This window comes from Notolepis coatsorum (genome assembly GCF_963971535.1).
Source record: "Notolepis coatsorum genome assembly, chromosome: 19".
NCBI lineage: Eukaryota > Metazoa > Chordata > Actinopteri > Aulopiformes > Paralepididae > Notolepis > Notolepis coatsorum.
Window position 1 is genome coordinate 31966096 of NC_140183.1, and position 144179 is coordinate 32110274.

The 144179-nt window shown below is 42.7% G+C and overlaps 2 protein-coding genes across 4 annotated transcripts; one reads left to right on the top strand and one right to left on the bottom strand.

Annotated features, from left to right (window-relative positions):
* Positions 1-18893: 18893 nt before the first annotated feature.
* Positions 18894-53112, bottom strand: trim35-28 (tripartite motif containing 35-28). Of its 3 annotated transcripts, none has more exons than XM_084336411.1 (7): positions 52684-53112; positions 50460-50688; positions 50262-50357; positions 46468-46698; positions 44679-44701; positions 22202-22320; positions 18894-22038 (listed from the first exon to the last, which is right to left on the bottom strand). In XM_084336411.1, the coding sequence occupies exons 1-7, from the start codon at positions 52833-52835 to the stop codon at positions 21500-21502; spliced, it is 1389 nt and encodes a 462-aa protein (XP_084192537.1). In that variant the 5' UTR covers positions 52836-53112; the 3' UTR covers positions 18894-21499. The 3 variants fall into 3 exon arrangements, with proteins under 3 accessions (XP_084192537.1, XP_084192536.1, XP_084192538.1); XM_084336410.1 differs by having other exon boundaries at positions 50460-50705; XM_084336412.1 differs by lacking the exons at positions 50262-50357; positions 50460-50688.
* A 13593-nt stretch (positions 53113-66705) lies between these two features.
* Positions 66706-111310, top strand: LOC311246278 (acidic leucine-rich nuclear phosphoprotein 32 family member D-like). Its single transcript, XM_084336413.1, has 7 exons — positions 66706-66905; positions 85078-85227; positions 87417-87539; positions 97879-98038; positions 98908-99029; positions 102286-102343; positions 107701-111310. Exons 1-7 carry the CDS (start codon positions 66852-66854, stop codon positions 107781-107783), a joined length of 750 nt encoding a protein of 249 aa, XP_084192539.1. The 5' UTR covers positions 66706-66851; the 3' UTR covers positions 107784-111310.
* Positions 111311-144179: the final 32869 nt, after the last annotated feature.

Sequence of the window (144179 nt, forward strand, 5' to 3'; positions counted from 1 at the left end):
TTTAATCTGATCCTTTGTAACAGCCGCCTCCTAATTAGTCCCACCTAATTAGCTAAGCAGAGACAGATTAACCGCACTGTCCACTACTCAATGTCTGTTGTGAGGGGTCGGGCAGTTCACAAAGTCATGGGGTCATGGTCGTCATCGATAGTATCGGGGAGCCTTGGCAGTTCTATTAGCCTCGCCACGGGTCGGGTGTAGATCCGTCCTTGGACGAGCACTTCGGCTGCTCGGACCTTTCCGTCGGCACCGGTGATCACTTTGCTTACGCGGCCAGCCGGCCACATAGCTCGGGGTAGTGACTGGTCGATAATCATGACGACTGTTCCTTCTGTCAAATTGTCTCTCTCTTTCACCCATTTCTGGCGGGTCTGTAGAGACGGTAGATAGTGGAGTAGGAAGCTGTTCCAAAACTTGTCAGCCAATACTTGACTGTACCTCCACATTCTTCGGCCGTTCGCTTCTTCAGGCCTGTACATTGTCTGTGGTAGCGCGGGGTCTAGCCGCCCCATCAAGAGTGTGTTGGGGGTGACTGGGTCGACATCTGCTACATCACTTGAGACGTAACCGAGGGGCTTTGAGTTCAATACTCCCTCGATCTCCGTGAGGACTGTCATTAGGACTTCTTCGGCCACGGCCTGGGCCCCAAGCACGGCGTACAGGGCTGTCTTTATTGAACGTACTTCTCGTTCCCAAGTTCCACCGAAGTGAGGTGCGTTCGGGGGATTAAACTGGAAGTCAATCTGGGATGGAGCGAGGTGGGTCTTAAGTTCTGGGCCCATAGCTTGAAAGCTCTCTCTCAGCTCTCTTTCTCCGCCTTTGAAGTTTGTCCCGTGATCAGACAATAATATAGACGGTTTGCCTTTCCGCGATGTGAATCTTCGGAAGGCCATAAGGAATGAGTCTGTGCTCATGGTTGGAAGGAGTTCTATATGCATCGCTCGGGTGGTCATGCATTTGAATACAATACCCCACCGCTTCTCGGTTCCTCTTCCTTTCTTTATATACAGCGGGCCGAAACAGTCCATACCGGTGGAGTGAAAAGGCTTGTCGCCGAGTCGGAGGCGACAGGGTGGTAGGTCAGCCATCCGGGGTATACTGGGCTGCGCTCGCCACTTACGACAGTCTAGACAGGTTCGCTGGAAGCGCCGCACTGCTTCTCTCCCTTGCAGTATCCAATAACAACGTCTGATCTCCGCGAAGACTCTCTCTGCCCCGGCGTGATGCACATCCTCGTCGTATTTCTTTATGATCAGCTCTGTGACCTTGTGTCGGCTGTTTAAGACTATCGGGTACTTGACGTCATCCGGTAAGTCTGGAGCTCTCCGCAGACGACCACCCACTCTGATGAGACCATGGGCGTCGCTCTCGGGGGCTAGGTGGAGCAGTCTGCTGTCTGATGGGACGGGCTTTGCTCCCTGTAGACAGTCTAGCTCATCGGGGAACGAGTCTCTCTGGGCTCGTTGTAGTAGAAGAAGTTCTGCTTTTTCGTAGTCAGCTGCTGTAATGTCAGTAGTGAGCTGAACCTCTGGGTGGTGCCACAGGAATGTCTTTAGCTGCGCACTCTCTAGGGTGAGGCAATCGTCTATGTCGGGGTCTGTGGAGACGAGTGTGTTCAATCCACAGAACATAGATTTCTTGTTTTCGGCCTCCTCTTTACTCGCTTCCCGTGGGGTGGGTGTAGGCCACTCTTCTTCCGGGAGCTTGAGGAACTCTGGCCCGTCACTGTATAGGTTGTGACGGGTGAGGTCATCCAGGGACATTCCCCGGGTGATGACGTCAGCTGGGTTGTGTTTTGTGTCCACATACCTCCAGCTTGCTACTTCTGTTAAATCTTGAATCTCTGTGACTCTGACTCCCACGAAGACCTTGTATCTGCACGAATCAGACCGGATCCATGTGAGTACTGTCGTGGAGTCTGACCACAAGATTGTTCTTTGCACCGGAATGGTGAGTTCACGTTGGATTAACGTGGCGAGTTGCGCTCCTGCTAGGGCTGCGCAGAGCTCTAGACGCGGGATAGATTGTTGCTTTCGAGGGGCTATTCTTGAGCGAGCCAGGATGAAAGCAGTATGTATTTCTCCTCCCTCCTCTCGGGCACGCAAGTAGGCCACCGAACCGTAGGCTACTTCGGAGGCGTCGCTGACGACGTGCAGGTCCATCTGGCACGTCTCCGGCCTCACTGTGGGTGGGAAGTAGCTGCGGCATATGTTGACACCTGGGAGTGAGCTGAGTTCCGTCTCCCACTCTCTCCATGTGGATGCAAGGTGTTCGGGTATGGGGTCGTCCCAGCCCTGGTCCTTGTCCCATAACGCTCTTACAATCATCTTTGCCCTGGTGGTGTAAGGTAGAATACATCCCAACGGGTCATATTGTCTGGCGAGTGTTCTGTATACACTCCGTCTGGTGGTCGGTAGTGCAGTCGACCTTCCCTGCTCCTTGGTCAGGGGTGTGTGTTTATAATGGAGCGAGTCTGTTTTGAAGCGCCAGACTAGTCCTAATGTCATTTCTTGGGCTTCTCCTGGGATGGTCGCCATCCAGGTCTCGCTGGTTGCTGCCTTGTCCTCGGGGGAGAGGCTGCGCAATACTTGCGGGTCGCTGCTGGCCCACTGCCTGAGATCAAAGCCGCCTTTGATCAGGGAGGCGCGGAGCTTGAGTAGAAGGGCCTCGGCTTCTTCTGGCGTCGAGACGCTTTGCAGACAGTTGTCCACGTAGAAACTATTTCCTACACTTTGTCGGACCTCTTCATCAGCTGCTGGGTCCTCTGCGACGTGCTTTTGCAGTGCAAACGTAGCACAGCATGGGCTGCATGTGGTTCCGAAAGGGAGGACTTCCCATTGATAGATGGCTGGTTGCTCATCCCCGATCCTCTCTCTCCATAGGAACCGCAGCAGGGGCTTGTCCTCCTCCACTAGTCTCACCTGCAGGAACATCCCTTTGATGTCGCCGCTGATGGCCACCTTGTCTTGGCGGAAACGTAGTAACACGCCTAGTAGAGAGGGGCCGAGTGTTGGGCCGGGCAAGAGCTCTTTATTCAGATTTTGTGATCCGATCTGGTAGCTGCAGTTGAACACAATACGATCCTTGCCGTTGTGGTGGACTTTGTGGTGCGGCACGTACCATGATTCGGTCGTCTGATCGGCCTCTTTAATGTCAATTTTCTTTATGTGTCCCGCTGTGATTAGCTTGTTAATCTCAGCGCGGTACACCGTCTCTTGAGCGGGGTCTCTGGCTAGGCGCCGCTCTGTGTTCAATAGATACCGCTCCGTCGCTTCTTTTGGGGCGTGGAAGGTAGGCATACCCTCTCGCCTCAGGAGTGGAGTTGCGTATCTCATCACTCCGTTGACTTTGACTCTCTTTGTCCCCTGCTCGAGGAGGGCTATAGCGTAAATGTCTTCCTTGGAACGAATGTCTTTCTTTTCGTTCTTAAAGGGCATTGTCTCTAGTGTCCATAGCCTCTCGACATGCTGTAGGAGGGTGGTGTCTTCTTCTGTCACTCTGGAGTGGAGGCAGTTAGTGGCTGCTGTTCGGTTAAGAGACTTAGCGAGGGGGCCTTGTAATGTCCATCCTAGGCGGGTCTCGACTGCTGCAGGACAGCCTCTGGGCCCTGTGTGGACCCGGTCTATCGGGACGATGAGGTCTGCATGGTCGGAGCCTATCAGCAGGGTCGGGGTGGCACCGTCTATGAGCGGTATAGGTAGTTGACGCAGGTGCACATATTTATCCATCAGCTTGGCGATGGGGTAGGTGTACTGCGACAGGCCTATTTCTTGGCTGGTGAAAGCATTAGTAATCCTATACCGTCTCTCTGGCTGCCCGCTTGCTGCGATAGTGAAGGAGACATTCTCGCCCTTTATCGTCTTTAGATCTCTTCTTATTGTCCGAATCGTCATCTGGTTTTCGCTCCCCCGCAGCCCCAGCTGGGCCGCAGCGGACGCGAGGAGAAGGGTCTTCTCTGACCCGTCGTCAAGGACGGCGTAAGTGTCCATGACCTTATCTTGGTAACTCAGTGTTATGCGGACCACCTTTAAGAGCACCCGGGCGCCCCCGCTGCTGGCGGGATCAATGTACATAACACTTGCCTTTGTGCTGCTTGAGGGTGCAGGCTTTCTTCTGTTACTGTCGTGTAGGACATCTAGGTGGGCTCCGTCACACCGATTACACCTCTTCTTTAAGCGGCAATCGGCTGCCATGTGACTGCGCGCACATCGGTAACAGCGTCGGTTGGACTTTATCCATTGACTCACCTCGTCGGCGGTCATCTTCTTGAACGTGTCACATTGTGACAACCAGTGTTCCTTTTCGCAGTACGGGCACACCATCTTCCACTTCTCTTTCATCGAGGGGGTACTGTGGTTCTTGCTGCTCGGTACTGATTCTGATTGGTGCATGACGGTCACCAATCTTCGGCCATCGTTTGCTCTCCTAGGTCCCTCTCTGGAGCTTGGGGTGCTCCGCATGAACGTATCCAACCGTAGGCTGTTGACCTCTCTCGCCAGGAAGTCGGCTAGGTCTAGGAGGGATGGCTCGGGACCGTTAGGATCACGGTGGTCTCTTTGCCGCCTGAAGCGCTCTTGTCGGGCGGGCGGAAGCTTCTCTAAAATCCTCTCGACATTAGAGTTTGCGTACAGTTCGTGCATACCCTTTTCTCTTTGCGCCCCCAGCATCCCTACCAGGGATTGTACCTTGATAGACAGGTCATCTAGTGAGCGATTGTCTGTGGCTGGGGGTAGGCGGTCAATATGCCTTATCTCTTGTATTACGTAGTCCCATATGCGTCCATATCTTTGGTCGAGTGCTGCTAGAGCCGCTGTGTATGGGGTAGTAGAGGTGGCATAGGCCAGCGCTATATTGTGCGCTCGGGGCACCTTGAGGTGCTTCAGTAGGATAGCATACTTGTACGGTTCATCAGCTACATCGGACATCATTGTCTCTAAGCACATTCGTAGCTCCGTGTACTGTGCTCTGTTCTCGTGGGTGAAGTCCGGAAACGTCGGTGTGCCAATGTATGATGCCATGGATGGCTGGCACATCGGTGAGCGTTGGAGGAGAGGCCTCCTAGGCGAGTCTCCTCTTACGCCTCTTGGTGGGCTGGTACCTGCTGGGTACCATGGCCCGCGTATCCAGGTGCTGTTCCTCGGGGCTGGTCGTGCGTCAAGCTCACCCGTGAATTGAGTCGGGGGTCTGTAGCGCAGAGCCGCGGGGGTAGAGCCTGGGCTGTACTGGACCTCCTGGTCCTGTGGAGTACTGTGCTGCTGTCGGGCTTGACTCTCCTCCTCTCCCTCTTCTTCTTCCTCTGGCAGGTCCTCTAGATCCTGTAGTCGTCTATTTAGCCTCTCCGCGGTGTAGACCGTTTCTTCCTTGTAGCTGGGTCTCACTTGGACCGGTCGGGGAAGGGGTTCGGAGGGGGGTATAGGCTCTCTCTGGTGGTCGGGCTCAGGGTCGCTTGATCGGGTAGGGGAGGGTGCCCTTGACCCTTGTCTTGACGAGGCCCTGGAACCCCGTGCGGAGGGAGGGGGTGTTGCCCTGGTGATCAGCTGCTCCATTATCTGCGCTTGTAATCGGTCGCGCTCGGCTTCGCGCTTGGTGAGAGCGAGGTCGTGCTCTGCTTCTCTTTGGGCACCGGCAGCGGCGCGCTGGGCTTCGGCGGCGGCGCGCTGGGCTTCGGCCCGGTCCCTTACCATATTCTCTTCCGTCTGAAGGCGTCTAATCTCTAGACGTATACGATCTTCGTCGCTCCGTTGCTGCGCCTGAGGGCGTTCTCTTTCCATGGAAGAATGTTCGCGCTCACTAAGCGTCTGTGCTTGGAGTCGATCACGCTCTGTTGAGGCTGCTAGGCTGGCGAGGAATGCCTGTGCCAGCATCTTGTCCGCCTCGCTGGGGGAAGACGCTGGTTGAGGTGATCCGCTCCTGGCAGTACTCGTTGGAGATCTGTTCTCCTGTGGCGAGTCCTGGAGATCCATCTCCGGGGTGCTCTCCTCTTCTTGTAGCGGGTAGAGTTCCATCCCTGGAGAGCTGTCTTTATCCTGGAGCTCTCCGGGGACTACTTCTTCGGTCTTGGCGGGGGGTAAAGTCATGTCGGGTCCCTCCTGGTCCCTACCGTGAGCTTGGTCAGTTACGTTAGAACCCACTAGGGCCTCTATTGGCGGGGTAGCCTGGTCGATAGGGTCGGACATAATTTTACTATCTACTTTTTCCACGTTTACCGTCTGTAGAAAGCTAGGTAGTATATTGGCAACGTAATCCTCTAAGTACTGAGGTGTCTGCCGTCTACGCTGCGGGCGATCAACTTTAGGAGAACCGTTTTGTGGAGTGTTCATCATAGGCCATGTCAATATTAATACCACTATATTAATATTACACTAGTTACCCTCCGGCTCGAAGGACCAATTGTAACTGAGGGGTACAATTCCCTGACTGTATTGATAAGTATGGTATCATTAAACCACTACCGCTTTATGTACTTTAATTACTGGCCATACAGTACATGATATATAAATATGATGAACACTTCCCACAATGAATCGGTTCCACACAAAGTGGTAATTAAGTATTTATTGCAGCAAAAGGTACATAATATACTTCTCTATTTTAGATGGATGCGCTTATAAGGCAAAGGAATGTGCGTAGGCAAATCAATAATGAATGTCCATTCTCTGGTTACGCAGGAGGTAATTATACAACCTGAATCTTAGGGAATTATATCTATGGTACACTAGTAATACATAGCGGGAGATACTGGAAGGGTCCCCCCGGTTGTAAGCCAGCAGGGGTAGAGGATCTGTCGGTAGTAGAGAGTCTGGTCAACGATGACTAAGGAGACTCCAAGTACAGGAGACGGTGCAATAGTCTCTTGATCCACAGACGAATACAGCTGTTCTCCGTAGACTGTAGCTCCACAGTGAAGAAAGCTAGCCGGCCTCAGGCTCTCTGAGGCGCAGACTCGACGTGGCTCCTCACAGGGTAAATCCCACACGTGTAGGCGTCGGCGATTCTCCGCTCCATAAATCACAAGACCAAAACAAATATAATCCAGCCGCAAAGGGCTATGTAGTCGTCGGGTAGATTAATCCAGTGTACATGTCCACACGGTTCTCGTCTAGGTCTCCTCGGGTGAAAGCGCCATGAAAGCAGCCCAGCCTGGATAAGCACTCTAGCTGGTACGAGGAAGCGTTGGTGATGCTGGTCACTGTAGAACTTTAGCCGCACGATACACTATACACAAATAGACTATTACTGACTTAATAGAAATATGTCGCACTCGACGGTATAGCGCCAAACTCTGACAATTCAGTTATTAATTCGCACGCGGTCTCAATGCTCTTATTTGGGGCCAAACAGGCCATACTTCACCGCACGGAGTATCGTGGGTGAGGCTTCAACTTATTGGGTAACTCTACTTCTGTATTCACCTGCGCCATATTTATATGCACTGCGAACAATCTAGTGCCAACCTCATTTCTGTCTCGTATCCCTGGGCAAGGCCGGGCATGTACAGACATGTCTTGACGGTGGCCTTGAACCTGACTCTGGAGGCATGGCCCTGGCGCCTGGGGACCGCTGTCCAATAGGAGAATGAAATATTATGGTCTGGTCTAGGCTAAAGGGATATTCCGTGTATATGTACAAGGAATATACAAGGGATATCAAACGATATACAAATACTATGCAATATATATCAATCAATAAATATATATATTCGGTTTAATCTGATCCTTTGTAACAGGTATTTTTTATAGCTTTTTCAGGAACATGGCATGTCTTTTTTTATCATGCATATCCTGTGTCTATATTTTTTTGCATTTTGCACAATCAATGCGGGCGTGACCACCTGCATTTCACTGTATGTGACAAATAAACCTCTTGATTCTTCTTGAGTTGTCGTATTAATATAATATAGGGGCGACAGTGGCTCAGGAGGTAGAGCAGTCGTCTGGCAATCCGGAGGTTCCCGGTTCGATTCCCGCTCCTCCTGGGCAGCGTGTCGATGTGTCCTTGAGCAAGACAATTAACCCCTAATTGCTCCCGATGAGCAGGTTGGCACCTTGCATGGTTGCTTCCGCCGTCTGTGTGTGAATGGGTAATATGTAAGTAACAAATTGTAAAGCGCTTTGGATAAAAGCGCTATATAAAAAAGCAGCCATTTACCATATGTAGCCTACAGTGATGAAGGTATAAAGACACTGGTAATACATTGATTGATTGCTAACTAAGGCGCAGCTCTATTCAGATGCAAAAATACCCCCCCCCCACCTCTCCTCTGTGGAGAGTACAAACTGTTTCAAAACAGTTTTAAACACAGAATTCTTACAATTAGTTATTATATCTGTTCGCTGTTATACTAAATATGTTCTTCATGTTCTAAGTGGTTGCCTAGTGGAGATTTAGGATTCACTGACTGTAGACTGTAAGAAAAAAAGCTGCAAGAAAACTAAATGTCTGGCATCTATGGTTTCCAAATACTGTCAAATTACAGTAAAATCAAATGCATTTACAGATTACAACCTTTATTTAATGGTTAATATTTTGATAAAAGGTAATTTACTGTATTTTTATAGCATTTACACTCTACACAGTAGGAAAACAAAATACCGGTTTTGACCAGCAGATGGCAGCGACGAGGCAGCTCCATTGGGAGGGGGCGGGGCCGGGTGGAAGGGGGCGGGCTGAGGGGGCGGGGTCAGGAGAAGGGGCGGGGCTAAAACCTGTACGGATTTTGAAATCCCAATGTTGACAGCTATGTGTGCCCGTGGCGAACAGCTGTTACAAGTAGGTGACACAAGTGCTACACGAGCAATGGGCTAACGTTAGCTGCTAACTATTATCCAATAACTAGGCTAAGCTAACTAGCATTAGCCGCTAACCCTGGAAAATGCTCAAAGCGGACTCCACAACACCAGTTCCATTCGTGAGAAAAGGGGGTGGGTTATATTGACAAGGCTTGACAACAGAGGTTCAAAGACAACTTCATATTTATTGGTTATTCGTTTCTTTATATCGGGCATCCAGTTTCCATCTCTGTATGTTCAACTGTTCCATGTGTTGACGTTCGAGTGTGACATCATCGCCTACGGCAGCTTACACACTCAAAACGCAAACCGTAAACAAAACCCGGAGCGAACCAAGACTGCAGTGTGTACACAAACTAGAGGGGGGAGAGGGAGGGGGGGAGTTCGCACTCAAAGACGGAGCGAGGACGGAGCGGAGCACCCGTTCCTAATGAGAACTCTTGTTGTCTCATTGAGGAGGAATGATTTGGGGGTGAATCGTTTTGTGAGATAAATTGACGAGTTTGATCTCACAATGTTGTTGTCTTGTCCTGTGTTGTGCATGTTACCTGTGTCAGATCACTGCTTCTCATACCTGTGCTGTATACATATGATACCTGCATATACTATATCTGTATATATCCCATACCTACTACTTTATACCACTGGCCAGCATGGCTTACTGCCATAGTATGTTTACATCTTTTTCACCTTTTATACCTATACCTGTATCACTGTATGGCATAATTATATGGTCAGTTTAGCATATTACTCAGTAGCTTGTTCATCATATCATATCTAATCACTTGTACATTGTATATTGCTATTAATAATAATAATACATTTAATTGAAGGCAGCAAGGGAGTCTGAGGCCTTGACGGATCCTGGCAGCTGATTCCACAGGCGTATTGGTAAGTAAGTATTGCACTTACTGTTATATTTGCACTCTGGTTAGATGCCAATTTATTTCCATTGTACTGTAGGCCTACTTGTGCTGTATGATGGCAATACATTTGAATCTAATCTAATCTAATCTAATCTAATCTAATCTAATCTAATCTCAACCATTGTTCATGTTGACGACCCGCACATTGATCCACAGGCAGCAGCCTTTGTCTCAGGGGCCTCATGAATGAATGAATGAATGAATGAATGAATGAATGAATGAATGAATGAATGAATACTTTATTAACAGATTGCAGAATGGGTACAGTACAGTACAGCTCAATACATACAATTGTTAAGGGGATGCAGACCAGAGAAAGACTTTCGTCTTGTTTACATCAGGGTCCCCCATTTTCAATTCATCGTAACATATATGACATACATGACATACAGATAGACAGTACTGCTACATCTATACACATTTATGACGTACCAGATTTGCAAATACAGTACTGTTTGTGATACGAAAAGAGTCCAGAAAAAAAGTATATACATTTGACGTAGAAACTGTACATTGGAGGAGGTTGGGTAGGTGGGGGGGTTGGGGTTGGGGGCTGGACTGTACATTGGAGGTGGTTGGGTGGGGGGGGGGGGGTTGGATAGGAGTGGGGGGGGGGGGGGGGGGTTGGGTAGGAGTGGGGGGGGGGGGGGGTTGGGTAGGAGGGGTGGGTGGGGGACACTGTACCACTGTACAAGCAAAACTGTACATTGGAATATTGACAAGACCATACTTGGTAATTTACTGTACATTGGAGGGGGTTGTGTTAGGACATTTACAGGGGCCAGTTTCGAATTGCAGTCTCCCGTAGGTGTTTTTTGAGAGTGTTTTTGAAAGTGGGTAGTGATTCACATTCCTTTACAGCTTTGGGTAGGGCGTTCCACATTGATGTGGCATAATTGCGAAACGTGTTTAGTCCCTTGTTTGAGCCGAATCTGGGTTTAACATGATTTGTGGAGCTCCCTCTGGTGTTGTGATCGTGGTATTCACTGACCTTTGGGAAGTATTTTGACATGTACATGGGTACCTTGGTCGTGTAGTGTATCTTGTAGACCAGGCCCATTGCAAGTTGCTGTACTCTGTCGTCTACTCTAAGCCATCCTAGGTTGTCAAAGTGGGCAGGGGTGAGGTGGGTTCTAGGAGTAAGGTCAAGCAGTAGTCTGACCAGTTTGTTTTGAGACGTTTGTAATTTTGTTTTTAGCGCCTTTGAGGTGCTTTGGTACCATGAGGTGCAAGCATAGTCGTAGTACCCTTGAATGAGCACTCCTGCCAGAGTCCTCAGGGTAATCCTGTTTACCAGTGAGGAGATCCGGTACAAGAATCGAGTTCGTTGGTTGACTTTTTTTATTACATTGGATGCCATTTTGTCACAGGAAAGATTTGCCTCTAGGATGGAACCCAGGTAGGTAATATCTTCTCTCCTTGTGACAATATTGTCACCCACTGTAACTGAGAAGCCGTCGGTCTTGCTGAGTTTGTTATTTGAACCGAAGAGAATGGACTCTGTTTTGCCCATGTGTAGTGATAGTTTGTTATCAGCGAGCCATATGCAGATTTTGCCTAGTTCTGAGCTGAGGGTTTTTTCAACCTGTAACTTGTTCTTGTCAGAGACCAGCAGGGCTGAGTCGTCCGCAAACAGGAACAAGTTGCAGTCACAAGCTGACGACATGTCATTTGCATAAATTAGGAACAAGGGTTTTGTTAGATATGATTTAGTTCACCTCCTCAAGGCCCCCTGGGGGGGTCCCCTGAACCAATGTTGAGAATCACTGTTAGGGACCACAATGGAAATGAAATAGTTCTGTGTTTATATAGAAGGTTACAGTATGTACCATCTCATCTTCCGATTCTAATATTTTTGGTGGGGGAGAAAATGTAATTAAGTTAAACTATTCTACCTTTCATTCTTGGCAGATTTAGGCCATAGTCAGTAAATTGCGAACCATGACATGAAGGTATATTTTTCTCTTAACCTGCTGTAACTTAGCCTTTAGATGTTGTCATCTTTTTTGATGCATTGTGACAGGAATATATCAAAGGAGGCTTATTAAATTCATTAATATCGCTGTGGATGATAATGCATTTTGCTTATCTCTTACCTAAGGAAGAAGACAACTGTTGCCAAGGAATGTAAGCCGTTCACATTAAATCACTGCTCAGTGACATTCATCTCTTTCTGTGCTCATCTTCCCCTTCATAGCTAAAGTGAGCTAAAGTTTTCTTTAATAGGGGTGTCTGGGGATGAACTGGAGGTGGTAGAATGCTCTGTGAACTTGCATCTAGGATTATTGTTAGTTTGGGTACCTCAAGCATTTTACTAGTAGACTGTAGGTAACTAGAGCATTTTACTAGTAGACTGCTTGTAGTTCAATGTCATTCATCCCCAGACATCATCTGACGAATAGCTCCTGTGCGTTGCTCTACGTCAAACAGTGCATCATGATGCCGGCCTGTTTCACTTGAGTGAATTAGCCAGCTAGCTAGCCAGTTTACGTTAATTCCATCCATCTAATGGTAAACTGATAAACTTTAAACAAAATGCTTTTCTTTCAATCTAGTGTTGTGTAAAGGGTTGAAAATGCATGTTAGAATGAGGTACCCCAATATACTCTGTATCTAAAATAATGGCTACAACCAGGATTAGACAACTGCCTCATCAACAAGGTGTGTAACATTCGAACATCGACAATTTTAAGTGCACATGTAAAACTTCAAATGCAAGATTCAACCAAATTTGTCAACAGGGATTAAGCCTAGTCCTGGACTAAATAGAATTCTGAATGGCGATTCTCGTCACCATGAGTTCTGTCATAGTGTTCTAGGAGTTGGTTCATTCACTGTCTATGGAGAAGCTTCAGGATCTGTCTCTTGATAACATGAATGAATGAATGAATGAATGAAAACTTTATTTAACAGATTGCAGAATGGGTACAATACAGTACGGCTCAATACACACAATTGTTAAGGGGATGCAGACCTGAGAAAGACGTTTGTCTTGTTTCCATCAGGGTCCCCCATTTTCAATTCATATAGACATTTATGACATACACAACATACATGACATTTATGGCATAGGGACATATAGGTATTTAGTACTGATACATTTGTGACATAAACGGTATTCAAATATACAGTACTGTTACCCCTAGATCCTGACAGAGTATATACATATGATGGGGAGGGGACTGTACATTAGGAGGGGGTGGGTGGGTGGGAGAGAAATATACATACGGCGGGGAGGGAATATATACATGCGGTGGGGAGGAGACTGTCTATTAGGAGGTGGTGGGGGTTTTGGGCATTTACGGTGGCCAGTTTCGAATTGCAGCCTCCCGTAGGTGCTCTTTAAGAGCGGTTTTGAATGTGGGTAGGGATTCACATTCCTTTACAGCTTTGGGTAGGGCGTTCCACATTGATGTGGCATAATTGCGAAACGTGTTTAGTCCCTTGTATGAGCCGAATCTGGGTTTAACATGATTTGTTGAGCTTCCTCTGGTGTAGTGGTTGTGGTATTCACTGACCTTTGGGAAGTATTTTGACATGTACATGGGTACCTTAGTCGTATAGTGTATCTTGTAGACCAGGCCCATTGCAAGTTGCTGTACTCTGTCGTCTACTCTACTCGTTCTGGGGTTCAGGTCAAGTAGTATTCTGACCAGTTTGTTTTGTGATGTTTGTAATTTTGTTTTAAGCGCCTTTGAGGTGCTTTGGTACCAAGAGGTGCACGCATAGTCGTAGTACCCTTGAATGAGTGCTCCTGCCAGAGTCTTCAGGGTATTCTTGTTTACCAGAGAGGAGATCCGGTACAAGAATCGAGTTCGTTGGTTGACTTTTTTTATTACATTGGATGCCATTTTGTCACAGGAAAGATTTGCCTCTAGGATGGAACCCAGGTAGGTAATTTCATCTTTCCTTGTGACAATATTGTCACCCACTGTAACTGAGAAGCCGTCGGTCTTGCTGAGTTTGTTATTTGAACCGAAGAGAATGGACTCTGTTTTGCCCATGTGTAATGATAGTTTGTTATCAGCGAGCCATTATGCAGATTTTGCCTAGTTCCGAGCTGAGGGTTTTTTCAACCTGCAACTTGTTCTTGTCAGAGACCAGCAGGGCTAGTCTCTCTGCTGCTCAGCTTAAAGGATAACTCCACTATTGCAAGGTCTGACATTGACCAAACTTGATATGCATGACCTTGGTGGGCTCTAGGTCAACTCCTGAAAAGGGGGTCAATGTCAGACCTTGCAATCAAAAGTTAGGGGCGCACTGAAATTATGGCAAGGGTTATTAGCCCCCTAACTTTTGATTGCAAAGTCTGACATTGACCCCCTTTTCAGGAGTTGACCTAGAGCCCACCAAGGTCATGCATATCAAGTTTGGTCAATGTCAGACCTTGCAATACACTGTAAGGCACTGTAAGGCTACTGTCCTGCCTCACTTCCAGTGATGAAGCTAAGCTATGCTAACGGAGCGTCTATTCCCAAAGCTAAAATGCACGCACAGAGACAAAAAAGGTATGCATCTTCTTGTCTAACTCCAGGGAAGATGTTAAATAAGCTAATTTAAAAAAAAAAGTGGAGTTATCCTTTAAGGAGAGACTTGTTCATATTCACACGTTGGAACTGAGCTGCACGATATTATATAAATATATGTCAATGTTATTTTAGGGTCGATCTTTTTAACACATTCCCGGCCATTAGATTAGACAGGCCCCACTCTAGGACGCCAGCTTTTCATTACAACTTTTCACTGTGCGTCACGTTGTTTGTGGAGCTAAATCTATATTTTATATTATAGCTATGTATCCATTGTCATTGTCAATTGACAGTATGAACCTTCCGTTCAATATGCCATAAAGAATTTTTTTTTCCATCAATACGTTCCCGTTTTATACCGTAATGAATGAGCGTTATATGGGAATGATCTGGGATAATTCCTGCAAAGCTAGTTATAAGGCGCTAAGCTAATAATGTTAAATCGATTGGCATTTCGGCCCTACACAAGCTAGAGTTAAAAATCTAAATGCATATGATCGGTATCATGTTCCACCATGAATGCATGAAAGGGGGGGGGGGGGAAGTTGTTTCTGATTATTGATTACCAATAACGGCATTCGTTATTACAACAACATACGCTGATCAGGTGGATGGCTATGAGAACAAGGCCCGATCAGGCTGAAATTGACGTCAAATCGCTCTTATCTGTGGCCGGTTGGATTTCAAAAATAATTTCCCAGTTATTTGATTGCCATCTGCTGCAGCTAGATCATATAGTACATTGGCTGATGCCATATTCCTTTACAGCATAATGAATTCGGCGTCACAAAAAGTATTCCAGGCGATCGGGTGAAGCCCTCGCTTCAGACTAACAGAAAAAGTCCGCCCCGGAGCGAAGAAAATTTTACACCAAGTGTGCAACAGGGGAAACTGCATTCTCGAGACAGCGCCAATACCAGGATCTGGCCGGTACTCCACTTTCCGAGTCCCAATATGCATTTTCCAGACAAAATGCAGCTCTGTGACAGTGAATAGGATATTAAAATCGAATAAAAGAAAAAACGAGTCAAGCGCTGGCTCCCAATCACGTATATATATACGTGAATGGCCACCATCGTGTTAAGTAAAGATTTACTGACCTCCCCCTTTCTCTCCCCCTCCTACTCCTCATCTCTGTCCTAACCAGTCCCAGCTGTGAGGAGGAAGAGGAGGAGGAGAGGGCCGGGGGGCGTAAGTTAGAGTGTTGAGATGAACTGAAAGTGTCTCTTGACATGCACACGCACACACACACACACACACACACACACACACACACACACACACACACACACACACACACACACACACACACACACACACACACACACACACACACACACACACACACACACACACACACACACACACACACACACACACACACACACACACACACACACACACACACACACACACACACACACACACACACACACACAAATAACAAAACCGGGTGTGGGTTCCCATGAAGACTACATTTATTTTTAGCTCAAATGAACTCCTCTGAAGTCATTCATTTGTCCTGGTTGACAGGCAGAAACCTGCTACTCATTACGTTACCTGCCACTCAGGCCAACATGATGTCTTGGAACTAGCCCCAGTGTTTCCTATGCTTCAGACCGACATCGACATGATGTCTTGGAACTAGCCGCAGTTTTTCCTATGGTTCAGACCTACATGAGGTCTTGGAACTAGCCCCAGTGTTTCCTATGCTTCAGACCGACATGATGTCTTGGAACTAGCCCCAGTGTTTCCTGTATTGTACCCATTCTGCAATCTGTTAATACAATTTTCAATCAATCAATTCAACCAATCAATCAATCAATCAATCAATCAATCAATCAATCAATCAATCAATCAATCAATCAATCAATCAATCAATCAATCCTATGGTTCAGACCGACATGATGTATTGGAACTAGCCCAATTGTTTCCTACAGTATGCTTCAGAGCGACATGATGTCTTGGAACTAGCCCCATTGTAGTAACTGCGTACGCACTAGGGCAGGTTCAGAAGAATCAAGCATACGAAATGCTAGAGGACCGCTGTTTTCTATTGTGGATGTTCTGTTCAAGCTGTTGTCAGCATGTTGTGGTGTGGATATGACCAACTAAGTGAACTAGCCTGACTATAGTAGACACTAGTCCCTTTAAGGTGGGAGCTGTAGAGCGTGCCAAAGTTGTCCCCCACATAACAAGACATAATAAATAGCATAGCCTAGCCAAGCAGATTGCTTATGCATTTGGCCCTCTGGGCATATTTTGGTTATCCTTTTTTTCATGTGTATTTAATCGTATGTCTGACCAGGGCTCTGTCTCACTTCCTGGTCAGACACTTGTGTACACTCTGATTCTCTGATTTGGAACTGAGCATTTTCAAGGTGTGGCCACAGATGGAATAAATCTATGATAATTTTTTATGCAGCTTTGACTCAGAAATGATTTACTACCGCTCATCTTCTGTTCTTATAACAATTTCCACAACAGGTGTCAGGGCTAACCATAGCACCATCTCACCAGTCTGGGTTCAGGGCTAACCATAGCACCATCTCACCACCAGTCTGGGTTCAGGGCCAACCATAGCACCATCTCACCAGTCTGGGTTCAGGGCCAACCATAGCACCATCTCACCAGTCTGGGTTCAGGGCTAACCATAGCACCATCTCACCAGTCTGGGTTCAGGGCTAACCATAGCACCAGTCTGGGTTCAGGGCTAACCATAGCACCATCTCACCAGTCTGGGTTCAGGGCCAACCATAGCACCATCTCACCAGTCTGGGTTCAGGGCTAACCATAGCACCATCTCACCAGTCTGGGTTCAGGGCTAACCATAGCACCATCTCACCAGTCTGGTTTCAGGGCCAACCATAGCACCATCTCACCAGTCTGGGTTCAGGGCTAACCATAGCACCATCTCACCAGTCTGGGTTCAGGGCTAACCATAGCACCATCTCACCAGTCTGGTTTCAGGGCTAACCATAGCACCAGTCTGGGTTCAGGGCTAACCATAGAACCATCTCACCAGTCTGGTTTCAGGGCTAACCATAGCACCATCTCTGCAATATCTTTCATTTTAAGATAAGATATTCCTTTATTGATCCCATTGGGGAAATTCAGGAATTAATTTATTGTGATTGCAGTGGATTAAATGTCTAAAACTGTAATCATAATAATCTGAACTACCCACCTCATACTATAGTCTACCCATATACTCTGTATGATAGCATGTACGACAGTGCTGTATATACCCATATTTACCTCATATATCCATTATTTGTCTGAATATAACTGCATATAACCCCTCTATATACTTACTTATACACCTGCATATACCCCTTAGCTCTGTATGATTATGATAGCATGTACAAATGCTGTATATACACATATATATTTATTCTCACCACATACATCTATCCACACCGGTCTGTATTCACCTGCACATAGTCCTTTTACATATCTGTATAGATACTATATCTATATCTGTACATATCTTACTCTTACTAGTTACACTGCTGGACAGTATGAATACTACCATAGTATTTACACCTGTATCACTGTACATATACTACAACTCTGTACATATATCTGATTAGCACTACACTCAGTAGTACTAATTATGATATTTTGTACCCAGTTTAATCACCTGTACATTGTATATTGCACTTTACTGCTACATTTGCACTCTGGTTGGATGCCAAACTTATTTTTGTTGTACTGTACTTGTGTGCTGTATGACAATACATTTTAATCTAATCTAAGAAAAAAAAAAAAGCACTGTGCTGCTCCATTCATCAACCTTTGATAGTTGATCATTCCCTGCTTTTACACAGATTGTCAAGTATTGAATGCTTATAGATGGTTCTACCTCTCTGAGCAGTGTGTGAAAGCGGGTGATGTTCAGTCTGCATTTTTATCAATAACGAAAGGTGTCCCTCAAGGTTATATTCTAGGACCACCTCTTTTTGACTCCATACTGTTGAAAATCTGCAAATGTTCTTCAAGAGGCTGGTTACAGCAAACAGTACAGCAAACTTCAGATTAGCACTTTATTCAGTACAGCTGTTGAAAGAGTCCCCCATTATAAATATTTAGGCATCTTGACTGATGATACATTTTGTTATCTGGCCCTCTCTCTTTGAGGCGAGATCAATATTGGTTTAGTTACTTATGTTATGAATAACCAACATATGTTTATTTACAAAGTGCTCCTAAACCAATTTACATTACTTCACTACTAGATTTCAATGTAGGAGCTTATTAAATCCACTCTCAGGACTGGATTACACTACATGTTCCTCAGATCAATTCCAAACTGCTTTTAGATTCTGTGCTCCGGAGTCGTTGAATAACCTACAAAGCACACTGAATATCGACTCCCTGGTGACATTGGGGCATTTAAAAAAATACTTAAAAAAAAAAAAAAAATTTCTTTGCTTTTGTTATTTCTATTGCTTTCTGCCTATCTCAGAGGATCTCAATAAAGGTTGAATGAATGAAAAATGAATGACTGATGGGCCAATCAGCGTGACCCGAGACCCGAGTAGATTATGCATGATTATACGGATGATATCTGAAATGGTTCGATTCTGTTGATATCCAGGGGGATTGTGATCTAAGGGCTTTAATCATCATTTTCACAACACGTAGTTACAAAATTTCTGGGGAATGTTACATCAAGAAAATATGCAATATTGAAAAACTAGATTTTCATTGTACTGTATCTTTAATAAATCATAATCATCATTAATTAGCACAATCATCATCAAGTAATAATTTTGATGGAAAGAATTGGTTACAGATAGAACAAAAGATCCTATGTTCACATGAAGCCTAATAATCTGTGTAGAATTGACGAATTGCTATTCATTTCGGATTGGTCTCACTCAGTCAAATAAGGATCGATTCCATTTTCACAAAATCATTATTCCCCACTATTCCTCAAATGGTGAAACAAACCGCCAACGACCATATTTGCATGGCGGCCGGAACAGGGTAGAAAGGAACCCAACCTGAGCATGACATGAGAGCAAAATGCCCGCCGTGTGAATATGCTCAATTAATGGCTGCAGGCTCTGCAGTTTACAGAGTAAATTAACAATGTTAATGTTCTTTTCTCCCCAGGACCTTGAAAAGAATGATCAGTTATATCTCATATGCAGAATCAATACAATCATATATGTCCAAAAGCAATAGGTCATTTAATATGCTATTCAAGGCATCATTATTTGGATAGAAAGGAGTGAACACGGGATAGGAACAACTCCCATCACTAAATAAAGCCACACAAAATTAAGCAGGTTCTGCATCTTAAGAAATTAATCAAATAATGCTTAAAAACACAACAATCGAATAGAATCACATAAAAAAAAAATCTTTGCATAGATTAAATAAAGACCATAATTTTGTCAATAGCATTAAACATGGAGACACTCATGTAGTTTCCTTATTCCAAGACAAAGTACCGGTAGATCACTCCCAACTGTATGCAGACAATACAAAATATATAATCTAGTCCAGTGATTCTCACAAATGTTTTTTTGTACCCTTTTCATGGTAACTATCCATGCTCCACAGCTTTCAGCAACAAACTCACGCCTCACGGGATTCAGAGTGAGTTTTCTATTTCATTGGCACAAACAGGCACTTTGGGTGGACGTATTTGGTGGTAACCAAAAACAATACATTTGTTCGAGCACAATCAAAAAACACTCAAGTTCAGTTGAAAAGGTAAGTAATCAATTAGGCCCAGCCTAGTATACATCATAGCATATACAGTGGCAGTGGCTCACGAGGTAGAGCAGTCACCTGGTAATCGAAAGGTTCCCGATTCCGGCTCCTCCCGGCAGCGTGTCTGAGGAGGCGTACAGATTAGAAGGGAGGTGGCGGAGCTGGCAGACAAGACCAAGGAGATGATTATTGACCCACAGAGGAGGAGTGTACACACCTCTGTAGATAGGTGAGACAGAGGTGGATAGGGTGAAAACCTTTAAATTCCTCGGTATCGGTACCCACATCAGCCCACCCAACAGATAATAAAAAAAAAACCACCAACGACTGTACTTCCTAAGAAGGCTGAGAAAATGTGGTATGCCACAAACATTTTCAGCAACTTCTATAGAAGTACGGTCGAGTGTCCTTACCAGCTCAATCACGGTCTGGTATGGAAAACTGCACTGCTAAGGAGAGGAAGGCACTCCAGCGAGTGATTAAAACAGCTCAGTACATCTCTGGAGCAGCCTTCCCCGGCCCTCACTACAGGACATTAACTCTACCAGGGCCACCGGGAGAGCACATAACATAATTAATTACACCCCCAGCACAGACTCTTCAACCTCCTGCCATCAGGCAGGCGATACAGGAGTCTGAAAGCCAAAACTACGAGACTGACAAACAGTTTCTACCCACAGGCCATCAGGCTTGTGAATGCAAGCTCCCCCACCTAGCCCCCCCACAGACACACACCTTCTTGAAACTGATCCCCCACCCCGCTTTTGTTCCAGGCAGACACTGTGACCACACAGTCACCCTTCCCCCGAACTATGAATCACTAAAGAGTCAAGACTAGGGATGGAAAATATCGGTTTTCTTTTTTTTACATTTCTATAGAAATTATGTCCGATATTATCGGCCTACCGATAGTATCGGCCGATATCGGCATTAAAATGTGATATCGGTTGATATTGGTATCGTAAATTAAGAGTTGGACAATATCGGTATATCGGTATCTGTAAAAAAGCCAATATCGAGCATCCCTAGTCAAGACCCTTTTTTTTAACTGCCGCTGTGACCCACTGTCACCTCCATTTATATTGTAAACACTGAATCGGAACGTGCAATGTTATTCACTGTGCCTGCCTTGTATATTATATTTATCTATTTTTACCTTATTTTCTAGCACTCGCTTGTATTTAAATATGTTTTATTGTGTGAAGGGCGGACTAGCAAAGTAAGATTTTCATTGTATGGCAAACTGTCTGTTTAACTGCGCACATGACAATAAACAATCTTGAATCTTGAAGTGTCCTTGAGCAAGACACTTAACCTCCAGTCCTAACTGCTCCCGGTGTGCAGGTTGGCACCTTGCAGGGTTGCCTCCACCGTCAGTGTGTGAATGTGTGAGTGAACGGGTAAAAAACACTATATAAATGCAGTCAATTTACCATATTTTGGTTTTCAGTGACAGTGGCGGGAATGACTTGGCCTTTAACATCTTGCCTCAAGCTCAACAACCAACACAGAGCACCCTACCGCCCCCTCATGAAGTGTGGACAGCCGTCTTTGCCGGGATCAGAACCATGGGTGTGCTATAGAGCCCAGGCCCAAAAATGGGGAACATGGCCTCTTTGAACGGATGAGTGAAGGTAACCAGGTGTTTGCCCGTTTCGGCATCCCAAAACGACACCTCGCCCTTTTCTATATCCAGCTTGACGCGGATCGTCTCCGGACGCTTCGCCACCGCCAGCACCGAGCGATTGGGGGTCATGGCCTTGTACACTCCCTTGCTCAGACCGATGCTCCACATGCTGCGGTCCGTGGACACCATGAACTTCTTCTTACGGGGCACCGAGGTCTTGTAGCATACGCCCAGGATCCACTGGGGGTTGTCGGCGACGGCGACGTCCCAGCGGTGCTTGCCGGAGGTGAAGCCCTGAGCACCAAGGACGAACGTGCAGGGGTCAAAGCGCTCCACGTTGTCGGGGGCCACCTGCCTCTCGGGGCTCTCTTTTATAGAGGTCAGCTCAGGGTTCAAGGAGAGCCGGGGTGAGGCTGTGTTAGGGTCCATCACCACTGGGTCTGGGCGGAGGGGGGCGGAGGGGAGAGGAGAGGAGAGAGACAGAGAGAGAAACAGAGAGACAAAGAAACAGAGAGAGAGAGAGCAAGAGATTGTTGTTAAAAACGTTCTGAACGTTGGAAACCACTAGCTTGGCCCCTACCCTCAACAATGTACTGTACTTACAGAATTTAATATGAGGCTGCATGTTCTTCCAGATGTTGAAGCCGAGAGAGCCAACAAGCTTCCCCATGTTCAAGAGAGCGCCTGGGGGGTGATCCGGGTCATCTTTTGTCCACTGGGATCTAGAATAGATCAGAAAATAATTATTGCAGTGTTAAATTATTGCAGTGGCCTTCTCTGCGCCGCCCCCTATCTCCCCGTCTCCGGCTGTCCCTGAGCAACGACGGAGTGTTAAATGTCCCTTGACTAAGACGGGGAGGACGTGACCCTCTTTGCGCCGCCCCTGTGCCTCAAATAGATTCGCTATCAGCTCTATCTTTAATCTTTCAAAATGTTCAGTTGCTATCGCTATTAGCTCTATCTTTAATTTTTCAAAATGTACAGTTGCTATTGCATGCACTCATCTGTGTTCCACTACACACATGAGTGCATGCTTACCAACTGTCCGTCTGCAACACTACTATCACCAACATCTAAGAAGGGAGATCCCCCCTTGAATGGCCCTTCTAAGGTTTCTCTCCTCCACACTGCCTGTGGAGCTTTTTTCCCCCTATTGTTAGGTTTTAGTGAGTTTTTCCTTACCTTTGCGTGGGGTATGTCTGGGAGTGCTTGCATTCTTTCATTTATTTGTATTCATCTAAAAATGTTTGGACCTTATGGTGTTCTTGTTCTGTTCTTGACTTATTGTTATGTTTTCTTCTTGACTTGTTTAAAGAAGATCTGTACGGCCCATGGGGACATTAACGTGTGTTGTCGGGCCCTATAAATAAATTTGATTTGATTTAAAATACCGGGGGGAAACCATATTCAAAACATGAAACTTTGAAAAATGCACTCTACAGCCTAACTTACAGTGCATGTATCATAAAGGCAACCTCAACAATTGTGAACAGTTTTTACATGACCACATTCTTGTTCACTGTGCCAGTAGTTGGCTGGTCGGGTCAGAATTAGCAGTTCAGATAAATTAAAGAACTTTAAGTTCAAGTTCTTTATTTGTCAAATACACAATACAGGGGGCATTGCAGGCAATGACATTGTGTTTCGAGCTCAGACTCAACAGTGCACAATTAAGAGACATCAATGAATACAAGAATGGTAACAATATGTAGAAGTAATAACACCAAATAAATTATAAAAAGGTAAGATAAAAGTAATTTTTTTACATAAAGTACATGTAGTGTATGTGCATGACAAGTAGTAGTAGTATGATAAATAAAATAAAAGTAAATTTTGTAAAGTGTATGTGCATCTTAACACATTGTGCGCCATAAACGGCGTAAGTCGTTATTGCCTGCCATACGTTGAACGCCAACAACGGCGTAAATAATTTTTTGGAATCAATATTAAATTTCTTCGCCATGGCATTCATAATTCATCCAGCCTCCCTCCGGACTGCAGCGGCACCCTGTCTGAGATTGCAACGCCTCAATACCGCCGCCTGGTGGATGGTCTGGCAAGTTACACTCACGTCAAACCAGAAGTGGTGGTCGGTGCATCGAGGAAATCCCTCCGGCAGTCATATCTTGTTACAGGACTCCAGACAAACACTTGAGTGCATTTGGATCGCTTTCAAAACGCAATAAACGATATGATTTCGGCGTCAAATAATTGGGATATTTTTCCTCCAGTCTCATCGGCGAACGGTAAGAGGATACCAACGTTATTTTCAGCCCGATTGTCCATTTCCTTGTTTGCAATCAGTCTGATCAATATATCAACCCATACTAAATAAAGCCGTTACTGGCGATCAAGGAATTATAAACGACCCCCCCCTTCCTTCACGCATGATGAAGCATAATGTATACCAATCATATACATTTTAATTTTTTAATATAGCATGTATAGGAAAGAAACGGCAATCGATAATCTATCATATGCGTCAGGGCCTATAACTAGCGTTTTTGGAATTACAGCAGAAAAGCTTAAAAACATACTTATATGTTTTTCGTTTATAATTCCGTGACCGACGTTAAATGATTTATGTAGTATGGGTGATATATAGATCAGAGCAGTTTGTATCGAAAATGATAAAGAAAAACGCTGAAACTTACATCAGCTTCCTCGTAGCGTTGGGCGATGAGAGTGGAGCAAACAGATCCCAGTTATGTGATGTGGATCGATGCGATCCAGTTCCGGTTTGTATAATACTAATATACGCCCAAATCATGTGGATTATTGAGTTATGGCAACGGATCGATATCCACGGTGTGTGTATTGAGTCCAGGGACGATAAACGAGTGCCCGGACGGAATAGTGAGACGCACCGGGAACCCAAGAGATCGACTTCCGGTTGCAACTCGCCGATCAGCCACCAGGTGGCAGTATTGAAGCGTTGCAGAGTTGTGATGGCTCACACAGCATATGACAAGGCTCCGTGGATGAAATATGAATACCATGGCGAAAATATGAAATATGAACTTGAAACACGTCGTACGCCGTTATTGGCAGAATTCGCATGAACTTGAAACCCGTCGTATGACGTGATTGGCGGGAAAAGGGTTAAGAGGTGTGCGTGTTCAAGAGTTATCTAGGCCAGTGGTTCTCAAACTGTGGTACGCGTACCACTAGTGGTACTTGGGCGCCATGCTGGTGATACTCGGAGGGATCCCTGGAATCTCAAATTGTATTACTTAACGGCCCGCCCAGGCACGTTGGAACTTTAAATCAGTAGGGGGTGCAGCCTTTGAGATTTTTTTTTGCGCAGTGGATAAAAACAGAGTCGGGACACATTTCCAGTCTAGCCTGTACCCCCCAGACATGTTGCTGGCCCCGTCAAAACAGTATCCTATGAGCCTCTCCATGGGCAGGTCGAGGCGTAAAAGAATGTATTTTATACACAAAAACAGCGTCTCGGCTGTTGTGTCTGGGGCATTGTAAAAACCCCAAAAGAAGTTCTGAGCTTCCAAGTTGTCATCGGCGAACTGTATATTACACGAGAATTGTTCTTTTCCAGTGATATCAGTGGTTCCGTCAGCGGTCAAGCCAAAGAATGGGCTTTTGGATGCTTTGCCTCTAATTGTCGCTGAATATCATGGGCAAACAGCTGTAAGATTTCGTTTTGGATGTTGTTGGACATCCAGTTGTCTCTCTTTTGGAGCCAATTCTTCAACTCGGGATCAGACTTGGTGGGCACTCTTTCCATCATCAGCTGCCATAACACCCCATCCCTATTTGCATCACCCCTCAGTGGAAGCCCCTGGCGCCCGAGGAATCGTATGCAGCTGAACTGCATCTCTAGCATTTTCCTCGCTGTCATTTGTTTTTTGCAATCGTTTCGGAAAGCAGTGCATTAATTGGCTTACTTTTCAGCGCTGCAAATTGTTTACTCGCATCTGAATGAATGCGAGATTTCTCATGGTCCCGTAATTTCTCCATTGCTTTCCTCCAATAGGAAAAGCCTGTCTCCTTTACAAAGGCGCTCTCGCTCTTGGACACCAACCTTTTCACAATCGCTGACCTACACACCGCACACAATGCTGTCACGTTCAGCAATGTACTCTAGCCACTGCCACTCTTTGAACCAGGCCGCCTTACAGGAGCGAGTGAAGCTCTCCCCAGGGTATTTTCGGGCAGGAAATACATAAGTATCAAGTGGTCTGAATGACACATCATGATCTGCATTGATTTTAGTAGCACTAGCCTCACTAGATTGAAGAGGAGGAGAGGAAGGAATCGTAATAGTGGTGGCTATGCTGCTGCTGGCACAGATCGGGGGGGAACAGACTCAGTCTCTCTCTGACGTTTATCAGATTTAGTGGCGGGATGTTTAGAAAATAAATCTGATATTTTTCTTTTCTGCGAGTGAGACATTGTGCTAGCAAAGTCTGACTACTAGCTAAAATCGACTGACTGCGCAAGCCTATGATCTACACTGTAGTAGCTCAGTGGTTCGTGGGAAGGGCGGGAGACGGGAGTTGAAAACAATTAGTTGTTTCACCTGTCAATCTGTCTGTGACAGTCTGTCATCACTCGAAAATCTACTCTGCTGCAATCTTGTCGGTTTTACACGTATGATTGTGTACAGTAGTGTAATGAATGAATGAAAACTTTATTGAATTGGAGAATGGCTACAATACAGTACGGCTCAATACACACAATATTAAAATGGTGAAGTGCTTTGAGCAGGATAAACTTATTGTAGCAGGGTGGATTATCCCTACTTTATGAGAGTAGATGTACCCTGTCACCAGGTAGTGGGAATGCAGCAGATCTGAGTCCGGCTGAATCCCCGACTGTAGTGCAGGAGTATTAGTGGAGCTTTAGCAGAGGGAGTGGATGGGGCCTAGGATTTACTAACCTAGGGGTGGTGCGCTGGTCCTTCTTGCCCTCCAGGGCAACTCGCAGTAATTCCCCACACACCCACACTTCTCCTAATACTTCCCGCACCCTCCCACACCCGGTGGCAGTAGTGATAGATGATATACTTTCTCCCCAAAGCAGTACCTTTCCTTGCTGATGAGCAGAGACCTGTCCCAATGATGCATAGGCAGGGGGTGGGGAAAGGGTTAAACAATAAAATGCATTACCCGGGCAGAAAGGGGTTAAGACAACAGACACAGTAACAGACACACACAGTGCTCCCATTCAGTGTTCTTTACTGAAGAAATTATCCTATTATTAACACGAGGCACAATGACCAAAGCTCTTCCCGCTTACACGAGGCACAATGACCAAAGCTCTTCCCGCTTACACGAGGCACAATGACCAAAGCTCTTCCCGCTTACACGAGGCACAATGATTAAAGCTCTTCCCGCTTACGCAACACAACGATCAAAGCTCTTCCCGCTTACGCAACCCAATGAATAAAGCGCTTCCCGCTTACCCAACACAATGAATAAATCTCTTTCCACACCGGTCAATACACAGTAATGGAATACGTCCCTTTAAGGGTTGAAATGCTGGGCTATCACACAACACATTTAACCAAAAGACAGTGGGCCCACATTGAAAACAAAAGTCCTATCTAAGCCGGCAGTCACCCAAAATAACAAACGTCAGGGCGGTTTAGGGATGGGAATTGATAGGATTTTATCGATACGATTCCATTATCGATTCTGCTTATCGATTCGATTCTTTATCGATTCCTGCTCAATTTATAATTTAAATAAATAAATTGGAAATGCAACAGAACTAAGCTGGTTAGAATAACAACACGCAACTTGACATTTCTGATAGTCATTTATTGTTGAGCCCCCATGTCAGAAAAATACAAAAACTGTAAAAAATAAAACATTAACTATAGCCTACACTTAAATAAAATAATGTATTTGATTCTCTTAAAATGTATTTTTTTTTATTCTTAAACTAATTTAATCTATTGAATAACGATCCCTCCCTCCCTCCCTCCCCGGGCCCCTGTCCTGTAAGCGTGTATCCTTTCCGCAACGGAATTCGGTTTCCGGGTTCCTCCGATTGGCCGCGACCCCCACGTGACCTGCGTGAATATTAAAGGCAACCAACTTGTGTTCAGCTTTTCGTTCAGCGTTTCTCTGATTGGCCACGTGACCGCCCTAGCACACGCCCTTTTCCGCTGAGAGACGCGGCAGAAGCGCTGGTCGAACCAACGCGCTGGTCAAACCAGTTCAGACAGAGGTGTTTATTTATATTAATAAACATATCTACTAGAAACACTGGTGTTCTGTTGTGTGACTGAATTGATTGATTGATTGAAAACTTTATTAACAGATTGCAGAATGGGTACAATACAGTACAGCTCAATACACACAATTGTTAAGGGGATGCAGACCAGAGAAAGACTTTCGTCTTGTTTACATCAGGGTCCTCCATTTTCAATTCATCAGGACATATATGACATACATGACATAGAGTATATTCAGTACTGCTACATCTATACATTTGACATACCAGATTTGCAAATACAGTCCTTTTTTTTATACAGAAGGAGTCAAGAAAAGGGAGTATATACATTTGACGTAGAAACTGTACATTGGAGGAGGTTGGGTGGGGTTGTGTGGGGGGGGGTTGGGTACATTGGGATATTGTCAACCATACTGGGTAATTTACATTGGAGGTGGTTGGGGGGGGGGGGGGAACACTGTATAAACAAGCAAAACTGTACATTGAGGGGGGGGGGAAGACACTGTACAAACAAGCAAAATTGTACATTGGACTATTGCCAAAACCATACTAGGTAAATGACTGTACATTGGAGGGGGTTGGGTTAGGACATTTACAGGGGCCAGTTTTGAATTGCAGTCTCCCGTAGGTGTCCCTTGAGTGGTTTTGAAAGTGGGTAGTGATCCACATTCCTTTACAGCTTTGGGTAGGGCGTTCCACATTGCGAAACGTGTTTAGTCCTTTATTTGAGCCGAATCTGGGTTTAACATGATTTGTGGCGCTCCCTCTGGTGTTGTGATCGTGGTATTCACTGACCTTTGGGAAGTATTTTGACATGTACATGGGTACCTTGGTCGTGTAGTGTATCTTGTAGACCAGGCCCATTGCAAGTTGCTGTACTCTGTCGTCTACTCTAAGCCATCCTAGGTTGTCAAAGTGGGCAGGGGTGAGGTGGGTTCTAGGAGTAAGGTCAAGCAGTAGTCTGACCAGTTTGTTTTGAGATGTTTGTAATTTTGTTTTTAGCGCCTTTGAGGTGCTTTGGTACCATGAGGTGCAAGCATAGTCGTAGTACCCTTGAATGAGTGCTCCTGCCAGAGTCTTCAGGGTATTCTTGTTTACCAGAGAGGAGATCCGGTACAAGAATCGAGTTTGTTGGTTGACTTTTTTTATTACACTGGATGCCATTTTGTCACAGGAGAGATTAGCCTCTAGGATGGAACCCAGGTAGGTAATTTCATCTTTCCTTGTGACAATATTGTCACCCACTGTAACGGAGAAGTCGTCGGTCTTGCTGAGTTTGTTATTTGAACCGAAGAGAATGGACTCTGTTTTGCCCATGTGTAATGATAGTTTGTTATCAGCGAGCCATATGCAGATTTTGCCTAGTTCCGAGCCGAGGGTTTTTTCAACCTGTAACTTGTTCTTGTCAGAGACCAGCAGGGCTGAGTCGTCCGCAAACAGGAACAAGTTGCAGTCACAAGCTGACGACATGTCATTTGCATAAATTAGGAACAGTAGCGGTCCTAGTATGCTTCCTTGTGGAACACCACAGCTCACTGTGAGGGGGGGGGGATAGGGTACCGTTTACCTCCACCATCTGTTCCCTCCCCTCAAGGTAGGATTGCATCCAGCTCACTGATAGACTATCAAAACCAATTGCTTTTAGCTTGTCAATCAGAATGGAGTGATTGACAGTGTCGAAGGCCTTTTGTAGGTCCAGCATGACCATGCCGCAGTATTTGCCTGCGTCCACCTCTTGTTTGATGTGGTCATTCAAATAGAGAAGGCATGTGTCAGTGGAGTGGGATGTTCTGAAGCCAGATTGGAATTCGTAGATTAGATTTTTTTCCGCTAGGTACTTTTCGACCTGTTCGTAGACTATTTTTTTCATGACTTTCGAGATGGAGGTGAGAATAGAAACAGGGCGGTAGTTGCCTGGGTCTAATTTGCTGCCCTTTTTGTGCAGATGGGTCACCCTCGCAATTTTGAAGTCCTTGGGGACGTGTCCCTGTTTTATGGAGAGGTTTATTATGTGTGTGATGACTGGGGTGATGGCGGCTGCTGAGTCTCTGAGGAATTTGGAGGGGATGTTGTCATGGCCAGTGGCCTTGTTAGGTTGGAGGGCGCTCAGTTTATTGAGTACCTCATCTGTTGTTACCATTTCCAGCTTGAAGTCGTCCTTGCGGACCCCTAGGTTTTTGTAGTAAGCTACTATGTGTTCTACCCCATAAAGCCCTGAGTGGGAGGGTAGTTTGTTTACCAGTGTTGTGGCTATGTTTGTGAAGAAAATGTTTAAGTAATTGGCTACATCCAGCTTGTCTGTGATGAGCGTGTTGTCCGTTTTTATGTTTATGTTTGAGAATCTGGTTTTAAGTTTTTTACTGCATCCTAGTTGATTATTGAGTAATTTCCAAAGTTCACGTGGTTTGTTTTTGTTTTCCTCAGTTTTGTCATTGATGAAATTCTTTTTTGCAGTTTTGATCATGGAGTTTACGTCGTTTCTTAGTCTGTTTCTTTCTAGTTTGAGTTCAGTCACGTGGGCTTGGAATTCACTGCTCGTGCTTTTGGTAAGCTTTGACTGACTTTTTCGAAACTCAGAGCATTTTTTGTCTCTGGTTTTCATAGCGGCCAGTATTTCGGAGTGCATCCACGGCTCAGCGCGATTTTTTACCCTGGTGGTTCTTAGGGGGGCCATGTCGTTTAGTATTGTTGAAAATTTGGTTTTGAAACCAAGCCATGTTTCTTCAACCAGTGTATCATTGAGTTCATCTGACCAGTCCAGACTCTCCAGTTCAAGGTTAAAGGCCTCGCTAGAGTAGGTTTTGAGGTCTCTAGATGTGACTGTTTTGTGGCAGCCTGCCTTTTGTTTTAGCTTTTTGTGAGTACAGAATATCATATAATGATCACTTAACCCGCATGCTATAACCCCTTTATTGGAGATCTTGGACTTGTCGGAGGTCAGAATGAGGTCAATGGTAGTCTGAGTTGATTCACATACACGTGTGGGTTGGGTGATTAGCTGGCTGAGGCCGTGCAGATCACAAAGCCTACTGAATGACTTGAAGACGGGTGCATCTTTTCGTTGCATATCCGTGTTCCAGTCTCCAATAAGAATTTTGTCTACATCCTCAACTCCAGCTAAACACCCGTCAAGTGTATCATAAAAGCCACTATTATCTGGCGGCCTGTAGATTGAGCCAACCAGTAGGGATTTCGCCCTTTCGAATAGGATTTCCACCCATACAGTTTCAATTGATTTATGATTCAGGTCATTTCTGTTGATGAATTTGGTGTCTTTGTGTATGTACATACAGACGCCACCTCCATGTTTGTTCCTATCATTCCTGATTATTGAGTAGTTCTCAATCTCTATCTCTGGATCTTTTACAGAATCGTCAAGCTTAGTTTCTGAGAAGCACAGTATGTTTGCCTTACCATTTATGAATAATTGTTTGATTTCATCCAAATTTGTTTTTTAAGCTGTTAATGTTAATGTGGAAAATGTTCAGTCCATTGGCGTTGGTTATTTCATTGATGTTGGCAGGTTCGAAGTATTGTTCATTTGTGATCTGTTCCTCTGAGTGGGGCGGGGGGGCTTTGTTGTCGTGGGTGGGAAGGGGGGAGGGGGGGGTCGGGTCCCGCGCCGTGCTGGTACAACAAAGGACTCGTTCCACTTTGTTCCTGGATGTTTTCGCCGTTAGCTCTGCTGGCTAGCCGGCTATCGGGCGTTGAGATGTTTAAATCCCGCGTCGAGTTGGTCGTCATGGTTTCGACCCTCGGTTCACCTCCTCTCGTCTCTGTACTAAACTCTTCCACCACATGACCGACATTTGACATACAGTACACCTCCTATCTATGTTGGGATTATGTTTGGTCATGACAAAACAATAAAAATCGCTACTGTTAGTAACTGCCACCACCCACTTCAATGACAGAGCTCTCATATTTGCGAATGCATAAACTATATCTTAAATTATGGCGATGTGTCTAATATGGCTGTCGCGAAGTCATTGATAAGCGACAGCCATATTAGACACATAGCCATAATTTAAGATATAGTTTATGCATTCGCAAAATATGAGAGCGCTGTCATTGAAGGGCTTCCTACAACGGAGCGCTGCTGCTGCTGGAGCTGAACCGAGTCAAGCCGCAGGCGGCGCACGGAAGCCGGGGATAAACCACCGCGTCGCCCCGCTGGCGCTTCAGCAGCCTCCACGGGCGAAATAACATATAACGTTACAGCGTACAGTTCCACACTGATGTACAGTGAGTGTCTAATATGGCTGTCGCGAAGTCATTGATAAGCGACAGCCATATTAGACACATAGCCATAATTTAAGATATAGTTTATGCATTCGCAAAATATGAGAGCGCTGTCATTGAAGGGCTTCTACAACGGATATGTGGTTTATGACGTTAATTAATAATAAACACTGTTAGGACTATCTGACTCTTACTAATAAACACCGTTAGGACTATAAACACTGTGCGCGTGCGGACTATCTGACTCTTAATAATAAACACTGTTAGGACTATCGATTCACGCGTCACTACTGTAACTAGAAACTCTGCTGGGTGTCACTGTACATCAGTGTGGAACTGTACGCTGTAACGTTATATGTTATTTCGTCCGTGGAGGCTGCTGAAGCGCCAGCGGGGCGACACAGTGGTTTATCCCCGGCTTCCGTGCGCCGCTGCTGCGTCAAGCCACACAATTATGTCTGTATTTGATTATGGTGAAATTATGTACATGCATGCCTCTCCCTCTGAAAGCCCATCCACGCTGTGTATCATAGAGACATAGAGCACTGGGTTTTATCACTGGAGATATATTTCTCACTCACCATTGTATTTTGCGCCATCTGACAATATCATAATGATGTGTTTTCTATATTATATCCACAATCATTCATCTAAAAAATTGATGTACAGTGACGAGTGAATCTGGTAGTTGGTTGTTAAAAACGCGAAACATAATAATCAGTCAGCAGCGCTCCACTGCTACCGCAGCTGAACACAAGTTGGTTGGTACACAAGTTGGTTGCCCGCGCTGCCGCTTGCTCCTTGGATTTCATTTGGGACGGCTGCCGCTTGCCTGCGCGTGGGGGGTCGCGGCCAATCAGAGAAAAGCCGAACACAAGTTGGTTGCCTTTAATATTCACGCGACCCGCCCCCCCTATCCACCGCTCTGCCGTGCGCGGCAGAGCTCGCTTCCTCATTGTTTACATCAGGGTCCGGTCCCCCATTTTCAATTCATATAGAACGACTACGCAATAACAAATCATTAAAAAAATATATACCGTTAACTGGAATATGTTGTGCCTTTACACATATGTTGGATTATGTAATTGGTTTGTCATGACAAACAAATTAAAAAAAATCGCGATTTACCCGCTGGCTACAACAACACTCAGGGCCCTTTCTCACTCACGTTTGGAGATCGAATCACTGCTCCCGAGAACGTGGGGGGGAGTGTTCTCACTCACCCCTTTTGCGATGCGAAATGGCGCTGATTCGTTTCACCCCCCGCTGAACGGGATCAGTTGGAATAGGTGGTCTCGGATTCGGCCCCGGGAGAACGGGGGGCGTGGTTTTGCAAGCTTGTACCTAAACACGGGCGTGGGCAGATAACACCATAGCAACAACTGGAGAATACCCACAAAAACGATATTTATGGGCAATTTGAGAGTTCAGACCTCAACCAAAAACAAGTGGATGAAAAACATGAAGCCACGTTACAAACACACAGCACTTCCCTGGCTCGCATTAGGCCTGGCAATTTTTGTTAGCCATGCTATTTTCTATACATTAGTTTCTTGTTTGAATGCATTTATTTCTATTAGACCAGTGGTGCCCAACCAGTCGGCCGTGGTCGACCAGTAGATCAATGACATGTAATATAATTGCCACGAACGATGGGATAATGTTAGCTGCTGGACATGCTAAGCTAACTAGCTCCGTGTCCCAAATAGCTGCAGCTACCTGTTGTCAAGTTATTGTTATAAGGACCCCAGTCCAAGCTACAACAGTCTGCATTCCCTTAACAATTGTTTGTATTGAGCCGTATTGTATTGTACCCATTATGCAATATGTTAAATAAAGTTTACATCCATTCATTCTGCTAGCATTAACGATTGGTTGAGCACTGCCCCTGTTAGCTCAAAGCTCCTCTTTCAACTTAACAAGCATTAAACAAAATGGCCCAGTCATCTATTCACCTTTGTTTAATACACACAGCGTTGTCTCTAATGTTATCTAACTACTGATAGCTCCCGATATCATCAGTTTGGTGCTGGCTAACTAGCGTGAGCTAACGTTAGCTTCTAGCCACAATGCTATACGGTTATAATGGCATATTCCATTGACGTTAGCATGCAGCTAACAATGTAGCTACCGATCTTTTTTTAGACTAAACTATCCGCTCTTGGTGGTCACTTGTGTTGATGTTAGTTTTGTTTCATCAACAAATGACAGGCAGAACACAGTGAATGTATCTGTTTTGTATATTGCACTTTTATTCGCCTTGTTGACTTTCTTTGCAGGAAACGTGACAGGAACGTGACATCATCGCCTACGGCAAGCGTAAACGCTCAAAAGGCAAACCGTAAACAGAACCCGGAACGAAACAAGACTGCAGTGTGTATGCAAACTAGAGGGGGGAGAGGGAGTTCGAATCAGATCTCGGAACGGGCCAGAACGGAACGGAATAGAAACGAATAGGGTGAGTGAGAAAGGGCCCTCAGTGACTGCATGTAGTCAGAGCCAGAGCTCAGCGATCACTGTGTGTTGTTGTAGCCAGCGGGTAAATAGAATTTTTTTTTATTTGTTTGTCATGACAAACCAATTACATAATCCAACATATGTGTAAAGGCACAACATATTCCAGTTAACGGTATATTTTTTTAATGATTTGTTACGGCGTAGTCGTTCTATATGAATTGAAAATGGGGGACCCTGATGTAAACAAGACAAACGTCTTTCTCTGGTCTGCATCCCCTTAACAATTGTGTGTATTGAGCCGTACTGTATTGTACCCATTCTGCAATCTGTTAAATAAAGTTTTCATTCATTCATTCATTCAGTCAATACTTCCATGCGTATAAATTGAGGAAGCGAGCGAGTCCGCGGCAGCGGCAGAGCGGTGGGGCTCGCTCTGCCGCGCGCGGCAGCGCCAGAGCGGTGGATAGGGGGGCGGGTCACGTGGGGGTCGCGGCCAATCAGAGGAACCCGGAAACCGAATTCCGTTGCGGAAAGGATACACGCGTCCTGTAAGGTATTGGCTTGTGTTGCTACACGGACACGTTTGTATGTTGCACGGTACTGCCTGGCTTACCTATATATCGACTAGTAACAAACACTGTCTCTTATTATATGTGAACTAAAGAGTACAAGGTTTACACAACAGCCCCCACCCGCTTTTTTATTGTATTTGTACCTGTACTATCAGCTGTCAGCTGTTTATCTCTCTCTGTGAGCTTGATTAACTAGCGCTATCTCACGTTAGATAGCGCTAGCTCCGCGGCTAATCTTAGGTTATCCTGAACTAAATCAATGACTAGGTTCTAAAGCATTAGAGTAGTTTTCACTGCACATAGAAGCAGCCAAACAGCGGGAGCATTTCGGGAGTATATGACCAAAACCCAGGCAATTTCGAGGCTTTAAGGAATCAAATAGTCTGCCATGGCTACATGCGTGGCGCTAACATTATGCACAACTAAAACCTGGCAGCGATAAGGGAATCGATAGTCACGGAGGCACGCAATTCCAGGAATCAGATAATTAGGAACCCCAATGGGAACCGGTTTTCGATTCCCATCCCTACCCCTAACCAATGGTACACGGGCCAGTTCAAAGTACTGATTCTCTTCGCCCCTAAAAGGGCACGTGCCGCACGAAGAGAATGTTTACCCCAGGCTCCAGCACTCGGAGTGCTCACTGTAACTGGCTCGTGTGTACTTAACCCAGGCGGGCCTGCTCCCGCAACGAATGTCCGCGTTGCGAGATGGCCGTCGACCAGTCCCGTGTTTGTCAGCTGTGACAGGCAGGGGCAGGCTGGGTTGACGTTAGGCAAGTGACAGCTGGAGGTGGGTGTAGTCCGGCGACGTCCGTTTGGGGAGTCCGCTGCTGCGACATGCGGGCTAAACTGTGGCCCTAGGCCTAACTGAAGCTAAGCTGTGGATCGAAACGATCCCCTGTCCTGTCGCCTATACTATAACTAAAACGCAACGTGTGCAATATCTACCACACTCTTCGGCAGTAACACGTCTGCTTCTCGGTTCACAAGGTCTCTTTAGCATTAACTGGAAGCTAAGCTATCGCATACGACGTTACTAACCCGCCCTGTGACGGGGGTCTTATCTCGCGTGTCCTTAGTGTTTAGAGCTCCGCTCTACGCGTCCGCTCGCTTCCGTGTCCAAACGACGAAGAGGGTGTTCCGCTGTCTGAGTTCTGCCTTCAGCCCTCTCTTCCTCTTCTGTCATCTGTGCTGCCCAACGTCACACCAGCTCCCCCTGGCGGCAGTCCAGTGCACGCTCCACTATTCTCCACTTGCACAATCTGAATGTAGCCACTTCCGGCTGACTTCCGGTTGCCAATGGCACTTCCTGTCCCATCCAAATACATTGGTTTTAGCTACTTTTCTCCCCTTATTTAAACAACTTTGTCGTCACAGAGAGGCAATGAAACGTTTGTATTATTATAGTATAGAATGTATTTAATAAGCAAACGTTTGTCAGCAGGGTTTTTGGGCTGTATTTCATGTAAAAAGGTTTACTGTTAGTTTCCTTGCTCAGCCAGCATTAGCTGGCAGAAGCTAGTGGTTAAACAGGCCGGATTAGCTTTGAGCTAACTATCTTTCCCGACCCATGTATTCATTCCATTCTAAACATAACGTTAGTTTACAAAACATGACCCGTCTATATAACGTTGAGGAACAAATTATATAGACGGGTAATGTTTTGAACAACTAACGTTACGTTTAGAATGGACTGCATCGGCAAAGATCCGTTAGCTCAAAGCTATTACGGCCAGTTTATCAACTTCCTGTCATTTAGAAATATGATTTTATAGTGAAAATCATTACCAAAACGTCCGGAAAAACCTAACGGGAGCATTATAGACCGTCATACAAATGTACAAATGCTATAAGGTGGCAAGAAATGCACTATAAACAATACTTTGCGGCGTCGTTTCTTGCGCTAGCCTCTGTTGTTAGCCAGCATTAGCCTTAATAGCTTTGAGCTAACTATCTTTGCCGATGCATAAAGTATTGTTTATAGTGCATTTCTTGCCACCTTATAGCATTTGTACATTTGTATGACGGTCTATAATGCTCCCGTGAGGTTTTTCCGGACGTTTTGGTAATGATTTTCACTATAAAATCATATTTCTAAATGACAGGAAGTTGATAAACTGGCCGGAATAGCTTTGAGCTAACTATCTTTCCCGACCCATGTATTCATTCCATTCTAAACGTAACGTTAGTTGTTCAAAACATTACCTGTCTATATAATTTGTTCCTCAACGTTATATAGACAGGTCATGTTTTGTAAACTAACGTTATGTTTAGAATGGAATGAATACATGGGTCGGGAAAGATAGTTAGCTCAAAGCTAATCCGGCCTGTTTAACCACTAGCTTCTGCCAGCTAATGCTGGCTGAGCAAGGAAACTAACAGTAAACCTTTTTACATGAAATACAGCCCAAAAACCCTGCTGACAAACGTTTTTGCTTATTAAATACATTCTATACTATAATAATACAAACGTTTCATTGCCTCTCTGTGACGACAAAGTTGTTTAAATAAGGGGAGAAAAGTAGCTAAAACCAATGTATTTGGATGGGACAGGAAGTGCCATTGGCAACCGGAAGTCAGCCGGAAGTGGCTACATTCAGATTGTGCAAGTGGAGAATTAACTGTCAATGTTAGAAAGGGGAGTTTACACAACGTTATCCTGAACACAGTAGAGTACAAGGAATTAGGTTAGACACATTGAATTATTGTTGAACATATTCAGGTGTCTACATTATAATATACAGTATTAGTTAGTTATACAGTTACAGTATATAATATACAAATATATAAATACCGTCATAAAATAATGCCTGGGCCTGCCAGCACCGTCAAACATGAATTATTCATAAAAGTTCAAGTTGCAATTTCTTTCTTCACCTCAGGGTGGCAGCACCTTCTCTAGCAATAGCTGTCTCCACGTGACCCCCATATATTATGTCCAGAATGCTGGCAAGGAATGCTGCACGCCAACCGTATACTGCGCATGTAATACTGGAATACAACTCAGCGAGGACACAGGCCATGTATCCTGCAATAATAGCGAATGCACCTAAAAAAATAAAAGTTGATGAAGAGGGCCGCCGCTTCCAGGAGCGGTAGATATTACTTATTAGAATGTTTTTTTACAGAAGCAAGTGTGTGGTGTGCCTAATTTGCGAACAGAGCGTTGCCGTTCAAAGGAAAACTGCACCAAAGCAAGCTATGAAGTGGCGATGTTAATGCAAAACAGCGCAACCCTTTTACAGAAGGCGAGTTTATTGAAGACTGATGAAGGCAGTGGATAGCATTTTCCCCGAAAAGAAGCAAGAGTTTGCTAATATGCGTCTTGCTCGAAACACCGTGGCCAGGAGAGTTGAATAATTATCAGCGGACATTAACCCTTTATTCGCCAATGACGTGTTACCACGTCATTCTCCACCATGCGTAATCTGCCAATGACGCCGTAAGGCGTCTTTGAGATCAATATTTCAAAAATCTGTCATGTCAATCATATTTCACCCACGGAGACTTGAGATCTCCTGTTGATCTCCTCTCAACTCTCCAATGGTTCAAGAGCGCCATCTGGTGGCGGATCGGCCAAACCGGAAATGAGCGGCAGGAAGTGGTGCTCATCCATATTCGGTCCGGCCACTCGCTATCGCTCGCGGGACTCGAGCTCGACACACTGGATAGCGATCATTTGCCAATAACTCAATAAACAACATGATTTGGACGTATATATTATTATACAACCTGGAAATGGATCGAATATATCAACATCCCATAATCGCGAACTTTCTGCTCCACGCTGACCACCCAACGGTCAGAGGAAGCTGCGGTAAGTTTCAGCGTGTTTGCTTATTATGATCCATATAAACTGCTGTGATCTATGTATCGCCCATACTACATAAATGATTTAACGTCGGCCACGGACTTATAAACCCCCCCCCTCCGGTCACCAGCAGATGATGAGGCATGACGTTTAGGACCTTGTACAATTGAAATTTTTAATCTGACGTCAATCGGTATCAAACTACATTTGATGATGTAATATATGTATTTATGGCTATAAATCACGTTCTGCAGAATGCTGCAGAAAACGATAAAAACATATTTATACTTTAGACCGTATTTTAGTATGAATATGTGAATGAAAAAGTAGAACGTTGCTACATCCTAAACGATAGATACTTGACGTTGAATGGGCCATAGTAATGTCAATTTATTTAGCAATACAATTTAAAAAGTTATAGCCCTGCAAAGAAGGGGAACATCTCCATAGACTTACAGTACTGGCAGACAGTGGATTAAGATCAGAATAATCCCTGGCAGATAAAGGGTTAAAGACAAGTGGGACAACTGTTTTGGATTAAAATCAGCAGAATTGTTACCGATGGCAGCTATGCTGGTGATCAAAGGGGATTAGCTGCTTTTCTCATCTCTATTCTCCGTGGACCCCGACACTGTCCCGCATCAACTGCATTGAGATGCAATGCGACGATGAGTTGCGAGGCCGACAGCAGCATCTCTCACTTTTGAACTTTTACCGACAGCTGGATAAAAGGTAAATACCCAGAAATGCATACATTTGCAAAGATAATGCTGAGCTTGTTTGGCTCTACATATAATCTGTGAGCAGACATTCTCTGTTATGAACTTGAACAAGAGTCGCGTGAGGTCCAGACTGACTCCCACCTGCTCGATATTTTACGCATCTCAACTAGGGGTGCACCAAACTTAACTTTTTGACTTACCAGCCATCTGGCTGCTAGATTTTTAAAAGTACCAGCCGGGCAGATGTTTTACTAGCCAAAAATTATAAATAGCTTTTTAGTATATCGCCATGTGTTATTATTACATATAATACTCTCATATGCTATTTTCAATTAATATCATAAACAACATAAGGAATATTAGCATAATTTTGAGTGGACTGAAGGAATGAGTCAGCGTTAATAGTTTTAAATGCAAATAATTTATTGAAACATAGAAGTGGGGTCGGGACACACACACACTGTGTTTCAACTCACCACCCCCGCATCATATTGTAGTCTGTCTTCAAACTTCCACTCCTCTCAAGTTTATATTTGAATATCAACATTATCTGTCCATCCTCAGTAATCCTCAGTTTACTATAATATACTCCTGTCCTGAGTCCTGACTAGTGACTCCGTCGTCTTTCCAAACGCACGCACACACACACACACACACACACAGGGAAGGGGAGAATGCCCCCCCCCCCCCCCCCCCCCATTTCCCTTTCCTCAGTGCTGTTCACTGTGGCTCTGCCTCGTCTGATCATCAGGATTAGCTTGTTAGCTGACGTTAACGTTGTAGTGATTGGTACATAAACGTTAATTTCGGGCGATGTGGGCATAAAGGAATGGCGACGGTGCAAAGCATGTAGCTGCATTGGACTCGTGAGAAGGAAAAAAACATCACAGACTTATTTCGCGTCTGTAGGCGCACTGCTGTGTTAACGCTGCTCTGTTTACAACGCTGCTCTGTTTTCAAGAAACAACACTGAGTGGGCGGATATCATATGACTTGCGGAGTTGCTAAGGGTTTTTCAAAATAAGAGTATGATATGAACCTGAACGTTGCTAGCTGCCGGAGCCCAGATATTATGACTGGAGCTGCGCTTGGGGCGGCAATGAGACCCGCACAGGATTTTCAAAATAAGAGTATCGATATGAACTACACGCCAGCTGGCGGGCAGACTATTATTGTTAAGACGCCAGACGGTAAATCTACACGCATTTGGCGATGGGCGCCCAGTTATTTTGTTCCCAGACGGTGCACGATATTGATTTTTTGACCCCGATATAGATACCGTTAACTTTCTGCTCCTCAAGGTCGATACCGATACCATATATTTATTGTATTTTATATATAATTTTTGTATGTATATTCCTGTAGTTTTGACCTAACCAGATTTATCATGACATGAGCGTTACTACTATGAACAAAACAAAGCCAAGAGAACAGTTTTGACTCTTCAAATAAAGTGACTATATTTATTTTTCCAAATAAATATAATTTGAGTCCATCACAAAATTCACAATCCGTCAATGTCATTAACAATGTGTTTCCCTGAACAATGAGTGAACTAAAAACCAACAGGTATTGTGCTTTGTCAGCAGATAAAACATTTGACGCTATAGGAGAGGAGACTGTTGTGGTCTTGGTCCATGAAACAACTATTACTTGGCATTTATAGGACAGCACGCCTCAAAAAGAATTAAATAAACCAAACAAACATCACAGGTCCATATGTCCGTGGTGAAACTTACGTGCTGTGATTGCTGGCTGCTTTGTCACGTGTCTGGTGCGCCCAGCAATCACAGCGCTCCTACTGTAAAATGCGGAAGCAGCCATTTTAGCGAAGGCTAGCTCAATGATTTTTTTTACTCGTTTATAAAAATTATTTAAAATGTTTATTAGCAACGCCAAGCTTTCAAACTCCGCCGCGCGTGTGTGTGTGTGTGTGTGTGTGAAACCCTAATGGAACGCTGGGTACCTTTGAAATTTATATCTGATATATTTTGGACCCACCGCTAGCTTTTAAGCAGTGCTTGGTGGTGCAAATTAACCTGGCTACTACGGAGCAATAAGTGACTGCGTATTCAACCAAGGGTTGCATCACAGTCACGAAAGGGGCTAGATTTGCAGCAGCTTTAGCTGCTTGCGCGTCGTCGTAGGCTTTTAACACACCATCGTAGCGGTGGTGATGTTGCAGGTGACTTATTATGTTGGATGTGTTATAGCTTGTTGCCCTTTTCCCTCCTCATGGAACTTCTGCATTACATTTGTTACAAATAGCAAGCAAACTGTTTTCCTCTGAAACTTTGAAAAAGTCCCACACTACTGACACCATCTTTGTTTACTATCCGCGCTGCTTCTGAAAGTTACATGACTACGTCACAGCCAGGCATGAGAAAGGGAGCGCTGGATTTGTGAAAAACTCCCTCTTCCTAAACCACACTCTATCAGTCGTACCACAGTACTGGCAGCACGGGAGGAGCCTACAGTAAAAACAAACGCCCTTCATCCCAATCCAACCACACTGCATTTTTTTAACCAAAAAATATATTATATATTATCGGAGCTATCAATAATTTTATCGGGTTTATCGGGATGACGTCATAATTGCTGATATCGGCCCGATAATTATCGACCCGACACGGCTCTCTAACCAGGCCGTGCATGTGTACTGCAGTCCAGATCTCAGTTTCACCACTCTCATTAGTTTCAGTAAGTTGCTTGTCTCTTGTCTTGCTCATGTGAAATTGATCATTTGTAGTTTCTGCGTGATATGAGTGAGTAAAATGAAGCCTACATGGGATGTTTCTCAGCTTCACAGAACTTTAAGGATCTCTATTTCTATTTGTACAATTCTCTCTTGGTGATGGGTGTCTAGATTGGTTTTGATAGTTTATCAGTGAGCTGGATGCAATCCTACCTGGAGGGGAGAGAACAGATGGTAGAGGTAAACGGTACTCTATCCCCCCCCCCTCACAGTGAGCTGTGGTGTTCCACAAGGAAGCATACTAGGACCGCTACTCTTCCTAATTTATGCAAATGACATGTCGTCAGCCTGTGACTGCAACTTGTTCCTGTTTGCGGACGACTCAGCCCTGCTGGTCTCTGACAAGAACAAGTTGCAGGTTGAAAAAACCCTCAGCTCGGAACTAGGCTAAATCTGCATATGGCTCGCTGATAACAAACTATCATTACACATGGGCAAAACAGAGTCCATTCTCTTCGGTTCAAATAACAAACTCAGCAAGACCGACGGCTTCTCAGTTACAGTGGGTGACAATATTGTCACAAGGAAAGACGAAATTACCTACCTGGGTTCCATCCTAGAGGCAAATCTTTCCTGTGACAAAATGGCATCCAATGTAATAAAAAAAGTCAACCAACTAACTAGATTCTTGTACCGGATCTCCTCTCTGGTAAACAAGAATACCCTGAAGACTCTGGCAGGAGCACTCATTCAAGGGTACTACGACTACTATGCGTGCACCTCATGGTACCAAAGAACCTCAAAGGCGCTTAAAACAAGATTACAAACATCACAAAACAAACTGGTCAGACTACTACTTGACCTTACCCCCAGAACCCACCTCACCCCTGCCCACTTTGACAACCTAGGATGGATTAGAGTAGACGACAGAGTACAGCAACTTGCAATGGGCCTGGTCTACAAGATACACTATACGACTAAGGTACCCATGTACATGTCAAAATACTTCCCAAAGGTCAGTGAATACCACAACCACTACACCAGAGGAAGCTCAACAAATCATGTTAAACCCAGATTCGGCTCAAACAAGGGACTAAACACGTTTCGCAATTATGCCACATCAATGTGGAACGCCCTACCCAAAGCTGTAAAGGAATGTGAATCCCTACCCACATTCAAAACCGCTCTTAAAAAGCACCTACGGGAGGCTGCAATTCGAAACTGGCCACCGTAAATGCCCAAAACCCCCACCACCTCCTAATAGACAGTCTCCTCCCCACCGCATGTATATATTCCCTCCCCGCCGTATGTATATTTCTCTCCTACCCACCCACCCCCTCCTAATGTACAGTCCCCTCCCCATCATATGTATATACTCTGTCAGGATCTAGGGGTAACAGTACTGTATATTTGAATACCGTTTATGTCACAAATGTATCAGTACTAAATACCTATATGTCCCTATGCCATAAATGTCATGTATGTTGTGTATGTCATAAATGTCTATATGAATTGAAAATGGGGGACCCTGATGTAAGCAAGACAAACGTCTTTCTCAGGTCTGCATCCCCTTAACAATTGTGTGTATTGAGCCGTACTGTATTGTACCCATTCTGCAATCTGTTAAATAAAGTTTTCATTCATTCATTAGACGTGGGTGAGATGAGAAAAACACTGATTGTTCAGTAAGAGACTTACACCTGGCATCTTGGCTACACTGTCATTTGAAAAAGAAAAAAGTATATCGTCATTGCACTGTAAATCTTGTAATCCAGTGGTTGTGGCTTTGTTGTGTTCAAACAGTATGTGACATTTTTACATTTAAGCTTTACATTGTTAGTACATTTGCTGAAATACAGTTGTTCTTCATTTTCTCACTTGCTATGTGAGAGTTATGTTTTCAATGCCCCTTGCATTGTATGAGAATTGTGTGGAAGAGTTTGCTAGTTCTAGTGCTACCCCTTTGTACATTGTGGCTGTGTCTGACAAAAGTTAACAATAAATAATGTTAGGAATAAATTTGCCTCCTGCGTGAACTAGCTGAATAGACTGTATTTTAACTTCGGTCATATGGTGGTACTTGGAGAGCCAGCTACGTTCTCAGGTGGTACTTTGTGTAAAAAGTTCGAGAACCACTGATCTAGGCTATCTCCTGTTCTTGTTCAGGAGTCTTGTGGCTTGTGGGAAAAAGCTGTCCCTGAACCTGCTGGTTCTTGTGCGAATGCTCAGGTACCGTTTGCCAGACGTTAGCAGAGTGAAAAGTTTGTGACTGGGGTCTCTGTGGTCTCTGAGAATGTTCCGGTATGAGATTGTAATGTGCAGGGTATGATATAAATGAGCTTGTAATGTGCAGGGTATGAGTGAGTGCATTTGCTTACTTTCTCTTCAAATCTCGGAAGTTCTGAAATATAAAGACATGATTTAAGGTCAGTTTATTATCCGAGAGAGAGAGATTAAGAAATGCAATTTAGGATTTTATGAAGCCCATTATGAATTGAAAATGGGGGACCCTGATGTAAACAAGATGAAAGTCTTTCTCTGGTCTGCATCCCCTTAACAATTGTGTGTATTGAGCCGTACTGTATTGTACCCATTCTGCAATCTGTTAATAAAATGTTCAATCAATCAAACTTAGTTCACACAAGCCTTGTTAAGTCTGGTTGAATCGAACACTGGATAATTTACCCGCTTATAAGCCTTTCATTATTATTATAATATATATTTTTTTAAACCAAATTATACCAAATGAATAACATGGAGACCAGAGCAGGACAGAGTATAGCATACTAACAGTAGCTTGATCAGTTATGGTGTAATTAGTTTTCCAGGAACATTACAGCACAAGGCAATTGAGATGAGTATTTTCACATACAGTATCCCTCCTAGCAAACATACACATAATAACACCATCTGATTGTACTAGGGCTGCCGCGGTATTGATTTTTTCCTTACCGCACAAATTTGCGAAGCTATTCAAACCGCAGCAATAACCGAAAAAATAAAATAAAAAAATAACGTTTGAATGCATTTTTTTTTTTTTTTTTAGTAGTCTATTCTTTATAGTATATAGCCTATAATGTCTATCTTTAGAGGATGACTTTGCAGCATGAATATTGTTTGGGATTCGGCAAGCACGCATTCGTTATTGAAAGTGAAACAGACAACATAGGCTACTGAACAGTGAACACTGTTTATTGACGCTTGCAGTGAGGTACAACGTGAGGCTCACTCGAGTGGACGGGTCTGTTGAGGAGCTGAGGCACGCGCCTCTCTCCCCTTCCCGTCGACCAAGAGTGAATACCTGTAGTCCCCAGGGCTCTGTCCCGACCGGTGTCCGGATCACCCCCGAAAGGATGGGTGAGCCACGGCCGGGGAAGACCGGGCGAGCCCGACTTAACGAGAACCATAAAACCTGAGCGCGGTGTGGCTCCGGCTCCTCGCGCGCCGCCGCGGTTCCCAACTCCCCTCTCCCGTGACGGGGAGAGGCGGGCCGCGGGGGGGATTCGAAGTCTCCCCTCTGGTCGTGCGCCGTTCACTCGGTGTCGCGGGCAGGGGTGGTAGCGCCGGGCGGTTACTCCCCCTGACCCTTTCTTCTTCTTATTATTATTATTAAAAACAGCGGTGATGCGGTATTCAGCTTAACTCTGCGGTGGGTGTGATGTAACAGCGATACCGCGGTAATGCGGTAACCGCGGCAGCTCTAGATTGTACACATGCATTTCTTCAGAGAGGTCAGAGTGCATGGTGCAGTGCAGCCCGTGGAACAGTTTTGCCGTTCCTTGCTCAAGGGCACGTTGGCAGAAATAGCGGGTACAAGCCTTTCCGCCACCTTGCTGTAGGACAGGGGTTCTCAAACTCTTTTATACCACGACCCCATTTTTTTTGGCGACCCCACACTTAATGTATTGCGTTATTTCAACGTGGAATTAAGGAATATCAAAATAAAAGCACACGTTGTTGAACTTGATCATGCATATTTATTAGAAAATGTAATTACAGCACTATGTTATCAATACACATTTATAAAACGAGGCGTATATATTTTTTTTCTTCTTTACTTGCCAATGCGCGAGCGACCCCACTGTCACCTACCCACGACCCCACTTTGGGTCGGGACCCGTAGTTTGAGAACCGCTGCTGTAGGAGACACAAGCTGCCACCACTTACCTTCACCAGTTGGAAATCCTCACTCCCCATGTCCCTCTTGAGGTTCTCGATGTGCTCAGTCAGGGTAGCAATGTCTTTGGACGTCCGGTCTATCAAGTCCTTCATGTCAGAAGTCTTCTCCTCTTCCTGATCGGCCAGGGCTTTCAGCCGCGTCGTCTCCTCAGTGACCAGCACGGCATGTAGCCTCTCAAACTCTGCCTTGATCTGCCGCTCGGCCTGCCCAGCCTGGTGCTACATAAGAGGAATGGAGGAGGACTTGGACTTAAGAGTACTTTATCATCCCACACAGCCAAGAAATTCATCTGTTGTTTCGCAGTTTCAGAGATTCTCTCTTGTATTAGACCTGTGCACTTTATTGTTTGTTTATTTCATGCATGTTGTTGGGTATCTTTGAGGGATGTCTGTGAATATGTTTCTCATTGTTTTCTTAAATACTTTGTTTTTAAAGCACATGCCAATAAACTTGATTCTTGAACCTCGAGATACCACATTAAAATAAAAAAAAACATAACATCGGACTATGAATATGTCAGATAAAATAACCATAAAAAGTAAGAGTGGATGTTTTGCAAAATAAGGAACCAACACCCGACTAAAGATAGGTCCCATATGATCTAAGTACAAAGGAGAAAATATATAAAAAGGTCTTCAAAATAGTTATTTTAAGTTACTATAGTAATTAGTCTAGTAGATAGAGAGGGGGAATCATGCACCCCCTGGAAATATACTTCTAACCAGACTTTCTAGATTGGAAAAAAGGTGAAAAAAAGCATAGGCTATGACTATTAACAAGTTGTCAGAGTGTCCGATGTATCATTTATATGCAAATTAAAGACGCGATTATCAAAAAAATCGCAAAGAAATCAGTTTAATATATCTCAGCCAATATTGCAGATAAGTGAACAAATTAGGTGTCTAGACCCATGTTTCGAGGGTCAAATATCACAATAGCACTATTCCTAGAGTTCCTACATGTTTCTATGCAAGTAGCCTATGCAAATCTGTGCTGTCAATACAAAATAATCACATTTTACCAATTAGTTGAGTAGGAAAACAGATACTATCATGCACCCCCTGGAAATATACATATATATATATTTTTTTATTATCTTTTTCACCCTTCTTTTTCTGTTTTTCTCCCATCCCAATGTTAGTCGTTATGCCAATTCCACACTCCCCTTCCTGGTCGTTGCGCACTCTATCCCCTACCGTCGGTCTGAGAGGGCGGAGACTATCACATGCTTCCTCCGACATGTGTAGCCAGCCCACCGCTTCTTTTCACCTGGCAGCGCGGACTCTCACTGGGAGAGTGTAACGTGTGGAAGGTCACACTACCTCTCCCAGATCCTTCCCTTGCTGTGCAGGCGCCCCGACCGAACTGTAGGAGTCGCTGTTTACAACGACCAGGACCCACCCACGTCGGCTTCCCACCCGCTAACACTGCCTATTGTGTTAGTGTGGACGGCCGGCCAAGCCAGAGGCACCACAGCCGGATTCGATCCCACTGGCTCTGTGGTGGTAGACAGACGCTTAGTCTGCTGCGCTACCCGGCCGCCCGGAAATATATTGTTAACCAGTGTTTCTAGATTGGAAAAAATTTGTAGAAAATGATAGGCTATGTTGAGTATCCCATGTATCATTTATATGCAAATTAATGACGCCATCATCAAAAAAATTATGTCGCTATTTCAGCCAATATTGCAAATAACTGAACAAGTAGGTTGTCTAGACCCATATTTTGAGGGTTAAAAATCATAATAAAACTATTCCCAGAATGATCACCTGTTTGTGGCGAGCTAGTATGCAAATTAGTGGCACCTTTACAAAGAATAAAGCATTTTTGTGTTGCGTGTTGTCATGTTTGTTTATGGGTTTGTTTAAAAAATAATAAAATATAAATACAAAAAAAAAGAATAAAGCATTTTTATCAATAAAGACGGATCATATTGTCGATGACTGAACAAAAAAATATGTGGACTCATGTTTTGAGGGTTAAAGATAGTAATACAATTTCTGAAGTGGTCACATATATCTCTGGCATGCTTATATACAAGAGTGCTGCTTTCAATGCCATTTCTTACGTAGGTCTACATGTATGTAATACGGTAAATACGTCCTCTGTTCTGGATATCTTCTTTGTTGACACAACATTCAAGTATTTTTTTCTATTTGTATTTTGTGCCCTAAACTACTAATCATCACTAAAACAATTGGCAAAGTCTATCTCTTCGATCTCCATCTCTTCCTCCAGCTCATCACACACGTACACTCAATCCTCCTCATCCATGTTATTTTTTGCGTAATTGTTTTAGTGATGATGATGATGATGATGATTAGTTGTTTAGGGCAAAAAATACAAATAGAAAAAAATACTTGAATGTTGTGTCAACAATGAAGATATCCCAGATTCCAGAACAGAGGACGTATTTACCGTATTACATACATGTAGACCTACGTAAGAAATGGCATTGAAAGCAGCACTCTTGTATCATGCCAGAAACAAATGTGACCACTTCAGAAATTGTATTACTATCTTTAACCCTCAAAACATGAGTCCACATATTTTTTTGTTCAGTCATCGACAATATGATCCGTCTTTATTGATAAAAATGCTTTATTCTTTGTAAAGGTGCCACTAATTTGCATACTAGCTCGCCACAAACAGGTGATCATTCTGGGAATAGTTTTATTATGATTTTTGACCCTCAAAATATGAGTCTACCTACTTGTTCAGTTATTTGGAATATTGGCTGAAATAGCAACATACATTTTTTGATGATGGCGTCATTCATTTGCATATAAATGATACATGGGACACCGACAGATTTTAACATAGCCTATAATTTTTTTTTCCAATCTAGAAACACTGGTTAACAATATATTTTTCCTACTCAACTAATTGGTAAAAATGTGATTATTTTGTATTGACGGCACAGATTTGCATAGGCTACTTACATAGAAACATGTGATCACTCTAGGGATAGTGTTATTGTGATCTTTGACCCTCGAAACATGGGTCTAGACACCTCATTTGTTCAGTTCTCTGCAATATTAGCTGAGATATATATTAAACTGATTTCTTTGCGATTTTTTGATAATCGCATCCTTAATTCGCATATAAATGACACATGGGACACTGACAACTTGTTAACATAGCCTTTCACCTTTTTTCCAATCTAGAAAGTCTGGTTAGAACGTATATTTCCCGGGGGTGCACGATACCCCCCTCTATCTACTAGACTAAATGTTTCTTAAGCTAGGGTAGTGGTCCGTATCGAATATCCATTAATTTGTGCTAACCTAGGCTAGCTTGCAGCCGGATAGCTTTCTACTGAACGCACAGAGAGGAAATTGGTATCTTGTCTGTTACTGGAGAAGACAGTAAGTTGCATTTCCCATAATGTTGGTCTGCCTCTTTAAAAGGAAACGCCTTTCCAGCACATTCATTGACAAGCCTTCTTCCACCTGCCGCCCTTAACAGGTCTTGCAGGTCATAGGAATATCAAGGAGTGCCTGGTGCTGCACAGTCAATGTAGGCCCAATTAAGTGCTTTGCAAATGGCCCCAGTGATAATGAAATCGCCATGCTCTGCTAGACTATGGATAAAGAATATCAATAATGTGAACATATGAATTGAAAATGGGGGACCCTGATGTAAACAAGACAAACGTCTTTCTCTGGTCTGCATCCCCTTAACAATTGTGTGTATTGAGCCATACTGTATTGTACCCATTCTGCAATCTGTTAAATAAAGTTTTCATTCATTCATTCATTCAACCATCAGTGATTATTACCTTGATGAATTCCACAGTGTTGCAGAATTTATTTTTTATTTTCTTGTATACTTGCAGTTTCTTCTCAAAAATCTTGACTTTAAAGGCCAGCTCACCCTGCAGTAGTGTCAAAAGAGGAACACGGAGTGACCTAAAGCATACAATATTTAATATAATATTTGACAATAACTGTTTTTTGTAGTGATAAGGGCGCTTCACCTTACAGATGAGTGCCGCCTGGTCTACAGGTAGCACCTCGTGTACCCCATGGAGGGTCACACAATCAACACACACAGGCTCTTCGTCTTTTAAACAGTAGAGCTGGAGCTCCTTGCGGTGAAGGAGGCAGTGGTCTCCGCTCAACGCCGGCCGGTTCTCATGGATGAAAGACTCACAGGCGCTGTTGAGGTTGCGGTTGGGGGTGGGTTTCTCCCCGGTGCAGTTCTTCCTGCACACGGGGCATGTCTTATTGAGAATGAGAATGAATGAATGAGAACTTTATTTAACAGATTGCAGAATGGGTACAATACAGTACGGCTCAATATACACACAATTGTTAACACATCCACGGCCATCCACGCTGTAAAGCGTTATTGCCTGCCATGCGTTGACCGCCAGATCTCGCTGTACAGCGTTATTGAGATCAATATTTCATTTTTTCGTCATGGCATTCATAATTCATATATACACCTCCGACGCTGCAGCTGGACCCTACGGCTCAATACAACGACGGCTCAATACCGCCGCCTGGTGGATGGTCGGGCGAGTTACACCCGAACAACAGGAAGTGGGGGCTGTGCGTCGATTAAATTCATCCGGCCGTCAGACATTGTTGCAAGGCTCCCGACAGACACTATAGTACATATGGATCGCTTTATAAACTTAATAATAGATATGATTTCGGCGTTTATTGCGACATACAAACCGGAAATGGACCTAGGCGATCGACGTCCTATACTTGGGATATTTCACTGCCAGTCTCTTTGACGCACGGTAAGAGGACACTGACGTTATTTTCAGCCCAATTGTTTATTCATTTCACTGCAAACCATCTGATCATTATATCACCCATACTACATAAAGCATTTACTGACGATCACGGAATTATAAACGCTTAAACAGTTGCCATCCTGTTTCCCCTTCACCCCTTTGTATCTCATACGATTTAGCAAGAGATGTTATGTTCAGTTACAAATTAATATTTCATATCGTATACACGATGAGTGTGACATGAAGCGCTACATTCAGAAAGGGAAAAAAAAGCCCTCGGAAACATTCAGTATTCTGATGTGGCATTTCAAAATAAAAGCCCTCGAAAATGTTATATAAATTTACCTCAACTTTCAGATTATAATTTAAAGGAAAGCACCCATAGTTCAAGGCCAACACCTCAGAGTGTCACCCAGAAACTCTCAGTACATTCTGATGTAGCATTTCAAAATAAAAGCTCTCAATAATGTAATATAAATTAACCTCAACTTTCAGATTATAATTTAAAGGAAAGCACCCAAAGTTCAAGACCAATTCCACTTCAGAGTTGTAAGGGAACACCTCAGAGTGTCACCCAGAAACTTTCAGTACATTCTGATGTGGCATTTCAAAATAAAAGCCCTCGAAAATGTTACTTTCACATTATAATTTAAAGGAAAGCACCCAAAGTTCAAGACCAATTCCACTTCAGAGTTGTAAGTGGAATTGGGAGGATGGGAAAGTTATTATTATTATTATTATAATAGTAATTGGCTATCATACGTGCCTAGCTAGCGTTAGCTAAAAGAGCCCTCGCAGTGAAGTTATTATTATTATAGCTATCATACTGCAATATAAACTGAGTTTTATAGTGAAAAGAGCAGCTTTATTTTGGTCAAGATTGAAGGCTCTATATTGCAGGAAATTGCACATACAGGTGTTCATTAAATGTAAAAAAAATGTAAAAAAATAAAAGAATAAAAAAAAAACTTGCACCCCCACTTTCAACTATAACTAGGCGGCCATGGGTACTGACTATCTGTATGTCATATATGTCATAAATGTCCTGATGAATTGAAAATGGGGGACCCTGATGTAAACAAGACGAAAGTCTTTCTCTGGTCTGCATCCCCTTAACAATTGTGTGTATTGAGCTGTACTGTATTGTACCCATTCTGCAATCTGTTAATAAAGTTTTCAATCAATCAATCAATCAATCAACTTGGTAACGTTAGCATGAACTATACCTTTTTTACCGTAATAAGGCAAGTGTATGCGCAAACAAATAAACGGGTGGACCACTTGACTGTGATATCCTAATTGCAGGCTGGCTTGACCGCAGTAAGATGTGTGACTTGTTTACATCAGGGTCCCCCATTTTCAATTCATAGTGACATTTATGACATACACAACATACATGAAATTTATGGCATAGGGATGATATGGACATACATGACAAACAGGTATTTAGTACCTGTATGCGCTCCCAGCTTTTCTCCAGACATTCTCCACAGAAGCTATGGGTACAAGAGAGAAGCACCGGGTCGCGAAATATGTCTCTGCAGATAGGACAGGTGAGATCCTGCTGAAGAGGTAAGGGAGGTCCCTCTGTCGTGTTTCCATCATCCCACATCATGACCGGTGACAGCGGTGGTGGTGGTGACTGACCACGGTGCAGCTGCAGCCCTACTTCCAGGAAGCGCAAAGTTCAGGCCTCCTACCGTACTTTAAACAAACCTTTGACAAACCGGCGTTTCGAGGAGCGAAGTTGCAAAGGCACTCGCCCCGTTTCATATGTTGAACTTTCCGGTGTATTTGGCTAAACTAGTTAGCTATGACTGTTTGTTTGGAAACCCCTATTGAAAAGTTTGAGATCCTTGGACGTTTGGGTAAGCAACACGCGTTTGGGTGAGACCGTGACGCTAAACACTTCCTGTTTTATATTCAAGGAACTATAAAAGAAGGAAGGGACATTACGTCACTGTGTAGCGAGTGGATGTACATTGGTGCGGACGTGTGGAAACGTTCAGCCATGCCGACATTGATTGATTGATTGATTGAAAACTTTATTAACAGATTGCAGAATGGGCTCAATACACACAATACACACCCTAACTTTCTCACTTTATATGTATATGTTGTGTCTGTCCACTATGTTTGTTCATTTGTTATCTCCCCCCCCCCCCTTATGTAAAGCGACCTTGGGTCCTCTGAAAGGCGCTATATAAAACGAAGTTATTATTATTATTATTATTATTATTATTATTATTATTATTATTATTATTATTATTATTATTATTATTATTAATTGTTAAGGGGATGCAGACCAGAGAAAGACTTTCATCTTGTTTACATCAGGGTCCCCCATTTTCAATTCATCAGGACATATATGACATACATGACATACAGATAGACAGTACTGCTACATCTATATATTTATGACATACCAGATTTGCAAATACAGTACTGTTTGTGATACAAAAAGAGTCCATAAAAGAGAGTATATACATTTGACGTAGAAACTGTACATTGGGAGGAGGTTGGGTAGGAGGAGGTTGGGTAGGTGGGGTGGGGTTGGTTGGGTGGGGGGGTGGTTTGGGGTTGGGTAGGAGGGGTGGGTGGGGAACACTGTACAACTGTACAAGCAATATTGACAAAACCATACTTGGTCATTTACTGTACATTGGAGGGGGTTGGGTTAGGACATTTACAGGGGCCAGTTTCGAATTGCAGTCTCCCGTAGGTGTTCTTTGAGAGTGGTTTTGAAAGTGGGTAGTGATTCACATTCCTTTACAGCTACAGGGGATGCAGACCAGAGAAAGACTTTCGTCTTGTTTACATCAGGGTCCCCCATTTTCAATTCATCATAACATAATATGACATACATGATGACATACAGATAGACAGTACTGCTTACATCTATATGTAGACACCTGAATATGTCTAACAATAATTAAATGTGTCTAACGTTAATTCCTTGCATTCTCTGTGTTTGCGATGACGTTGTGTAACTTGCTGACCTCTCTTGATCCTCCCTATCCTAACATTGACACTTAATAGTGGGACATGATACAGGTACCGCTAGGGGGAGCTGGTGGCGACGTTGGGCAGGGGGACACAGGTGAAGAAGGATGGGCTCAGGGCGCGGCGCCGGCGGCGGAACTTCCTCTTTGTAATGTATGGAGTTAGTAGAGGGACTACTTAACGTTAGGCTACATACGCCCCTCTTGTCCTACATGCTTACGTTACGCACAGGTCATACAAATGTACTGCCGGGTTGGGGGTACGTCATTAAAGCCATGGGTTCAAGCTATCAACATCTCCGTGATTATTGTATTATGTAGACTGGACAAGTTACATTGAAAGAGTGGAGCTTTATTGCCAGGCGAATCTTATCGGCGATGAACAAAAAGCTGTCGTTCTGTTGAGTGTGATGGGCGCAAAGACTTACGGACTGCTGCGCAATTTGCTAGCACCTGTGAAGCCCGCAGAGATGACATTCAAAGAAATTCAGGATACTCTTCAAGACCACTTGAGCCCCAAACCATTGGTAATAGCTGAGAGATTCAAGTTTCACAAGCGAAATCAAGAAAAAGGGGAAAGCATATCTGAATATGTTGCAGAGCTACGCAGATTGTCAGAACACTGTGATTTCAGACTAGGCCTAAATGATGCGTTGAGGGACAGACTGGTTTGTGGTATGCATAATGAAGCTACACAGAAGAAATTACTGTCGGAGAAAGACCTTAAAAAGGCGCTCAACATAGCAATATCTATGGAAACTGCAGCAAGGGGAGCATCAGAAATACAACAAAAAGGGATAGAGTGTGAAACCAATAAAATGTCACTGAAACCAGGAAAGCAATGTTATCGTTGTGGCAAGACATCACACGATCCAGATGAATGTTGGTTCAAAGACAAAGAGTGTAGAAAATGTCAAAAGCAAGGTCACATTGAGAGAGTGTGCAGATCAGGGAAAAAGCAGTACTCTGACAAAACACAAAGTAGCAGGAAAGCAGCACCGAAAGGAAAATACAAAAAGCTGCATAAAGTGACTGAAAAGAGTTCAGATGAACAAGGAAGTGATTCAGAGAGCAGTGACTTAGCATGTCTAGAGCTGCATCGCATGCAAGAGACAAATGCACGTAAAATAATATGGATCACTCCAGAAGTGGCAGGAGCGAGACTCAAAATGGAGTTAGACAGTTATCAGTGATTTCTGAGAACGACTACAAAAGACTGTATCCACAGATAGCTCTTAAGACTACAAAGGTGTTGCTGAAGACACCGGAGAAAGTGTGGCTCCAAAAGGAAAAATGCGGGTCACAGTGAAATACAAAGACAAAACGCAGGAGCTGGACATGTATGTTATACCGAATGGGGGTCCTCCGCTGTTTTGCCGTGAGTGGCTCAGGAAAATTCAACTGGACTGGCATGATGTTAAATCATTGTGTGTGTCAGCAGGAGATGAGAAGAGCGCCACGTCTGGGAGACTGTCAAAGATACTCGCAGAGGCACATGTAGTGTTCGGAAAGGAACTGGGAACACTGAAAGGTATAAAGGCAAAGATTGAGGTCGAGGAGAACGCAAGCCCGACATTTCACAAAGCCCGGCCCGTGCCTTATGCAATCCGCCCCGCAGTAGAAGTGGAGTTGAAAAGCTTGGAACAGACAGGGGTGCTGTCCAAGGTGGAGTAGAGTGAATGGGCGACGCCCATAGTCCCAGTAATGAAGAAAAACAACACAAAGCCAGGAAGTCAAAGTAAAGTACGCATTTGTGGGGACTTCAAAGGGACTGTAAATTCAGTACTCCACACTGTACAGTATCCTCTGCCTCGTATAGAGGACATCTTCGCCTCCCTGTCAGGAGGGGAACGTTTCACTAAAATTGACCTGGCTCAAGCTTACCTTCAGATGGAGGTTGAAGACTCATCAAAGCCGTATCTGACTATCAACACACACAAAGGCCTGTACCAATACAACCGCCTTGTGTTTGGTATAGCTTCAGCCCCAGCTATCTGGCAGAGGACAATGGACCAAGTACTACAAGGAGTCCCAGGTACACAGTGTTACCTTGACGACATTCTTGTCACTGGCAAGGATGATCAGGAGCATCTATCAAACCTGGAACAGGTGCTCACAAGGCTGCGGGAATATGGACTTCGAGCTAACCAACCAAAATGTGAGTTCTTCAAAAAGGAAATATCCTACTGCGGACACGTGATCAACAAGAACGGCTTACACAAATCTCAGGACAAGATTGAAGCTGTGCTTAAAGCACCACCACCAGAGAATGTGTCTCAGCTCCGTTCTTACCTTGGACTTGTAAACTACTACCACAAGTTTTTACCAAATCTATCAACTGTGCTGCACCCTCTGAACACGCTGCTTCAGGCAGGAACACACTGGAAGTGGACTGACAGCTGCAAGAAGGCTTTTCAGGAGTCTAAGAGTCTCATCACGTCAGAACAGGTGCTCGCTCACTTCAATCCGTCCTTACCCATTAAGTTAGCATGTGATGCCTCGCCTTACGGTATTGGAGCGGTGTTGTCACATACATTTGCAGATGGCTCAGAGAAGCCAATAGCCTTCGCCTCAAGATCATTGACTAAAGCTGAGCGCAACTACGCTCAAATTGACCGAGAGGCCCTCAGTCTCGTATGGGGGGTCAAGAAGTTTAACCACTACCTGTATGGTCAAAGGTTCACGCTTCTGACAGACCATCAGCCTCTCATATCTATCTTCAATCCCCGGAAAGGTGTTCCGATAATGACGGCGCAGCGGCTACAGCGGTGGTCACTCTTCCTGGGGGCACATCAGTATGACATTGAGTTCAAGGGGACGAAACAGCATGGGAATGCTGACGGACTGTCACGTCTACCCCTGCAAACCGCAGAGACAGCCGCAGCTGTAGACCCAGCAGAGGTGTTTCACACCACAATCGTCAACCAGCTGCCAGTGACCAACGCTCTCTTCCAAAGAGAGACACGCAACGACCCCACACTGTCACAGATCTATGACATCACTGTGAAGGGGTGGCCACGACACGGTAACTCAATGTATCCAGCATTCTCAGCGAGGAGAGAGTAACTGTCAGTGTGCCAGGGAACGCTGATGTGTGGTTCACGAGTAGTGATTCCGTCCAAGCTGCACACCAGAGTGTTAGAAGCATTACATGAAGGACACCTGGGAACTGTAAAGATGAAGAGCCTGGGCCGCAGTTATATGTGGTGGCCAGGAATCGATAAGCAAATCGAGGACATGGCAAAGAGCTGCCCCGGATGTCAGAAGATGCAGAATGCACCACCACAGGCTGCTCTACATCCATGGGAATGGCCATCATCACCGTGGCAGCGAGTACACATTGATTTTGCAGGACCATTCAAAGACTCAATGTTCTTGATCGCTGTAGATGCGCATTCAAAATGGCCGGAAGTGATAAAAATGAAGTCAACTACATCTGAGAAGACCATTTCTGTGCTGAGGACTGTGTTCGCCAGGAATGGTTTAGCACAACAGATATGCACGGACAATGGACGCCAGTTTGTTTTGGATGAATTCCAGACGTTTGTAAAGAGAAATGGAATCAAGCACTTCACATCTGCACCATACCATCCAGCCACGAATGGCTTGGCAGAAAGATTTGTGCAGACATTCAAGAAAGCAATCAAAGCGATGGATAATAAAGATCTACCGATCCAGCACAAAATCGACAAATTCCTCTTTGCATATCGCAATGCCACACACGCCACTACCAACCAGATGCCAGCGATGCTGTTTCTCAAAAGAAACCTGAGATCTCACATGGACCTTCTCAAACCAGATGTGCGACGTGACGTGGAGGACAAACAGTTCAAACATCTCAACGACAAACCAACAAGGAGCTTCAAAGTAGGACAGACAGTTCTCGCTCGTGATTATAGGAAGGACAAGTGGAACACCGGAACAATCACTTCACGTGATGGACCACTCATGTATACGGTGGACATGGGAGATGATGTATGGAGACGTCATGTTGACCAAATCCTGGACACTCAGGTACAGAACAGTGTGTCACCTGGCCTGGACTCACCTGAGCAGGAAATAGACAATCCAGTTTTCTCAGCATCACCCACCACAGCGCCATCTGAAACTGAGAGCTCTAGTGCTGATACCTCACCACCTGAGATGTCTCCACAGCCTGGTTCCCCGCTCTCAAGCGAGCCAGTGAGACGCTACCCAGAGAGGCAGCGTAAACCGCCTCAGAGACTTGATCTGTAGCCTAAAGGCCATGTTGTTGTTGTGTGTTCAGACATGTTTGAAAACATAATGTCATAGTTAATAGACATTTGGTTAAGATTTGATGTAGGCCATACATTTATTGTGGAAACAATTATTGTTATTACTTATGTTTATATAGGCCTACCGTTAAGCTAAAGGGGGAGGATGTGTAATGTATGGAGTTAGTAGAGGGACTACTTAACGTTAGGCTACATACGCCCCTCTTGTCCTGCATGCTTACGTTACGCACGGGTCATACAAATGTACTGCCGGGTTGGGGGTACGTCATTAAAGCCATGGGTTCAAGCTATCAACATCTCCGTGATTATTGTATTATGTAGTTGTGTAGTTAGACAACATACACGACACTCTTCATCGTTTTCCAGAGAAGGAAGAGGTCGCTTGGAGCTGGAGCTCCGGGCATCAAGCACGCGAGATATAAACCCAGTTACGAGGCGGGTTAGTAATGGAATATGCGATAGCTTAGCTTTCAGTTAATGCTAAAGAGACATTGTGAACAAAGAAGCAGACGAGCTACTGCCGAAGAGTGTGGTAGATATTGCACACGTTGCGTTTTAGCTAAAGTATAGGCGTCATGACAGGGGGTCGTCCCGACCCACAGCTTAGCTTCAGTTAGGTTAGCACCACAGTTTAGCCCACGTGTCGCCCCACCCCTTCAGCCCAGCAGTGGACGTCACTGCACTGCACGCACCTCCAGCCCCTCCGAGCCGTTACCCCAGCAGTCACCTGCCTAACGTCTACCCAGCCCCGCCGCCTGCTATCACGGGACCTCTCGACGGCCATCTCACCACACGGACGTTCGGTGGTGGGAGCAGGCCTGCCCTTGGTTAAGTACACTCAAGCCAGTTACAGTGAGCGCTCCGAGTGCTGGAACTTTATCGGTAGACATTCTCTTTGTGCGGCGCGGGCCCTTTAAGGGCGAAGAGAAGCAGTACTTTGAACTGACACTGGTAACAGTGTTTAGGGGCGCCCCGACATTTATTATTTTGGGGAAGCCGGCTATAGATAGGACTTTTGTTTTCAATGTGGGCCCACTGTCTTTTGGTTGAATGTGGTGTGATAACGTGTGTTCTTTTATAAAATTCCCATTGAATAGCTCCTGTATCCCTCTCCCTCTTCCTCCCCTCTCTCCCCACCTACGGGGAAACGAACAAGTATCTAAACCCTTAAAGGGACGGGTTTTATTACTGTGTCTTGCCCAGTGTGGGAAGAACTTTAGTCATTACCGTAGAGCGAGAGCACTAGGTGCCCAGTGTGGAAAGAGCTTTGATTCTTGTGTAAATACATGTCAAAAGAATAAGACTTTCAGTAAAAGAGAGCTAAATGGGAACACTATGTGCGTGTCTGTTAATATGCATTCTGTCTAACCCTTTCCTTTCCGGGTAATGTGCATTATTGTTTAACCCTTTCCCCACCCCCTGCCTATGCCTCATTGGGACAGGTCTCTACTCGCCCATCAGGAAGGGTACTGCTTTGGGGAGAAAGTATATCATCCATCATTACTGCCATCGGGTGTGGGAGGGCACAGGAAGTATTGGGGGAAGTGTGGGTGTGTGGGGAGCTACTGCTAATCGCCCTGGAGGGCAAGAAGGACCAGCGCACCACCCCTAGGTTAGTGAATCCTAGGCCCCATCCACTGCATCTGCTAAACCTCCACTCCAATACTCCTGGCCTACAGTCGGGGACTCAGCCAGACCCAGCTCTGCTGCGTTCCCACTACCAGGTGGCAGTGTACATCCACTCCCATAAAGCAGGGATACTCCACCCTGCTACTACATATACATTCATAACATACCTGAAGCTGCAAATATGAATTGCCCCACGCGGGATCAATAAAGTTGTCTGAATCTGAATACCAGATTTACAAATACAGTACTGTTTTTGATACAAGAAGAGTCTAAAAAAGAGTATATACATTTGACGAAGAAACTGTACATTGCAGGAGGTTGGTAGGAGGGGGGGGGGGTTGGGTAGGTGGGAAACTACATTGGAGATGGGGGGGGGGGGGTTGGGTATAGGCGGGGGGGGGGGGGGTGTAACTGTACATTGGAGATGGGGGGGGGGGGGGGGGGGGTTGGTTAGGCGGGGGGTAACTGTACATTGGATTATCGACCAAACCTTACTTGGTCCCAAGAAGAGGGTCTTGTGTATTCTTGGGAATGAATGAATGAATGAATGGCCATTTAAGCAGGTTATTACCTCAATACTCAGATGTCAGAATATCGGTATTTTGTTGCATTATTAACTAGATAGCGTTTGATATATTGGTTGTTGTATATTTCTTCAGATAGCTTGTATATTTAATTGTAATATGCTGTATGCTTCAATAGAACTGGCACCAGCAAGTAAGTCTAGCCCCAAGCACCGGTGGTAATTCTGACGTGTGACCCTTCCTTTAATTTCTTTTTATAGTTTCCTTGTTTTCTCTCTGAACTGGAGTACTGTGTGACTGTGTTGACGTCGATTGCCCTTCTTCTCTGTGTTTAATGGCAGGTCGCAAACCAACATATGTCTTCTTCTGTTTTGTTTCACAGCGACATTACCGCCATCTATTGGTAATTGGGATTGTTGTTTACATGTTGCATTTCCCCATGTGGAATGCACATGATTGGATAAATTACATGCTGGTGCCTGGTGCTCTAGTGACTTTTAGTTGATAAATGTTATCTATAGCACCTATAGCATCTATAGTACTGTCTATCTGCATGTCATGTATGTCATATATGTTATGATTAATTGAAAATATGAATTCTCTCTCCTCATCCTGTGCTCGTACTTTACTCAACAAACTCAACAACACTGATAAGCTCTCCTCTCTCTGTCCATTGGTGTCAGACACCTTGCTTCACAAACACTTCCAGAGACCATGACCTTCTCAACATCCCAATCGACTGGCACAGGACAAATAACACCTTTCAATGGGGCTTTTACCTTAAATGGGCTGTAAGTGGTATTTATTTGTTAAAATAAGTCTTAGTTTAGTTTAGTTTATTTATTTAGCACATTATAAAAAAAAAATTTATAAAAAAAACAGTGCTAGGAGGGAACGAAGCCCAAAGGGCTTGTACAAAGTTCCACTCCCATCTCATAAATAAATAAATAGCTCTAAACATTCTTTTTTATTTTTGTCAGACCATCAGACCATTTGCTGTGTGGAGTTATCTCTCCTGATTGGATAAAGTGGGAATGGGATACCAGACAGATTTATTTTTTGTTTTCTTCAGAGCGGAGGGACAGTTACAGACCCATGTTACAGACAAAACACTTTATGTCAGTGCTGGCTGATGTCGGAAAGTAGAGCTATTATTTTAACATGTAGACCTGTGTGTCTGAACCTGATGTTTTCCAAGCTTTGTTAATTTCAATGTACGTCTTTGTTGAACCAAATTACTAGACCCCTCCTTGTAATCCTCATTTCAATGTCCGTCTCTGTTTACACAAATTATCAGACCCCTCCTTGTAATCCTCATTTCGATGTCCGTCTCTGTTGACACAAATGACCAGACCCCTCCTCATTTCTTTCACTTTCCCTAATTGTACTTCAACCAAGTCCTATAATACACCATCCTCTGAGTTGCCAATTAGTTTCACTCCAACTCGCATGGACTCATCTGGTTCTTTATTCGATTTTTCATCAGCAATTTCTAGGTAGTTGTCATAATTATATTCGATATTCGGGGCTCCGTTTATCCCTTCTTGGTGACGGTGTAAAAGTCTTTCTATATTCAGGGCTTGCTGCACTAACATCCATCCATTTGTCATGGGTGGAAAGGAATCACAATCTGAGCATGACATAAGAAAAAATGGACACCATGTGAATATGGTCTATGGTTTATTTTCATGAACCTTTTTTTAAAGGAGCTGTAAGTGGTATTTATTTGTTAAAATGTGTTTGGTCAGTAACATGGGTTTCCCAGTCCCTCCTCTCTGCATTAAACAGAAAATACACTTGATCCAATCAGAAGAGAGAACTGAAAAATAAAACATCTGAGAAAAATAAGAAATAAAAACGAGTTTTAAGCAAATATATGCTTTAAACAGGTAAACTAATCTACCAGTGCAGTAAGCAAAACTGGCTTGGCAAAATTTCTTGAAATAAGTAAATGGTAAATGAACTGCATTCATATAGCGCTTTTATCCAAAGCACTTTACAATTTATGCTTCACATTCACCCACTCACTCACACATTCATACACAGACAGAGGAGGCAACCATACAAGGTGCCGACCTGCTCATCGGGAGCAGTTAGGGGTTAAGCGTCTTGCTCAAGGACACTTCGACACGCTGGCAGGAATCAAACCAGGAACCTTCCGATTACCAGACGACTGCTCTACCTCCTGAGCCACTGTCGCCCCCTAAATATATCTAGGGTTCTCTCTCCTGATTGGATAAAGTGGAACGGGATACCAGAAAAAGAAATGTCTTTTTACTGCAGGGCTGAGGGACTGGGACTGGGAGACCCATGTTACTGACCAAACACTAAATGTCAGTGATGGCTGTCAGACTGTAGAGCTATTTAACACTTATTTTAACCAAAAATACCACTTACAGCATCTTTAATACAGCTACAGGAAACAAGGTTTTGATTAACTTAAAATATACAGTGAAATGGTTTGAATGATATGTATATATATTGTGGATGACGGTATAATAAAAAATCCATGGATCCATGGTTGATATTTGCTATCATGAACCATTTCTAAAAAGTCAGCCCTATGCTGATGTATACATTCACTTACTTGAGCCCTTCACTGTATTTAGATTAGATTTGATTAGATTAGATTAAAATGTATTGCACAATTACAGTACAACGAAGCACTTCATGATAATGGGGGTGGCAGAGGAATGTTTCGACACTGGCACGATGGAGGTGGTTCTAAACTAAGCATGCTGGGAAAACTGCCTGGGTTGAAGATGTCAGTTAAGACCTCGGTTAGCTGCTCAGCGCAGTGAGCACATGACCAGGGATACCATCAGGGCCAGCGACCTTATATGCATTAGTCCTGCTCAGTGCAGCACACACGTCGGTGGGGGAGAGAGTGAGGGGTTGGAAGTTAGCAGGGAGAGCAGCCTTGATGGGCACCTCCTGGTTGTCCCTGTCAAAGCGGGCATAAAGGTTATTGAGCTCATCAGAGAGGGAGGGGTCAGTGGTTGGGGAAGAGTTGTTGGTGGGTTTATAGTCTGTGATGGCCTGGATGTCCTGCCACATGGGTCGGAGTGGTGGAAGTGCTCTTCAACCCTTACCTTGTGGCTGTGCTTGGCCCCCTTGATTCCTCTATTCAGGTTAGCCCTGCCTGAACAGTAGGCCTGCATGTCAGATCTAAAAGCAGTGTCACATGCCTTTAGTAGTGTACGGACCTCTCTGTTTATCCACGGTTTCTGATTGGGGAGGTGTAGGAGTCAATGTCAGTATGGGAGTCCAGGAAGGCCTGGGTGGCAAACATACTCCAGTTCACGAGACCCTCTTCTTGGGACCAAGTAAGGTTTCAACAACAATCCAATGTACAGTTACAACCCCACCTATATATATATGTTATTTACAACTATATAGTTATTTATATTGTTGTAGTAGAATACAAATACATTATTTCACTGTAGAAATGAGAATAGTTGGGTACACAGACTTTTCTAGAGGATATTAAGAAACCATGCTAAGGTAAGCTTAAGGGCATACTGAAATACTGCTCGATACCGCCTAACAAGAAAACAAATAATACTACTTTGAACTCAGAACAGCCCCTCTTTTTTTTTTGAATACTTGAAACCCTTTTTTTGTGGAATATTTGATGCGGCCCAGCCTCACCCAGACTCTACCTCCAGCGGCCCCCAGGTAAATTGAGTTTGAGACCCCTGGCATTGACTAACAGCACCCAGGTCATTAAACTTCACTGGGTCCTACAGATGGACTCACTCTAGTATATAGAATTACACTGTATCTTGGGTGTTGGTAGGTGCAGCTGGGCAGTAGCCAGGCAACTTATTCCTACCTAAATATTTTATTATTATTATTGGGTCATTATTCCTACCTATACATATTATTAGGTCATTATTCCAACCTAAACATCTTATTATTATCATCAAGGTTGTTATTCCTTCCTAAACATCTTATTATTATTATTAATATTGGGTCATTATTCCTACCTAAACATATTATTATTATTAGGATTTATTCCTACATAAACATATTATTATTAATATTATTATCATTATTAGGTAATTATTCCTACCTAAACATCTTATTATTATTAGGTAATTATTCCTACCTAAACATCTTACTAATGAAGCACAATCTTGTGTCACAATCACAAATCTGGGTCTGTTCTAAACAGTGAATGAGGCAGTGACTTTGTGGCCCTGATGTGTGCGAGTTGAGATTTTACACCGACCTACACCAGGTTTATGTTCACGCTTAGCTGACGCTTTTATCCAAAGCTACTTACGACGAGTGTGTGTACAACGAGCCAGCAAAGGGATTACACTCCTGGCGAGAAGCATGCAACTGCAGAGCCGCAGAGCCAGCGGTCCGGCGGTCTGGGGACCGCTCAGCAGCGCCACCCACCCAATGGCTGAATTGCCAATGGCTGAATTGGAGTATTGCACTGTGTATGTATACTGGATATGAACAGCAGTATTATAGGCCTACATCAGTAGGCTAATTGTACAGCCAGCAATATTATACATTATTATACATGACTATTCTATGCAAGTAGGCTATGTCTAAGTTATTTTACAATATTATACATAAACTGTTTGTTTGTTTTTTAATCTGTTTATTACTTGTTTTTTATTATTATTTATTTTCAATTTATGTTCGAAATAAATAAACTCATTCATTCAAGATATTGTGTCAGCAAAAGTATAGTTACTGGCTGTACAATACTGCTGTAGGCCTATAATACTGCTGTTCATATCCAGTATACACATATTTACATTAAACATAATATTCACCATTCCTTAACTACCATCATACGTACCCACCACATCACATAGACTGTAGTGTATAGCAAAAGTATACCGTTACCTTATATTTATGTAAATAAGTAAGGCAATTGAAATATAACAGAACTTGCGGCATCATATTGTTAATTTTGTTGTCAATCTGCAGTACGGCTCAATACACACAATTGTTGGGCAGATGCAGACCAGAGAAAGACTTCCGTCTTGTTTACATCAGGGTCCCCCATTTGCAATTCATCATAAATGTACAGTTCCCCCCCCCCCCCCCCCCCTTGTATATATTTACTGTTAGGATCTCTGTTTAACAGTACTGTATATTTGCATATCTTGTATGTCACAAATGTAACAGTACTGCATATATGTATGTCATAAATGTCATGATTAGTTTAGATTAGATTTTTATATCTGTATATTGAGTATGTCATTATGAATTGAAAATGGGGGACCCTGATGTAAACAAGACGAAAGTATTTCTCTGGTCTGCATCCCCTTAACAATTGTGTGTATTGAGCTGTACTGTACCCATTCTGCAATCTGTTCATTAAAGTTTAAATAAACGCATTAATTCAAGATATCTGGCCTCGCGCGGATCTCACAGCTGTGCCCGCACAGTGCAATACTCCAATTCAGCCAGTGGCAATTCAGCCATTGGGTGGGTGGCGCTCAGACCGCCGGACCTGAGAGCGCCGCTGGCTCTGCGGCTCTGCAGTTGCATACTATTGCTCCTGGCAGTCAACAATAAGTGGTATTGTTCGTCCGGAGGTTAGAGGGTGCTATTCCCCTTGTTACATGGAACGGCAGGTATCGAGCCAACCACACAACATTATGGGAAATGTGCTTACTATCTTCTCCAATCAGACAAGGAGATAGATAGCAATGTCCTCTCTGTGTGAGTTTCAGTTAGTTTAATATAGCCATGTTGATTTCTCTATTCTAATCATGCTGGCAACTCTGAGTTGTCATGTTGTGAAATATACTTTTACAATGAGCTTTCCAATGCACCATCAATCCCTGTTTATGGCGCCAATGAAAACAAAGGGGGGCGAATGTAACGTTTAAAAGTGTCATATCACCCTTCTTATTGGTTGACATACATCGACAACCTTGCCGTTCTTCCCAATAGTAAAGAACATAAACGCATAATATGCTGATTAAGGAGGCGCGTGCTGATCGACGGAGAAACAGGCCAACGAAGTTACGGGATGTACATCTATTGAATATTCATGATAAAGTAGGCGGTGTTTTAGGTGGAAGGCTGGGTGCGAAGTAAAATGGAGGTTTAGTTAGCGCCTAGCAGCCATTGACGGTAGGAGGCTACTGTAAAAGAGCGCCCAAGTGTACCGTGTTTTATTTTCAGTTTTCCTTTGTTGCGACTTGTTTTTTTGCGCTTTCTTTGGGCTCCAAAATGGATATGAAGAAGAGGATCAGCTTGGAGCTGAGGAACAGGAGCCCAGCCGCGGTATGCAACTATAACGTTATTTATTTATTTCCCAAGAATGTAATGCAGGATGCAGTCTCTCCACCGTGGATGTGAAAGGACGATGCTATCAATGCCATGTTATTCGGCAACGAGCCACAACGACACACATAGATTGATTGAAAACTTTATTAACAGATTGCAGAATGGGTACAGTACAGCTCAATACATACAATTGTTAAGGGGATGCAGACCAGAGAAATACTTTCGTCTTGTTTACATCAGGGTCCCCCATTTTCAATTCATCATAGAGAGCGTGTTTCGGATGTGTCGTAAATTAAGTAACGTCCCAAGGGCAACTGGTTCGAAATCATGACCCAGAAAAGCACTTGTGGCGTTTTCAACCAGTGTGGTGGAAGCCCGCCGTCAGATGTTGACTGCGCGTGCGGTCGAAACACTTGGACTGAGCTCGCGAGGCGGGCATGATATGATGCTCGTGCGGTCGAGACACTTGGACTGAGCTCGCGAGGCGGGCACGATAAGATGCTCGTGCGGTCGAAACACTTGGACTGAGCTCGCGAGGCGGGCACGATATGATGCTCGTGCGGTCGAACACTTGGAACTGAGCTCGCGAGGCGGGCACGATAAGATGCTCGTGCGGTCGAGACACTTGGGACTGAGCTCGCGAGGCGGGCACGATATGATGCTCGTGCGGTCGAAACACTTGGACTGAGCTCGCGAGGCGGACAAAAAAACTCGCGCGTAGTAGCACCGCTATGGCACGCTAGCATGAAAAGCTAACCTGGTGTAATGGAGTTTTCGCCCAACCCACACAGCTAATGGCGACGTTTTCAGGATTTCAGCTTTGCTACCGTTACCCCGACAGTAACGTCAGTACGTGCCGTCAGCCGTGCTAAAAGTTCAAGTCCATACCATAGACAACGTCGTATCAACTAATACGCGTGCCTAACAATACGTGGTGAATGTGATGTACATTCGAAATAGCCCAGCGTTTATGGGGTGAGCTAGCATTACCAAATTTGTCGGCGAATAAGTATTTGATACATGATTTCCCCCTTTCATTGATCCCGTGTTAATAAACGACTTGGTTGATCAAAGTACAGTAATCGATCATGTGCATGAGTGCATCGCATCTGTTTTGAGCAATCGTCAGTTAGTAGAATGCCAAAATATATTACGTCCTCCTCCAGTACTTGATGTTGTAAGACGTTACTGCAGGCTGCTCGTCTAACCCCATCTACAGCCAGTCATTCATTCACCACCAGTCTGGTAACTTGTTGTCCCACAGTGGAGGTGGTGTCATTCTGGGGATGACGATTTTTTTAACGTCCGATATCGAGTATCGGAGATGTATCGGTCTTAAAAGTATTCATTGGCCTAATGAAACGTACTTTTATCTCGAAGTCAACTTCCTGTCTGTTGTTGCTACGCAACTGCAGCGTAGGGGGAAACTGCCCCGCCTGGTACATTGTGTACACTTCATTTAGTGGAGAAACGGATCTTAAAGCGGCAAATTAAAGACAAATCGAGCGGAATTTTCTTCAGTCCTTCACAATGCCAAAGAGCTGCTGTGTTACGCGTTGTACTAATGACAAAAACAGAAATCCAAATAGCAAGTTTTATACCATCACGGAGGAAAAAGTGGCTGGTGGCTAACGTTCGGCTAACTCGCTCTGGTGTTGTGGTCGTGGTAATCGGGGAGCTTCTTTGACCCATATCTCGCCTTAGAATCACCAGAAAGGCTTTCGAAATAGTGAAATGCCATGTTGGCCTCAATATTTTCAAAACAAATCGTATGAAAATTTTATGAAATGAACAAGAATGTGATAAAACATGTAATAAAAACGGAGCTCAACGCATGGATTTGATGGTAGGAATCCGTATGGTCCATCGAATCATGCATCACCGAACTCCAAACTTGGATGACCCACAACTTCCTCAAACTGAACAGTGACAAGACTGAACTTCTCATCATTGGCACCAAAACCACCCTCACCAGATCCGGACCCATCACACTCACCATCAACGACTCCACCATCACCCCCTCCCCCCTAGTCCGCAACCTTGGTGTCCTCCTTGACCCCACCCTCTCATTTGACCCCCACGTCCGCTTCATCGTGAAAACATCCTACTTTAACCTCCGCAACATCGCAAAAATCCGTCACTGCCTCTCCCCCCCCCGCTGCTGAATCCCTCATTCACGCCTTCATCTCCTCCCGCCTGGACTACTGCAACTCCCTCCTCACTGGTATCACCTCCCGCTCCCTCCATAAACTGCAAATGGTCCAAAATTCAGCCGCCCGCCTCCTCACTAACACCCGGTCCCGCGAACACATCACTCCTGTCCTCCACTCCCTCCACTGGCTCCCGATCAAACACCGCATTAACTTTAAAACACTACTCCTCACCTTCAAAGCCCTCCACAGCCTGCCCCCCCCCCTACCTGACTGATCTCCTTCTCCCCTACCGCCCCACCCGTTCCCTCCGGTCCTCCTCCACTGCCTCCCTCACTGTCCCGACATCCAAGCTTAAAAACTTCGGAGATCGGGCCTTCTCTCGCACTGCACCCCGACTCTGGAACTCCCTCCCCCAGTCCATCAGAGACTCCCCTACACTCTCCACCTTCAAAGCTCGCCTCAAAACCCACCTGTTCTCTCTTGCCTTCAACCCCCCCCCACCCCTTCTAAACCCCCCCCTCCCCTCCAACCTAATTGATATGTCTCCAGTCTTTTTTTGTGCCATCAGCGGTTTGTTTTTGTTGTTGTTTTGTTTTTGTTTCTTTGTTTTTGTTTCTTTGTTTGTACCCCTGCTCCCGACTACTGTCAGCGACTTCGGGTTATTGAGAAGCGCTATATAAATTAAATGAATTATTATTATTATTATAGGTTGTTTCTGTTTCGGTGATATATTTTCGGTGAAAAAACTCTTTCGGCCGAAAGCCGAAAGGCAATTTTTTGCCATTTTCGGCCGAAAACTTTCGGTGGCCGAAATTTCGGTGCATCCCTATAATTTATAGTATTGATATCTGTCCATTCTCATTGTCACTTGAGTGCATAAACCGTGCCTTCATAATGGCTTAAAGAAAATAAAAATCCATCGGTTGGTTGTCATTTTATAGTGCTGTGAATATAAGGTTTATCGCAGTTTTCGCCTCGGTTTTTTTCTGGGGAGCTAGATAATAGGCTAAACGCTAGTCACGTTATATCAAACGCCATTTCTGCTGTATATATACTAATGAAATAAAACAAACGGAATTAGCAATACAGTGTGTGTTCAAGTAGCCATTTTCACTGATCGATCACGTTACGTTTTAAAACAATGTCCAATCCAGCTGTAATTTGGGGGAATAGTATCCTACAGTCATGCCAGGTGATCGCCGGCAGCATTTCGTCATTAGTCATCGGAATCTGGTAGATCGATATGTCCATTGGCTAATCACGGAATCTGGTAGATCGATATGTCCATTGGCTAATCATAAATCCCATTATTCCAGGCTGAAATATGCGTTCGGTAACGGGATCAAAGATGGAGGGTCTTCGTTTGGAACCGAGGCTCATATGAAACGCCCACAGACAGTGAAAATATTTTTTTTTCAATCGCCCTCAATGATACTGCAGTGGAGCGATGGCGCCCCTAAGCGGATCTGGCCGGTATTGCATGTTTCGAAAATCAAATATGTGGGTAGGTCCTGCAAGTCGATCGCGGACGTTAATAGCGTTATTAATATGGAATAAAACAATAACAACTCGCCACAAGTTAACTCGTGGCTCTGGTCCACAACGGGTGGAATCGAATCACGAGTTAACTCGTGCTTGGGCGGCAAAGTGTTAATTAACAAAGTTTTTTTTTTTCTTTTTTTTTAGAATCAAAATTAAGAATCGAAATGCAAATATGTTACTTCCGGTTCCAGAACCGGAAGTTAGGAACCGGTTTTCGGTGCCCAACCCTAGTTTTGAGGTGGGACTTAAATGTTTCTACAGATGGGGCTTCTTTGATGTGTAATGGGAGTTGGTCCAGAGTCGGGGAGCAGCAGAGGAGAATGATTTGTTTTCTGTGCATTTAAGGCAGTAGTGTGGTGTGCTCAGAAGGGCTAAGTTGGATGAGCGGAGTGAGCGGGAGGGAGTGTAGTGTTGAAGAAGGTTGTAGATGTAATCCGGTGCTAGGGAGTGGAGGGCTTTGTAAGTGAGGAGACAGATCTTTTTTTTTTTAACTTAAATTTTTATTTTCATTTTTTCAACAACATACATAGACAACATTCATAGACAATACACAGTACATAAATTAAAACAAATAGAAAAAAATGAGTAAAGAAAAAGTGTGACATGGGTCCTTCGGTCCATTCTACATTTGCATTATTTATTTACATTTTTATTCATTTCCTTGTATCCTTTTCAAACCTCTGTGATGTCGTTACTTCCCCTCCTGTATTCTTCCCATTTTCCCCATTTCCATTCAAACTTTTCTTCTTGCAGCCTCAGCAGATGTGTGATTCTCTCCATTTCCTGTATCCCCTCTACCAACTCTATCCATTGATCCTTTGTCGGCACTTCTACCTTGTACCACAGTTTAGTTAAAGCTTTCTTGGCTGCCACTATCAATATCTTAATCAAATATTTGTCTTCCCCTTGGATTCCTTCCTGTGACAGATTCCCCAAATACAACACTTGGCCTCCCTGGGGTATTTCGTATCCTATTATTTCATTTATTATCCCTCCTATCTCTTCCCAGTAGTGCCTTATCTTCTGACATCCCCAGAATATGTGTGTATGGTTCGCCCCTTCCTGTCCACACTCCCTCCAACATGTTTTCTTTGCTGGTGTGTAATTGCCCTGTATTTCTGGTGTTATAAAGTATCTAATTATATTTTTCCACCCAAACTCCCTCCATATCCTTGATCCTGTGGTTGTTTGTTGTGTCTTACATGTGTCATACCATTCCTCCTCTGTTAGAGGAGACAGATCTTAAAGTCAATCCTATACTTGACAGGGAGCCAGTGAAGTGAGGAGAGGACAGGTGTGATGTGGGAGAATTTGGGGCAGCGGGTGATGATGCGGGCTGAGGTGTTCTGAATTAGTTTAAGTTTATGGAGGGATTTAGATGTTGAGCCAATGAGTAATGCATTACAGTAATCTAGACGGGAGAAAATGACACTTTTCAGTGTCGGAGGGGGACAGTAGTAAGTCAAGTAAGTGGTCTAATGCGTGAAATGTTTCTGAGGTGAAAGTAGCATGTCTTGGTGATGTTGTTGATGTGTTGTTCGAATGTTAGTTTGTAGAGGGGAGGCAGAGTCAGTCTAAAGTGAACTTGATTGATCCATGTTGGCAGACTACACAATTCTTTGTGTGTAATATCTAGTTATTATGTTGAGTCAAAATACGTTTGTTGGCCAGCCGTCTGTTGGTCATCGGTGTTCGTAATCTTACATTTAGATTCAATGTTTGCTCATGCATATCTTGGGACACCTCTAGCTGATAAACCAATCAGGATACAGAAACGGGAAGTACGGACCCCAAAATTGTCAACAAGAACGGAGAATCTGACTGGAACGCTAGCTGTATTATACATCGCAACATAAGACAGTAAATACTATTGTAATAAAACGTTCAAAACTATGTTCAATTTGTGTATTGTTTTGTTACTATATAAGATTGTATTTCGCACTGTATTAACCATAACGACGTCACAGATGAGCTTTAGATGGTTAACGTGATATTAACGTTAGATCCGACGGTCCGACCTAAATATAGAGCCATATGGAATCCGCGATCACGGAATCGCGGACGGAATCGCGGAATTGAGCAATAAAAATGGAATCAAACTATAAAAAAAAAAAAAAAATTAACGTTTTTACGTTTTTTTTTTTTTTTTTTTTTTAATGTTGTGGGACTTGTACAGCACTTTGTTCAACTTTGTCAGTGCTGTACAGTTTAAACCTTTTTAAATCTTAGACAAACAAAACACTGCTTTCATGAAATATTGTAAGTCGTCATTTGAGGCTTTATAAAAGCAGCACAATGAACACAAAGCTGTCAGTGCCGAGTCCGACCTCATCTTAAATAACAAACAGCATTGCTTGTTGTAGTTAACAAAGAGAGGCAGAGTTGATTTTGCAAAAATATATAGATTTTTTTTTTTTTTAATAATCAAATTTTATTTTCATATAATCCCATGCCCATCGAACGAAGCTTCGAAGCTTCGAAGTATTTAAGACAGCCCTATTAAATGGACTGTTATATCTTATTAAATTGTGGACATTTATTCATTCCCACTTATTAGACACTATTTCTGATGGTAAAATGAGCGTACAAAGCAAAATACAGAATTCTGAAATATTAAAACGGAAAAAACGGAATTTGGAAAAAAATCAAATGGAATTTGGAAAAAAATAAAACGGATTTTCATATGGCTCTACCTAAATACTATTGTAATAAAACGTTCAAAACTATGTTCAACTTGTGTTTTGTTTCTTACTATAAGATTGTATTTCGCACTGTATTAAGCCATATCGACGTCAGGTGAGCTTTCTAGCCATTAGATTGTTAATGTGATATTAACGTTAGATCTACGACCACAATTTGATTCCAAGTTTTTACATACCTCACTTTGTTGGTCTCTCACGAAAGTCTTTCTCTGGACTGCAAATATACTGTCTCATAAATATACTCTTCCAATATATAAATATACATATAAATATATTGTTTTAGATGCTGTTGTCACTATGAATTACAAATGAGGGACCCTGATGTAAACAAGACAAACGTCTTTCTCTGGTCTGCATCCCATCTGCAATTGTTTTATACTTTTCTGGACTCTTTGTATCATAAACAGTACTGTATTTGCAAATCTGGTATGCCATAATTAAATGTATAGATGTAGCAGTAGGCCTACTGTATCTGTATGTCATGTATGTCATATATGTTATGATGAATTGAAAATGGGGGACCCTGATGTAAACAAGATGAAAGTCTTTCTCTGGTCTGCATACCCTTAACAATTGTGTGTATTGAGCTGTACTGTATTGTACCCATTCTGCAATCTGTTAATACAGTTTTCAATTAATGTCAGACGTCCTCTCCATAAAAAAAACGATCGAATTGCTCAGAATTTTAAATTATGTCCCCAATAGGACATAATAATATTAATATTATTCCCCAGTATGACACAATAAACACAGAATGAATGCTACCAAAGAGAATGCTATATGCAATTTGTGTATAAAGTGTGTATTAATCCTGTAACATGAGTCAAGGTCAGATCTAGCCTGGCATAGAGAACAGAATGTTGATTTTTTGATGTTCAAGTTTCTTTATTAGTTGTCATACAGAAGTACAGAATACTTTTATATAAAATGCTTCTTTCTGTTTTGCTCCAGAGATTGTGCTAGATAAAAATAGATAAGTATAAAATAGAAGTCAAGTACGTAGACAATTGTTCAATATATACATACAATGGACAATTGTTCAATATATACATACAATGTACAATGCAGAGTAGAAAAGTAACTGAGTTACAATACAATATACTATACAGTACAATGCAGAAATGGGATGAGGTACAATTTACAGTAAGGTGTAATGAGGTATGGGTTGTAGTGCAAATTCTTTGCCAATAAATATAAAGTGTGTTTAGGTGTTCTAAAGTGGGTGCTGCAGTCAGTTGTTTGTTTAATAGTGAGTGTGTGCGTGTGGATGTGTGTGCTGTGAGTGCATTTGATGGTTGTTACATAGTGTTATTGTCATTTGTATGTGTGTAATGTGTAACTAGTACAGTGGAGGGGTGTCCAGTCCAGGGCCCAGAGAGTAGAGAGCTGTGTGAGTCGTCCCCGGACAGCTTATGTGAGACCATCCTTGTTCAAAAGTTGAGCTCTTGCAGTAGTTGCAGATTAGCCTGGCCCCACTTCTATCCAGAACAATATATAAAGGGACTGCACATTGTTTATTCACTGTGCTGTTTACCATGGCCTCTCATTCAATCATGATATTCATTGTTTTGGGAAATACAGGTCCTGCAGTTGCCACTCTGATGGTTCTTGATATAGAGCAGTCACCTCAAGAGCTCAATCTTTGAGCTTGCATGATTGATTACTAGGGGTGCACCGATATGAAAATTGGCCACCGATACCGATACCGATTGTTCAACTAACACAATCGGCCGATACCGATACCGATACCGATAATTGTGGCAAAAAATAAGTATTTTTAATTTTTTTTTTAATTTTTTTTTTAATTTTTTTTAATTTTTTTAATGAAACTACTGTATATTTGTATGTGTGTTTGTATTTGTAGGCCTCTTTACTTACTTAAAAAAGGAAACATCAAGAAATATGTTTATGGTATCACTGATCCCTCTCCCAGTATCGTCTGGCGGCCTGCAGAGGGATACTATTTTCTCAACCAGAGCTTTCAACCAATGCAATGGAACCATTCTGGCGGCCTGCAGCGGGATACTATTCTCTCAACCAGAGCTTTCAACCAATGCAATGGAACCATTTTGATTGACAGTCGATTCGGCCAATTACGCCACACCGCTAGCACCCACCTCCTGCTTACCACCAAGCGTTTATTCATTTTTCTACTTCCGGGCATGCCGCCATTGATCTGCTTGCGAGAATGCGAGTCAAACTTAGAACCACAACAAGCTAATACGTTAGCTGCCCGGCAGTGCCCGCCGACCAGCGCGCTCCACAGGATGGCCAAACGAGACAGAATGATTTTACTGCAACAAATTTTATAATAAAACAAAGCCTTTCTATACATTTGTCTGGTTGAAAACTTTATTAACAGATTGCAGAATGTGTAGTTGGGTACGGAATGAGCAACGGAATGTAACCGAGCTATGCACGGCTTGCTTGCTATCTTCGGGTAAATACTATGCTGATGTAATTGAACGTGTAACTAACTATAATAACGTTAATGCCACAAAACGAATGTTTGTGTCATTTTAACAGCAGATACTTTCTTAAATGCCATCCTCCCGACAGAGCGGTGTTGATGGGGAGCTCTGATGGATTCGCTTGGTTGTGTTATTAACATTGAACAGCTAACCGAAAGCTAGGGTTAACTAATGTTAAAGGTTTAGCCATAACGTTACGTTGGCTAAAGTTGGGGCTATTCTTAATAAAGTAATAATGGCTGCAGACCTGCAAGCAAAGTACAGCAAGTTGGCAAAGGAGTATTCCAACGTAAATCACATTTTCACCAGTAACGTTAGTCTTCTGCCTCCCGGCTATGAACGGACTCGGAGTAATGCCTTGCTGCTATGGGTAATAATAATATGCTGATGTTATTGTCCGTGTAACACTAACTATATAACGTTAATGCCACAAAACGAATGCCTTGTTAATCATAAATAGTAACTTTGATGCAGTAGCTTGTGTGTGTGTGGGGGGGACGGCGGGCGTTGTGCAGGTAGGTCGCGAGTGAATTTTTTTTTTGCCTTTTGACGCTACACAAATGGATGGTTAGTTATCGGCGACTGCTATCGGCACATTTGAGCTTATCGGCCGATAGGCCGATAGCAGTCAACAAGGCACTTATCGGCCGATACCGATACCCGACCGATATATCGGTGCACCCCTATTGATTACTATAGAACCCTCAGGCTAGGTTTAATTAGGCCTAGAATATATCTGTCGTGTGGTCCAGGGTTGAGCATCTGGGGAAACAGAAAAACAATCAATACATTTTGGAACATTGTTACTACAATAGATAACGTTATTCATCATATTAACAGATTGCAGAATGGGTACAGTACAGTACAGCTCAATACACACAATTGTTAATGGGATGCAGACCAGAGAAAGACTTTCATCTTGTTTACATCAGGGTCCCCCATTTTCAATTCATCATAACATATTACATACATGACATACAGATAGACAGTAAACAACAGCACAGGGACCATCCAATATCAAACTATTGTTAAGGGGATGCAGACCAGAGAAAGACGTTTGTCTTGTTTACATCAGGGCCCCCCATTTGTAATTCATAGTGACAACAGCATCTAAAACAATATATTTATATGTATATTTATATATTGGAAGAGTATATTTATGAGACAGTATATTTTGTACATATGTAACTGTTGTGACAACGTCTTGTGACAAACAGTACTGTATTTACAAATCTGGTATATCATAAATAGATGTAGCAGTACAACGTCACAGGCAACAACACATACCGCTATAGTACCATAGTGTAACACACAGCAAGAATGTGAAACAAGTTACTATTATTAGTATTGGGTTAGAGTTGTTTGATTTACACTAACGTAATGTTAGATTGCTATCTGAGAAAGTTAAAATGCTAACGTAACGTTAGTCTGTGAGCTGGCTACAATATTTTCCAATGTGTAATCGGAAGTCAAAACGGATGCATATAAACAGCTGATGACTCATAACTTCCTATCACGTTTGAATAATGCTGTAGAGTTAAGTAAAAATGCATTTCAATAGTAATGTATATGAGTATTGAGAGCTTACCGATGCAGAGCTAAATCCAGTGTTGTCAACAGACGAGTCGCAAATTTACTTCCTAGTTTCCGGAGCTTGAGGAATGTCATTGGGAGAAATCAAGTCACCTGACGTTGTAACGCGTTTTGATTGGTTCCGCAGCAACGCCCCTTTTCACAAACGTAGGTAGTTTTTATCTTATCAACACATTAATTTCATAAAGATATGACCCAACAACCGTTGCCAACAAACGGAAATGTGTTATTATAGTATATTATGTAGTTCATATTACAATAACATATAGTCTGTTTAACCAGATCAATCATTTCATTAACGGAAGCCTCTAGAGACCTTCGGCCCACCGTCTAGTAGGGCTGCACGATTAATCGTTTTTTAATCGAAATCGCGATTTGGAATGATGCAATTATCAAATCGCCAAGCCTGCAATTTTTTTTTTTTTTTAACCAGGAAGTCCCATTGAGATACAAGATCTCCTTTGCAAGGTAGACCTGGCCAAGATGACAGCAATAACATTTGCAATACATCACACAGCAATAAAATGTGCGATACATCACACAAGAACATAATAAATGTGCATGTATACAATACATCACATGTAAACACAAAGCAGAATAGTCTACATGACAGTAAAAGTGTATAATACAGGGTAATACAGTAATTTTGCAGTTGGGACCCGACTACAGAAAGCAGCAACATTCTTCTTGTAAATTTTTTTTTAAATATGTTATAATCGCATCGCAAATCGCAATCGCAATATCTGTCAGAATAATCGCAATTAGATTATTTCCCAAAATCGTGCAGCCCTACCGTCTAGTTGGGGTCAAAAAGAACACCCACGTTTTTCACTGTGGGGGAGGGGAGGATAGAGTGGTTGTTGATGGATATGGAGCAGTCAGGGTTTTATGGAGAAGGTGAGGTGTGCCCATTACAAGGATTTCAGTTTTAGTGCTATTGAGTTGGAGAAGGTTGTGGTTCATCGAGATTTTTATTTCAGAGAGGCAGGAGGAGAGGGCAATAGTAGCAGCAGCAGTGGTGTCGGGAGGGGAGTGAATGTATAACTGTCATCGGCGTAGCAGTGGTATTGAAGACTTTTATAATAATGAATCTGATATAATAATTATTGTGCTGAACGCTAAGTTTCTTGTTTTATATGCTTTACTCACAAAGTCACAAGTGTGTGAATTGACCTGGATATAATATAGTTTCTATTTCTAATTATAGAAAAGACTGAGCATTTCAAATGAGTTTATGAACAACCTTTTCATGACTGCACGTCACATTTACAAGGCTGTTTGAAGGGGAGGGAGTGGATTCTTTAGTTCAGCAGCTGTGGTCACATTTCAGGTGCAACACTGGTTCTGTACATATCCAAATTGTGTATTGTTGGATAGGGACACGCTGAAGTTGTGGCTAGTTGTGCTATAAATGGATGAAAACACTCCTGTTCATACACTGCACCATAGGGTCTGTGACCATTTTGACTAGAGAAGAAGAAATCCTAGACCAGAGCACCTTTCTGAATCTGAAAGGTCTTTATTGCCAACTGCCAAGTAGTTTACAATTACGGCAGAATAAAATGGAATATAAACTAAATTAAAATAGAAGCACAATAGAATATAATTATAAAATAAATTGTGTCAGGGCTGTACAATTGTGCAAATTTTCCTAAAGAAAAATGCTGTTCCAAGAGTGGGGTGACCTGCTGCAGTCAGAGTGGAGGTAATGTTATTAGCTAAAGTTATTGTGTTGACCTGGGATCTTAGAACAGAGACGGTAGAGCCATATGGAATCCGCGATCACGGCGAATCCGCGGACGGAATCGCGGAATTGAGCAATAAAAATGGAATCAACTATAAAAAAAATCAAAAATTAATTAATTAATTAATTTATTTTTTATTTTTTGTTGTGGGACTTGTACAGCACTTTGTTCAACTTTGTCAGTGCTGTAAAGTTTAAACCTTTTTAAATCTTAGACAAACAAAACACTTTGCTTTCATGAAATATTGTAAGCCGTCATTTGAGGCTTTATAAAAGCAGCACAATGAACACAAATCTGTCAGTGCCGAGTCCGACCTCATCTTAAATAACAAACAGCATTGCTTGTTGTAGTTAACAAAGAGAGGCAGAGTTGATTTTGCAAAAATATATATATATATTTTTTTTAATAATCGAATTTTATTTTCATATTCGAATCCCATGCCCATCGAACGAAGCTTCGAAGTATTTAAGACAGCCCGTTAACTCTTTCAGTGCCACGCCTGGTTTTCCGTTTTACCGCTTGAATGCCACCATCGGCGCCAATGTTAACGTTAATATTGCCTAAAGGGCGGCTAGGTGGTGTAGTGGTCTAAGGCACTCGCCACCAGTGTGGAGACGCTAGGATTCGCGTGTTCGAATCCAGCTCTCCACATTGTTTTTCAGTTTGGCTGGTCGTCCGCAGTAATACACATTGGCCGTATTACGGGGAGGGAAAAACTGAAGGGTGGGGATCGAACGTTGTGAACAAGCGACTCCTACAAGTCGGTTGGTGCGCCTGCGCAGTAGAATCAGGAAGTGTCGGGGGCAGCGTGAGCCTCCCACGCGTTACTCCTCGACACTGAGAGGTCGAGCTGCGCAGGTGAAAAGATGCGACTGCTGTTACCTCAAGTACCGGAGGGGACTTGTGCTATGTATGACTTAGTCCACATTGCAGCCGGCTTGTGGGAGGCAAGAAACAGCGTTCGTGACAGGGGAGGGTTGAATTGGATGATACGAAATTGGGATGGGAGAAAAATATAGAAAAATGGGAGAAAAAGTGGATCAAAAAAAAAAAATATTGCCTAATCTATGTTTTAAATTATGGCTATGTGTCTAATCTGCCCATCGCATTATCAAAGACTATTTTCCAGTCAGTGCTGTGAAGACAGATTGGTTTTTTATCGCGTCGTTTCCGTTTCAGAGCAGTTAGAAAAGCCCCCGTTTTGATATAAAAAACAGCTCATTCTGGAGCATTCTATGAAAATCGTCTTTTAATGGAATATTCCACAACGTTGATATTCGTCGGCCTTTTTATGAATCGTTTTCAAATAAACGCTAGATGATCAATATTATACGTGCACGCAAGCACATTACGGCCGCGCACGGATAATCGCTCCGTTGATTTTGTCAGTTTTACAGTGAAACCGAAAGAAGACATTTCACAAAACAGCTTATAACTTCATCAAACTTACTCTGATTATCCTACCACTGATAACATAGAGTCCTTACCTGACATCAGATGGTATCCAACTGGTATATTCCAATTCCTGATCACCATTCTAAAAAATCGATACATGGATCCAATGCGACACAGTGGATCTCCATGATCCGCGGGGATCTGAGGCTCCAGAATGAACTCTAGTAACCCCGGCTGGATCAGTGAACTGGAAAATGTGGAGTACCGGATTTTTTTCCCCTTCATTTTCATTGAGTCCATTCCAAAATCACTTATGTCATCTGGGAGACGACAGGGGGCGCTTTTTTCCACAGTGATCACCGGCGCAGCTCGGCAATACTCGGGTAGGCTCGGGTGATGCAATAATTTTTCAGATCGCAAAAAAAAAAAAATAATAATAATTCCGAGAAATCTCGTGAGTGGCTAGCAACCACCTATAAAAAAACACGAGAAATCTCGTGAGTGGCACTGAAAGAGTTAAATGGACTGTTATACCTTATTAAATTGTGGACATTTATTCATTCCCACTTATTAGACACTATTTCTGATGGTAAAATGAGCGTACAAAGCAAATTACAGAATTCTGAAATATTAAAACGGAAAAAACGGAATTTGGAAAAAAATAAATGGAATTTGGAAAAAAATAAAACGGATTTCATATGGCAAGAAGCTAAACGTAAACAACACGAAAGTATCTCTAGGGATCCTTTTACCTAATGTTGTCAGACACGTATAATAACAATCTGTCAACATCTCACGCTCAGTGTGAGACTTGTGTTTTTGGGTAAGAAACGACTCTTCAGGCACTTGCCATGAGTCTGAGGGGCTGTCTACACGAGCGCTGGGTTTAATGTAACTGTGATTGTATGTGCGCAGCGCAGTTGCACTGTTCGCCCACACACAACCGGGGTTTTGCTACACTGCAACCGCGGTCTTTGAAAACCGGAGTCCAGGGTGAAGTTTTGCGCATATCCCGGTTACAGTGGGTGCGTGTGGGCATAGCAACCGAGGTTATTCCCAGTGTCTACAGCAGAGCTGTCGCAATTATTTCCCATGTTTACGGCAGACTGTCGCAAACAATAGCAAGTTAGCAACCAAGCCCGGGGTAGAGCGATTAGAGCAGAGCCAGCTACACCAGTGTTTACAGCAGAGCTGTCCCAAGTAGCGGTATATGAAAATGATTGTAACAAACTTTTGTTCGAAACGTATCGTCTGTGTTGAAGAGTGTTGTGATCGACTGATGTCTGTTGTCGCATTCCTGACCTGACCAGAGTAAACCTGTAGCTGCGGCTAAACTAAGCTCACGTGTTGTCAAGTTGTTGTTAAAGTAGGGCTGCACGATTTTGGGAAATCGAATTGCGATTTTTCTGACAGATATTGCGATTGCGATTACATTTGCGATTTTAATAAAAAAAAGCAGTCCCACAAAGGTTTATTGTAAAATAAAAAAATGCATCTGGCCTACGCGGTGGGTCTTTTCGCGACACCGAGCCTGAACATTTTTATTTTTACCTGGGAATCGATACCGGTACGGCGGTACCCAACGGTACCTTTTTTTTCTGTACTTTACTCTCCCTCTCTGAAGTCTAAACTTCACAACACACAATCTAAAACCCCTTACCTTCCTCTCCCAAACCGATCTTGTATCTCAATGGGACTTCCTGGTTAAATGTATTTTTTAAATAAGTAAAAAAAATGCATTTTTTTTTGCGATTTGATAATTGCATTTTCCAAATCGCGATTAAAAATCGATTAATCGTGCAGCCCTAGTTATAAGGAACCCAGTCCAGACTGCATCCCCTTAACAATTGTTTGTATTGAGCCGTATTGTATTGTACCCATTCTGCAATGTGTTAAATAACGTTTGCATCCATTCATTCTACTAGCGTTAACGTTACCACATTATTACGTTAGCATGTAAGCCAGTGGTGCCCAACCAGTCGATCGCGATCGACAGGTAGATCGCGGGCTGATTTCAAGTAGATCTTGATTAATATTTTTTTTTTTTTGCTAAATCAACTCTGTCTCTCCTTGTTAACTACAACACGCAATGCTGTTTGTTATTTAAGATGAGGTCGGACTCGGCACTGACAGATTTGTGTTCATTATGCTGCTTTTATAAAGCCTCAAATGACTGCTTACAATATACAATTTTGGCTGGTAGCTCTTGGCTAGGTGGTAAATTAAAAAGTAGATCTTGGTTCAAAAAAGGTTGGGCACCCCTGATGTAAGCTAACAAAATCGCCGATGCTAGCCTCAGCTAGCCTCGATGCTAACTATACATAGAGAATGTTCACATTAGCATGTAGCTAACAACGCCGGAGATCTTTTTGTGAGACTAAACTATCCGCTCTTGGTGGTAAATTGTGTTGATGTAGGTTTTGTTTAATCAACAAATGAGAGGCAGAACACACGGTGAATGTATCCGTTTTGTTTATTGCACTTTTATTGCACTTTCTTTGCTGAAAAATAAATGCTACGTTGGCTAAATGGCTAACGCGAGGTATTTAAAGATGGTAACTTTGTTGTTTTTAAGCAGGAAGTGTAGTGAGCGTTCAACCTTTTCTGATTGGTTGAAATGGCCTTCATGTCTGAACAACATCGCCACCCTTTCCATGGGCTGTCCATGAGGGGGGAAAATATTGCAATAAAGAGAGCCATTTTCTGTAATTTCCTGCAACTTAAAAATATTATTTCAATAAAATAGCAAACACAAGTTATTTATTTAACTACAGCGTAGAAGGTTACACAGTAGTTAAACATTGAATACAAACGCATGCATGCATACATACACACACACACACCCAGTGGAATAGAGCAGGGGTTCCCAAAGTTTTCAGGCCGCGACCCCCGAAATAACGTGTCGGAGAGCGGAGAGGAGGTAAAAAAAAAGTCTGTTTTTAAAACTTTTTTTTATAAATGGAAATGTATGGTTGAAACATGCAAACGTTCAAACGCACACACACAATAATAAGCATTGGAGGCTTTTAACCAGGGCCAGATTGGGGAAATCATTCAGGCCAGGAAATATAGTGCGAAATATATCCCCAGTCAGGCCACTTTTTAAGCAGGGGGTCTGGGGGGTCCCCCACCAGGACATTCTTTGTTACAAAGACTTCATTTCCTGCATTCTGGTGCAGGAATTTTTTTATTTGTACCCTTTAACACATTAACTGCCACAGAGTTTCAGCATCTTATACCATTCTCTGCCAGTACTGTAAGTCTATGGAGATGTTCACCTTCTTTGCAGGGCTATAACTTTTTAAATTGTATTGCTAAATTGACATTACTATGGCCCATTCAACATCGATTATCTATCGTTCAGGATGTAGGAACGTTTTACTTTTTCATTCACACATTCATACGAAAATAAATATGTTTTTATCGTTTTCTGCAGTAATTCCTAGAACGTGAGATATAGGCATAAATGCATATATAGATTATCAAATGCCATTTGTTGCTGATCCACGCTATATAAAAAATGTCAACTGTACATGGTCCTAAACGTTATGACTGATCATGCGCGGATGGACGGAGGGGTCGTTTATAATTCCGTGATCGTCGTTAAATGCTTTATGTAGTATGGGTGATATATAGATCAGAGCAGTTTGCATGGATCATAATAAACAAACAGGCTGAAAGTCACGGCGGCCTCCTCTTACCGTTGGGCGATGATACTGGAGCAAAAAGATCCCAGTTTGATGGGGATCGAGTTGATCCATTTCCGGTTTGTATAATACTAATACACGCCCAAATCATGTCGATTATTGAGTTATGGCAGCGATCCATATCCACGGTGTGTGTCTAGAGAGTCCTGCAATGATATGCGAGTGGCCGGACGGATTTAGGAGACGCACCGAGATCCAACCGGGCATTTCCGGTTTGGCAACTCGCCGATCATCCACCAGGTGGCAGTATTGAAGCGTTGCAGAGTTGTGCCGAGTCCCACAGCATCAGACAAGGCTCCGTGAGGGAAATATGAATAACATGGCGGAAATATGATCTCAATAACGTCGTACGCCGTGTATTGGCAGAATTCGCATGAACTTGAAACACGTTGTACAACGTGAATGGCGCACAAAGTTTTAAATGCCAGTGTTTGTGATGGCATCACAAATTATTGTTAAAAAACAGGCTAGCATATGTATGATTAGCAACAACACTGATTTTGATGGATTTTCTTTTTTCTTTTTTTAAAATGTAATTTTTTTAAATCATCTGGCGACCCCCCCCCGCGGCGGCTCGCGACCCCCACTTTTGGATCCCCTGGAATAGAGGACCGGGCAATTATATATTAGACAATGGCACATCTGTTTCTAAGCTGGCCCAAAGCTTTCACTGCCAAAATAATAAAAAATATTTATTATTTATTTAGTTTTAAACCACATGGTTGCGCTGCGCCCCTATACAATTGTTTAGGGAAAGCCCTGTTGGTGATTATTCATGATCGTTGACTGAAATTCGTAGTTTACCCAACGTTTCTTTATTTGATTACAACACCATGGCTAACGACTGAAGTGTCTCTGCAGGTAGCGGAGCTGGTGGTGGATAACTGTCAGTCCAGCGATGGTGAGGTGGAGGGCCTGTCGGAAGAGTACACCAGCCTGGAGCTGCTCAGCATGGTCAACGTGGGTCTGTCGTCCCTCGCCAAGCTCCCCAAACTGCCAAAACTACGAAAGGTGAGTAGGGGTGAGGGTAGAATCCTTACAGCAATACATTGCGATACTTTGCCTGCTGATATTACATCGATACAGTGATGCAAAGAAAAAAAACGATATTTTTTTTTGCTTGACAAACCTGTTTTATTGCAAAAAAAAGTTATAGCAATCAACTTTCTTTATTTATATATAGCACATTTACAACTGTGTGAATGTACCCAAGTGCTTCACAGATAAAAGCATAGAGCAAAAAATAAATACATATACTAAATATAATAGTGCAAATACAAATAAGTGCAGGGGTTCAGATAGTAATTCATAATAAAAGAAAAAAGCGCAGCAGATTACAAAAATAAGGCATACAAGGACAAAGTAACAACCTAGGAGGAGCCAGGCTCAGCTCTCAGCTCTCTATATTCTAATACCAACGCAGTTGTGCGTTTTGCTAATCTGATTGGCCACTGACGTTTCTGGTCATGTGACATGTGCACCAATCGTGTGACGGCAAGTTCTTTCGACGGTTAAGCTTAGGCACTCTTTCGAAGTTGGTTAAGGTTAGACTTTGTCTTAGAGCGTGACGGCAAGTTCTTTCGACGGTTACGCTTAGGCACTCTTTCGAAGTTGGTTAATGTTAGAGTTTGTCTTAGAGCATGGCGATAGAACGCCAGGTAGTTTGCAGGCTGTTCGACGCGGAAATGGGCAAAGACACAGCTCGTCACGCGATTGGGCGCACATGTCACATGACCAGAAACGTCAGTGGCCAATCAGATTCGCAAATCTCACAACTGCGTTGGTATTCGCATAGAGGGCCCTGTTCCTCATACCTGGCTAACTGAGTTAGCCGGATACTTTTCAGGATAACTTTTATTAACTTTTTTCCCCCTCCTTTTTCCGATTTTTCTTCCCTCCCACCCTTCCTGGTTGTTGCGCACTTTCCCCTACTGTTGGTCCGAGAGGCCGGAGACTGTCGCATGCTTTCCTTCGACGCATGTGCAGCCTGCCGGCAGCCAGCCTGGCCGCGCAGATTGTCACTGGGAGAGTGTAACGTGTGGGAGGCCGCACTACCTCTCTCCAGATCCTACCCCCGCTGAGCAGGCGCCCCGACCGAACTGTAGGGGTCGCTGTCCACAACGCCCAGGACCCACCCGCCAGCTTTCCCACCCTCTAATACTGCCAATTGTATTAGTGTGAACGGCCAGCCAAGCTGGTGACAACGCCGGGAGCTGGATTTGAACACGCGAATCCAGCATCTCCGGCGTTGGTGACAAACGCAATCTCCGCTACGCCACCTGACCGCCCTAGAGGGGGCTTTTTGTAAAATAATAGACCTAAAATGCTGATAATAAATCATATTCAGCCTATGGATTTACTTTGTCCTAAATAATGTACGTCATAGTTATACGGATACGGCGCTCGCGAGTCACGACACACACTACTGAAGCGTCTTTATGCATGGATTGTGGATATGAATTACGAGGAATCTGAATCTGGATTGTTTAATTGTATCACTGTCGCTCACACGTTATTGTGATATTGTAACTAGGGATGGGACAGAATATTTGAAAATTCTTTTGATCGACTTAGTTGAACCAGGTACGGGGAATAGGGCCTTGGTCAAAGGCCAATGAGGGAGACAATGAGATGAACGGACTGAAAATATTATATTAGTAGATCAAACGGATGATTTATATATATTTTTATTGCTGATGTTAACAAAGTTTTCCGTTGGGGACATAATTTGCAGTTGAAAAAGGTAATGAATCACAATATTACAATACTGTGACTCTAAAGGTGAGACCACTAGAATCCCTTTCCCCAAGCGTGGGCTTCCCATGTGAGAATATTTGGGGTGGTGGGGGTGTAAAATATTAATCAAGGCTGAAAATAATTGGAACAATATCAGAGTTATTTTGAATTCTACCCCTGTTGAGGTCAGACCTCACGTTGTGATTGGCTGATTGGTAAGCTTTGTTTACATTCTTTGTGTATCACATCAATCAAAGAGATATAAACACACTGTTAATAATTTGTACAACATCTTTTGTAAGGCTACATCTTCTACCCTAGCTTCAAATAAGCATTTGCTGATAAATATAGTTGGTTAAAACCTTTATATCTTTGTGCTCACTGTAAATGGTGATTTCTTTGTGTAAAATAAATCTGCATTGTTTTGGGGTTTTTAACTTCTCCCCTTTCTCTTCTCCATCCAGCTGGAGCTCAGTGACAACCTCATCACTGGCGGTCTGGACACACTGGCTGAGAAGTGTCCCAACCTGACCTACCTCAACTTAAGCGGCAACAAGATCAAGGAGATGAGCAAAGTGGAGCCTCTGGTAAGACCACTGGCTGCTATGACCAGAGACGGTCTGTATAATGAGGAGATGGATCATAGTGCAGCCTCTGGTAAGACCACTGGCTGCTATGACCAGAGACGGTCTGTATAACGAGGAGATGGATCATAGTGCAGCCTCTGGTAAGACCACTGGCTGCTATGACCAGAGACGGTCTGTATAACGAGGAGATGGATCATAGTGCAGCCTCTGGTAAGACCACTGGCTGCTATGACCAGAGACGGTCTGTATAACGAGGAGATGGATCATAGTGCAGCCTCTGGTAAGACCACTGGCTGCTATGACCAGAGACGGTCTGTATAACGAGGAGATGGATCATAGTGGAGCCTCTGGTAAGACCACTGGCTGCTATGACCAGAGACGGTCTGTATAACGAGGAGATGGATCATAGTGGAGCCTCTGGTAAGACCATAATAAAAAGAAAATGGTAAATGCGATTTTATGTTGAGTAAAATTATAATTGACTGCATTTTTTGCTGAAATGTGAGTTTTTGAATCACCGTCTCTGCCAAAAAGCTGGGAATAAAGTAGTTACCAATGCCATGGTAACTAAGGGCTCTGTGGCAGAAACCACTGGATGGCACATGCGTAGAAGCTGGTTTCATGGAAAAAATTGCATTTTTCTATCACAAATCGTTAGGGCTGACCTTCGAAGCTTTTTTTGGCAATCGAAGCTTCGGGGCAGATCTTTGATTTTAATTCTAAGCTTAAAAAAAAATAAAAACGAATTATAATATATATATAGATATTTTTATCTTATCTTGTGGGACTTGTACAGCACTTTGGTAAACTTTGTTGTTTTTAAATGTGCTCTATAAATAATCTTCTGTAAGTAAAAAAATAAGTAAAATAAGTAATCATCTGCTTTTGTAGGTGCATTGTCTGATATAATTATAAATTACATATAATATAATTGTTTGCTTGATAGACGAAGGTTGCAACATAATTATATGTCATGTCGTTGGCTGTGAGAGCAGCCCCACTGCACCCAGGCAGCGCAGCCGAGTGAAACCTTGTTGGCTGCGTCACAGTCACGAAAGGGGCTACTTAATTAATTAATCCAATCCACTTTATTTATAGAGCACATTTAAAAACAACAAAGTTTACCAAAATGCTGTACAAGTCCCACAACATAAGATAAATTATATATATATTTTTTAAAATATATTATAATTAACCCATTACCCGCCAATATCGCTGTTCAGCGTTATTGCCCGCCATGCGTTGTCTGCCAATATCGCTGTACAGCGTGTTTCAAGTTCATATTTCATATTTTCCTCATGGAATTCATATTTCACCCATGGAGCCTTGTCATATGCTGCGGGAGCCATCACAACTCTGCAACGCTTCAATACAGCCACCTGGTGGCCGATCGGCGAGTTTCCAAACCGGATGTCGATCTCTGTGACCCCGGTGCGTCTCCCTATTCCGTCCGGCCACTCGTTTATCGTCCCGGGACTCAATCCACACACCGTGGACATGGATCGTTGCCATAACTCAATAAACAACATGATTTGGGCGTATATTAGTATTATACAAACCGGAACTGGATCGCCTCGATCCCCACCACATAACTGGGATCTGTTTGTTCCACTCTCATCACCCAACGGTACGAGGAGACTGACGTGAGTTTCAGCGTTTTTCTTTATCATTTTCGATACAAACTGCTCTGATCAAGATATCACCCATATTACATAAATCATTTAACGTCGGTCACAGAATTATAAACGACCCCCCCCCCCCCCCCCCCCCTCTCTGTTCACCCGCAGATGATCAGTCATGACGTTTAGGACCATATACAGTTGACATTTTTAATATAGCATGGATCGGTATCAAACTGCATTTGATAATCTAATATATGCATTTATGCCTATATCTCACGTTCTATGAAATACTGCAGAAAACGATAAAAACATATTTATACTCTAGACGGTATTTTCGTATGAATGTGTGAATGAAAAAGTAAAACGTTTTTACATCCTGAACGATAGATAATTGATGTTGAATGGGCCATAGTAATGTCAATTTAGCAATACAATTTAAAAAGTTATAGCCCTGCAAAGAAGGTGAACATCTCCATAGACAAATAGCGCTGGCAGAGAATGGTTTAGGATGATCAAAGTGGTGGCAGAGAATGGGTTAATATATATATAATATTTTTTTTTACTTCGAATTTTTTTTTATGTTCGAAGCTTGTGCCATCGAACGAAGCTTCGAAGTATTTAAGACAGCCCTACAAATCGTCCTTTTTGACCAAATTAACCATTTTGTCAGTAATTTACCAGTGACTTCAAATATGAAAGTAATACAAGGATATGCAGGACATATTCTTAGATGCCTCCTCACCCCATTGAATTGCTTGTGTATGGCTCCAGCTGGCAACTTGCTTACGTTTGTTTTAGGTATTTATTGGTCAGACAGCAGCAATTGACTGCACTGAGAAGCTTCAGACCCATTCATTCTATTAATTTATGCAGTGCAATATGGGTCAGTCCATCTTAACCCGTTCACTACCACACTACAGAAGGTTAACCTTTCACCACCACACTACAGACTGTTAACCGTCTGTAGTGTGTTTGTGAAAGGGTTAACCTGTAGTGTGTTTGTGAAAGGGTTAACCTTCTGTATTGTCGCAGTGAAAGGGTTAACAAACTTTATTTGATATATCTTGAGGTCAGAGGTCATGGGACCTCTTTGAAACTGGACTCGTAGTAGTTTGATCAAAAGTGAGTTGCGAGCCCCGCTTTGTTCTATGTACTACTGTTTCTACAGTTTGGCTCAGCACCAAGGAACGGAGGATGTGCGTTATAAATTTTTTCTGGACCTCTTTGAAACTGGCCATGCCCTGTATCTGTAATATAATAGTGATAACGAGGTATCTGTGATGAGCCAGTATGGGCCGACCTGAAGCAGTGTGTGTGTCCCCCCCCCCCCCCCCCCCCCCATCTCATGGTCACCAGTCTCCCTTCAGCTTCATATCTGTTTTAATGTGGAGGTTTGTTTACTTGGTGGTTCATATTTAAAGTGCATTGCAACTTTTCAGTCTTCAGTTTGTGTCTGTAATGTATGGGTAAATCCATCACTGCAAAGTATTTTGTTGAGTATTGTTTGGTATTGTGGCTCCTTTGTGTTTGGACTTGGCAGGGTTATTATGACTGACTTGGGGTCAGCTTCTGCTAGTCTTAAGTAGTATTTTCACAGGGATGGATCAGTTTTAGCGTTGGGAGCTTTGATTGAACAGTCACGTTAATGCTATAGATCAGTGTTCCTCAACTGGTGGGTCGCAACCCAAAAGTGGGCCGCGGGGCCATTTTGAGTGGGTCGTGGAGTGCGTAAAAATATATATATATATATATTTTTTTTTCTCTTCACTACCTATCTTTGTGAAAGTGGCTTCTCAGCTCTGGTCCAGCTGAAGACAAAGCAGAGGAACAGATTGGACATTGAGCATGACCTCAGAGTTGCTTTGTCTACCATCACCCCAGACTTTGAGACTCTTGTCAGGAGCAAACAACATCCCCAGTTATCCCATTAGTTCCCTGGGATGTTAAGCTAAGAGGTCTGCTAAGAAGGATATATTATTTATTATTATTATTATTATTTTATTTCATTGTGTTTTTAGCCCTAGTTGTACTTTTGTTGCAACCCCAGTTATCCCATTAGTTCCCCCAAACTTAGGTCTGTTATGTTAAGATAAGAAATCTGCTAAGAAGCATATTATTTATTATTATTTAATTTCATTGGGTTTTTAGCCCTAGTTGCACTTTTGTTGCAACCCCAGTTATCCCATTAGTTCCCCCAAACTTAGGTCTGTTATGTTAAGATAAGAAATCTGCTAAGAAGCATATTATTTATTATTATTTTATTTCATTGGGTTTTTAGCCATAGTTGCACTTTTGTTGCACTTTTTTGTGTTTATTTCATGTTTTTAACAGTGCATGAAAGACTGTGTATTACTGCATTTTTTTTTTTTTATATATAAATCATAGTGGTGCAAAAATTTGGGTCGCGACTTAATGACTAAGGAAAATGTTGGGTCCCGAGGCTAGACCAGTTGAGAACCACTGCTATAGATGACATTCAGCCACTAGATGTTGCCCTAGAGCACCAGCATGTTATTTATCCAATATGCGCGCAACATGTAAACAACAACATTAATTTTGGTCCAGCTGAAATGTTTGTCAAATTAACAATTCATTCATATATTTTTTACCTTTCTAAAAGCTCTGGATGTTTTATTAAATTCTTTTGTATGATTACTCTACATAATTATTTTTTAATTCTATGGCACTTTTGAACCTCTTAACTCAATGGAGACCAAACACGAGATAAGGCGGGTTAACTCGCCATGCGTTGGGCGCCAGACCCGAGATTTCTTGGGTTTTGGTCGTTTATTCTATTCGATATTTTTAGGGATGCACCGAATGGGAAATTCTTGGCTAAAACCGATACCGAAAATAAGAAACAGTTGGCCGAAAACCAAAGGCCGAAAATTATTAACCCTTTATCTGCCATGGCTTATTCTCATCCTTGTAGCGTCTCTGCCAGCACTATTTGTCTATGGAGATGTTCACCTTCTTTGCAGGGCTATATCTTTTTAAATTGTATTGCTAAATTGACATTACTATGGCCCATTCAACATCAATTATCTATCGTTCAGGATGTAGGAACGTTTTACTTTTTCATTCACACATTCATACAAAAATACTGTCTGTAGTCGCGTTTTGATTACGTCATTGCAACAACACGTTACATTCGGTGATATATTTTCGGTGCTAAAACCCTTTCCGACGAAAGTGCATTTTTAACCATTTTAGGCCGATAATTTTCGCCGGCCGAATATTCGGTGCATCCCTAGTAAGGCTGAGCCTGAACCCTGTTTTTAGGGTTCGAACGTTCGCCAGGGTTTATCGAACGAACGTTCGAACGTTCGTTTTTTGTAAATTTCTTTAATAATTTTTTTTTTTATTACATTTTTTTTTTATTACATTTTTTATTTTTTTGTATTATAGATCCTACAGAGGGCGGCATTGCATAATCTATTGGTGAAAAAACATGTTTACAGTGGTGGCTGTTCATGTAAACATGTAATTAAACAAAGCACTCAGAAGAAAATAAACAAGCTGCTGAGTACTGCATAAAGTTCCTACTTATGATAAACAATAGCCCTTGCACACCGCAGTCACGTAAGGGGCTAGATAAACAAATGCATTCGTTTTGTGGCATTGACGTTATATAGTTAGTGTTACACGTTCAATAACAGGTATTCACTCTTGGTCGACGGGAAGGAGAGGCGCGCGCCTCGGCTCCTTCCACCGTCTACCTCGGAACGGGGGACGACAGAGAGACACCGGCGGGGTGCCGCCGGGCTCCCAACACGCCTGCCGCCCGTCCGCCCTCGGCCAGAGTTGTTTACAACGCAACCACCTCCCGCCATGAAGCTCGCGCTCCGTGGCCGAAAAAGGCTGGTATTCATTAATGATCCTTCCTCAGCGGGGAGCTACGGAGTCTGTTCACTCTGTTGTGCTTCTCGGTCTCGCAAGCAGATAAATGTATTGCCGGAAGTAAAAAAAATAATTAAACGCTTGCCGATTGGTGGTAACAGCAGAGGCGGGTGCAAGCGGTGTGACGTAATTGGCAGAATCGCCTGTCAATCAAAATGGTTCTATTGCATTGGTTGAGACAATAGTATCCAGCTACAGCCCGGCAGAGACCACACTGGTTGAGCCGAGCGCACTCGGGGGACGCGCCGCTTCACATCGCCTCAACGTCGCGCGCCTGCCTTTTTTTTTTTTTCACCGAACGTTCGAACCTATTAATTAAAGTCCGTATACGAACGAACGTTCGAACGTTCGGGCTCAGCCTTAATCCCTAGATATTTTTATTCATTATTCATCCAGGGCCCTTGGTGTTACCATATGGAATGAGTCTGAGGTCGCCAAAGTGCAATACCGGCCACTTCCAGCTAGACGGCGGTATCGAGCACCCTTTGTAACCTTGTATCTTGGCCTGTGGAACGGCCAAATGTCTCCGGTTTCACTTTTCCTTGTCGGCCGAGTAGAGCGGTTCTCCCGGTTCCATTGAAGCGCGTCAAATATCCCCGATCCATATGTTGTGGTGGGTTATGCCGTGGACCAAATGGACATTGGATGTACCAGATGGCGATCAAACAATTGGAATATTATTTTTGGAATACTCCCGATTAGGGATGTCCCGATCCGATCACGTGATCGGGATCAGGGGCCGATCACGTGATTTTCAGAAGATCGGGATCGGAAAAAAAACAAACAAACATGAACATGTTCACGTCTTAAACTCATACTGAGGCCTTAGTTTTGGTTTTAAATTGCATATCATCATTTATTTATTGTCACATAGAGTAGAAGAATTTTGCCAAAACAAACGCATTTCCTTTGATTTAATTATACATCAAATGATTTATGTCAAGGATGAGGGACATCCACTAGTTGCAGAACTTGCAGTCACCTGATTTTTTACAGACGATGGCACCATTGCTCTCATGAAGCAGCAGGTTGGAGGCAGAGTTTTTAGATTACTCCGGTTGCAATGCCTCGCTTGAATGAAGTTAACTTTTCACCTGGATAACGTCAACATTCAGGGTGAATGTAATGCGAGAGAAAAAAATGTAATTTTTTTTGGATCGGATCGGGAAAAATCGTTATCGGTAGATACTCAAAATCACATGATCGGGATCGGATCGGGAGCAAAAAAAATTGATCCCTACTCCCGATCACAGGTAAGGACTATCTGACGTAAATTTTTGCTTGATCCTGCAATGCTTTTATACCGATCGGGCTGATCGTTTTTAGTGTTCAATACGAATGCCGTTACTGACCAATCAAATAATCAGAAACGACCCCCCCCCCTTTCATGCATTCATGATGGAACATAATACCTATGATATAGATTTGATTTCAGAATAGCGTGTACAGGCAAGAAACGGCAACGTCTATAGTAGAATTGACATATAAGGCTATAACTCAGCATTTCGGGAATTACCCCAGACCGCTCTAAAACCATACTTATATTCACCACGGGAACGTATGAATGGAAAAATGTATTCTTTTTCACATATTGAACGATAGATAGGTGATGTCAAATGGGCCATAGTATTGTATCCATAGCTATAATATAGAACAGGGGTTCCCAAACTTTTCAGGCCGCGACCCCCAAATAACGGTGTCAGAGAGCCGCAACCCCCACTATTATAGGAGGTGGAATAAATGGAAATGTATGGTTGAAACATGCAAACGTTCAAACGCACACACACTAATACACATTGGAGGCTTTTAACCAGGGCCGGACTGGGGAAATCATTCAGCCCAGGAAATATAGTGCAAAATATAGCCCCAGTCAGGCCACTTTTTAAGCAGGACATTTTTTGTTACAAAGACTTCATTTCCTGCATTCTGGTGCAGGATTTTTTTTATTTGTACCCTTTAAATGCCAGTGTTTGTGATGGCATCACAAATTATTGTTAAAAAACAGGCTAGCATATGTATGATTAGCAACAACACAGATTGTTATGGATTTTCAATTTTTTTGTAATTGATAAAAAATACAATCTTTTATTCAACTTCAGCCCTGATCATAACACCACATATTCATTTTATAATTCTAACCCTTTAAATGCCAGTGTGTGTGATGGCATATATTTGCAATATATCAAATGCAAAGTATTTTTTCTGGGGGGGGGGTTATTACAGGCTAGCATGTGTCAATGATTAGCAACAACAGTTTTTTGTAAGGGTCCCGCCTCCACCAATCACATGCGGCTCCCTTTGTGTGTGTGGGAGAGCAAGAGAGAGAGAGAGAGAGATAGTTCTCCAACTTGTGTTGCAGTGATCTCCTGGTTGGCCCCCACCTAGGTTATCTAACTATTGCGCTGGTGCAACTAGAAACACTGGCCTGGCCTGCTTCTAAGTTCAGTGACCTGACTGCATAAAAAAAAAAAGTAATACTTTTTTTTTTTAACTATTTCATTTTTTTTATCATCTGGCGACCCCCCCGCGGCGGCTCGTGACCCACCTGGGGGTCGCGACCCCAACTTTGGGAACCCCTGATATAGAATATAGTTATAGCTCTACAAACAAGGTGACACACTCCTATCTTTTTAAAGCGTGGCCTTGCTATGACGGGCTCCGTCTAATAGCTGGCGCCGAATGAGTTAAGGATTGGGCAAAAATGGGGCTATTTTTCTTTTTTTGACGATTGCATACCCAATGTAATTAGCCATTTATTATACTTTATACTTATAGCACATCCATGAGTCTTGTCTCTTTTGAAAGGTAACATTAACATTCACTTTGAGTGTTAATGAAATAGAGTAACAGAGGTTTGAACACACTGAAGTAAAAGTTGTGTACTATTTCTGTTTAGTGGTTGCCAGATGCCTGTTTTAAAGGTGACATGCATTATAAATGGCTTTTTTCAGTGTCTAGCATTGTATTATAGTAATAGTAGTTAGTATCAATGTGTCTGTGTCTCTAAATACCATATTGGCGGATTGCTCTCATTCAGCTCAGACCATTTCCTGCTCGATTCAATTAGGTCATTCTGATTTGACTTGCATCGTGACGTAACGAGGCGAGGATGGAGCGGATAGTGATCTTATTGGCTCTGTGGTTGTAGCGCGCATAGTGAACCCGACACTTCATCAAACAGGGTTTGACAGAGAGCGAGAGAGAGGGAGAAACAGATACACCCTCGCGACAGAGCACACATACACACACGCGCGTCGCGCTGTCGTCTCTTGGTCTGTCTCTCTCTCCCCCTCTCTATCTCTCTCTCGATTCGGGAGCATAACTAACACGGAACACAGTCTATGGCTGTAGTGCACAGTGGAAGACTTCCTCAAACGGGAGAGGGAGAGAGAAAGAGAAGGGGACCTGCGTATCTCTCTCTCTCTCTGCCACTCGCAGACTGTGTGGGTGACTGTCACTGAAAGTGCTTAAGGGGGCGGAGCCCAGCCAATAACGGGCTGAAATCCTGAGGCTGGAAAATGATGCTTTTGAGTACTCCATTAGAAATATAAAACAATGAGGGCGGTTAGGTGGCCGAGCGGAGATTGCGTTCGTCACCAACCCCGGAGCTGTGAGCTGGATTCGCCTGTTCGAGTCCAGCTCACAGCTCCGGGGTTGTCACCAGCTTGGCTGGCCGTCTGCACTAATACAATTGGCTGTATTAGAGGGTGGGAGAAGCTGGCGGGGTGGGTCCGGGTCGTTGTAAACAGCGACTCCTACAGTTCGGTCGCGGCGCCTGCTAAGCGCGGATAGGACTTGAGGGGGGATAGTGTGATCCTCCCACACGCTACGCCCTCTCGATGAGAATCCGCGCTACCAGGTGAAAAGAAGCGGTGATTGGCTGGACGTGTGTCGGAGGAAGCACGTGGTAGCCTCCACTCTCCCAGATGATCTGACTGTGGGGGGTAAGTGCGCAGCGACCAGGAAGGGACTGGGAATTGGCATACGACTAACATTGGGATGGGAGAAAATCTGAGGAAAAATGGAGGGGGAAAAAGATCAATAAAAAAATAAAATAAAATATAAAACAATGATTAAAAAAAACATACAGATGTCTTCCATAGACTCACAGGAATTGTGTAAAGTTGCCCAGATAGTGCTAGAAATAGCAATGCATGTCCCCTTAAGTTTCAGCTGAGAGGTAGGAGCTGGAAAACATAATTGTTCCATAGCCTGAAGTCTTATGTAGTACCGGTCCAAAGTTTATAAAAATCCCACGGAAAATGTATGTTTTACAAAGGTTTTTGTAATGTGTGGACCAGTACAAATTCGGCATGGTTATCCAAAATGGCCATTCGCTCGCTTCATTCAGAGGCTCTCTTCAAAACAATGGACTTCTTCGTCTTCTTGTGTCACCTTCCCCCACTCTCGGCGCCCGAGATTTCTGAGCAGAAGCTCCTTAGCTACAACGGTGGTCAATCATTTTCGCCATCAGCAGTGACTGGTCAGTTCAGGAGCGTTCACAACCGTCAAATGACGCTCGCCGGATGTTTCGTCTTGTAACTCGAGAATGGAATCATGCAATAGGTTGAGTGTGGTGATGATCAAAAGGTGGAAAATTCCAATATGGGTAAATGTGTGCTAAGACTCGACAGTACTGAACCAGAAAAAGTATTTGGGAGCAAAAATGTTTGCATGATTAAAAAACGATGGTTCGTATGTCTGTTCGAAAAACCCTTGTGAATGTTCGAATCCCAAAAACAGGCTTGGGGACAGCTCTATACTACTGTAGAGTGAGAAGTACACACCTTTACTTAACCTGTTGCCTCCCACTTCAGCAAAGCCTGAAGAGCATGAGGAGCCTGGACCTGTACAGCTGTGAGGTCACCACCCTGGAGGACTACAGGGACAGTGTGTTTGAGCTGCTTCCTCAGGTCACATACCTGGATGGATACGACCAGGAGGACAACGAGGTGCCAGACTCTGACGCAGAGCGCGGTGAGCACACCAGGAGACAGGCCGCGACTCAGACCAGGACACAGCTCCTCTTTCTCCTTCTTCCTTTCTCTTTTCCCCCCATTCTCTTTATCCTTCTCATCATTCTCCTCATTCTCCTCCTTCCTCTTTCTCCTTTCTTTCTCCTTTTTCTCCTTCTAATTATCCTACTCTCTCTTTCTCGTTATAGTTTTTCTTTATCCTTTCTCTTTTTTCTTTTTCTCCTCCCTTCTAATTCTCCTACTTCTTTCTTTTTCCTCTTTCTTTTTTTGAGTTTAGAACACTCAATCTAGGCCTGTGACAATATGTCTAATAACCAGTGACTGCCAGTAACCACCATCTAAATCAACTGATATGTAGAACTCTCAGTTGAGTTAACAAGCCATTCTGCAGACGTGCCAGCCGGTATGTTTGATATCAGAGTCCACTGGTACTTTTTGTCACTCAAAAACTGGGTTAGGCTCCAACTGCAACTTTCACAACTTGATGTTCTGTGTGTGAGGGGAGATGGGGTCTGTGACACTACCATAATAATAACATGATGTAAAGCTCAGGCTTTCACAAATTGACTGCAGCATATAGCTTTTCTTGAGCAAATCATGGCTAACTTAGAGACATCATAGCCTGGGGGAGAGAGACTCTAAAGCTGTGGACTTGGTGGTGATCAGGCCGTCTGTAAGTCGCTTTGTATAAAAGCCGTCCGCTAAATGACTAAATGTTAATATTTAGCCTGTACATATTGCACCATCAAAAAGTAGGACTAATAGTGCAGCATAGTCATGAAGACGTAGGAAGAAGAATTATGCTGTATGTTATGCCACTTAATGTTCCTGTGAATGCGTGTTGTTAATTTCATCCTCTGCCCTCATCAGATGATGACAAGGCCGGTCCAACTGGAGACGGAGATGATGACAGCGAAGAGGATACTGATGATGAGGGTTCCAACGGAGAGGAAGAAGTGGGCCTGTCCTACCTCATGAAGGAAGGCATTCAGGTTAGTGGGCTATCCTACCTCATGAAGGAAGGCATTTAGGTTAGTGGGCTATCCTACCTCATGAAGGAAGGCATTCAGGCTAGTGACCTATCCTACCTCATGAAGGAAGGCATTCAGGTTAGTGGGCTATCCTACCTCATGAAGGAAGGCATTCAGGTTAGTGACCTATTCTACCTCATGAAGGAAGGCATTCAGGCTAGTGGGCTATCCTACCTCATGAAGGAAGGCATTCAGGTTAGTGACCTATTCTACCTCATGAAGGAAGGCATTCAGGTTAGTGACCTGACCTATTCTACCTCATGAAGGAAGGCATTCAGGTTAGTGGGCTATCCTACCTCATGAAGGAAGGCATTCAGGTTAGTGGGCTATCCTACCTCATGAAGGAAGGCATTCAGGTTAGTGGGCTATCCTACCTCATGAAGGAAGGCATTCAGGTTAGTGGGCTATCCTACCTCATGAAGGAAGGCATTCAGGTTAGTGGGCTATCCTACCTCATGAAGGAAGGCATTCAGGTTAGTGGGCTATCCTACCTCATGAAGGAAAGCATTCAGGTTAGTGGGCTATCCTACCTCATGAAGGAAGGCATTTAGGTTAGTGGGCTATCCTACCTCATGAAGGAAGGCATTCAGGTTAGTGGGCTATCCTACCTCATGAAGGAAGGCATTTAGGTTAGTGGGCTATCCTACCTCATGAAGGAAGGCATTCAGGTTAGTGGGCTATCCTACCTCATGAAGGAAGGCATTTAGGTTAGTGGGCTATCCTACCTCATGAAGGAAGGCATTTTGGTTAGTGGGCCTATCCTACCTCATGAAGGAAGGCATTCAGGCTAGTGGCCTATCCTACCTCATGAAGGAAGGCATTCAGGTTAGTGGGCTATCCTACCTCATGAAGGAAGGCATTCAGGTTAGTGGGCTATCCTACCTCATGAAGGAAGGCATTCAGGTTAGTGGGCTATCCTACCTCATGAAGGAAGGCATTCAGGCTAGTGGCCTATCCTACCTCATGAAGGAAGGCATTTTGGTTAGTGGGCCTATCCTACCTCATGAAGGAAGGCATTCAGGTTTTGTGGGCTATCCTACCTCATGAAGGAAGGCATTCAGGTTAGTGGGCTATCCTACCTCATGAAGGAAGGCATTCAGGCTAGTGACCTATCCTACCTCATGAAGGAAGGCATTCTGATTAGTGGGCTGTCATGGTCAGTGTTAATTTTGGCAGCTATTTGAGTTTTAGTCTTAGTCATGTGTCAAATGCTCCTTTTTCGTTTTCATCATATTTAGTCACCTTCATTTATTTTTCGTTTAGTCAGTTTTAGTCAACTACAGGTCTGAACATTTTAGTCTTAGTCAGTGTTAGTCTCGATTTGTCGTTTTTGTCTAGATTTAGTCGCAGAAAACTGATGATTTTTGTCTAGTTTTCGCTAATGAAAAAAAGGCATTTTATATTTTTATATTGTAAATAATGCAATTCTATGTATTAAGTATAGTCTAGCCAAAACCCTATCAGCTGATTCACAATAAGTTCAGTAGAAGGCTATAGAAGCCCAATAGTAACCAACCATTCCTTGAAATGGTCAATAGATTCAGAAATAGTCAGACATGGAATGGAACATATTCTGATTTAAATAGCTTATTATTATTTTTTAACCAACAAAGCAACATTAGGATAGTGTAAATACACAGTACACACTGATTACAATTCTCACTGGGACCTACTGTACAAATTTCACACACGTCACACACACATTCCCTTTTGTCCGTCGAGTACAACCGTAGATCGCTGACGTCACTTAAAACTTAAAATGGTGGCCTCCATCAGAGCATTCGGCTAACTACATTAGCTTAGCGAACCTGCCACTGCACTTTTTTTTTTTTTTTCTTTTTTTTAACTATTTTTTTTAGCTGATAGTTTTTTTTAATGTTGATAGTAGTGGGTGTACACAGACGAAGGAGTATCTACGGGGGATAGCAAGCCTGTGTCTGGGATATAGGTTCCAGGCTATTGGCTCTTCTCGCAGCCTAGCCATCCTCTTTAGCCTCTGTCGTCTTAAATGCTATGTTCTTTTGGTAGAACTGTTCGGCTGCCGCAGGAGTGTTGAGAGAGTAGCAGATTCCGTTCATGGTTATTGGTATAAGCTGTAGTCAAGAGAGACCTGGGACGCGGTTTTTAGCCTCGCGTAGCTTGGCTTTTAGTGGGCTATCGATTAGCCCGAAGCGTAAATGGGAAATGCTGAAATAATAACGTGAATTATTCTAAAAGTTATAATTATTTTGTCTAATCTTGTTTTAGTCAACATAAATTAAGAGAGAATTCGTCATGGTTTTTGTAAAGTACATTTTTGTGTCCTCAGATGTAGTCAAACTATAATGCATAAATAATTTAGTCACGTTAGTGTCACATGATCTACATTAACCTGACGTCTCGTTGTCGTCGGGGGGGAAAAGCTTTGTTGACGACCATATATAGTCATTATTTTCGTTGACAAAATTAACACTGGTCATGGGTTACTACTACACCCCCTTCATTTTTTTTTTTTTTATTTGAAGTCTTTATTTCGAACATGCAATGAATACAACAAACAATAACAAAAAGCAAAACAACTCTATCTGCATGTTCGAAAAGGAGTAGGAAGAAGTATACACTTATTTAATCCTACCCCTTTTCATCATTCATCATCACTGACCTTCCAGCATTACATCATCACAGAATAAAATATTTGTTCAACAATGTTGTCTTTTGGCGGCCAAGTGGCGCAGTGGGCAAGGCGCTCGCCACTAACGCAGGATATGCTGGGTTCGAGCCCAGCTCTCGGCGTTGCTACCAGCTTGGCTGGTCGTTCATACTAACACAATTGGCAGTGTTAGGGGTGGGAAAGCTGGTGGGTGGGGATTAAACGTTGTGGACAGCGACTCCTACAGGTCGGTTGGTGCGCCTGTACAGCAGAATCAGGAAGCAACGGGGGCAACGTGAGCCTCTCACGTGTTACTCCTCGCCGCTGAGAGATCGAGCTGTACAGGTGAAAAGATGCGACAGCTGCCTCCTCGTGTACCGGAGGGGACACATGATGCAAGGCTTGGTCCTCACTGCAGCCGACCAGTGGGAGGCATAGTCTAGCAATGTTCGAGACAGGGGAGGTGAGAATTGAGGGGAGAATTGGCGAGGCGAAATTGGGATGGGAGAAAAATAGAAAAATAAGGAGAAAGTGAAGAAGAAAAAAAGTTGTCTTTTGATTTGAAATCTCCTTTGTGCTTTTCCTCAGGATGAAGAAGACGATGATGATTATGTAGAGGAGGAGGAAGAGGAGGAGGAAGATGGGGGTATGTATCTGATTGTACAGTTATGTTTCAGTACGTTGCTAGGCCGCGGCAGCAAACTGTCAAAATACCAGTACCAATGGTTAGGCTTTGCAGTCTAATGGCGGTACCAGGTTAGAGTCTAATGACGGTACCAATGGCTAGGGTTAGAGTTTAATGATGGTACCAATGGTTAGGGTTAGAGTCTAATGACTATACCAAAATGGTTAGGGTTAGAGTCTAAATGACCATACCAATGGTTAGGGTTATAGTCTAATGACGGTACCAATGGTTAAGGTTAGAGTCTAATAATAATAATAATAATAAACTTTATTTGTATAGCACCTTTCATACAGAAACTACAGCTCAAAGTGCTTCACAACAGAAAAAATATCAATAAATTGAGCACATAATGTGCAGACATATAAAATCAGTTTTTCACATTAGGATCTAACGTCCCAAAAGGCCACCTTGTTTATAGTTTGATTCAGTTTTAAATAGACAATAATAAAAAGATTAAGATAAAATAGACAGTAAAATAGTGCAATAAAATAATAGAATAGACATAAAATGAGCACATAAAGTGCAGACATATAAAATCTTTTTTGTTACAGTGCAATAAAAATGGTTCTGGATTACCGTTTAACAGTTTAAAGTCATCTTTACCTTCTCTGTTTGGTATCCACAGTTTAAAACTTGACAGTTTTCCCTCCTGTTTGATGCCCACTTTGATCCTTCGAACCTCTCACTCAGGGCGCAGTTCCCCCTCTCTGTGCATTTCTAGGCCTGGGTCCTACACAGTTTTAAAGCCTGACAGTCTTTCTTGTTTGATACCCACACAGTTTAATACCTGACAGATTTCAACCTGATAATAAAAAGTAATAGAGTAAAATAGTACAGTGCAATAAAATAGTAGAATAGATAGTAAAATTATGCAGCAGTGCAATAAAATAGAATGGAGAGAGTAAAATAGTGCTACATTACAATCAACAGCGCAGTGTATTAACACATTCAGTGCCACGCCCCTTTGACCATATTAGGGCTACCGTGCCAATAAGGAAGTCAATGGGAGGTCGGGGAAATTTGTGAAGGCTTAAACGATATCTTAAATTATGGCTATGGGTCTAAAACACCCCTCGCTTATCAATGACTTGCTTGCAGTCAACATGTATGAAACGGATTGTTTTTTCATTGGTACATTTCCGTTTTATACCGTTTTGAATACAAGTATAGTTTTGGAGAGTTCTAGAACTTCTAGTAATTCCAGAGAAATTCCGCGATAATAGCTCTTTAGTGGAATACACAAAACACATCGTAATTTTTTGGCTGATTTATGAATCGTTTTCAAATATACGCTAGATTATCGATAGTATATGTGTACTTATGCATGCTAGAGAAGCGGGCTGAAAAATAGATTAAACATGCCGTGCTTAGCGCTAACGTTACGCACTAGGGGTGGGAATCGCCAGAGACCTCACGATACGATACTATCGCGATACTTGCGTCACGATACGATAGTATCGCGATACTAAATATATCGCGATACGCTGAGTATTGCGAAATTTATTTTATTTATTTAATTTCTTTTTGGATCAAATTTCATTTATTACCTTTTTTCAACTGCAAAGTAAAACTGTCAACATGTTTTATCTAATAAAATAAAGTTCAGTCTGTTCATCTCACTTCAATCATTTTTATTGCAGAACATGGTATTTTCTCAAGCAGACAGATGCAAACACTGTAATCTGTGTTGCATGTACCTGACAAACATTGGGATGGGAGAAAATCTGAGGAAAAATGGAGGGGGAAAAAGACCAATAAAAAAATAAAATAAAATATAAAACAATGATTAAAAAAAACATACAGATGTCTTCCATAGACTCACAGGAATTGTGTAAAGTTGCCCAGATAGTGCTAGAAATAGCAATGCATGTCCCCTTAAGTTTCAGCTGAGAGGTAGGAGCTGGAAAACATAATTGTTCCATAGCCTGAAGTCTTATGTAGTACCGGTCCAAAGTTTATAAAAATCCCACGGAAAATCCCACGGAAAAAAAAAATGTGTGGACCAGTACAAATTCGGCATGGTTATCCAAAATGGCCATTTTGAAGGAAGGCATTCAGGTTAGTGGGCTATCCTACCTCATGAAGGAAGGCATTCAGGTTAGTGGGCTATCCTACCTCATGAAGGAAAGCATTCAGGTTAGTGGGCTATCCTACCTCATGAAGGAAGGCATTTAGGTTAGTGGGCTATCCTACCTCATGAAGGAAGGCATTCAGGTTAGTGGGCTATCCTACCTCATGGAGGAAGGCATTTAGGTTAGTGGGCTATCCTACCTCATGAAGGAAGGCATTCAGGTTAGTGGGCTATCCTACCTCATGAAGGAAGGCATTTAGGTTAGTGGGCTATCCTACCTCATGAAGGAAGGCATTTTGGTTAGTGGGCCTATCCTACCTCATGAAGGAAGGCATTCAGGCTAGTGGCCTATCCTACCTCATGAAGGAAGGCATTCAGGTTAGTGGGCTATCCTACCTCATGAAGGAAGGCATTCAGGTTAGTGGGCTATCCTACCTCATGAAGGAAGGCATTCAGGTTAGTGGGCTATCCTACCTCATGAAGGAAGGCATTCAGGCTAGTGGGCCTATCCTACCTCATGAAGGAAGGCATTCAGGTTTTGTGGGCTATCCTACCTCATGAAGGAAGGCATTCAGGTTAGTGGGCTATCCTACCTCATGAAGGAAGGCATTCAGGCTAGTGACCTATCCTACCTCATGAAGGAAGGCATTCTGATTAGTGGGCTGTCATGGTCAGTGTTAATTTTGGCAGCTATTTGAGTTTTAGTCTTAGTCATGTGTCAAATGCTCCTTTTTCGTTTTCATCATATTTAGTCACCTTCATTTATTTTTCGTTTAGTCAGTTTTAGTCAACTACAGGTCTGAACATTTTAGTCTTAGTCAGTGTTAGTCTCGATTTGTCGTTTTTGTCTAGATTTAGTCGCAGAAAACTGATGATTTTTGTCTAGTTTTCGCTAATGAAAAAAAGGCATTTTATATTTTTATATTGTAAATAATGCAATTCTATGTATTAAGTATAGTCTAGCCAAAACCCTATCAGCTGATTCACAATAAGTTCAGTAGAAGGCTATAGAAGCCCAATAGTAACCAACCATTCCTTGAAATGGTCAATAGATTCAGAAATAGTCAGACATGGAATGGAACATATTCTGATTTAAATAGCTTATTATTATTTTTTAACCAACAAAGCAACATTAGGATAGTGTAAATACACAGTACACACTGATTACAATTCTCACTGGGACCTACTGTACAAATTTCACACACGTCACACACACATTCCCTTTTGTCCGTCGAGTACAACCGTAGATCGCTGACGTCACTTAAAACTTAAAATGGTGGCCTCCATCAGAGCATTCGGCTAACTACATTAGCTTAGCGAACCTGCCACTGCACTTTTTTTTTTTTTTTTTTAAACTATTTTTTTAGCTGATAGTTTTTTTTAATGTTGATAGTAGTGGGTGTACACAGACGAAGGAGTATCTACGGGGGATAGCAAGCCTGTGTCTGGGATATAGGTTCCAGGCTATTGGCTCTTCTCGCAGCCTAGCCATCCTCTAGCCTCTGTCGTCTTAAATGCTATGTTCTTTTGGTAGAACTGTTCGGCTGCCGCAGGAGTGTTGAGAGAGTAGCAGATTCCGTTCATGGTTATTGGTATAAGCTGTAGTCAAGAGAGACCTGGGACGCGGTTTTTAGCCTCGCGTAGCTTGGCTTTTAGTGGGCTATCGATTAGCCCGAAGCGTAAATGGGAAATGCTGAAATAATAACGTGAATTATTCTAAAAGTTATAATTATTTTGTCTAATCTTGTTTTAGTCAACATAAATTAAGAGAGAATTCGTCATGGTTTTTGTAAAGTACATACAAACTGAACTGTTTGTATTACAGTCATATTCCAACTTAACTGAATGCACATGTGTGTGTGGACTACTGTACTATTACAGGTATTGAAATGAACAATGCAACTACGTATCGATTTCCCCCCCACGCCTATTACGCACACACACACACACACACACGTTGTGATCGCTGTGAAAAAAACATCTGATTAACCCAAAACTGGTAACATAGAGTCCTTACCTCACATCAACGTGATGAAGGCCGGGAGGATGCGACCCTCTCTGCGTGCCCTCCTGTCTCCGGAGGTCTCGTAGTGGTGACCGGAGTGCTGGACGTCCCGCGATGATGTCGGGGAGGTCGCGACCCTCTCTGCGCCGCCCCCTATCTCCCTGTCTCCGGCTGTCCCTGAGCAATGACCGGAGTGTTGAATGTCCCGTGATTAAGACGTGGAGAACGCGACCCTCTTTGCGCCGCCCCTGTGCCTCAAATAGATTCGCTATCAGCTCTATCTTCAATCTTTCAAAATGTTCAGTTGCTATCGCTATCAGCTCTATCTTTAATCTTTCAAAATGTTCAGTTGCTATTGCATGCACTCATCTGTGTTTCACTACACACTTGAGTGCATGCTTACCAACTGTTAGTCTGCAACACTACTATCACCGACATCTAAGAAGGGAGATCCCCCCTTGAATGGCCCTTTTAAGGTTTCTCTCCTCCACACTACCTGTGGAGCATTTTTCCCTATTGTTAGGTTTTAGTGAGTTTTTCCTTACCTTCGCATGGGGTATGTCTGGGAGTGCTTGCATTCTTTCATTTATTTGCATTTATTTAAAATTTGTTGGACCTTATGGTGTTCTTGTTCTGTTCTTGACTTATTGTTATGTTTTCTTCTTGACTTGTTTAAAGAAGACATGTACGGCCCATGGGGACATTAACGTGTGTTGTCGGGCCTTTTTTTTTTACTTTTTTTTTTTTATACATTTTTTTTATCGTTCCATTTGGGATGTGGGGGGTGCTTAATGTCTGAAGGAGTCGACTGAAGGCTTCTTGTCCTCTGCAAAAGCATGCAATTGGTCCACTGATGGATACATCTTGATATTTGTCTAGTCTAGTGTGTTCATTAGATGGGTGAAATCCTCTTTCAGTGCCTCTGTGCCTGTTTTTTTAGGCAGTTAGCCTCTGGTATGCGTGCCATTAGCGTTAGCCACGCTTCTAGGCCTCTTTTCTTTTGGAAAGAATGATAAAAATATATATATACCTGTGTGTGTGTATATATATTATTTTTTTGTATTCGACTAAGAGGTTGGCAGTCGACTACGGCTCCTCTCGATCGATTATTCGACTAATAGGGGTCAGCCCTACAGTCTACCAATGTTCTTGACATAAAGGTGTATTGGAAGTAAGTTGTGCGGTTTGTTCTGTGGACTTGACCTCAACCCAGCACCTAAAATCTCATTCAAACTGTGTTAGATGCCGATGGGGCAGCCGTCCAGGGGGAGAAGAGGAAGAGGGACGCAGAGGACGATGGGGACGACAACGATGAAGATGACTAGTTTTCTTACCCCCACCCTGCTAGTGCGCTGGGATTAAGCTGTAGAACAGGAAGACGGAAAGCTGGTGTCACATATTCCAAGTTTGTATTTCCCACCCTTTTGCTTATAGATATCACTGTAGACGTCTGTTTTGTTTTTGTACACAATGCATTGAAAAATATTGTGTCTATTTGTTTCTTTTGGAAAGGCATTCCATACTCTAAACGTGTGGGAGCGTTTTAACTGAATGTTACTTAAAAACCTGAATTTGCAATAGATTCGCCATGCCCATGCCCCCTTTTTAGCCAATTGGCATGAACCCACACCTTCACACAAACACACTTCCATGCCCAACTTTAGCCTTTTAGGGCAAAGCCTGTGGCTCCTCGAGGTTAGGGACATTTTAGGGACATAGAGCTGCTGGTCACAGCTAATAACTGCACCCCAACCCCCTTTTTAGGGGTTTTCCACTTATGCTTTGTAATTCTGCAAAAAGTAGTTTGTTTCTAATGTTGACTTTTTTTCTGTTTTACTTTTGGGAGTTTTGAATTTGAAGTCTCCAAAGGAAGGAAATGCAATCATATGCCTGAGATGCTTGAAAGAAAATGTTATGGATAGTCCTGTTAACACTTTCTCTGCCACGCTTATGTACATCCTTATACCATCCTCTGCCAGCTCTATTTGTCTATGGAGAAGTTCCCCTTCTTTGCAGGGCTATAACTTTTTAAATTGTATTGCTAAATTGACATTACTATGGCCCATTCAACGTCAATTATCTATCGTTCAGGATGTAGGAACGTTATACTTTTTCATTCACATATTCATACTAAAATACGGTCTAAAGTATAAATATGTTTTTATCGTTTTCTGCAGAATTCTGCAGAACGTGATTTATAGCCCTAAATGCATTATATTGATGATCAAATACAGTTTGATAGCGATCGGCGCCGGATAAAACATTTCAAATGGATGTGCTTCTAGAAGTTACTACTCATCATCCGATGTTGACCGGATGGGGGGGGGGGGGGGGGGGGGGGGGTCGTTTATAATTCCGTGGCCAACGTTAGATGATTCATGTAGTGTGGGTGATATGATCATTAGAGCAGTTTGTATCGAACACGGTAAACATAAACGCTGAAACTTACCCCAGTCTCCTCGGGCCGTTGGGCGATGAGCGTGGAGCAAAAAGATTCCTATTATGGGATGTTGAAATATGCGATCCATCTCCAGGTTGTATAATAGTATATACGTCCAAATCATGTTGTTTATCGAGTTATTGGTAACTGATCGCTATCCATTGTGTCGAGCTCGAGTCCCGGGACCTATAGCGAGTGGTCGGACCGAATTTGGATGAGCACCAGTTTCCGTTTCCGGTTTGGGCGATCCGCCGATCGGCCACCAGATGGCGCTCTTGAACCGTTGTAGAGTTGAGAGGGGATCAACAGTAGATCTCAAGTCTCCGCGGGAGAAATATGATTGCGATCACAGATTTTTGAAATATTGATCTCAATGAGACTCATTTAGCAGAATTAGCATGGCGGGGAATGGCGTGTTAAGGCGTCCTTGGCGATTAAAGTGTTAACGTGCCCATGTTAAACATATAGATAGTCCTGGAAACACATTTGTGTGTATATGCAGGCTATATTATGCATTATTAGCAGGCGTTTTAGGTCTAAATGGGTTAACATACCCATGTTATACATATGGATGGGTCTATGTGGGTCTCAGGAGTGTTAAAGACGGACAGGTCAGACGGTCAGACACATTAACAAAAACAGGGGAGCATCGACATCATCATCACGGTTGGTGCTGATATTATGGTGGGCTTTGCCAGCTTCTCCAGACCTAGCTGTAGCTGCTTGGTCTCTGTGGTGACTGTTGATGTCTCTGTTGATTTCACGCTCCTTCACCTCTAGGGAGCTTGTAGCTCAGCAACCTGATCCTGGCCGTCCTGGAGGGACGCTTCTTGCTGTTGTAACACCGTCTCCGTCTCGTAGTGTTCTGTTGTAGTTTAGTTTTCTTTCAACCATCTCAGTAATCGATGATGTCATAGGATTGCATTTTCCTCACTTTCAGCACTCTGAACTCAGAAAACAAGGGGGGGGGGGGGTCTTGGCATATTTTAGGGAAATATATCCATTTCCACTTTCAGTGGAAAGTAAATTAAGATATGGTTGTTTGCTACATCACTCATCTTTTTGGAAATCCCCCTTGTAAAGTTTTGCACCAAGTGACATTTTAAGTGTAGAGCCTGTATAGATGTTAGCTAAAAAGTCCCAAGAAGAACCCCTGTTAGTGGTTCAGATTCTTTTGTTTGTTCTTTTCATCAAATATCCTGCAACATATATATATATATATATATATATATATATATATATATATATATATATATATATATATGTCTTTGCTGTCTTGTAAGCGGTCCCCACATCTCTCTCCCAGTAACCTTTTGTAGGATGTTCTTCTTACTGCTTTGTTCCAATCACGTCATTGATTCTCTATTTATTACACTCAAAAAGCAGCAGATTTCCTTCCTTTCCTTTCCTTTGTGTTGTGTACTGTTCTGGGGTCAGTGCAGTTCCAACTATGGATAATGTTTTTATTTTCAGGTCTCGTTTTCTTAAACCCTAGGAAAGTTACAAGATGTTCGAAGCCGTTCTTACCGGCCAGACTTGAGTTTCCAAGCAGTTTACTCAGTGTTCTTAAAGGAGCACTTGACAAAAAAAAACAATGTTGATTTATTTTGCACATAATCTCACACACATCCAAAAACTAAACCGTTTTGCACACATTCAATTAGGTTGACGGTTAATGAGAGTAGATTAGTTTGAATATGGCCTTCAGTGATGTCATCTGGGACATTGAATCCTTGTGTTAATTACAGCACCATGAAATGATAAGGTAGCAGTCCTTATAAGATGAGATATTGCTATTTTTTCATCTACATCATTTCATGGTGCTGTAATTAACACGACACAAGGATTCAGTGTCCCCGATGACATCACTGGTGACCATATTCAAACTCATTAACTGTCGAACTAAATGAATGTGTGCAAAAAAAGAGTTTTGGGATGTGCGTGAGATTATGTGCAAAATAAATCTCCATCGTTTTTTTGGTGAAGTGCCCCTTTAATGCTCAGGTGGACCTTTTGTTTCCTCTAAGAAGGTCCTGACTATCAGTCAGTAGTTAAAATCATCTCCAACTTGTGTTTTGATTACAACTGGTATTGTAAACCCCTCAAGTCATTAGTGCTTTGTCCCTCCTCCCCACTGTACTTCTGTTTTCTTACCCTAGAATAAAGACTTGAGTAAGACAATGTGTAAATAGATTTTATTTCATCTTTTCCATGTAGTAGTTTTTTTTTTACTTGCAATATATTTCCTTTTTTTATTTTGGGTATAAAAACAGAAAAGCACAGGTCAGGATGTAAAGATTCCACTCCAGACTCATTATGGTTTTATTTTGTCTTGCTGTTCAAAGTCATGTTTGAAGTTTGTGTGCTGTAATCTTCTGAAGTGTTTTTGAATAATAAAAAAAAATAGCTCTGCTAACTTGTGCCTGTATACATTTCATTAAATGCAGCATCTGATAATATCCAGAGATTTGGTTAAATCTTTAAATGTTATTATTATTAATGGTGCTATAGATGACATTCAGCCACTAAATATAAGCACTAGCATGTCTTTTATCCAATCGGGGGCATTCCACGTGGGGAAATTGGAAGTAGGGAGGTGATGTATGTAAACAACATACATTTTGGATAATATTTCTTTTTACATTCAAATGTTATCGCATCTTTCAATATATTAGGGCAGCAACTATTTTAATCATTTAATCTGTCGATTACTTTGAAGAAAAAAGCGAATTTAAGCAAAAAGGCTTTATTCCTCGTCTTGTATGATGCTCTAAAAACGTGCAAATTGATGGTTAGAAAACATGGCAAATGTAAATTTATGCTATACATCAATATAATTATATTTAAGTTGCAGAAAATGAGGGAAAATGGTGATTATACACATTTCCCAGGATATCTGTCATCTTGGTAAATGTGAGGAAAATGTTTGAATTCCTCCCACGCACTCTGACGCTTGGAGGCCATTATATTTTTAAATGTTACTTTCGGACAAGTTGTGTTTTTGTAGATTTTTATTGGGTTTTTACTACCGGGCAGTCCGGTAGAGAGAGTGAGAGGAGAAATGGTAGATGGAGCAGGGGAAGACATTTGGCAAAGAACGCCGGGTCCGGGAATCGAACCCGGGTCGGCCGTGTTGCGACGCAGCGCATTACGTGGTTCACCACTCGGGCGCCCCAGGCCATTATATTTTTGATGAATAATTGAAAGGGATCAGGATATCAAGCACCAGGCGTTTGCTATCAGCAAGTGATCCGTTTTAAAGGTTGGGGTTCGGTGTGACGTGTCCAGTGAGGTCAAGCTGTGGGTTCGATTTCTATACAGATTCATTGATTCAGATTTGGACATAAACCATGCCATCAAGTCTTCACTGTATTTCAGCCTTATTCACAGATTATTGGCCTCATTCCGCCCTGATGTGGAATGTGGTACATCCTGGGACATGTATCTTCCGGATAATCAACGCTTTCCTACATTTACTGTATGGTAAATAGACTGCATTTATATAGCACTTTTATCTACTCAGCGCTTTTTATTTATTTAACCAGGCAGGTCAAAAATTCTTATTTTCAATGACGGCCTGGCGAGAGGACAACAGGTCCCCTCGAAGGGTAACAGGGAAAGGGGACACGTTTTTTAAATAAAATAAATAGAAAAGAGACTGATGGTACATGCATCACAGAGGTAAGGGAGATAATTAAAAACCCACATCAAACAACCAAATCAAATTACAAAGGGGCGTACATGAAGCAGAACAGTGAAATGACAGTTAAAAGGCTGTGTGACAGTTGCAGGTGTGGGTAAACAACTCTGAGATAGAGTCCTTAAAAGTAGTGAGGGGGATCAATTAGTCTATTTTCAAAGTCTCTTGCATTTCGTTCCAACTGCTGGGAGCAGCAAATTGGAAGGAGGGGAACATCTAGGGAGATATGGTGAGCAGCTCTGGTGTTGTAGGGAGTAGACGACAAATTTTACAAATGTATCAAATAAGGAGGGGTCAGACCAAGGAGGGTTTTGTAAATGAGTGTAAGCCAATGAATTTCTCATTGAGAGTGTAACGATAGCCAATTTACAAGTCACAGTGATGTGTTGAAAGGGGCATTTGTAGCAAACCTAATTGCTGAGTGATAAATCCTCTTAACATGCATAGTGGATGTTTTTAGGACGATTTGCCCACCGGCACTTTAGCGACCCCTAGTGGCTCGGGTGTGCATAATTTGTAATACAATATATATATCGAATTGAAGGCTTATTTGTTGCCTGTCGATAGTGACAAAATCCGTTCCGCGGTTCTCGAGTTACATGCCGGTATTTGAGGCTTTTGCAAAGTACACGGTATTGTGCAAAATACCACTCCCGACTCTTGGGGCTCTAGTTCCGTCAATCTAGATCTGATCTCGAAAATGATTGTGGGGGGTTGTAGCCAATGAGTGTGGCTTTCCAATGATACCCCACCTGGGGATGTATGAATCAGGGATCTGGTGAAAAACTAACGAGCGAAAACAGGACGAGAAAAACAGCAGAATGAATTGAAGTCTATGAGAAAACTCAGTTTTTCTTTTGATTGATTGATTGATTGAAAACTTTATTAACAGATTGCAGAATGGGTACAGTACAACTCAATACATACAATTCTTAAGGGGATGCAGACCAGAGAAAGACTTTCTTCTTGTTTACATCAGGGTCCCCCATTTTCAATTCATCATAACATATGACACACACGACATACAGATAGACAGTACTGCTACATCTATACATTTATGACATATCAGATTTGCAAATACAGTACTGTTTCTGATACAAAAAGAGTCCAGAAAAGAGAGTATATACATTTGATGTAGAAACTGTACATTGGAGGGTAGGTGGGGGACGGGACGGGGGGACTGTACATTGGAATATTGACAACCATACTTTGTCAGTTACTGTACGTTGGGTTAGGACATTTACAGGGGCCAGTTTTGAATTGCAGTCTCCCGTAGGTGTTTTTTGAGAGTGTTTTTGAAAGTGGATAGTGATTCACATTCCTTTACAGCTTTGGGTAGGGCGTTCCACATTGATGTGGCATAATTGCGAAACGTGTTTAGTCCCTTGTTTGAGCCGAATCTGGGTTTAACATGATTTGTGGGGCTCCCTCTGGTGTTGTGTTTGTGGTATTCACTGACCTTTGGGAAGTATTTTGACATGTTTGTCAGCTTGTACACAGTTTACCAAAATCACTCATTTCTGAATGTCTTTTGAATTTGAATCTTTATGAAATTTGGACATGTACTACATAAGGCTTCAGGCTATGGATCCGTATGGATTTGTAAGCCATACCACCTTCTGGGGAAATACTACCTCTGGACTACTAACTACTACAGAAAAACTTGAGTAACACATTTTTCTACAACTCATGTTCAGACCTATGGTACTCTATTACGTTAGCACAAACATTTTATTCTCTTTCTGGAATCAGAAACTTCAGAATGTCATCTTTCAAAAGAGACCAGGCTCATGCATGTATAAAGTATGTTGTTTTGGTTTGCAAAAAAAGTATGCAGTCCTCAAACATTTTAACTAAAAAGGCCACTTTTGGGGGCTCAGGTTAGGCGATCAAGGAACATTTTTCTTGCATGCATGTAAATGACATCGCTATAGTCAAACAATGGGAGAATGGACTAGGGAGCGTTTAGCAGAGTGATTAAAGCAGGGGCGATTCATGTACAAGAAGCTTTTAATTTTGATTGAAGATGTAACACATGCTGAGAAAAATAAAGTGTATTATCTAACCAGATACCCAGGTATTTATAACAGGTGACTGTATCCAGAACTGAGCCATTAGTAGTTGTGATATTTCCAGGAGGGACAACTGACCTTTTTTCAAACCACATAACTTCTGTTTTAGATGTGTTCAAGATTTAAGACTAGAGAAGGCAGCCTGTATACTAGTGAAGCTGTCTCGAAGATCATCTAAGACTAGAGAAGGCAACCTGTATACTAGTGAAGCTGTCTTGAAGGGAGGTTAAGACTAGAGAAGTCAGCCTGTATACTATTGAAGCGGTCTTGAAGAGAGGTTAAGACTAGAGAAGTCAGCCTGTATACTAGTGAAGCAGTCTTGAAGAGAGGTTAAGACTAGAGAAGGCAGCCTGTATACTAGTGAAGCAGTCTTGAAGAGAGGTTAAGACTAGAGAAGGCAGCCTGTATACTATTGAAGCGGTCTTGAAGAGGTTATATTAAGACTAGAGAAGGCAGCCTGTATACTATTGAAGTCTTGAAGAGAGTGCAGAACAGCATCGGGAGAAGGTCCAACTGAATACAAAACGGTGGCATATGCATACAAATGAATACTAGAATTTTCTTCTATACTAACAATGTTATGTTTTTGTCTTTACAACGTATGCCTCACATTCACCCATTCACTCACTCACACACCGACAGCGGAGGCAACCATGCAAGGAGCCGGACTCAAACTGGGAACCTTCAGATTACCAGACGTCAGACGACCACTGTATGACAGTCATAAAGGATCTCAGGTATTCAAAGATCAAATGGAGTTTAGTTGGAATAAGCACTTTTAGTTGTTGAATCTACACAGTCCTCATTCAACACAATCTGGCACTGAGATCATGTAGACTCAACCACTAAATGTTTCATGTCATGCTTTTTCAACTAGTACGAGTAGATAAGAGATATGTACAGATATGTAGAAAGGATTATATGCAGTATACAGACGGATAATACCTATTATTGTGCATGTGGATAGTTATTGTACATGCTATCATACAGAGTTATATGGGTTATATGCAGGTATATTCAGAAGGATCTGGAAATATATATGTTAAATATATATTTATATACAGTATTATTATACATGCTATCTTACAAAGTTATATTGGTAGACTATAGTATGAGGTAGGTAGTTATTACAGTGGTAGGCAGTGTAGACAGTGAAAGCAGTAGGTAGGTATAAATTTAGTATAGGCAACAGTTAAAAGTGTATACAGTATGGGTAACAGAGCCTAGAGTTCAAAGTTCAGAGATCATACAGTGTGGGGGTGGGGCTGTCAGAGTTCAGGGAGATGACAGCTGAGGGGAAGAGGCTGTTCCTGAGTCTGCTTGACATGGAGCGCCTCCCAGAGGGGAGGAGGGTAAACAGTCCATGATTGAGATGAGAGGTGTCCTTGACAATGCTGCCTGCAGGGAGTGATGCACCTGTGATGCGTTGGGTGGTTTTCAGTGCTGCAGTGCTTTCTGGTCTGAGGCAGTGCAGTTGCCGTCCCAGACTGTAATGCAGTTGGTGAGTATGCTTTATATGGCACACCGGTAAACGTTCACCAGAATCTGAGGAGACAGGTGGGCTTTCCTCAGTCTCCTCAGGAAGAAGAGACGCTGGTGAGCCTTCTTGACCAGTGACGAGGTATTGAGGGTCCAAGAGAGGTCCTCAGAGTTGTGGGTAGGTAGGTTTTATTAGGTAGGTAGGTTTTAGTATACATACATAGTACCGGTATGTATATATATATATATTTATTTATCTATTTATTTTTATTACATAACATCTGACTGATCTGGCCAGGTCTGTTTATGCCTGAAGTTCCTACATTGCTCACTTGGTGGTGCTAGAGACTGCCTGTTTGATCATATTCCTGGGTTGGGAAGAAAACTTGGAAATCTAAAAATGTAATCAATGTTAAAATCAGTTACAGTTAGTTACAATAGCAATAAGAAACATCATACAGACTCAGTAATGTAATCTGTTTACTGAGTAGTTACTTTAAGACTTTAAGTTTGATAACTGTAATTTGAAAATAATAATCATTATCATCATTACTATTTTCATAATAATAATAACAATTATTATTATTATTATCATCATCATTCAATAACTAACAGATTACAGGTGGTGTTTAATCCCCATTACATGTAACCCAGTACTCCCTAACCCTACTCTGGACCAATATACAAGCTAAGCTATTTTCCAGTCTTAAATACAATATATATATATATATATATATATATACAATATACCAGTCTTACAAAATATACAGATACATGAAGTATTGATTGTTTACTTCAACCCCCAATCTGTATTTATTCTTTTCTTTACTGTTACTGTTTCAATGTTGGGTAAATCCACTTACATTCCAGAAGACTTTGATCTACAGATGGAAAATACCAGAATATAGGTCAGTTTTAACTTGAGATGAGGACTGGAGCTCCTCAGACCTGGACCATAGTCATCATCATAAAGGAAGGCACTGGTGCTGCTCAGACCTGGACCATAGTCATCATCATGGTGCAGAATGCAGCAAGGTGACAGCTGAGGGGAAGAAGCTGTTCCTGAACCTGCTGGTTCATGAACTGAGATTCCTGTAGCGCCTAACAGGCTGTGGCCGGGGTGAGAGGTGTCCTTGGCCTAACAGGCTGTGGCCGGGGTGAGAGGTGTCCTTGGCCTAACAGGCTGTGGCCGGGGTGAGAGGTGTCCTTGGCCTAACAGGCTGTGGCCGGGGTGAGAGGTGTCCTTGGCCTAACAGGCTGTGGCCGGGGTGAGAGGTGTCCTTGGCCTAACAGGCTGTGGCCGGGGTGAGAGGTGTCCTTGGCCTAACAGGCTGTGGCCGGGGTGAGAGGTGTCCTTGGCCTAACAGGCTGTGGCTGGGGTGAGAGGTGTCCTTGGCAGTGCTGCTTGCCATCTGCAGACACCTCTTGTGCTGTGACAGCCTCAAGCTCTGGGAGTGGAGTACCGGTGATGCGTTGGGAGGTTTTCACCATGCTCTGAATTGATTTCCGGTCTGAAGCAGAGCAGGTGTCATACCAGACTGTGATATAGTTAGTGAGAATGCTTTCTATGGTGCATCAGTAGAAGTTCACCAGAATCTGAGGAGACAGGTGGGCTTTCCTCAGTCTCCTCAGGAAGACCAGGTCTTCGGAGATGTGGACACCCAGAAACTTGAAGCTGATGACATGCTCAACCTCTGTCCCGTTTAATGGGGGTGTGGGTGCCTCCTTTGGGTTTTCTCCACAATGAGCTCTTGGTGTTGTGGGTCAGGTTGTTGTCGGTGCACCACATCGCCAGGTGCTGGACCTCCTCCTTGTAGGCCGAGCCATTGTTGTTTTTGATGAGGCCCACCACCGGTGTGTCGTGTGCAAACTTGATCTTGTCCTGTCACAAGCCTTGCCATTTTCACCAGTTGTCATAAAATAACATTTGAACCACAGATTAAAGGCATAATCTGTAATGTGACTTGTAAACAGTGACCTGAGGCAAAAGATGACAACATGGTACTGCACTTTGTTTCTAGTTTTGGTCTGACGTGTGGGTTGAGTGGGCATAGGGGAGGGGTTGTGTGGTCTCTAGAGAAGTCCAGAGAGGAGTAGAGTAGACTTAGGGGAGGGGTTGTGGGGTCTCTAGAGAAGTCCAGAGATATTCACAGCATAATAGGTTACTAAACTCCAAACCACACGTCAGACCAAAACAGAAAAAGTTACAATAAATAATAATTATTGCAGCTTTAAATTAGATGCCTCACTGGAGTTTCGGTGTGACTATAGGACAGAATGAATCATGGGTCTGATTGGCTTGTTTAAGTTTTCCAGGAACATTTTGAGACTACACTAGGTCAGTTACAGTTAACCCTTTCACTGCCACACTACAGAAGGTTAACCCTTTACTATCACACTACTACCGGTTACTGTTGTGCGGCAGTGAAAGGGTTAAAAGGTTACAGGCCAATACATAAAGTTTGTTGTTATAGTATGGGGGTAGATTTGTGGATTCTACTTTTGCGTTTGTTTATTTTTTTTAGAAATCTACCCCCATATTATAGCACTACCAACTGGCCAAATGGCACCAAATTTGACATTGCACAGCACAAAGTCGATCGGTTGAACAGTTCTGGAGATATGCACGTCACACACACACAGACATGCACGCACACAGAGAGAAAGAGATTCCTTCCTTTACAGTTAGATAATTCAGAAAACTGTCACAATTTTTACCATAATTTTTTTTAAATAAATGTATCGCTTATCTTAACCCTAACCTTAATCACTCACTACCTACAAATTAAAATACTGGAATAAAATAATTCTGGGCCATGGGATCCAGCATCTACCTTTAGCCTACCTGGTTATTATCACCTTGTTCAATAACCAGGAAATTAACTAAATATTTATTTTTCTCAGCAAATCTCTTAGTTACAAAGAGTCTTTTTATTTTATCCTACTGTACTGTAATTGTCTGTCCAAAAGCGAACCAAAAGCGACCAAATCAAAACTACTTGGCAATGAAGACCTTTCTGATTCTGATTCTGGTTGTTTTGAGAGAAAAGGAGGAGGGAGTGATTTATTTGTCTTCTTTACTCCCCTCTAGTGGTCAAACGATTATTGCAGCTTCAACTTAACATTTACAGAAAAAGCTCCTGTTTGGAGCCAGGAAGGAACCCCATCTACTACCTAATGTTGTGCTCAGGTTGCAGTCAGTAGCTGTGTGTTGGGTGGGGGAGGGGTGCATTACGTGATCGACAACATGTTTACTTTTTATGTGAAAAACTCCTGTATTAATCCAGTTCCCCAACTTCCCTGAAGTTTCATTACCTAAAAGCACATGACCAGCCAGGAATAAGCACTCGCTCTGCGTATCAGTGCTATATCATCATCACCCCCGCGGCACCCGCTTAATCACACTGTTCTGTGATCTGTCTCCATGTCTGTTCAAACACGGTGCCAGCCTGCTCTGCTCAGTGTAACAGTAGGTAGGTCAGTAGGGATTATCTCTGGCCTTTAAGCAGAGGAGCCGGCTGCCTGGCACAGTGACCGACTGGCAAGAGAAACCTGCTGTGTGGGTGTGGGTGGGGAGATACTGGTCGGGTGAGGGGTTAACAGCAGCTCATACAAACCAGAGCAGACTCTAAACTCACTGGTCTAATGTTAGAGAGTAATGTTAAAACATCATCATGATGTCACCCTGTGGTCCCCAGCCTTGATGACGTCACTGAGACTCATTGGCTTTTGCTCATTTTCAAGAACATATCAAAGAACACATTTTCATTGAGTGCAGTGCACACTGTGCCCCCCACACACACACACACACACACATTATATTACATATCGTTAGCCTCATACGATAATTGCCTATGTCATTTTTCAAGATTTTTGGAAAAGAAGAAAAAACTAATTTTCCAGCAAATGTGTACAAGTTTTTAATTTATATTTAGAAAATAAAGTTCCACAAGGTGTATCAACAAGTTTGCAAAAATACAAAAACACAACAACCATTGTGTAACAAAATAAGGTGACTTTTAAACGAAATATGTCGTGACTTAGGCAGTTATTATTATTATTATTATTATTATTATTATTATTATTATTATTATTATTATTATTATTATTATTATAAGTCATGCGATCGGCATCTGTGTATGTAACGTTAAAAAGTCACACGAGTGAGTTAGGCAGATGGGGACTTTTGAACATAAGAAGTGTTCTGATTGGCTGAGGAGGACATAGGCACTAAGCCAAGGCGATGCAGCAGTGTGAGGAGATTACAGTTAGGCAGAAATCTCAATTTGGCCAAAAAAAATTGTAGGCTAACGATATGTGGGGTTCAGGTCCACTGGAAAACTATCGAAATGTACTTTAAAGGTGCTATAGATAACATTCAGCCACTAGATGTCTCACTAGACTCTAGAGCGTTCTGTCTCATCTCAATAAACGGCAGCAAAGCAAGCTTAAATGTATTTCCTTAGAAATCGTGCCATTTGTCGCTTGATTTATGAATAGTTTTCAAATAAACGCTAGATTATCGTGTACTTATGCACAAAGAGCAGCAGGGTCTGAAAAATCGGTTCTCCGTACTTTGGTCGGTACAACCTCACACACACACACACACACACTCCGATGGCAGTGATAGGAACATCTGATTACCCCAAGACTCGTAACATAAAGGCCTTACCTCACATCTGACGTCATGCAAAAAGATGAATCCAATTCCTGATCGCCATTCCAAATATCGATCGCGTTTATTGATCCAACATTATATCCAAAAACACATAGATCCACGCTGCTCCGAGTGTCCCCAGTCAATGCAATGGTATCCAGCTGCATCCCCGAGAAGTAAAACCTGGACCGGACAGATTTTTTTGCTGCACTGTCCCACTCAATCCAATCCAATGATGTGCAATACCATCCGGGAGACGATAGGGGGCGGTATTTGCCCTTTGCGAACTCAGACCCAGTCCCAATGATAACATCAGGCTGGATGGATGAAAAATGTATGGATATCGCTAATAAAAGAAATATGGATTAAAACCCGAGTTTTCTCGGGTTTGGCGCCCAGAGCATGGCGAGTTAACACTGACTATCTCGGGTTTGGCCTCCAGTGAGTTAACCTATTTGTTTAATTAAACCGTAGCGCAAGCCCAACTAGGTGTCTTATATTATTTGTTGACTTAACGACTATGATAATTAGCACATTAATTAAATTCAAGATGATAAAAGCATTTGATATCTGTCTGTCAGCTACATTAAATCAGCAGTAGCTTATATCTTCAGTGTAAATGCTTGCTTAACTCAATGGAGGCCAAACCCGAGATAAGTCAGGTTAACTCGCCATGCATTGGGCGCCAGACCCGAGATGTCTCGGGTTTTGGTCGTTTATTCCTTTATTTGGATATTTGTATTCATTATTCATCCAGGGACCTTGGTGTTACCATAGGGAATGAGTCTGAGGTCGCCAAAGTGCAATACCGGCCGCATCCAGCTAATCAAATAATCAGAAAAGCCCCCCCCCCTTTCATGCATTCATGATGGAACATAATACCTATGATATAAATTTGATTTCGGAATAATAGCATGTGCAGGCAAGAAACATCAGCAACATCTATAGTGGAATGGTCGTATAAGGCTATAACTCAGCATTTCTGGGATTACCCTAGACCGCTCTAAAACGATACTTTTTTACATATTGAACGATAGATAAGTGATGTCAAATGGGCCATAGTATTGTATCCATAGCTATAACTATACTATAGCACAACAAATAAGAATAAACTATACAAATCAGTTAAGACAAGTTGATACACAGTGGTCAGAGATCATACTTTTAAATGCAGCAAGAGAAGGAATAAGCTCCAACTTCAGAGTAGTTAGAGGGCATTCCAGGTGTTGGAAGCATCAAAGGAAAAAGCAGTTATACCTAGTTCAGAACAAACTCGAGGAACCCTAAGAACCAGTGCTACGAGTCATTTAAATGTGGAGAAAATATTCCAAGATTTCATGTGTGAGTTTTAGATACATTTACATTTTACATTTAGTCATTTAGCTGACGCTTTTATCCAAAGCGACTTACAAGTTCTGTACGACAAGCCATCAGGAAGGGCACAACTCTATCAGCTGAGCAACAATGTTCATCAAAGTGTTGAGTGCTACAGTGTAGGTTAGTTTATTAGGACAAGTGCATGACAGTACGGTTAGTTAGGGTTAGATTTTTTTTTTTATTGTTTTTTTTTTTAAATTCAGATAATGGTTGAAGAAGTGCGTCTTTAGTCGACGGCGAAAGATTGGACGTGATTCGGCTGTCCTAACTGGGGTGGGTAGTTCATTCCACCATTGTGGGGCAAGGACTGAGAATAGGCGACTTCTACTTCTATCTAGATAGCATTCCATTAGTGGCCAGGATGATTCAATAATTTAATCAGTTGATTCATTGCTGGTTGTGTTATGGTTTGTAACCGACCCCAATCGCACAACACAAGACAGGTATGAGAGTAAGCCAAAACAGGGCATTTATTTCTTACATAACAAAAAGCGGCACAGTCCCTTTAAGGGAAAACACAAAAACACTAGAGTCAAGGAAATATGGAAAAGCGGCACTGTGCCTTTAAGAGGCGAACAGGCTAAGGGACTAAGGCTAAGGGCCAGGGCTAAGTGTCAGGGCCAGGACCAGGGGCACTGGAGAGGGGGACAGGGACAGAGGCCCGGAGAAGCGGGCTGGAGACAGGGACAGAGAAACAGGGTTAAGGCCTTGGACTGGAGGGGAGTCTGCAACCTATGTACTCTCCCGAGGTGATTGCAAACTCCAAACAGGTGCGTGAAGGTAGAGGATCAAGGATGTCCAAGGGTGGGGGCTGGTGAAGAGTAGAGGAGAGTAAATCATCGCAAGGGTGGGGGCTGATGAGGAGAGTAGACAGGGAAAACACAGGAAAAAGGTCCAGGGACAGGCGAATCCTCACAGGTTGAAGTACTGGTAGTTAGAATAGAAATACTAGTCAGGTGCTATAGATACAAATTGTTTGTACAATTTTTAATAATACATACACAAAGCTTTTAGAAAGGTGCAGAATAAAAGTATTGCTTTTCACACCCAAAAAGTATTGATTAATGAATTTATCATTTTGAAAATGTTGCCGGGTCCATGTAGGGTGACCAGATGCAAAAAGTCCAAAAGCAGGACAACAGTAAGATTTTGGTGGGACAAAGTGGGACAGATAGATAATGTAAATTTTTTTTTATAGAATAACTGGTCTTCACCGAATAGATAAAGGTGGGACCATTGGGGTTTTTAATTCACTCAAACAACTCTCCACTGAGGAAGGTGCCAGCACATACATAACTATGGATGTAGCTTTTGTACGACCACACGATATTTTTTTTGCAATCTCTGTGGCCAAATGACAGGAGCTAGCTTGCTAACACAGTCGGCTGACCTGTATGAATGGGTGGGTACAGTGTGATAGACGCTTGTTATCTCAGCTGCAGTGACTTTGTCCATCTGGCTAAAAAAAAATTCTGAGGGTAACATTTTTTGGTTTAAGAAGAAACATATCCATAGATCTGGATGTTTCTTTTTGGTGAGCCACTTTCATGTCAGACTCACGTCCACTGTGGCGCTTCAAGTCGTATTCTCCATGAGAAATTGAAAACAAACTATGACACAAAACACAGAAAGCTCCCTGAGGATTGCCTGACATCGGCCTCACCCAGGCATGTGTCGTTTACCATTCTTGGTTGTAACTGCAGGTCAGTTTCTTTTTACTGCTTTCCATCTTGATTCCTAGTTCGCTTGTAATGTTGTTGTGTTTTTTTTTGACAGCTCGCTAAACGTTGACAGCGTGCTACATTTTGACAGCGCGCTAAATTACTATAACCAATCAGATCTGCGATATGAGGTAGCGTCACGAGCAGAGCGCTAAATTACTACCTAACCAATCAGATCTGCGATATGAGGTAGCGTCACAAGCAAAGCAATGTGTGTGGACAAGAGGCAGGTTGCTACGTTTACTGTAGGGAGGGGCTTTTAGACCCATGTTTTTTTTTGCTTCAATATGCGGGACATTAGGTCAAATGGCTGTGCAGTGCAGTACAACCAAAAGCGGGACACCTGGTCACCCTAATCCCCTCCCTACTTCCCATTTCCCCCACATGGAATGCACTTGATTGGATAAATGACATGCTGGTGCTCTAGTGCAGTGGTTCCCAAAGTCGGGGTCGCGACCCAAAGGTGGGCCGCGAGCAGCCACGGATGGGCCGCGAGATGATTAATTTTTTTTTTTTTTTTTTTTGTCAGGCCACTGAATTTAGAAGCAGGCCAGGACAGTGTTTCTAGTTGTATTCTAAAATTCTTTTCTATTGTATTCTAAAATGTGACTATATGGTTTTATATTAACTTAATAAATAAACAAAAACGAAAAATCTACTTATTTCAACGAACATTTCAAACTAAATAACAGATTATGCACATAAAACGCTGAAAACAACCGAAGCAACAATAGTATTTTAATGAGGCTATTATTATTATCATTATTATTTTGCAACAAGTTAGCCCTCTCATAAATAGCACATATAAATGAATAACTAACTTGAACTAACTTAATAGGATTGAAGTGATATTTGGCTTAAAAAAACGGTCGCCTGGCAAAAAAAAAAGCCAGACGATGTGCATTGGGCCGCGGCTCTCTGACGCCTTATTTTCTGGGCCCCGGCCTGAAAAGTTTGGGAACCCCTGCTCTAGAACAGTGGTCACCAACCCGTCGATCTTGATCGACTGGTCGATCTTTGAGACTGTCCCTGTAGATCTTTCCATGAAAATTAAAAATAAAAAAAATGTTTTTTTTTTTAGATCTTACCCTGAGAGTCCACATTACAGTTCTACTTTTGTTTTGATGTGAAAAGTGATGCTGCATTTAGCACTGACTGAGAAAGTACACATACAGTTCTACTTTTGTTTTGATGTGAAAATGATGCTGCACTTAGCACTGACTGCACTTAGCACTGACTGCACTTAGCACTGACTGAAAAAGTACACATTACAGTTCTACTTTTGTTTTGATGTGAAAAGTGATGCTGCATAAGATGACTGCAGTTAGCACTCACTGAGAAAGTACACATTACAGTTCTACTTTATAAAATGCTAACTGTAAATATGTTTGTCAATGTTAATAATATGAGAAAGTCCACATTACAGTTCTACTTTTGTTTTGATGTGAAAAGTGATGCTGCATAAGATGACTGCACTTAGCACTGACTGAGAAAGTACATAATAGTTCTACTTTGACGTTTTAATGTTGGACCAAAGCATTGCATGTAATTAGAATACAGGCAAATAAAAGTAATTTAGTTTAAAGTACAATCTTGGCTGTCTTTTTCTCTCAATGCTTCAATAGGTAGATCTTGCCTTCACCAAAAAAAAAAAGTGATCTTGGGCTTAAAAAGGTTGGTGACCACTGCTCTAGAAATATATTGATATTCATCACGGTATAAAATGGAAATGTATGTATGAAAAAATTATCTGTTTCATGCATGTTGACTGGAAGCAACTCATTGATGACTACACATGTTATTTAGATCTATTGCTATTATATTTTATATGTTTTATGCACTCACAAATAAGTCCTTTCCGCCATTGGATACAGCTTTGGCCCAGAAGGGCATCAGCAGAGGGCGCTGTTGGCCCTGAAAGAGTTAAAAGTTAATTTTGCAGCAAGCTATCATAAGCTAAGAGATGATTGTTTGTAGTGCCTTTAAGACCGGTACATTTCCCTCAGTCCAGTGTTATTTCTGTTCACTGCAAACTACCTTTTCACTTCAGACCATTCACTTTGTTTCTTTGCAAAGGTTTGCGGCTAACATTTGAAATATTTTGCGAACGCTTGCCTTGTTCGCAGAATTTGTAAGCACCTCAGAATAGTTTTAAACTTTCAACAAATAAGACATGATTCACATGCTGATTGTCGTCCATGGTAATGCAATCCTTGGTTGTCCAATTCGGTAGGTGGCACTGCATCGGCGTATCTAGACCACTATCAGTAGGGCACGTGCCCTACTGATGATCATCTGTGCCCCAGTGATTAAAAAAAAATAAAAAATTTACAAATGTTTTTTATTTCCCCTTTTTTAACATGATCAAATGATATTTTTTACTTCACTTTGAAATATTATAGTGAAATATTTTGCAATGTTGTTGCATTTATCTCGTTGAAATCCTCCAACAGGCTCTTTTTTGTAAGTTGACTGGTTTGCACACCAATAATACAGTGCAATAATAGAATAGTAGAATAGATAGTAAAATTATGCAATAGAATGGCCAGAGTAAAATAGTGCTACAGTACAATCAACAGCGGGGTGTATTAGAAGGCTATGGTGAAGAGGTACGTTTTAGCTTATTTCTGAAAATATTAAGAGATCTAGCTTCCCTAATGTCCATAGGTAGTGTGTTCCATAACTTTGGTGCATAGTTAGCAAAGGCTGCATCCCCGATTTTCTTTAGACTGTGGCTTGGAACCTTCAATAGTAGATGATCGCAATGTTTATACTTTGTATATAAGGAGGAGGACCTTGAAATCAATTCTAAATGTTACCGGAAGCCAGTGTAGGTTATTTACTTGTAACTTTGGGTTTGATCCAAGGAGTAAGTTGCCCCATATTGCTCTGTAACATTTCTCTTTTTGTTATAGGACCGACTAGTAGGATTTCAGTTTTGCCCTCATTTAATTTTAGGAAGTTGTTCGTCATCCATTTGTTTATTGCTAAGAGACAGGCGGAAATGGAGTTTATAGCTGTGTGATAATTTGGTTCAGCGGAGATGTACAATTGTGTGTAATCTGCGTAACTATGGAAACATACATTGTGCTTTCTAATGATGTCTCCTCAATGTTCAATGATCAATGCAATGTTCAATGCAAGTAAAACACTTTAAACTTTAAGTATGACTAAATGCTTTCTTGACTATATATATAGTAACTGTTCCAAAATGCATAGATTTCTATGTATTTTAGGGGTTTGGGGGGCTAGCTCTTTTTAATATAAATGTCAGATTGTTTTATTTATTTCATAGATTTCTATGCATTTCAGGAGTTTGGGGGGCTGGCTCCCCCAAATAATTAAATAACATAACCCTAACCTAACCCTAAAACTGAAATAAAGTTTAAAAAAAATAGTTACAAAATCCACCCATTTTCGCCCACAAACCGGCCAAAACCGGCCAAACTACTGAAGTGCTGGGTCTAGATACGCCCCTGTGGCACTGTTGTCCGAGGGTCCTAGAACTGCGGTCCTAGGATTGCGGACTGAAGCTGTAGTCTCTGGTTCTGCAGCTACCTGCTACTGGAATGAGGCCATAAAGTGCTGATGGTTGCATAAGCATCTTTCTTGTACATACTGTACTGTATTCAACCCTGCTTCTAGATGATGATCATTATTTGATCAAATTGTTACATCCTTGAAGATATGACAAGAACATTATTCATTGCTGGGGGGGGGGGGGGTCATTATCAGCAGCCAATCACAACACGGTCAAACAGTGACACAGTACAAATCATGCATTTCATCATCATGCTTCCTAAATCACTTGTAATGTGAGATAGGGAGAGGCGGCGATCAATACATTAATCAGGATGAAATGAGTTTTAAAACCTGGCTGAGAGAACGTAGCCTGAGGTGGCTCTGTGTGTGTGTTTTGATATCTTCAGAGACAGAGAGTATGCCATACTGCTGACTTAGAGGAAATAAGTCTCAGCTCAACAACCACCACAACCATCAAGAAGGTTTTATTAATACGGTCTAAGTGAAGACACTTCATGACTTGTTTCTTTGAAACAGCCCAAGTGAAAAAATGTCTGACTTACTTTACTATTTTATATGTATTCAGAAAGTATACTAAAGTTGTGTTAAATTGAAAGGTTTGTGGGCTGATTGATTGATTGAAAACTTTATTAACAGATTGCAGAATGGGTACAATACAGTACGGCTCAATACACACAATTGTTAAGGGGATGCAGACCAGAGAAAGACTTTCGTCTTGTTTACATCAGGGTCCCCCATTTTCAATTCATCATAATATATATGACATACATGACATACAGATAGACAGTACTGCTACATCTATACATTTATGACATACCAGATTTACAAATACAGTACTGTTTGTGATACAAGAAGAGTCTAAAAAAGAGAGTATACATTTGACGAAGAAACTGTACATTTGAGGAGGTTGGTAGGTAGGAGATTGGTAGGTGGGGTGGGGGGGGGGCGTGAATATTAAAGGCAACCAACTTGTGTTCGGCTTTTCTCTGATTGGCCGCGCCCCCCCGCCCCCACGCGCAGGCAAGCGCAGTCGTCCCACGTCCCAAATGAAATCCAAGGAGCGCAAGCGAGCGGCAGCGCGGGCAACCAACTTGTGTCAACCAACTTGTGTTCAGCTGCGGTAGCAGTGGAGCGCTATGAAATGCGCTGAACTAGAAAGCGTAACGTTATTATGTTTCGCGTCAGCTGCGGTAGCAGTGGAGCGCTATGAAATGCGCTGAACTAGAAAGCGTAACGTTATTATGTTTCGCGTCACTGTACACCAGATTCACTCGTGTATAAACAAAGCCCATACAGTTATGAAATGCGCTGAACTAGAAAGCGTAACGTTATTATGTTTCGCGTCACTGTACATCACTTCAGCTCCAGCAGCATCAGCAGCAGCACCGTTGTACTACCAGATTCACTAGTGTATAAACAAAGCCCATACAGTTATGAAATGCGCTGAACTAGAAAGCATAACATTATTATGTTTCGCGTCACTGTACATCACTTCAGCTCCAGCAGCAGCAGCAGCAGCACCGTTGTACTACCAGATTCACTAGTGTATAAACAAAGCCCATACAGTTATGAAATGCGCTGAACTAGAAAGCGTAACATTATTATGTTTCGCGTCACTGTACATCACTTCAGCTCCAGCAGCAGCAGCAGCAGCACCGTTGTACTACCAGATTCACTAGTGTATAAACAAAGCCCATACAGTTATGAAATGCGCTGAACTAGAAAGCGTAACATTATTATGTTTCGCGTCACTGTACATCACTTCAGCTCCAGCAGCAGCAGCAGCAGCACCGTTGTACTACCAGATTCACTAGTGTATAAACAAAGCCCATACAGTTATGAAATGCGCTGAACTAGAAAGCGTAACATTATTATGTTTTTCGCGTCACTGTACATCACTTCAGCTCCAGCAGCAGCAGCACCGTTGTACTACCAGATTCACTCGTGTATAAACAAAGCCCATACAGTTATGCTCATATTTTGCGAATGCATAAACTATATCTTAAATTATGGCTATGTGTCTAATATGGCTGTCGCTTATCAATGACTTCGCGACAGCCATATTAGACACATCGCCATAATTTAAGATATAGTTTATGCATTCGCAAATATGAGAGCTCTGTCATTGAAGTGGGTGGTGGCACTAACAGTAGCGATTTTTATTGTTTTGTCATGACCAAACATAATCCCAACATAGATAGGAGGTGTACTGTATGTCAAATGTCGGTCATGTGGGCATGGTGGAAGAGTTTAGTACAGTCACACAACAGAACACCAGTGGCATTAACCAACAAGGGCGCTCCTCTCAAGAGTACCTGGGGGAGCCTCATGCGCATGCGCGTCTGCCGCGTCTCGCCGCGTCTCTCGAGTCTCTCTTGCCGCGAAGGGCGTGTGCTAGTGGATTGATTGATTGGCCGTGTGGCCAATCAGAGAAACGCTGAACGAAAAGCTGAACACAAGTTGGTTGCCTTTAATATTCACGCGGGGGGGGGGGGGTATTTCGTATAACATGTGTCATGTATGTCTGTAAACTTGTGCATAACGGAGTGTGGATCTATAGAAGAGTAATTTTATATGAAGTTTGTAGTTAGATGGCATGCTTTGTAGCAACCTCCCTCTGCAAAAGGACACTGTCGCACGAAGCGATTTCACTGGATGTCCCGGACACAATGGAAGTATGGATATATTCGTAACGAATTATTTAAAAAAGATAGTTAACTGGAATAAGTTAGTTGTTTACACAATGTTGGATTATGTAATTGGTTTGTCATGACCCATTGCAAAACAATAATACATCGCAGGATTTATATGAAGTTTGTTGTTAGATGGCATGCTTTGAAGCACCGCACCTCCACACAGTAATTGAAGCATAATGGAGATTTATTCACAAAACCATCAGCAGAAAAAGTAGGTAAAAAAAAAAAAAATTGCCTCCGTGTCTAGAAGCAGACACGGAGGCAATTTTTATTTTTTTTACCTACTTTTTCTGCTGATGGTTTTGTGAATAAATCTCCATTATGCTTCAATTACTGTGTGTTTATTCTATAGCAATAAGGTTGGGTGAATTCGGCCATTGTATAAAAGACATTACACCACTTGTAGTCGTGTGTTATAGGAATTAGATCATACTTAGGGGGGTCTAACGACCACCCCTAGGCATGATCTAATTCCTATAACACACTCCTGCGTGTGATGTAATGCTTAATTCACTGTCCATGTAAACTAACTGGTACTACCTTTAGTTATTCACTGTGAACGCAGCAATAAAGGTACGGTTTCCTTATGCAGAAAAGACATAGAACTATATACGTTTACTTGTTTGGTTATTTGTGATATGTACCCAATTCAAAGTTATAGTCGCATTTTCTTTCAAACTCATTTGGTTGTGGATGTCTGGATTTGGTAAAAAAAAAAAAAAAAATGCTCTCTTGGTCAAGAGGTGTATAAGATCAAATAAGATGTTCCTTTATTGATCCCCTTAGGGAAATTCAGAGGTCATAGCAGCATGGGGAGGGGGAGGTACATGCAGGGTAATAGAACTGACAATATAGAGAATAGAAATTGTAGAATAGAAGATAAAATATGAATAAAAAATAAAGACACGGGTTTGGTCAGCCGGCAGGTGTACCTGTTATAATAACTGTGTGTGTAAGAGAAAGAGAAATAAAAACTAAACCTCATCATCCTCACCAAACTCTGCTTCAATTAGGATCTGCATACATTTCACTTTAACGTCCGCTCTCTTCCTCGGCGGCAAGCGTTTGGCTTCAGGGATCAGGCTTCATGAAGAAATGTTCATCTTCATCGAGAGGTTTGTTCACGGCTAAAAGTTGTAATTAAGATGTGCTTCAATATATTGAAATTATACTTTAGATTTTTGGTTACTTTTGCTTACCAAAATAGTTTTATTTAAAGAAACATGCCAACATTATGGGAAAATTAAGATTGATACCAATTTCCTCTCTGTGCGTTCAGTAGAAAACTACCCGGCTGCAAGCTAGCCTGGCGTAGCACAAATGAATGGAAGTGGATACGGACCAGGTGCTGGGATAGGATAGTTGGTCTGTATACGCTTCCATTACCATACTATCATAGTAAACATACAGTATCCAACACATTTACTAACAATATACTTTCAGTATAATCTTTGACTTGGGAGAGTAACGGATGTATTTCTAACTCATATCATGTTGGTTTAGAAGCCCCTCATGAGGACTTTAAGGCCACACCTATCCTCTTCCGCCCGTGTGGTCCGTCGGCGGACCGCAAATTACATCATGTCATAAATCAATCTTTCCAGATTGTTTGACAAAAGTATGTATTTTTTTTCTCAAACGTATTCAAGTATAAACATCATAACCATGTCACAACAGCATTTATAATGTATATTATCATCAATACGTTAGTTTAGGAATAGGTTAAAGTGTTATTAGATCGATTTTCATTTAGTTTTGGTCAGGGTTATTTCGCAAGAGGCGACCATTTTGGAAAACCTTGAACCATGGGAATTGTAGTTTCTTGGCGACCATTTTGTGAAGGACATCGCTAGCTGTCGATCTGCGTTGGAATTTCTCAGGACTACACTTCCTGAAAGCCTCTATGGGGTTTCAAGCGTCATACCTCTGTATGAATTTTTTTAATATCTCTTATTATTCGGGATAATAAACCACAACACTTAACGTTATTGCATTATTTTGAAGCACAGTTCGTTTCTCTTCCCTATTTTTAGCCTGCAGCAACAATTAGATTTGAAATGATTTTAAAAACGGTTTCACCCTGATCAAAATAAAAAAGTACAGTAGATTACAGTAGATTTCATTATCTGTTCTTATGCACGCCTGGTGATACTAAATCCAAATTGAACTTGGCCATTTGAAAGATAATATACAGTATGTATATATATAAATGTGCGTATAATAAGGTAATTTATAAGCCTGCTATTCTATATTCTATAATAATATTTCAAATTGCATTGGTCCGGATGGGAGAATTCAGTACTGTATCTACAGAACCTTCTGTTTAATCATCTTCCCTTTATTCATTTCCTTAGATTTTTTGTACACATGATCTCAAGAAGGTACCGAACGAGCGGGGCGGCTACGTGGTGCAGTGGGCAAGGCGCTCACCACGAATACTGGAGACGCTGGGTTCGCCTGTTCGAGCCCAGCACTCCACATTGCTTTCAGTTTAGCTGGTAGTCCGTACTAATACACATTGGCAGTATTAGGGGGTGGGAAACTGATGGGTGGGGTCGGGCGTTGTGGACAGCGACTCCTACAGGTCGGTTGGTGCGCCTGCGCAGTAGAATCAGGAAGCGATGGGGCGGAGGTGGAAAGATGCGACTGCTGTTACCTCGAGTATCGGAGGGGACTCGTGCTATGTATGACTTAGTCCACATTGCAGCCGGCTTGTGGGAGGCAAGAAACAGCGTTCGAGACAGGGGAGGGTTGAATTGGATGATACAAAATTGGGATGGGAGAAAAAATTGAAAAATGAGAGAAAAAATGGATAAAAAAAAAGAAGGTACTGAACGAGATCAGTGGCAGTTCTTCATGTCTGGTTATTATTAGCATTCACTGTCAAAGATGCAAATAAAAATCATAATTCATATTCTCCTTTGTTTCATCACAATTTAAGCAAGCCTAGTAATAGACACAATATTTCTGACACTGGGAATACATTCACCAGGCCTGGACTGGCCATCTGGCATACCGGGCATTTGCCCTGTGGGCCGACGCATATTTGGGCCTGTAGTAATCCAAACTACCGTACTACGCAGTGACGTCATCACGTCACTGGCAGTAGCCTAGGTGGCGAGAGTGTTTGCCGGTTGGCAATTGTATTGTGTAATGTGACCTTGAACTACACCAAGTAAACGCTCTGATACAAAACCACCATCTCCTCATTATTGTGCACCACGAACATTACAGGGCCGTTATGATTTGATAAAAAAATAAGTATTTATAAAAAAATAAGATTTGTCTTATTATTTATTAAATAATAATAATTGGCCAACGACCGGCCCACTACTAGGCTGGGACAGCGGCCCATTGGTACTGACTGACACTGGGCTGGCCCAATCACATCTCTTACTAAGCACCCCCCGCCAGTCGTGTGGTACATGACTGAGAGGGGGGCTTGTACATGACTGAGATGGGGCTGTGGTACATGACTGAGAGGGGGCTGTGGTACATGACTGAGAGGGGGCTGTGGTACATGACTGAGAGGGGGCTGGTACATGACTGAGAGGGGGCTGGTACATGACTGAGAGGGGGCTGGTACATGACTGAGAGGGGACTGGTATACAGGACTGAGAGGGGGCTGGTATACATGACTGAGAGGAGGCTGGTACATGACTGAGAGGGGGCTGGCTGGTACATGACAGAGGGGGCTGGTACATGACTGAGAAGGGGCTGGCTGGTACATGACTGAGAGGGGACTGGCTGGTACATGACTGAGAGGGGGCTGGTACCATGTATTGTGCATCATTGTAGGTCAAACCATTAAAAAGTTAATTTCCACAGCAGCCATTTTGGATTTTGGTCTCTCACAAATTTCCCCCGCCTTTTTTAAAAATACACCCCGGCTAAATTTGTTTATTAACCCTCCTAGATGACAAATCCATTGAGAAACGAAGTGCCACAGATGACCCAACTACTAGGTCCATATCGTATCATCATAATATTATTTAAAAAATCATTAGGATAAGGGTTCCTTTGATAAAGATGCATGAAAAGGCTGTATAATATACAACACATGTAGCTCAACTGCAAAAACTGCTTTTTTGATTTGATTAGATTTGTATTTGGAAATTAAAAACACATCATAAAAACAAATTATCTTGACCAATTTGTATTCCTGAGGATATCACCTAAAAGCATTCATTAAAACACTTATTTCCAAGGTGGTCCTCGATGGAAGACATAAAAACACAGCACATATAGCCTACTCAACTGCAAATGTTTGCTCAACTGCAAAAATGTATGCCTATTTATGTATTAGCCTACAGGGAAAAACACATTCACAACAGGCAGCAAAGTTTATTTTCAGCCAAGTATGGTAATAAGGTAACTATTAGGATATATATGGTATGGATTACTTACTCTTATAACTTATTACTATCTGTGGTAGCTCTAGTCTCCACCTACACAAATTGTTTTTGTGCTGTCCATTGATAATGCACCTTCACATGGTAGGCACATTAATTGTAGGTCAAACTCTCCAAACAAACAAGCACACCATTGATTTAATTGCCATATAAATCACATACAAAGATCTAACTATTACTCCTCTCTGAACATGAATATAAAACAAGAAGGTGATCTATTAACTGTGTAAACCTTATGCAACATTCATCAGTAACACTGAGTAGTTAGTATCAAATGAAATAAGATAGAACAGCTCCATGCATTCATTGAATAAACAACTACTTTCTCATTACCAGTATGGTATTGTTTAAATTGTACAGCTTTTTGCACATCTTTGTCAGGGAATTCCAACAATTCTGGACCTGAATGTACCAGTTAATTGTAATCATCTCTCTCTCCTTATGTCTAGTCAAGCCAGGTTGTGGAGGAGAGAGACAGGGATGAACAGGCTATAGACTACTTTGCCCACCCTGAGCCTGCTATGATGCAGATGTTTTTACATCACCACCCAAAATAAGATTCAGCCAAGAGGGAGTGAGTACACTGGTCCACTTGTCCATGGCACTTACTACCCAGCTTTGTAGTGATTTGGGGGAATAGTACAGTAGGTACGCATATTTAAGGGGACCGCAAGGATGGTGTACTGGTGGGTGGTGTCCGACCGATTATGGTGGCCGGTCTGGGCCAAAAATGCCAGGGCCGATTTCTGGTCCCAGTCCAGCCCTGACATTCACTGAGGTCCATAGATGTCCCTAGATACCAAGAATATGCAAAAAGAAATTATATATCAGACCAACTAGGCTATACTATATGTTAGCTATAATGTCCAAATAGAGAAACTACCACCACCTAAAGAATGCTTATACTTTGTTTTATCCATGTTGAGAGTGAATAACAGGTAGGCAGCGATGTGCAATGTAACGCTTGCTCAACATGAAAAAAGTCGGTGGACAGCGCCTGGTGCTGAAATAACAAACAAGCACCACACATGTGAACAGTAACAATGCAATTAAACTGAAGTCAAATCAGAGTAAAAAAAGCTGAATCCGCTTCAAGAAGATGCACTACATTAGGTATATAAGGAATTACAACGAGACATTTATTAACTAAATAAAAAAAATACAATTAGGCTTTTAACCCTCTAAAGCCGGGCGCAACACTAGACATGTTTTGTAAAACATTAAATATCTTTGGATTTGTTTGTGATAAAGACTTGCTCTATTGTATCGGAATCTATTGTCATCTCAAAATGTAGTGCATTTCTCCGAGAATGCGCGGATGTAATATGTAAAGCATAGAATCTTGAAATATCTAGATTGGTTGTTTTCTCTGGACTGCATCTAATCTGCTGTAGCTATCCATTTATCATATATCTATGTCTGTCACTATAGCCAATGGAAATGCTAGAAATGTGTTACGACCAGAAGGGAAAGTAGAACCCAATATGCAGAAAGACTGGAGAGCACCTCCGAGCCTGCAGAATGACTGGTGAATGGAGGAAACAGACGACAGTTTGCTCTTCTCAGATACTGTGATCATTTATTAGCGAATCACTAGAGCCATGAATATAGTACAGGAACAACAAAACAAACAGCACAGCGGCGCTGGCACTAAATACAAAACGAACTGGTAACACGAGAAAACAAAGATGCACAAAATGGAATACTACACTAAACTAAATACAAAACGAATTGGTAACACGAGAAAACAAAGATGCACAAACAAACACTACACTTACTAGAACAACCAAGGGAGAGCAATGACGAGGGCAGGAAACGGGTAACAGGAGGAAATGACGCCACGAGGAGAGAGAGAAACACACTAATATACACAGACTAACGATGATGAGCCACACCTGGCACAGCCAGGCAAAAACAAAGAATACCAAATCAGACCACACAAGGAATAATCAAACCTGGACACAAAAGGCAATAAGACACACAACAACCAGACAGGGGGACGACATCTAAACAAAGGAAGGAAAAGCCCAGGATAACAAACAAGTGGAAATGAACTCAATTACATTTAACCAGACCAAAATGGCCGCCTGCACCATCTGGCTCATCTGGCCACTAGAGGGAGGTAGGAGACCAGGTAAGAGACCACTGTTCTCATTGTGACCACTATTTACATTGTGGCCACTGTTTACATTGTCCTCCCTGGAACCGTTACAGAAATGGTCACATGGACTAGGAGAACCAATGGAAAATTCCTATTGTTTCTCAATAGTCCAGTGCGCTCCAGAGAAAGGGCTGCCAGATAGACGCATTGGTTGCGCGTAATGTAAGATAGGCCGATAAGAGAGAGGCGCTTGTCTCTGGTTTTATAATAAAATGGCAAAAAGACAAAGGTATAATGTTCAGTGCAAATGTGTATGTCGTTTACAGTTTATTATGCCACCTATGCAGCTAGTTTATTTTGTCCATTCTCCGCCTCTGCCACAAATGTATGTCTTAGTTATAAGGTGGTCTGTCACAGAGTTAAAATGTTTTCACTATCAATATATTAAATTAGCCATTGTTTTTGTTTTTGTTTCCTAGCAAGCGGTGTGGGGCAGAGGGAGCAGTAGCGGGCTGAAAGCGCGTGCTGGGTGATGGCGACCTCTGCTGGACGGGACGACAGGCTGCTGGCTGCCGGGGCTGGGTTGACGCGCGATAATAATCTGGGCCCTACCTTAACTGAAGCTACTCTGTGGGTCCTAGACAGCCCTCCTGCTAGCCGAAACATACAACGACGCAGGGTGCCTCTAACCACCGGTCCTCTTCAAGCCACGCTGGCTGGGCACCTCACTGGAGGGGATAACGTTAACATAAGCCAACTCTTGGCTATACCGCTTTCTTATAGGATAACTCGTTGTATCACTAGGGTTATTCAGTGGGGACATGCAACACGCTACTACGCTTATATTTCTAGTATAACCCGTAATATATTCAAGTTCAATACGTTCACCCGTGTGGTCCACAACGGGGCTCTTTCAAGACACGACCGACCAGGTCCAAGTCCAATGTCGAAGAGGCTGGCTCTCCTCACTTCCGTTCCAGTTGACTTGCTTCCCTCTATGCCTCTCTCGTGCGCTCCGCCTGCCACCGCCGCCCCCTGCTGGTACCGCCAACTAGCCCCACAGGAAGAACTGGGTGGATAGAATATGATTCAGTTTACTGTTTATAATCCATATTCCAGCCGGTGAGAGGAGAAACCCGCGTCATTGTTCGAGGGAATATCAATGGAAACTAGTTAATATGTCTTTGTGCACAAAGGGGAGATAAAAGGCAAGTCAGCACTTCTGAATAATAGTCACATATTCAGGGTGCTACAAAGACATAAATCATGTTTATCTTGAAAAATATGAATGAAATAAGGTGGAGGCAGACAGTGAAGGTACATGGTCAACCTTTTTATAAAATGTTTACCATATCTACTTGTTTTCACCTACAATTTACACACGTTGGGGTCCAGTGGCCCTGAACACCACATACTGTATGTAATATAAATGTGTAGGGGAGGGACCACTCAGTGAAAATGTGTACTTTTATATGTTCTTCACAGAAAATTTGCCAAGGCCAATGTTTTTATTTTTTTTTATCTTTTCCCCCCTCCTTTTTCCGATTTTTCTCCCATCCCATTAGTCATTATGCCAATTCCCAACCCCCTTCCTGGTTGTTGCGCACCCCCCCCTACTGTTGGTCCGAGAGGCCGGAGACTGTCGCATGCTTTCCTCCGACGCATGTGCAGCCAGCCGGCAGCCAGCCGGCAGCCAGCCTGGCAGCGCAGATTCTCACCGGGAGAGTGTAACGTGTGGAAGGACACACTACCTTTCTCCAGATCCTACCCTCGCTGTGCAGGCGCCCCGACCAAACTGTAGGGGTCGCTGTCCACAACGCCCAGGACCCACCCACGGCTTCCCTCCCCCTAACTCAGCCAAACGAGTTAGTATAGCGACCAGTCCAAGCCAAGGCAATGCTGACTCTCCGGGAGCCAAGGCCAATGGTTAAATAAAAATAGTTAATTGTATAATTTATCTTAAACATTGAGAACGGGTCCCGCAGATCTGAACACCACACAGGGGTTATAGAGCTCTCATTTGTTTGTCTGGAGGGAGGTTCCTCATGTTGTTATCTGTTTCCTCCAGACAGGCTGCGTTTCGTCTGCTCTTCAAACTGCTGCTGTGAACACGTAGAGAAGCTGGTCCTCAACTCAGCTGATTGTAAATATTTCACTTATGTCAGTCACTTATACAGTTCAATTAGACTAAATACAATGGTCCTCATCCTCATTCTTGTAAGTGCCTTGGTAAATATCTTGGTAAAAATTTCGTACCAACAGATTTCCGCGTGAAACGATCTCCGTAACTCGGCAAAATCTTCACAACTGGGTTCCCATGAATGAAATACGTCACTCATTCTTAAACTGAAATGCGCATTCTCGTTCATTGCATTTGCATACAGACATGCCCACCAGCTCATTATAAGGCAGCAGAGGTTCGGCATTGCCCTGCACCATGCTGATCCATTCTACAGGTAGCGCGGAAGCGATTTGTGATGGATCTAAAAATGAGATTCAAATGTATTGTTATTATACAGCACAAGTACAATACACCATCCAACCAGAGTGGATAAATAAATGCGTGGAGAAACGGCCGAGCACACACACACGTACTGTATACATGCAAAATGTATCGTTCCACCATAGGCTTCTATTATTCTAATTACTTGTTTTATTAGGTATTATAGTAGTAAGTCCTACTGTAGAACATGACATATATTAGCATGACATCTCATTTAGTAATGTCAATACTGAATAGGACCTACTACTATAATAGCTAATAAAACAAGTAATTAAATAGAAGCCTGCTTTGCTGTAATGATTCATTTCGCACGTATACAGTATGTGTGTGTGCGCCGAGTATTTCGTTTAGCAATAGGGATACATCAAACCAACAATAAATAATATCATAGAGAGGACGACAGTATCATATTAATACAGTATATATACAGTGGCTATATCCATGGCGATCGGTTTAGTTCTTATTTATTTAGTTTGCAGTGTGTGATGCTCATGCCTCATTGAGTCAGGACTATGAATGCAAAACGTAATTATAAATGATACAAATATTGTCATATTAACACTTTGGCTGCCATGGGTTAAATTCATTATCAACCGTAGGTTGCCGGCTCTATTTGTCTATAGAGAAAGTCCCCTTCTTTGCAGGGCTATAACTTTTTAAATTCTATTGCTACATTGCCATTATTAGGGCCCATTCAAAGTCCTATATGTATTGTTCATTGTGTAGCAACGTTAAACTTTTTCATTCACATATTCATAGTAAAGTATGGTCTAATGTATAAGTATGTTTTCATCTCTTTCTGCAGCTTTCTCCAGAACGTGATCTATAGCCCCAAATACATTATATTGATGATGCAATACAGTTTTATGGCAATCAGCGCGATATAAAAAATTCCAACTAGACGTACTTCTAGAAGTTACTACACGTCATCTGATGTTGACCGGATGGGCTAGGGGGCGTTTATAATTCCGTGGGCAGCGTTATACCAATCATCTAATGTGGGTCAAATGTTGATAATAGCAGTTAGTATCAAAGACGGTAACTTTACACGCTAAAACTCACCCCAGTCTCCGCGCGCCGTTGGGCGATCATCGTAGAGTAGACATTTTATCATTATGGGATGTAGATTTACCCGGTCCATCTCCAGCTTGTATAATGGTATATACGTCCAAATCATGTTGTTTATCGAGTTATTGGCAATCGATCGCTATGTAGTGTGTCGAGATCGAGTCCCGGGACCTATTAGCGAGTGCCCGGAAGTAATACGGCCGTCCAGCACAACCTCTACGGCACTTCCTGTTAAGCGATTGCGCCGATCGGCCACCAGATGGCGCTCCTGAACCGCCAGAGAGCTCAGTGGGTCCTCCTGGTGGATCTCAGGCCAGCGGAGGGGACATATGAATCCGATCCCAGATTTTTGAAATATTGATATTAAAGACGCTGTAAGGCGTCTTCGGCAACTTGAGCATGGCCGGGAATGACGTGTTTAGGCGTTTCCCGGCACCCAAAGTGTTAATTATCATTATAATTATTTTATTCCACGGATGTCTGTAGTATCAGCAATCCCCAATGTCCCAGAGAAAGCTGTTGAAACCATGGGCGCACACCGGTCTGTCCGACTTACGACTTTTCGAGTACGTAAATCCTACAAAGAATTTACAATACGAAGCCATTCGAGAATGCCGAATAAGTACGTAAATCGAGTTACGAAGGAATTCTTTGGTAAGTTTTACATATGTCCGTTCGAGAATGTTACTACATTTCCCCCCCCCCCCACTTTTTCTCCTCCTGTTTTTCTGTATTTTTCTCCCATCCCAATTTAGTCGTTATGCCAATTCCCCCCTCCCCTTCCTGGTCGTTGCTCGCATGTGCCCCCCACTGGTCGGTCTAGGGAGCCCTGAAGTCTATCAGATGCTTCCTCCGAGACATATAGGAGACAGCCAGCAGCATCTTTTCGCCTGCCAGCGCGGACTCTCATTGGTGAGGTGTAACGTGTGGGAGGTCACACTACCCTCACCATCTCCCTCCCTCGCTGTGCAGGCGCCCTGACCGACCTGTAGGAGTCGCTGTTTACAATGACCAGAATACCACCCCACCGGCTTCCCTCCCGCTGACTCTGCCAATTGAGCCAGTATGACGGCCGGCCAAGCCGGAGGCAACGCTGACAGCCGGATTCGATACCAGTGTCTCATGCGTTGGTGACGAGCGCTTAGTCCGCTGGCCCCACCTCAACTCAACTTGATTGAACCTGAAAGCCCACAACCAGGACGAAGTATGGATTATAAATGCAGGAGGACTGGGTGATTACTAGGTGATACTGGGTGATTACTAGGTGATGCTAGTGATGATGATTCTTGTTTTTGTAAATCTTTTATGTTAAAAAGTATTAGTCATTAGATAAAATAAAGGGGAATGCCACCCATTTTAATAATTCACATAATGTTCTTCTTGTCCCCCAGGGCAGTTCAGTCAGTATTTCAACACGCATCACTGTCTTCTAAAGCTAGAAACGAGAGAGAGAATCTGTCATGTAAAATCTGCGGCTGCTACAAAGACAGTGAACGGGGCTCTTAGTTTGTGAGGCCATAACATGTTTGTGAGCTCACCCAAATTAAAGGAACACGCCAACATTACGGGAAATGTGCTTACCGTCTTCTCCAGAGTCAGACAAGAAGATATATCAATCTCCTCTCTGCGTGTTCAGAGGAAAGCTACACCTCTCCCGGAGTTTTAAGCTAGGCCAGTGGTCTGTATCGGCTTCCATTCATTTGTGCTAAGCTAGGCTATCTAGGATAGCTTTCAACTGAAAGAGAGGACATTTGTGTCCATCTTATTGTTTGATTCTGGAGAAGATGGTAAGCGCATTTCCCATGTTTGTGTGTTCCTTAAGTTTTAATTCTGGTTCAGACCTTCTAGCAAATGCTAGAATATAAACCTAATTTAGTTACATTTCCTCTAATCTGATCTACATCGAAGAACTGACACAGCTTCAATGAAAGAGTCATGGTTTTATTTTGTTTAGCACATTTATTCAAATAGAACCCTGAGCGACCAGGATTTCAACCTGTACAATACTTTCCTGTTCTGCTTACATCATCAAGATACCTCCTCTACTCCACACTGTAACTCACGTGTTGCTCTACAGTCTTCATGACATCTCACATGAAGACGCTTCTTCCAGCTATTGAGCTTTTTTTTTTGTTTTTAGACCCATGATTCCTTCTGGTTTTAAGGCTACGGTAGCTACGGTTTGGCGCCATGGAAACCAACCCAAACATGAACAAAAACCTGAACAAAAACAGCCAGGGAACTGAACACGGTCAACAGGGGGAAATACAATACATAGAAAAAGAAGGAAGACATTTCACTGTAGAGGTGTATTCAAACAGGTTTACTGAAGAAATACATGGTTCACAATGGAGCTCGCATTGCGATACTGCTTGTCATGAACAGGCCCACGTTCAAAGGAACACACCAATATTTTGGGAAATACACTTATTTGCCATCGTACCCAAAGTCAGACAAGAAGATTCATATCAGTTTCATCTCTGTGTGTCCAGTAGCCCCAGAGAGAGGTCCAGATGCATGCTAGCCTAGATTAGCACAAGGACTGGAAGCAGTAGGGAGCAGCTAGCCTAGCATAGCATAAGGACTGGAAGCAGTAAGGAGCAGCTAGCCTAGCTTAGCACACGGACTGGAAGCAGTAGGGAGCAGCTAACCTAGCTCTGTCAAGAGTGAAGAAATACCTCCAACAACTCCAAAACTGACAGACACACAGAGATGAAACTGATATAAAATCTTCTCAGGTGACTCTGGGGAAGATGGCAAATAAGTGTATTTCCAAAAATGTTGGAAGTGTTCCTTTAAAATGTAGATGAAATAAAATGTGTGTGTTTTTATTAGAGCTAAGATTTTCATTGCATGGATATTTTCTAAGCTGCTGAATCTAGCAACCGATGAATCTGTAAGGGAGTGCACATACAATGACGATTCCCCTTATGATTGACTAGCCTTAGAGTTTGCATTATTAATATGGGTTTTGAATATGTTTATTACCCTGTGCTGCCATGTTACCTTTGGCTTAACCAATTCATGACTTAAAACCTCCAGGAAGCTGTTATTGCTGTCATTTCAAAACCCATTTTCATCCACACCATCAACACTTCCAACACTACTCATCCACAATCAGTTCAGTTCCAGGTAGCAATTATCAATACAAAATCAGCTTGGTTACAATTTGCGGTTGTTTGTTTTAAAATAATAATAATAAAAAAAAGGAAAAGAAACAAATTCATGTACAACACTAGTTGTTTATCGAGGCTTGATTGTAATAATTGCACAAGTGGTTTGTGTCTCAAGTATCGAGAAAAAGTATCGAGAGAAAGCCCAGAGATGATTTCAGTGCAAAGTTGTACGTTTGATTCCCGTGACATGATTCATCCCACTTTACCCTGTTTGTGAGGTCAGCCACTGTTCACATCCAGTAACTGCCAGTTGTGAACATTCATGCTCTTGTTTGTGTCAAAGGGTTAGATTGAAGAAAAGTTCAGTCTGTGGAGTGCTGTCCTATATATCAACCAGTCCATTCATGTCTGCACTGATTCATTAAAGCTGAGTCATCGATTTCCTTTCTCCTGGACAGTGCCCTCCCCAAATATATTTTACAGCACAATATGTGACAACAGATCTTCAGCAATAACGCTTGCTAACTTAAATTACAGCAACTCTAGAGTAAGAATTTGTAAAGCACAAAATCGGTTTGTATTGGCCAGGAATAACAAGGGTATTATAACTCGGTTGAAGGGAAACCTTGACATTTAGAATTTTAGACCAGAAGTCAGACCTAAAAACTGTTACGTTATGGGAAAAAAGTGTCTACAGAAGAATTTGGGAACAGCTTGGGCCAAAGTGTATTTCCTTTCTGTTGCTAGGGGAACAACTTGTGTTGCTAGGGGAAGAGCTTGGACCCAAGTGTATTTCCTGTCTGTTTCTAGGGGAACAGCTTGTGTTGCTAGGGGAA

Excerpts from the sequence above, each read along its gene's own strand:
- trim35-28 (XM_084336410.1), bottom strand. The coding sequence starts at position 52,845 with ATGATGTGGGATGATGGAAACACGACAGAGGGACCTCCCTTACCTCTT. Across the intron at positions 50,706-52,683 it reads AAAGCTGGGAGCGCATACAG|ACATGCCCCGTGTGCAGGAA; the intron begins GTACTAAATACC and ends ATTCTCAATAAG. Across the intron at positions 50,358-50,459 it reads AGGCGGCACTCATCTGTAAG|GGTGAGCTGGCCTTTAAAGT; the intron begins GTGAAGCGCCCT and ends ACACTACTGCAG.
- LOC311246278 (XM_084336413.1), top strand. The coding sequence starts at position 66,852 with ATGGATATGAAGAAGAGGATCAGCTTGGAGCTGAGGAACAGGAGCCCA. Across the intron at positions 66,906-85,077 it reads GGAACAGGAGCCCAGCCGCG|GTAGCGGAGCTGGTGGTGGA; the intron begins GTATGCAACTAT and ends GTGTCTCTGCAG. Across the intron at positions 85,228-87,416 it reads AACTGCCAAAACTACGAAAG|CTGGAGCTCAGTGACAACCT; the intron begins GTGAGTAGGGGT and ends TTCTCCATCCAG.